This window comes from Procambarus clarkii, chromosome 70, assembly GCF_040958095.1.
Source record: "Procambarus clarkii isolate CNS0578487 chromosome 70, FALCON_Pclarkii_2.0, whole genome shotgun sequence".
In the NCBI taxonomy this organism is placed as follows: domain Eukaryota; kingdom Metazoa; phylum Arthropoda; class Malacostraca; order Decapoda; family Cambaridae; genus Procambarus; species Procambarus clarkii.
In genome coordinates, this window is record NC_091219.1 from 22,067,300 (window position 1) to 22,211,478 (window position 144,179).

The 144,179-nt window shown below is 35.8% G+C and overlaps 3 long non-coding RNA genes across 36 annotated transcripts; 2 read left to right on the forward strand and 1 right to left on the reverse strand.

Moving 5' to 3' along the window:
- Positions 1 to 13,461: 13,461 nt before the first annotated feature.
- On the forward strand, positions 13,462 to 57,347 carry LOC123749476 (uncharacterized). Of its 26 annotated transcripts, none has more exons than XR_011224149.1 (12): positions 13,463 to 13,986; positions 14,276 to 14,432; positions 16,494 to 16,770; positions 17,799 to 17,844; positions 26,663 to 26,840; positions 30,838 to 30,985; positions 31,413 to 31,501; positions 41,385 to 41,594; positions 50,842 to 50,929; positions 52,467 to 52,600; positions 53,148 to 53,265; positions 56,514 to 57,347. It is a non-coding gene; the product is annotated as an uncharacterized lncRNA (long non-coding RNA). The 26 variants fall into 26 exon arrangements; XR_011224148.1 differs by having other exon boundaries at positions 26,666 to 26,840; XR_011224132.1 differs by lacking the exon at positions 16,494 to 16,770 and having other exon boundaries at positions 30,838 to 31,074; positions 31,413 to 31,507.
- Positions 21,983 to 25,507, forward strand: LOC138356058 (uncharacterized). Of its 4 annotated transcripts, none has more exons than XR_011224153.1 (3): positions 21,983 to 22,463; positions 22,872 to 22,966; positions 25,322 to 25,507. It is a non-coding gene; the product is annotated as an uncharacterized lncRNA (long non-coding RNA). The 4 variants fall into 4 exon arrangements; XR_011224152.1 differs by having other exon boundaries at positions 22,872 to 22,960; XR_011224151.1 differs by having other exon boundaries at positions 21,984 to 22,445.
- A 33,987-nt stretch (positions 57,348 to 91,334) lies between the features above and the next one.
- On the reverse strand, positions 91,335 to 116,900 carry LOC138356060 (uncharacterized). Of its 6 annotated transcripts, XR_011224158.1 has the most exons (8): positions 116,377 to 116,900; positions 115,937 to 116,096; positions 114,182 to 114,317; positions 112,966 to 113,011; positions 104,116 to 104,293; positions 99,840 to 99,987; positions 99,325 to 99,413; positions 91,335 to 92,165 (listed from the first exon to the last, which is right to left on the reverse strand). It is a non-coding gene; the product is annotated as an uncharacterized lncRNA (long non-coding RNA). The 6 variants fall into 6 exon arrangements; XR_011224155.1 differs by lacking the exon at positions 114,182 to 114,317 and having other exon boundaries at positions 99,751 to 99,987; positions 116,377 to 116,899; XR_011224156.1 differs by lacking the exon at positions 114,182 to 114,317 and having other exon boundaries at positions 104,116 to 104,290; positions 116,377 to 116,898.
- Positions 116,901 to 144,179: the final 27,279 nt, after the last annotated feature.

Sequence of the window (144,179 nt, forward strand, 5' to 3'; positions counted from 1 at the left end):
TTGAGACCCATGTGTGTGTGCCAGGTGTGTTGCGGTTAGTGGCAACACTCGGGGATCATGCCAGAATACTTGACCACTTGTGACCCGAGTTCAACTCCCCCTTACACACAGCCTTAAGGTCATTAGATGTGCCCAGAAGCACTACGGTTATCATTAATCATCATCTTCATCACAGCTTCACTAAGGATCTAGGTAACCTGTACGTCTCTTCCAACACTGGAGACACTAAGTGACTGGTCACCAGCTCGGGAGGAGACGAGCGATGCCCTCGGAGCCGGGCAGAGGCGGGGGAGGGTAGGGAAGATCAGGCTTATGTTCTCCATATAGAAGAAAATCTAAAAGAATATTAGCATAAGGGTATATATTGAGTTCTTACGATTATTTTAAAATCATTAAATCATATGAGAAATTGAACGCCAAAAGTGGCATTCCACATAGCGTAAATTAAATATACTAAACTTGTTATCCTTCCTGATCACTTTGTACAGTTCTTCTTAAAGAAATGGAGATTAAAAAATAGCATATCTCTACCTCCCTCTCCCACCTATTCCTTGGCGCTGACCAAGGCAGTGCAATAACAGGCTAGATCGAGTCTATAGCTAAGCTAACCACTGTAACAAGCAGGAAGGTGGTTGCTTGTACTCATCGACTTTCACCCGCCAACAGTTGACGCCTCGCTCCGAAAACGCGCTACACAGTCCTACACCCCACTGTACTGCCATACACCCCGCTGTTATGCTGTACACCCCACTGAACCACCGTACACCCCACTGAACCACCGTACACCCCGCTGAACCGCCATACATCCAGCTGTACCGTCATACACCCCGCTGTTCCACCGTACACCCCCGCTGTACCGCCGTTAACTGTTTTATCAAAATTTTCTCTGAAATCAGACAATATAGAGCCTTTTCTTCTCAAAGTAAGGAAATACAGTGACTCATGCATCCAAATTACATCAAGCACGGGTGTACCGGTTCAGGCGGCAACAGTATGGTTGGTAGCAGTATGGGTGGTAGTGGTACAGGTGGTAACAGTACGGTTGGTAGCGGTACGGATGGTAGTGGTACGGTGGTAGCGGTACGGGTGGTAGCAGTACGGGTGACCACTGCAACCACTCATTACTAAACCACGTGTCTAGCCTTCCAACACCTGATGTTATGCATATCTGTAATGTTTATTGTCCCACATCCTCCACCCGACCTGTATATATTATATAATATATACTCATATGTATATATTTTATAATATATACATTATATAAACTGTACAGTGTGGCTTGTACATGTGATGAAGTGTCCACCAGAGAGATCCTTATATTATAACACTCCGGTTTTACATTTTATCTCTTGAGTCAAATAAAATGTAAAATGTGAAATAGTTGAGAATTTGCTTGTTCCTTGTTGACCTCCTAAACTGCATGATAATGACAGTGATATCATCATATAAGTGATATCATCATATAATGATAATAATGATATCATCGCATGATAATGACAGTGCAGCCTGTAATGTAGGCCTAAGTTAACTCTGGCATTATTTACATGATAAATTAAATAATTACTTGTTTTCAAATGATGAAATATTTTTGTGTTACCACTTTATAATAAATAAAAATCCATAAAAGTTGATGCAAATACCGATGTCAATGTAAATTACTATATTTAATTTTGGGTTTAAATGTAGGCCCTTGTTTTTTATAAATAAAATATCTGTATTGAATTAAGACTAAATGCGGAGAATGTCTAGATAGTGGAACTATAATTTACCACAAAAATCTACTACAATACGGGTTAAAATGTGTTAAATCTTCTTATCTGTAGTCTGAGGTAGAGACTGCTGCCTCTACTTCAATGGTCAGACTGTAGGTTCTGGTATTACAGTTTTCCTAAAAAGTACTATTTCTCTGATTCCTGGCTGCGCCACCAGAGGGTGCAGACGTCGAGCTCTGGCTGTCAGTGGTCGTTTGCCGTTGCTGAGTGGCGGTTGCTGTGGGGGGGTGTGGAGCTCCCGCTGGTCGGGGCCCCACCTGCCAGTATGGACGGGGCTGGTACTAGCCGTATCAGAAGACTAGACACAGTGCGGCTGGATTTTTCTGCTGATGTGGGTTGGCCCGTTGTAGAAGTTGCCTTCCTGGACGTCCTCCGTGTTGACGTCCCCGAGCTCCTGGGCCTAGAGAAGTTGTCGCCCGCCCGTGTTGCGGTGTCGTTCGCCAAGTCAACTGTATACCGGGAGTTTGTGGCCCGCTGGAATGGCCACACGCTTCCTCTTCCGGATTCGGCTGTGTCTGTAGAGATCTCGGATCCCTGGGGGCCCTTGACGTTTGTGAGTATTCACGGCGTGCCGGTGACCTTCCCCGAGGCGGCCCTCATGGCCTTGTTTACGCGGTTTGGGTCGGTGGTGAAGCACCGGTTCAACACTTTGAGTGCGGGCCGACTGAAGGGGGTCCGGCCGGGTTCACGCACGCTTGCAATGCGGCTCACAAGCTCTATACCGTCCAGGGTCTCATATCATGGGCTGTCTCTGAGGACCTTCTATCAGGGGCAGACCCGGACGTGTTTCCGGTGTGGTGCTGAGGGCCACGTCGCGGCCGGTTGTGACGCTCCTCATACAGATGCCCCTTCAGTTTTCCTAGAGGATGATTTTCCTCGCTTATCTGTGCGTGTGGACTCCCCGGCGGATTCTCGCTCTGTGCTCGTGCCTGGTGTGAATCCTGCGGGTGGTTCCAGATGTGTCTGCCCCGCCGGTGAGCTCGGGGGACCTAGGGGCGCCTGTTTCGGACCTTCATCGTTCGATGCCTGTGGACGTGCATCCGCATCCGGTGACCTTGGGGGAAGCTGTAGGAGTGGTGCCTGAGTCTCCTGCTGGAGGCCGTGTGCTTCCCGGGGCTGACGGTGCGGTGGTATGGTCGCCATCCCTGGATACCTCACGTGTGCTGACGTCTTCCCTTCCGCCTGTTGTCTCTTCCTTCTCAGACTCCGGTCTCCGTTCCTAGTGGTGGCTTTTTGCCCCGCGTTGTTGAGGCTGCTGTTCTGCGGGAACGTGCTGCCCCGATTTTGGGGCCGCCTGTCGATGGTTCTTCTGGGTCACTGCTTGTTGGGAGTGACAGCTCCGACGATCAGCAGCCTCTGTTTAAGCGCCGTCGCTCGGCTCGGGGTGCGTCACCTCGCCGGTCGTGGGCAGAGGAGCGGGATGAAATGGAGGATGATGATGATGTGGCCGACGCTGTGTTGCCTCCTGTGGTGCCTTCTGAGTTGGATGCTGTGCCTCCTGCTGGTGGCTCTCCTCAGTGGGCTGTTGCCCCTGGTAAGAGCGACCTTGTGGTGTTGACGAAGGATGTGAAGCGGGGGGCCTCTGCTCCTGTTCCGGTTGGTGGGGGCTCTAGGGCCCTTGCGGAGCCACCCTCCGCGGGTCTCGGTGCGGTTCCTGACACCGAACGGTGTGCACGCCCTAGTGGGCGGGCCGGTGTGCGGCCTGCAGTGCAGTCAGAGGTGCTTCAGAGTGTGCGCCCGTGTGCCCAGCATCCTCGGGGGAAACCTGTCCCTTTTGTCCTCTCGACCGGAGAGGCGCTCGACGGATCTACGGCAACTGTGACTTTTCAGTGTGATGACTTGGTGCGTCCTGTTCCCTGGTGCCCTTCTACCAACTGGGTTCCACGAGAGCAGTGTTTTGTCTCGGGAGTGCCGAAATCGATGCCTCGGCCTACTGCGACTCCTGGGTGTCCGATTTCTGACAGTCTCCAACTTGTTTGGGAGGCTTATTGTTTACGGTTTCCTGTTCGGGAGTACCCGAAGAAGTATGAGTGATTGGTTTATTGGTGTGTTTGGTTTCTGTCTGTATTGTGCGTGATGTTTCCCCGGTGCCTGCGTGCACAGGTGGGTGTCCTTGTCTGTGCGTGTGGGTGGTGTGGGTATTGTTCTTGCCCCTGCATGGCTTGTTTTCTTGTATGTTTTGTGCTATGCACTTGGTGTGTGTGTTTGTGTTGTGTTTTATGTTGTGATATTTATTTGTGACATTCTGTTTGTGTGTGTGTGTGTGTGTGTGGGTGTGTAACCTCCAGTGCCCGTTTCGGGGTTTTCTCATTGTGCCTTAATTTGTTTCTTGGTTCTTGTATGTTTCGTTTGCATCCGTGTTTTCGCACTTTGCTATGTTTGTCCTGTATGTATGTATGATTTGTTTTCTATTGTCTGGTTTATATAGTGTGTGTTTCTTTTATAAAAATCTAATTTTGTATATGTATGCGTGTCTGGTGTATTCTGTGTATGGTTGTTGTGTCTTTCCATGTCCGTATGCGTCCGTTTGTTGTATGTCCATTATTATGTTTAATTTTGTATTCGGTCTTATGTCCCTGGAGTTTCTAGGGTCTTGTACTGCAATGTTCTTTTATGCTTGTGTTTCTACTTATGTTTTGTTGTTCTGTTCTTGTTCTTCTGTTCATGTCTTGTATATTGTGCTATACTTTGTATATTATAAAAATAAAAAAAAAAAAAACTTCAATGGTCACACTGTAGGTTCTGGTATTTCAGTTTTCCTAAAAAGTACTATTTCTGTAACACAAGGTTATTGATTGAAGAAAACTGCAAGTTGAACACAGGATAGTTGAGATTCAACTCACATCAATTGTACGTTGTACAAAAATATTAAATGATGAAGGTTAAAAACAGTACTAACAATTACTGGTTCACTGTACATAATCAAGCCTAGCTCTGCAATTAGTTATTTTAAATAACTTTTGGTTTGTATTAAATAATTATAACATTATTAAGATATATTAGTAAACAAGATTTTACATCTGAATAATTGTTTACATATATGTAAATATGATTACTTGATAACTATGCTAGTGATTAGTGATTAATATTGTTAATTATTCTTGAAATTATTCAAGAGAAGTTTAAGATTTTTATTGATACATTATTTATTATAACAGATAATTAATGGATTAAGATAATTATTATTGTATATGGTTACTTTTTATTTAGGACTATCTCAACTTCTATATGACTAACATATAGAAGATACTATTGATACTATGGTTATAGTATCTTGGATACTATAACCTATACTAGATGCTATTGATACTATGGTTATAGTATTTTGGATACTATAACCTATACTAGATACTATTGATACTATGGTTATAGTATAGAACCTTGATACTGTGGTTATAGTATCAAGGTTACAGTATTATGTAAGTTGGCCAATTAGCATTCTACAAACACTTAATTTACTTAACCAGACTGAAAACCGGAGCCTGGGGCGAGATTCACGAAAGCACTTACGCAAGCACTTGCGAACGTGTACATCTTTTCTCAATCTTTGGCGGCTTTGTTTCCAATTATTAAACAGTTAATGAGCTCCGAAGCACCAGGAGGCTGTTTATAACAATAACAACAGTTGGATGGGAGGTTTTCATGCTTGTAAACTGTTTAATAAATGTAACCAAAGCCGTCAAAGATTGAGGAAAGATGTACTCGTTCGTAAGTGCTTGCGTAAGTGGTTTCGTGAATCTGGCCCCTGGTCTGACCGTTGCCAGACTAATGATCACTCTTGGCGTAATTTGGGCTCAGAATTTTGTTGATTCAGATAACAGCTTTGCTGGAACACTCAGTAGCGTTTTTTGGGAGTAAGATGTTGTTGTAGTGGTGGTCGCCAGGACACGTGCGTTAGTGAGCTGCTCACCATCCTTATAATGATAGTTATTTTATGATAATTTCTCTATTAAATGTTATTTAGCATCTCTCTGACTGTCTTAAGGATCTATCACTGATATTAAATAGTGCATTATTTGGTCTCTTATAGTTTTTTTTATTTGTAAAACCAAATACATACAATATAAAGGTACCAAAATAACACCGAGCATCAGCTCCACACCACACAACAACAACAAAACACTAACTTAGAAATACAGCATAAAACATACAGAATAAACTTCACAAAAAATACAGAACAACAATGAACACATAATAATAAAAAATACAGATAACAAGACTCATAGAACAAAGAACGTAAAAGTGAAAACATAAAAAAAAAGTAGGACCCTATCTGAACCCACGTTCAGATAGGGTCCCAAGTCGAAAGAAATCTACAGCACCCCTGGTGAGGCGCAGGAGGAGAACCTGAACGCCACCACATGGAGTGACCCCCACATAAGGTGTAAACACCGAGCGCCGGCGGCCCACTCCCGACACGGCTCTCTCTGGCACTTTACAGTGAAGTGCTCCTATACTCGGTGATGACAGTGCTCCCTAGACCTCACGGTGAAGTGCCCACAGGTTTCCCCCTTACACAGTGCCCCCAAGACTCTTCCCCCCCCCCCCCAAGTGGCTAATGACAGTCCAGGAACACATACTCCAGCGACGCCGGGTTAAACTACCCAAATAACCTATGTAGACATGCCACTCGCGGGGCTCCGAGATGCAGCACCCCTGGACCTGTCTGGCAAATGCAACTTCTCCAGGTAATAGCCCCGTCTCAGTAAAACCTTCGGACGGTGCCCCCGGCGCACCTAACCTACTCAGGTCCTCGGAACAGTTGAGATGTCAGGTAAGTGAGGGACGATCAGAGGGAGTGAGGCCCCACACTTGAAAACCTATCCACCGCTGCTCACTGGATGGGTGGGGGGGGGGGTGTAAACTATCCACCGCTGCTCACTGGATGGGTGGGGGGGGGCGGTGTAACCTATCCACCGCTGCTCACTGGATGGGGGGGGGGGTGTAACCTATCCACCGCTGCTCACTGCATGGGGGGGGGGGGGAATGTAACCTATCCACCGCTGCCCACTGGATGGGGGGGGTAACCTATCAACCGCTGCCCACTGGATGGGGGGGGGGTGTAACCTATCCACCGCTGCCCACTGGATGGGGGAGGGGTGTAACCTATCCACCGCTGCCCACTGGATGGGGGGGTGTAACCTATCCACCGCTGCCCACTGGATGGGGGGGGGTGTAACCTATCCACCGCTGCCCACTGGATGGGGGGGGGGTGTAACCTATCCACCGCTGCCCACTGGATGGGGGGGTGTAACCTATCCACCGCTGCCCACTGGATGGGGGGGGGGTGTAACCTATCCACCGCTGCCCACTGGTGTCGTGACGCTGAACCCCGGTTCATTCGGAACACAGCGATTACACAGCACATAACACCTTGCCTCAGCAACCGTTACTAGGACCTATACTCCTACACACACCAGACCCTCGAGGCGTACCACTAGGTTTGTACTGGAACACAATGAATGAACATATTGAAGGTATTTAAAGGCCGTCTGGTTTTGTCATTTAATTACAAAGAATAGACTCTGACAAATAATTACATATTAACATACTCTATTAGGTCAATACACTTCCAATACCCATAGACCACTTGACCTCCGCGATCACCACTCACACTCGTAACTTCCGCCTAAGTCCCTAATACGGAATGATTACTACAACGCTCCACACCCGGTTAGTCTTTCATTCAATACTCACATACTGCAGACTTAACTTGGTCACTAAGATCACATCAGGTTCTCGCATAGCTGTCTGCTACACTTCGCTGCTGCCGCAAACGGAGATCCAGAGGACTTCTCGGTTCAACTCCCACAATCAGACTGACTTTAGCCAACCATGGCCTCAAACATTTCACCCCGCCTCTCAAGGAAGGTATAATCCGATTAACCTTATCCCTAGAGCGGTAACCTTGATCCTAGAAGCCTGACGAAGAATAATTCCTCTTTCCAGGAATTATTAATTTGGCTAAACAGCTTCGGTCTTAATCCATTGACCTTTCTTAGATATGTGATCCATAGTCTGTCTACTTAACATGTACTTCCAATCATCATTCGTTAAGTGTTGTAGTAATGATCCTCTAGCTAATAATTCCTACTAACTTGTGGATTACAACACCACTCCCCTCCTTAAACACGCATATGTCACCATATGCATCATTACAATGGTTCCATTAGTGCAAGGACCTGGAGGATGCACCCACCATATATGTACAACTAAAAAATCATCCAATAAGTTCATCATACACCCGATGAAATAAATTAAAATTTTCCCCGACATGACTCACAACACTTCTCCAACATATACATTATATTCACATCATAGCACAGGTAAAATAGTCTGTAATAATTTTTCCCATCTCCAACAATGCACATATACCTAAACTGCTGAAAAAAATCACACTCAGGAGTCAAATTTCCGACATTTCAGACATTTTGAAAATTGCAGGGGGGTTTGGGCAAAATATGACCCATCGCCGTTTACAGTAATTGGCATATTTTCGGTATGAAACGTCGTAATTTGAAACTGAAAATAGGTGCAGAGAGTCAGAATTTGGCTCAAAAATCACGCTCAGGAGTCTAATTTCCGACATTTCAGACATTTTGAAAACTGCAGGGTGGTTTGGGCAAAAAATGACCCATCGGTGTTTTCAGTAATTGGCATATTTTCGGTATAAAAAGTCGTAATTTGAAACTGAAAATAGGTGCAGAGAGTCAGAATTCGGATAAAAAATCACGCTCAGGAGTCAAATTTCCGACATTTCAGACATTTTGAAAACTGCAGGGGGGTTTGGGCAAAATATGACCCATCGCCGTTTTCAGTAATTGGCATATTCTCGGTATGAAACTTCGTAATTTGAAACTGAAAATAGGTGCAGAGAGTCAGAATTCGGCTCAAAAATCACGCTCAGGAGTCAAATATCCGACATTTCAGACATTTTGAAAACTGCAGGTGGGTTTGGGCAAAATATGACCCATCGCCGTTTTCAGTAATTGGCATATTTTCGGTATAAAAAGTCGTAATTTGAAACTGAAAATAGGTGCAGAGAGTCAGAATTTGGCTCAAAAATCACGCTCAGGAGTCAAATTTCCGACATTTCAGACATTTTGAAAACTGTAGGGGGGTTTGGGCAAAATATGACCCATCGCCGTTTTCAGTAATTGGCATATTTTCGGTATAAAAAGTCGTAATTTGAAACTGAAAATAGGTGCAGAGAGTCAGAATTCGGATAAAAAATGACGCTCAGGAGTCAAATTTCCGACATTCCAGACATGTTAAAAACTGCAGGGGGGTTTGGGCAAAATATGACCCATCGGCGTTTACAGTAATTGGCATATTTTCGGTATGAAACGTCGTAATTTGAAACTGAAAATAGGTGCAGAGAGTCAGAATTCGGCTCAAAAATGACGCTCAGGAGTCAAATTTCCGACATTAAAGACATTTTAAAAACTGCAGGGGGGTTTGGGCAAAATATCCTAGTCCTCCCAGTCTCCAATATGCCTGTACGCTGGTCGTGCAAAGAGCAGCGCCAGCACTCTCATTTTCTGTGTCCACCGATCCGTCTGTGAAGATGTGGGTGGCTCCTGCTATGCATATGATAGATATCGTGAGGAGACATTCACATATGGGACTAATAGAACAAGAACCCGGCAATGTGATGTTATAGTGGCCAGAATACGCCTGGGATATAGACGTATCTGGCAGCTTTCTCAAAACCCAAATGTCGAGTACACAATGTGTCAACTTTGTGAAAGAGAAAACATGCACTCTCTTGAACATTATATTGTAGAATGTCCCATACTGACTGACTTTCGCCCTCCTGGGCTAAGGTATGCTGAACTCTGTAGTTACTATATGAGTACTGGAACACTTGATGATATATTGGACTTGTATCCAAAATTGACCATGTAATGTATCAATCATACAATGTATGTATGTGATGTAACTATATAACCTGAGCTTGTAAAAGCACCTTCATCACCTTCAGTGATTAAGTGCTTAATTGCACACTAGTTTCTTTATCAGCTACCTCACCCTGTCAGGGTAAATGAGACAAATGTATGTGAATGCATGTATGTGTGTATATATGTATGTGTATGTGTGTGTGTGTATGTATATGTATGGGTATAAAGCATATATGGAAGCTGATCAGAATTACATTTCACCTTTGTGAATGTACATTAATGACACTATGTAAAAGACACATCTAATACTTTATGTAGGGCGTACGTAAATCTGTGTATCTTTGTATTGACGTATGTAGGTTAGCTTAGCATTTTAAAAGCACCGAATCACCTTCTGTGGTTGAGTGTTCAATAAACCCCTGAACTGTATGTTTAACACTTCTCTAACCCTGTCCATGGAGGACAGAAGAAAATGTATATATGCTGGTTAGCATTGTAAATGTGTGGCCACGTCTGTGGTAGAAAAAAAAAAAAAAAAAAAAAAAAAAAAAAAAAAAAAAAACTGCTATGCTATACATTTGCTCTTCTATTATGCGCCTTAGGATTGTCGGATCATAGGCAACCTTTTTCATTGGGAGGCTTTCTATTTCTATTTTGAAAGTAGGCTCTTCCCACGGCACGGAAGGAGTGTAATTTGGGTGTGGATGATCACCCTCTCTATCAAGAATCATGTTTTTTAAATGTAGTCTGTTTAGGACTTTTCCTGCTCTTGCAACCCAAGAGTTTCCATTGTTTTGGCCTAGGCCAACCACCAAGGCCTGCCGTACTGGGATTGGATCAGAAGAAATAATTATCTTACTGATAATTGTAGCTGTCCTTTGTGATATTCTTTCTTGTAGAGAGGGCAAACCCGTCTCCAGTCTAAGAGTTTCAAGCCTGGTCCACATGGGGGCTCCCAGTGCAGCTCTCATAGCATTGTTTTGGGCAACTTCAAGCTTTTTCCACTGTTGGTGTGATAGATTTGTGAGTGCAGGTGCGGCATAATCGATCACTGATCTGACTGCCTGTACATAGTATGTGCGAAGGACTTGCAGATTGGCTCCTCCAGAAAGGGAGGTTAGCGACCTGAGAATTGCCGTCCGGGCCGCAGTTCGCTCTCTCAAGTAAGTGACCTCAGCATTGAAATTCATGTGTGTGTCCAGGATGATTCCTAGATACTGATAGGTGTCGACCCATTCTATTGGTTGACCCTGTACTGTGAGTTGGATGTTGGGCTTCGCTATTTTTATGGGCATGGCCTTTGACTTTGAGGGGTTGAGTTTGATCCCATTCTGTTTTGCCTCTTTACTGATGCAGTCTAAGCATTTGGGTGCAAGGCGCGCCGCATCCCTTCCTTTTATGATGATGACAAAGTCGTCCGCGTAGTTTAGCAGCCTGCAGTGATGTGGGAGTTTCAACCTCATTATTCTTTCCATTAAACAGTTGAAGAGAAGAGGGCTGAGAATACCTCCTTGCGGTGTACCATTTTCATGTCTTTTGTACTCAGAGATTGTGGCATGAAGTTTCACTCTTGCTTCTCTGTTTATGAGACAGTTTTTGGTCCAGGAGAGCAGGTTGCCTCTGATCTCTTTGTCAATGAGGCAGCAGAGAATAGCTGGGGCGCTAGCCAGTTCAAAGGCTTATTCGAGGTCCAGGAATATCAGCATTCCTGGTCTGTCATTCAAGTGGGCTAACAGAGTTGTAATACATTCCACTGTGCCAACCCCTCTTCTATAGGCATACATATCATGGTGCAGTTTAGGCATTTTCCACTCCAGTGTGTTGAGTGCCATTCTGTCAGCCGTCTTGGCTGCACAGCTTTGGAGAGAGATGGGCCTGGGATTAGCTGGATCTTTGGGTTTTGGGATCGGCACTATGTCTGCTCTATTCCAAGCAGGTCTAGATGAGGAGGTAGGGGACAAGCAATAAATAGGCAAGAGAGAGCTGAGGAGGAAAGTAAGGTGTAGGGGAAAGTAGTAATAATGAGAACTGCAGAAGGCCTATTGGCCTATACGAGGCAGCTCCTATTATAACCACCGAAGGAGATAGTAATAGGAATAAGAAGAGGATAGCAAGGGAGCGTATGAGAAGACAATGAACAGAAAAAGGGAGAAGAGAGAAAGAAAAGGAAAGAGAAAGAAAGATAAATGGAAGGGGTAAGCTTATGTTAAGTCACGTTTGTTAGAAAGATTAGAGCATTTGAGTATATACTGTGAAAGGGAAGAGTCCACAGCAACAAAGCCAGGACTCAAGTTCATGTTGGGTGAATTGTGTATAAGAGCCGATTCTACAAGACGGCGTCTGTGTAGAGTAGAGGCAGGAAAGATTATTTTGGAGGAAGACCAATCAATGGGATGATTAGAATCCCTCACATGGCAGAAGAGAGCATTGTTAGTGTCTGCAGACTTAACACTTCTCTTGTGTTCTTTAAGTCTGTCATTCAGTGTACGGCCAGTTTCGCCAAAGTATTGGAGAGGACAAGATGAACAGGAAATAGAGTAGACACCAGCAGCATTAGAAGCAGGAGGAGCAGTGTGAACTAGATTGCTACGAAGTGTGTTAGTTTGTCGAAAGGCGAGTTTAATGTCAAGAGGACGAAAGGTATTGGTAAAAGTTTTGAGTTCAGATATGAAGGGAAGGCATAGTACAGTGGTACTAGTGTTGGAAGCAGGTTTAGGATGAAAGAAATTTCGTTTAGCTTGAGAGTAGGCACAGTTGATGAATATAAATAATATACCTGAATAACATCGCCAGCTTAACTCATCACAGGAAGAACGTCGGCTGGACATGAACAGAAGAAACTGCAGAAACCTAATGGCAGATGAAATGTAATTAGAAGTAGGTAACAGTCAGGACACAAAGGGGAAATAAAGTGTATAGACAACACTTAACGGAGCCCGACCAAGACATAATGGGAAATCCTAGAATTAACAGGCGGGCCGAAAATACCTAGTGACTGGGGAAAACTGATATGACAAATGGGAGAAGTTTTTCCCAGGGCGTGAGGCCGGCCGCCAAGGAATAAGGAGAAGGGTTTCCTGACTCTTACTAGCACCTAGACTGGGCAAAGGATTAGCTGCGGACAGCGGGACACTTGGGGACCGGCGCTGCACCCCCACCGCAGGCCAGCTGGCCGGACACCCCCCCCCCCCCCACACGAAGGGCGAGGCCCGCTGGCCGCAAGGAGGCCTCAGAGTGGCCAATATGCCATTGTACTGTACTGCAGTGTACCGTACTGTATTATACTGTTTTATTTTGTACCATATTGTACTGTACGGTACTTTTGTGTAGTATACAGTACTGCACTGCACTGCACTGTACCTTGTAGTGTAGTGTACTATACGGTACTGTAGTGTATTGTAATGTATAGTAGTTAATGTATTGTACCGTACGGAACTGTACTGTACAGTACTGTAATGTATAGTACTGTAATGTATCGTACCGTAGGGGATTGTACTGTACGTTACTGTACTATACTATGGTGTACTGTGTTGTACTGTACTTACAGCTTGAATAAGTATAATTATTATAATAAGTAATCCAAAGTCATCATTTATGAGTGTAAAGTCAAACATTGTTTCTCATACATTGGGTATAGATTTTGGTGTATATATTTGAGTTTCAATAAATAATTGTCATGAATTACTAGAGTATCCAATTAGGTGGAGCCGACCAATGAGAGTAGAGGGTGCGAGAATGTGACGTCAATAGAAAATTAGGAACGTGATTGGCTGTTGAGTCGACTTGGTGGGTGAGGCTCGACGGAACGTTATTTTGACCCCAGTATTGGCAAAGTTGTGGTGTACAAGTTAGTGTTAGGGCGTGATGTTACTCTGAGCTGGTACCCCGTTACCCTTTGGGGTCGCTAGGGCTGACAGATCCCCTAGCTTACACTCATATTGTACACCCGCAAAACGCCAATACATAGGGTCAAAAATCTATATTTTAGAGCTGCCGTATATACCCTCTTGGGGGAGGATATATATAGGCAGATATTTTAGTGGTGACCTGTAATCAGTACTAAAAGATATTTATAAATGTGTAGTTAATTGTAAAGTTTTTCCAGCGTTATTGTTAAGTGAATTAGGTAATGGTTGGAAGACGAGGCATCGCGTGAAATGAGCCGGCTGGTGATTTAGGAAGGTGGAGGAGAGAATAAGGTTGTGATGGACCGATGAATCAAGTCAGTGGCGAGCAGAAGGTGGTGGCAGATGTCCCGGTTTGGCAAGATGTGCTGCGTGAGTTAGCATCTATGATGGCGGGATGAGTTTAAGGCAAGTAGTTATTGAATATCTAGTCTAAGTTTAGAGGACTGGTAATATTGTAATAGGATAGCATAGTAAAGTGAGACTGAAGTGGTTAATAGTATTATGGCCTCGACACCCTCTGAGCACCTAAGTAACAGCTGCAATACTCGTTGACTATCTATGTGTGATCTATGCTTTTAAGTGGCATTATAAATTGGGAGCATGAAATTACTTTAGTGAAAGTAGGTACATGTTGCAATTAAAGGTATGGTATAGGCATGATTGATATTGATAACATGACGTTGCCTTGTTGCAGGTAATAGCGGACAGATTGGCAGGACCCCTGGGCTGCGTGGAAGAACGGAGACGCTTCAACTGCCCTATTCGTGAAGACTTGGCAGTAAGAGTGTGACTAGTCTTGTAGAAGAATCGTGGGGATAGGTTGGAGGTTGGGCCACGTTACTAGTCTAAAGGTGATTGTGTTAATGTTGTGGGTTTGAATGTGACGTTGATGCGGCCGAGAGTAGTTATTATCACTTAAATGTTGAAGTTGAATGTGAGAAAGGTAGTTTTGCAGGAATTAGTATTCACGTTGTGGAATAGTTATTAAAGTGGGAATAAAAGTGAGTTGAAGTATTGAAGATATCATCATTTAGTAAGTTTGTCAACGTTGATGTAAATAAATATTCATGTTAACTAATTAGTGTCCCATTGAGAAGTTGGTGCAATAACACAAAGTAGAAGTAATAACATGTTAGTTTGTTGTTAATGGGAAACTGTATAGACCGGATGAGTAAGCATATTAAGAAAGGTGTTACATTGCCTGTAAAAGTGTTGCTGTAAGGTAGGGTTCAAGTAGTTAATAAGAACGTGGCCACTAAGGGAAGTGTTCCGGGCCTAACGTAGTCGTGTATATTGAAGTGTCACCCACTCGAGGTGTAGCTGTACGTGATGACGATAGGGGGTGGTTGACGTTATTTACTGGCAATTAGGTTGTGAAAAATGTAAATGTAAAACAAGGTATAAAGGCAGTAGATTGGGGTTGATGCAATAGATCAGTATTTTGGTTGTTGAATAAGGAAGTTTGAGGGGGATGGTATGAGGTGGAAATTTAGGTGTTAAGTTTGAGTTTGACGAATACTAGAGGCATATTGGGGCGCTCATAGTGTGGGCTTTCATTAAAAACTGAAGCGCCTTAACCTGTAAGTCAGTGGTGTAAGCGTTTATAAAGAAGAAAAATTTAGTTTTGCTGCAGGATGGTGTTTCTTCCGGAAACGTGTTATGACTACTGAATAACTGTCGATAGGGTTTTTGCTCACGGTTCGCGCGTCGTGTCTTTAAAAGTTGTTGATAGTGGTGTAGTAACCCCCCCCCCCCCCTCACCAAGCATTTAATGGGGAGTTTATGTACTCTGGTAACCAGAGCACTTTAATTTGACATGAGAGGGGGAACGTTTGAAAATCCGTTGTCTTGCTGTCTTCTTAGTGACGTAGACATATTTAGCTGTAGGTTGTTTGACGTACAGGTGCTAGTAACAATAACCATTATAATATTTAATTGGAGTAAGGCATATAGTTTATAATGTTAATGGTACTGCATGAAATAAGCGTGACCACCTTCATAGGAGGAAGAACTCATAAAATGAAGGGTTAATAATGTGTTGATACACTGAGGGAATGTAAATGTTGCGGTGGATTAATTTGCACTGGAGACGAGGCTGTTAAATGTTGAATGTGTAGGTGGGTGGCGACATTACAGTTGGGGGGGGGGGGTGAGGTGTGTAGGCGGTGTGCATTAATATTAGTGTAAATTGAAAATTGTAATGAGGGGTAGCGCGTGTTGTAAGAGCAATATAGGCAGAATTGAAAGGAACATGTCCTGATTGTTCGTCCTTGAAATGTAAGTGCGTTAACTTCAGGTTGAGCTTCAGGTATTGGTCCATGGGGGGGGGGGGGTGTTGGTTGTCGTGTGTAGCAGTAAGTATATTGGTGTTGAGTTGATTTTGTAGTGTTAATTGAGAATTGTGTACTAAGAAGAGATGTCCCTGGAGAAGTAAGCGGGAATGTGTGGTGATATAGGTATTAGTAGGTAGTTGTTTAGCAGTTAATGTTGGCTAGGCAGAAGTGTAACAGGAAATGAGAGGCTGAGGGGATTAAATTTGCGGGATGACTAAACCCCGAGGAGGTAAAAAATTGCGTTTAACACTGCAATTGTATGTGTAAGAAACGGGTAGTTTTGAGGTGGGTGGGGTGTGGTTTGTGATGGTTGCGGTCTGAATGAATTGTATATAAAAGTAGGACTCGTCAGAGGTTGAAAATGTGTTATGTATTGTAGTTGTCATATAAAGGGTGTTAAAAGTTTGTCAACCTATATGAAATTAATATCGAAATTGTTAGATGTTGAAATATACTGAAATGTTCTTCATTGCGGAAATGTTTAATATAAGGAATTGTTAATGGAGTGTTCGTAGATGGTTGTAGAACAGAATAGGAAATGTTGTCGATGATAAGTTGATGCATATTATGGAATTCCAGGGTGGTAGCGTGTGGAGAGGTTGTGGCTGGGTGGAACAGAACGATGAAGTATCTTGTTTGAGAAATGCGCATGTGGTGGAGAGGAGGAGGAACGCCACGGTGGCGAGTAATGGAAGAGGCCGTGACCTTGTGTCGAGTCTGTGTTTATGATGACCTTATAATACCCCTGACTGTTGCGTATGTCGTGCTTTGACTTTTACCCCTCCTGTACCTCATGTTCCTCTTGACCCATCTCCGTCTTTGTGGTCAGTTTTGTCGGCTGCAAAATCCTGTTTCGGTTAGTATTAAGAATATTTCTGCTAGTATTCCATCTTTGCCCTCCTGTGGAGGGTCTCCCTTGCTAAATTTAGTAAATGCCTGAGCCACATTACTAAAGGTTTTACCCCTCCTACAGTTCAGAAATGCGTTTTCCTTGAACACTTCTTCACACTCCCATTTCATTTCCATCTTCACTGTCTGCAATCTTAGACCCATCAGTGTAGGCCATAGTTATTTCCTGACCAGATATGTGTGTCGCCTGCCTCTGGAGACTTTGCATCTTCACGGCAGAACTTTATTTCATTCTCTACGCTCTGCTTTCCGACTATCCCTTGCAGTCACTTGTCCCTGGATCGAATTCTTTGTGAAATTGATAAATTTGGTATCGTTCGCTTTGTGCGTTTCTGTTCTCATATTGGCATCCTTAGTGATATTTAGCGCCCTCTGATTATTCCGCCCATTTGATGGTGGTACATAGCCTTCCTGGTTTGGTGCATTGTTTTGATAATTACTTAATCTATATAGATGCACATCCAAATGTAGGTTGTAACTTACCTGATGTCATAGGTTACTGTGATATCACTGGGAAGGATGTTACTTGAGGTCATTGTGACCTGACCACACAGTGCCAGGATATTTCCAGCTATTTGGTTAGTACCAACAAAGTAAATGCGTATCGCCCAGACTATACAATACAGTAATATGCTTTTGTCATCTCCTCACATAACTAGACATTTGATACTTTGCCTCATAGTTGTGAATTGCCAATATGGATACATACGGAGTGAAATATTTTGGATAATAAACAGAACAGATAAATTGAATGTTTAAATAATGACCAAGTGTTTGGACGAGTATCCCTAGCATTAAAAGTAGATTTAAAAACCAATAGGATTGATAGTGTTTAGTTGTCGATTTAGTGTAGTTCATCGGCTGTAAATACAACTAGGACAGTAGAGCATACATGATATTTAGTATTGTATTTGGAGTGTCAATAAAAGTCATGGTAATATAGAATCACATTCATATTTTATTTTTTACTTTCAGGCCTTGGGAAAGAAGAAAGGTAAAGAGGAAGGCAGTAAGAAGGAAGGTTTCTGATAAAAGCAAGGATCAAGATAAGGATGATGATGATTGCTTGTCTGTTGACTAAGTGGTGTCCATGGATATGTTTGCCTTAAAATTTATATTTTGTTTTACCATTGGATACTTATGCATAGATTTGTAAAGGGACCTATGACCTCACTGTGGAATTGCATGTCAAAGGTAATCCTTTAATATTTATCAGTTAGGAGATAGTGATATGTGCCATTATTACAGGAGTGTACTGTCAGCATCACATTTTCATTATTGTATTAGTCGATTTGTAATGTACAAGTTGGGAATTTTGAATGTAGTTTTGATAAGTCTGAAGCAGCAGACTAATAGAACTTATTAAATAATATACGCAAACTTAGTATTGTTAATAACCTTTAGTAATGTTCAACAGTTGTGTGGTTTGTTACTTGGAGTTACGACCAAGATTGTAATACGTAGTTTTATGTATGTACATGGACTGTAGGGCTTGATTTGTAGTGAAATCTCGTGACATGGTTCAGTACATATTTTGTACAATACATATTTTATTTATTTTAAATAATATGAAAAATAAATAGATATATATAATCTAGATGCATATCTAGAAAATGATATGTATTTTGGATGCATCTAGGTTATCAGATATACATATCCAGATTACATTATATATAATCTAGAATAAATATCCTTTATTAGCATATGCTACATATCCTAAGATATTTAACTTACATAACTTATAGGTATATAGTTAGGATAATGATTGTAGATATAGGTAATGATCCTGTGTGTATGTGTGTATATATATGTGTGTATATATATGTGTGTATATATATGTGTGTATATATATGTGTGTATATATATGTGTGTATATATATGTGTGTATATATATGTGTGTATATATATGTGTGTATATATATGTGTGTATATATATGTGTGTATATATATATGTGTATATATATATGTGTATATATATGTGTGTATATATATGTGTGTATATATATGTGTGTATATATATGTGTGTATATATATATGTGTATATATATGTGTATATATATATATAATATTTATTCTCTCTCTATATCTGAATATCTGAAAACTCGCACCCGAGAAGTGACTCAAAGCCCATACTGCCAGGAGCAACGCAACTGGTATGTACAGGATGCCTTAATGCACTTGACCATCACGACCGTACATAAGGCAGTGATAGCCGAAGCTATTTGAACCACTTCCGTGCCGGCACTCTGATGGTAATGTTGGGCATATGAATTTATCAAATAGTGTCAGTCTTTGGGGCACAGGTGAGGAACACAAATGCTAACAGTCCTGAATGGTCCCCAGGACTATATGCAAGTGAAAAATCGATTGCATATAGTCCTGACCTGACATTGGGAAGATGGTCCTGGCTGGACTGTAGCTCGTGACTGTTCCTGGACCTAGTGGGGCATGTGTAGCTTTGGGTCGCCGGCTGGAGGAGGTTGTGTGGACTTGGAGTTGAGATGTGAGCACCAAGCGTGTTGCACGTTGTGGAATTCTGCGTATTTTGCTATGTGAAGAGAACAGAAAACCCAAGCAAAGTGGCAGAAGTTAGGTTCAGGTAACGTACAAATCCCGTAGCAAAATTATTCATTATTGTACATAATTAAATGATATTGAATAAAATATAGACCAAATTTAAGGCAAAAATGTAGAATATTGAATACTAATCAATATTAATAAATATTTATTAATCAATAATATTGATCCATATTTAATATTATTGGGCAATATTGAATAATAAATGTTATTGAATATTTAATTTTATTGACTTAATGAATAATAATCGATATTAAATAAAAATATATTGAATAATCGATATTATTGAATAATAATAATGTATATTATTCAATACTATTGAATAATAAGATTTAAGAATATCAATATTGAACAATATTATTGAATACTAACAGTACCTGGCAATGCGTTGGTGAGCCAGCAACGTTCCTTGTCTCCCCCCCCCCCCCCATTCCCCCTCACCGTCTCCTGGGCCTCCCAACCATTCCCCACGCCCTCGTCCTATGCGTTCCCAAATGGTGTCATGTTCCCATGAGAAAATTGGGAACATGAAGTGATGTGATGTTTCCATCAGTGAAATATAAGAATTTCAGTGAAAAAGTCATGAAAATATGGGGAAACAAATATATTCATGAAATGATCGGGATGTTAAACAACACAGCTCAATTCCAAGGGAAATGACACCAAATAATGAAATCCAAATGGATATAAATCAGAATGTATGAAAAATCAAATTATCATTGCAATCAGAAACATTGAAATGTAATTTTAACATATTTAGTATAACATGAGTGTTGCTTTGACATGGAACAGATGGTGGTGTTTTGAAGGAAAGCATAGTTTTACCTGTCACAGGTGTGCCATCTGTATAGTAGGTATATAAAAAAGACGCGTCTATTGGAAGGCAACGTTGTGTCAAAAATCAAGGCAATCGGTAAACAAGTTAGGTTGAATAGCGGTTATGCACAAATGAACATTTGCATTTATATTGAGTGAAGAATAATATTGAAGAAAATAGGAATTGTCGGTAATGTCTAGTAGAATGTTTAGGGGAATCGTAGTTGGATTGTTAGTGAGATTCGTAATAGTTTGTCTAGTATGAATTGTAGTAGGATTGCTAGTATGATTTATAGACATTTTTAGTAGGATTTATAGGAGCAATCCAAGTATAATTAGTTGATGATTTTTAGTTGAATTTGTAGGGGTTTCGTAGTAGGATTGCTTGTAGGATTTATAGTAGGAATTGTAGTAACATTTATAGGTGATTTTTTAGTAGACTTGTTAGGGGAATCCAAGTAGGAATTTTGTATGGTGATTTCTCGGGTAATTTCTAATATTATTTTTAGGGGAATTTGTAGTCGGATTTGTTTGGGGGAATTTGCAGTAGAAAAATGTTCCACGGTACTTGTATGTACAATGCATTGTACTTCACTTTAATGTATTGTACTGTACTGGTCTGCACTATGCTGTACTATACTGTTGTGTAATGTACTGCACCCTGTACTGTAGCCTCTACTGCACTGTCCTATACTGTATTGTACTAGACTCTAGTGAACGGTACTGTAGGGTAGTGTACTATAATGTTCTGTACTGCATTGTACCGTGCACTGTACCCTATATTTGACGGTACTCTATCTAACCTTACCTATCTTACCGTGTGCTAGTGGAGTCTAGCGTTGCTTGCTTAGCTTAGCTGAAGAAAGCATAATATAGCGCCATTCTCTAAAAACGAATGAGAAGAGTTCAAATGATCAAAAGTCTAACGCACAAGATCTTTATAAATCCAAATGAGTGATGACTTTGCATAAATGTGTAAAAACACTAATTGATTGCATGTTAAATAATCGTTATGACTAGTTGCAGTGTGCATGTATGGCTTAAATGACGTATATAAATATGCATTGGTGTGGTTTATAGAGGAAAATGAAGGGTTGGAAAGGTAATAATCCAATACTAATGGTGGTTAGTGATACTAGCGTCAGTTGCCATAGACCGGCATTGCACCAATGTGTTCTCTCCCCATTGTTACATTGAAGAAACAGTTATTTAAGTAGAACAAAATTGTAATGGTGATGCCGTTGGTACATTTGAAAGGCAAGTAAGGAACTGTGAGTGTACGGTAGTGTACTTTTGTGTCCTATAGTGTACTGTACTGCGCTGTAGTGGACTGTACCGTAATATATTATACTGTATTGCGCTGCATTATACTGTTTTATTGTGTACGATATTGTACAGTACCATACTGTAGTGTAGTTTTGTGTAGGCAACAGTAGTGTAGTGGAATGGCCTGTACGGTACTGTACTATAGTGTACTGTACTTACAGCTTGAATAAGTAATCCTATTATTTATTCATTATATTAATACTTAATATTAAGTAATCAAAAGTAATAATTTGTGAGTGTAAAGTCATTGTTTCTCATACATATGGTATATGTATGTTTCTCATACATTGGGTATATATACTTTAGTTTTCATACATAATTGTCATGAATTACTAGATTATCCAATTAGGTGGAGCCGACCAATGAGAGTAGAGGTTGCGAGAAGTGACGTCAATTGGAAAATCGAAACGTGATTGGCTGTTGAGTCGACTTGGTGGGTGAGGCTCGACGGAACGTTATTTTGACCCCAGTATTGGCATAGTTGTGGTGTACAAGTTAGTGTTAGGGCGTGATGTTACTCTGAGCTGGTACCCCGTTACCCTTTGGGGTCGCTAGGGCTGACAGATCCCCTAGCTTACACTCATATTGTACACCCGCAAAAAGCCAATACATAGGGTTAAAAATCTATATTTTAGAGCTGCCGTATATACCCTCTTGGGGGATATATATATAGGCAGTTAATTTTAGTCCTGATCCCTAATCAGTACTAAAAAAATGTATAAATATGTATTTATTTGTACTGTTATTATTTTCAGGGCTATTAAGTGAATGAGGTAATGGTTGGAAGAAGAGGCATCGCTTGAAAGGAGCCTACTGGTGATGTAGGAATGTGGAGGAGACTACCGTTGTGATGGGACCAGTGGTGGACCGATGAAACAAGTCTTAGACGATGCCGAGCAGAAGGTGGTTGCAGATGTCGAGGTTTGGCTAGATGTGGTACTTGAGTTAGCAGATATGAGTTTAAAGCTGTTATTGAATACCTAGTTAAAGAGGCATGTTAATATTTTATTAGGATACCGCACCAAGCCGTTAAATCGTGTTCAGGGTTTTTTTTAGTGTCTTAAATTTAAAACTGGACGACCACATAGCTTCACTCTCACTACATATTTATTAATAGTATTAGGCTGGTGAGAGGGTGTAAACGCACAAGTAACAGCTGCAAAAGCTGTTTACTATCCAGGTTGTATGCGAGGCTTTAAAATATGCATTTGAAATGAGCAGCTACATCAAATTAACTTTCAGTAGGTGCAGGTTGCAATTAAAGGTCTGGTATAGGCATGATTGAATAATTTATATTGTAGCCTCAGGTTAACTGTTGGGTTGTTGCAGGTAATACCGGACTGGTTGCCAGGACCCCTGGGCTGTCTGGAAGTTGAACAGTGAGACGCTTCAACTTCATTAATCGTGAACACTTGGCAGTAAGTGTGAGTAGTCTTGTAGAATTTTCGTGGGGATAGGTTGTAGGTTTTGCCATTTGACTACAGTGTAAAGGTGAGTGTTTGTTTTGTGGCTGTTTCAATGTCACGGTGAGGCGCCAGAGTAGTTAATTGTGGAATTTGAATGTGACAGGAAGCTAGTTTGGCAAGAATTACTGTTCACGTTGTGAAAGATTTATTAATGAAGTTGAAATAAAATCGTTAGTGTTGGTGGTAGTTTTGGATATAATCATTTCCAAATTATCAACGATGAGGTTAATTTCGTTTAAATTACATGTTGTCAGTGTGGCATGTTGCAGGGAGAAGTGGATGCAATAACAAAAAGTAATAACATTGTTGCTATTGGGAAACGATAAATAGAAGAGCGGATGAGTATACATATAAAATACCGCGAAAACCTCATAACGTAGTTCGATGAACTGTTTGACCGTACCTTAGATAAGTGTTAAAGCAAGTAGTTAATAACCTTGGCAGTAAGGCAAGTGTACCGGGATTAACGCAGTGGTGAATATTGAAGCGGCACCCACTGGAGGTCCAGGTAAGTAAATTGACGTGATAATAGGGCGTGGTGGACGTGATTTTGTTGCACTTGTTACATTTTTCAAACTAAATCAATGGATGAAGGGAGTAGATTGGCGGCATGCAATAGTTAAGTGTGTGGGTGTTGTGGAATAACGGAGTTGGAGGGTGATGGTACGAGGTTGACATTGAGGTGGTGAAATAAGTGGCAGTTTGACAACTACTACAGGCATATCGGCATTGAGAGATATCCTCGTTAGATATCCTTGATTTACTGGCAATTAGGTTGTGAAAAATGTTTTACATTTACAAGGTATGAAGGCAGTAGATTGGGGTTGATGCAATAGATCAGTATTTTGGTTGTTGAATAAGGAAGTTTGAGGGGGATGGTATGAGGTGGAAATTGAGGTGTTTAGTATTCGTCAAACTCAAACTTGAGGCATATTGGGGCCCTCAGTGAGGGCTTTCATTAAAAACTGAAGCGCCTTAACCTGTAAGTCAGTGGTGTAAGTGTTAGTTTAGTTTATAAAGAAGAAAAATTGAGTTTTGCTGCAGGATGGTGTTTCTTCCGGAAACGTGTTATGACTACTGAATAACTGTCGATATGGTTTTTTCTCACGGTTCGCGCGTTGTCTTTAAAAGTTGATAGTGGTGTAGTAAACCCCCCCCCCCCCCTCACCAAGCGTTTAATGGGGAGTTTATGTACTCTGGTTACCAGAGCACTTTAATTTGACATGAGAGGGGGAACGTTTGAAAATCCGTTGTCTTGCTGTCTTCTTAGTGACGTAGACATATTTAGCTGTAGGTTGTTTGACGTACAGCTGGTAGTAACAATAACCATTATAAACTATATGCCTTACTCCAATTAAATATTCTAATGTTAATGGTACTGCATGAAATAAGCGTGACCACCTTCATAGGAGGAAGAACTCATAAAATGAAGGGTTAATAATGTGTTGATACACTGAGGGAATGTAAATGTTGCGGTGGATTAATTTGCACTGGAGACGAGGCTGTTAAATGTGTAGGTGGGTGGCGACATTACAGTTGGGGGGGGGGGAGGTGTGTAGGCGGTGTGCATTAATATTAGTGTAAATTGAAAATTGTAATGAGGGGTAGCGCGTGTTGTAAGAGCAATATAGGCAGAATTGAAAGGAAAATGTCCTGATTGTTCGTCCTTGAAATGTAAGTGCGTTGTTAACTTGAGGTTGAGCTTCAGGTATTGGTCCATGGGGGGGGGGGTGGGGGTGTTGGTTGTCGTGTGTAGCAGTAAGTATATTGGTGTTGAGTTGATTTTGTAGTGTTAATTGAGAATTGTGTACTAGGAAGAGATGTCCCTGGAGAAGTAAGCGGGAATGTGTGATATAGGTATTAGTAGGTAGTTGTTTAGCAGTTAATGTTGGCTAGGCAGAAGTGTAACAGGAAATGAGAGGCTGAGGGGATTAAATTTGCGGGATGACTAAACCCCGAAGAGGTAAAAAATTGCGTTTAACACTGCAATTTTATGTGTAAGAAACGGGTAGTTTTGAGGTGGGTGGGGTGTGGTTTGTGATGGTTGCGGTCTGAATGAATTGTGTATAAAAGTATGACTCGTCAGAGGTTGAAAATGTGTTATGTATTGTAGTTGTCATATAAAGGGTGTTAAAAGTTTGTCAACCTATATGAAATTAATATCGAAATTGTTAGATGTTGAAATATACTGAAATGTTCTTCATTGCGGAAATGTTTAATATAAGGAATTGTTAATGGAGTGTTCGTAGATGGTTGTAGAACAGAATAGGAAATGTTGTCGATGATAAGTTGATGCATATTATGGAATTCCAGGATGGTAGCGTGTGGAGAGGTTGTGGCTGGGTGGAACAGAACGATGAAGTATCTTGTTTGAGAAATGCGCATGTGGTGGAGAGGAGGAGGAACGCCACGGTGGCGAGTAATGGAAGAGGCCGTGACCTTGAGTCGAGTCTGTGTTTATGACCTTATAATACCCCTGACTGTTGCGTATGTCGTGCTTTGACTTTTACCCCTCCTGTACCCCTTCACCCATCTCCGTCTTTCTGGTCAGTTTTGTCGGCTGCAAAATGCTGTTTCGGTTAGTATTAAGAATATTTCTGCTAGTATTCCATGTTTGCCCTCCTGTGGAGGGTCTGCCTTGCTAAATTAGTAAATCCCTGAGCCACATTACTAATGGTTTTACCCCTCCTACAGTTCAGAAATGGGTTTTCCTTGAACACTTCTTCACACTCCCATTTCATTTCCATCTTCACTGATGGGTCTAAGATTGCAGACAGTGTAGGCCATCACAAGTTATTTCCTGACCAGATATGTGTGTCGCCTGCCTCTGGAAACTTGGCATCTTCACGGCAGAACTTTATGGCATTCTCTATGCTCTGGTTTCCGACTATCCCTTGCAGTCACTTGTCCCTGGATCGAATTCTTTGTGAATTGGATAAATTTGGTATCGTTCGCTTTGTGCGTTTCTGTTCTCATATTGGCATCCTTAGTGATATTTAGCGCCCTCTGATTATTCCGGCCATTTGATGGTGCTACATAGCCTTCCTGGTTTGGTGCATTGTTTTGATAATTACTTAATCTATATAGATGCACATCCAAATGTAGGTTGTAACTTACCTGATGTCATAGGTTACTGTGATATCACTGGGAAGGATGTTACTTCAGGTCATTGTGAGCTGACCACACAGTGCCAGGATGTTTCCAGCTATTTGGTTAGTACCAACAAAGTAAATGGTTGCGTATCGCCCACACTATACAATACAGTAATATGCTTTTGTCATCTCACATAACTAGACATTTGATAGTTTGGCTCATAGTTGTGAATTGCCAATATGGATACATACTGAGTGAAATATTTTGGATAATAAACAGAAGAGATAAATTGAATGTTTAAATAATGACCAAGTGTTTGGACCAGTATCCCTAGCATTAAAATTAGATTTAAAAACTAATAGGATTGATAGTGTTTAGTTGTCGATTTAGTGTAGTTCATCGGCTGTAAATACAACTAGGACAGTAGAGCATACATGATATTTAGTATTGTATTTGGAGTGTCAATAAAAGTGATGGTAATATAGAATCAATCAATCATATATTTTATTTTTTACTTTCAGGCCTTGGGGAAAGAAGAAAGGTAAAGAGGAAGGCAGTAAGAAGAGGAGGAGGTTTCTGATAAAACCAAGGATCAAGATAAGGATGATTGCTTGTCTGTTGACTAAGGGGTGTCCATGGATATGTTTGCCTTAAAATGTATATCTTGTTTTACCATTGGATACTTATGCATAGATTTGTAAAGGGACCTATGACCTCACTGTGGAATTGCATGTCAAAGGTAGTCCTTTAATATTTATCAGTTAGGAGATAGTGATATGTGCCATTATTACAGGAGTGTACTGTCAGCATTTATTTATGCATATACAAGAATGTACATAAGGAATGTGAGGATACAAATATGGTAATTAGTCTTGTAAAGCCAGCATGACATTTTCATTATTGTATTAGTTGATTTGTAATGTACAAGTTGGGAATTTTGAATGTAGTTTTGATAAGTCTGAAGCAGGAGACTAATAGAACTCATTAAATAATATACGCAAACATAGTATTGTTAATAACCTTTAGTAATGTTCAACAGTTGTGTGCACAGTAATAAGTGTATGGTTTGTTACTTGGAGTTACGACCGAGATTGTAATACGTAGTTTTATGTTTTGTATATGTACATGGACTGTAGGGCTTGATTTGTAGTTAAATCTCGTGACATGGTTCAGTACATATTTTGTACAATACATATTTATTTAAAATAAAATAATAGATATATATAATCTAGATGTATATCTATTTTGGATGCATCTAGGTTATCAGATATACATATCCAGATTACATTATATATTGATAATCTAGAATAAATATCGTAGATATATATATATAAAATAATTATCCTTTATTAGCATATGCTACATATCCTAAGATATGTAAGGTATTTATTATAGGTACATAGTTAGGATAATTATTGTAGATATAGGTAATGATCCTAGCTGTATACGTGTGTGTGTATATATATCTGAAAACTCGCACCCGAGAAGTTGAGTCAAAGCCCATACTGCCAGGAGGAACGCAACTGGTATGTACAGGATGCCTTAATGCACTTGACCATCACGACCGTACATAAGGCAGTGATAGCCGAAGCTATTTGAACCACTTCCGTGCCGGCACTCTGATGGTAATGTTGGGCATATGAATTTATCAAATAGTGTCAGTCTTTGGGGCACAGGTGAGGAACACAAATGGTAACAGTCCTGAATGGTCGCCATGACTATATGCAAGTGAAAAATCGATTGCATATAGTCCTGACCTGACATTGGGAAGATGGTCCTGGCTGGACTGTACCTCGTGACTGTTCCTGGACCTAGTGGGGCATGTGTAGCTTTGGGTCGGCGGCTGGAGGAGGTTGTGTGGACTTTGAGTTGAGATGTGAGCACCAAGCGTGTTGCACGTTGTGGAATTCTGCGTATTTTGCTATGTGAAGAGAACAGAGAACCGAAGCAAAGTGGCAGAAGTTAGGTTCAGGTAACGTAGAAATCCCCTAGCAAAAATATTCATTATTGTACATCATTAAATGATATTGAATAAAATATAGACCAAATTTAAGGCAAAAATGTAGAATATTGAATAATAATCAATATTTATTAATAATATTGATCCATATTTAATATTATTGAATAGTATTGGGCAATTTTGAATAATAAATGTTATTGAATACTAACAGTACCTGGCAATGCGTTGGTGAGCCACAACAACGTTCCTTGTCCCCCAATCTTCCCCCCACCATTCCCCCTCACCGTCTCCTGGGCCTCCCAACCATTCCCCACGCCCTCGTCCTATGCGTTCCCAAATGGTGTCATGTTCCCATGAGAAAATTGGGAACATGAAGTGATGTGATGTTTCCATCAGTGAAATATAAGAATTTCAGTGAAAAAGTCATGAAAATATGGAAAAACAAATATATTCATGAAATGATCGGGATGGTAAACAACACAGCTCAATTCCAAGGGAAATGACACCAAATAATGAAATCCAAATGGATATAAATCAGAATGTATGAAAAATCAAATTAGCATTGCAATCAGAAACATTGAAATGTAATTTTAACATATTTAGTATAACATGTGTGTTGCTTTGACATGGAAGAGATGGTGGTGTTTTGAAGGAAAGCATAGTTTTACCTGTCACAGGTGTGCCATCTGTATAGTAGGTATATAAAAAAGACGCGTCTATTGGAAGGCAACGTTGTGTCAAAAATCAAGGCAATCGGTAAACAAGTTAGGTTGAATAGCGGTTATGCACAAATGAACATTTGCATTTATATTGAGTGAAGAATAATATGAAATATTGAAGAAAATAGTAGGAATTGTCAGTATTGTCGGTAATTTCTAGTAGAATGTTTAGGGGAATCGTAGTTGGATTTTTAGTGAGATTCGTAATAGTTTGTCTAGTATGAATTGTAGTAGGATTGCTAGTATGATTTATAGAGATTTGTAGTAGGATTTATAGGAGGATTCCCAGTATAATTTGTTGATGATTTTTAGTTGAATTTGTAGGGGTTTCGTAGTAGGATTGCTTGTAGGATTTATAGTAGGAATTGTAGTAACATTTATAGGTGATTTTTTAGTAGATTTTTTAGGGGAATCCTAGTAGGAATTTTGTATGGTGATTTCTCGGGTAATTTCTAATATTATTTTTAGGGGAATTTGTAGTCGGATTTGTTTGGGGGAATTTGCAGTAGAAAATTCTTCCACGGTACTTGTATGTACAATGCATTGTACTTCACTTTAATGTATTGTACTGTACTGGTCTGCACTATGCTGTACTATACTGTTGTGTAATGTACTGCACCCTGTACTGCACTGTCCTATACTGTATTGTACTAGACTGTAGTGAACGGTACTGTAGGGTAGTGTACTATAATGTTCTGTATTGTAGCGTGCACTGTACCCTGTATTGTACCCTATATTTGACGGTACTCTATCTAACCTTACCTATCTTACCGTGTGCTAGTGCAGTCTAGCGTTGCTTGCTTAGCTTAGCTGAACAAAGCATAATATAGCGCCATTCTCTAAAAACGAATGAGAAGAGTTCAAATGATGAAAAGTCTAACGCACAAGATCTTTATAAATCCAAATGAGTGATGACTTTGCATAAATGTGTAAAAACACTAATTGATTGCATGTTAAATAATCGTTATCACTAGTTGCAGTGTGCATGTATGGCTTAAATGACGTATATAAATATACATTGGTGTGGTTTATAGAGGAAAATGAAGGGTTGTAAAGGTACTAATGCAATACTAATGGTGGTTAGTGATACTAGCGTCAGTTGCCATAGACCGCCATTGCACCAATCTGTTCTCTCCCCATTGATACATTGAAGAAACAGTTATTTAAGTAGAAAACAATTGTAATGGTGATGCCGTTGGTACATTTGAAAGGCAAGTAAGGAACTGTGAGTGTACGGTAGTGTACTTTGGTGTCCTATAGTGTACTGTACTGCTGTGTAGTGCATTGTAGTGGACTGTACCGTAATGTATTATACTGTATTGCGCTGCATTATACTGTTTTATTGTGTACGATATTGTACATTACCATACTGTATTGTACGGTAGTGTAGTTTTGTGTAGGCAACAGTAGTGTAGTGGAATGCCCTGTACGGTACTGTACTATAGTGTACTGTACTTACAGCTTGAATAAGTAATCCTATTATTTATTCATTTTAATAATACTTATTATTAAGTAATCAAAAGTAATAATTTGTGAGTGTAAAGTCATTGTTTCTCATACATATGGTATATGTATGTTTCTCAGACATTGGGTATATATACTTTAGTTTTCATACATAATTGTCATGAATTACTAGATTATCCAATTAGGTGGAGCCGACCAATGAGAGTAGAGGTTGCGAGAAGTGACGTCAATTGGAAAATCGAAACGTGATTGGCTGTTGAGTCGACTTGGTGGGTGAGGCTCGACGGAACGTTATTTTGACCCCAGTATTGGCATAGTTGTGGTGTACAAGTTAGTGTTAGGGCGTGATGTTACTCTGAGCTGGTACCCCGTTACCCTTTGGGGTCGCTAGGGCTGACAGATCCCCTAGCTTACACTCATATTGTACACCCGCAAAAAGCCAATACATAGGGTCAAAAATCTATATTTTACAGCTGCCGTATATACCCTCTTGGGGGATATATATATATAGGCAGTTAATTTTAGTCCTGATCCCTAATCAGTACTAAAGAAATGTATAAATATGTATTTAATTGTACTGTTATTATTTTCAGGGCTATTAAGTGAATGAGGTAATGGTTGGAAGAAGAGGCATCGCTTGAAAGGAGCCTACTGGTGATGTAGGAATGTGGAGGAGACTACCGTTGTGATGGGACCAGTGGTGGACCGATGAAACAAGTCTTGGACGATGCCGAGCAGAAGGTGGTTGCAGATGTCGAGGTTTGGCTAGATCTGCTACTTGAGTTAGCAGATATGAGTTAAAAGATGTTATTGAATACCACGTTAAAGAGGTATGTTAATATTTTATTAGGATACCGCACCAAGCCGTTAAATCGTGTTCAGGTTTTTTTTTTAGTGTCTTAAATTTAAAACTGGACGACCACATAGCTTCAGTCTCACTACATATTTATTAATAGTATTAGGCTGGTCAGAGGGTGTAAACGCACAAGTAACAGCTGCAAAAGCTGTTTACTATCCAGGTTGTATGTGAGGCTTTAAAATATGCATTTGAAATGAGCAGCTACATCAAATTAACTTTCAGTAGGTGCAGGTTGCAATTAAAGGTCTGGTATAGGCATGATTGAATAATTTATATTGTAGCCTCAGGTTAACTGTTGGGTTCTTACAGGTAATACCGGACTGCTTGCCAGGACCCCTGGGCTGTCTTGAAGTTGAACAGTGAGACGCTTCAACTTCACGAATAATGAACACTTGCCAGTAAGTGTGAGTATTGTTGTAGAATTTTCGTGGGGATAGGTTGTAGGTTTTGCCACTTGACTACAGTGTAAAGGTGAGTGTTTGTTTTGTGGCTCTTTCAATGTCACGGTGAGGCGCCAGAGTAGTTAAGTTAATTGTGGAATTTGACAGGAAGCTAGTTTGGCAAGAATTACTGTTCACGTTGTGAAAGATTTATTAATGAAGTTGAAATAAAATCGTTAGTGTTGGTGGTAGTTTTGGATATAATAAATTCCAATTTATCAACGATGAGGTTAATTTAGTTTAAATTACATGTCAGTGTCGCATGTTGCAGGGAGAAGTGGATGCAATAACACAAAGTAATAACATTATTCAATTTATCGTTTCCCAATAGCAACAGAGCGGATGAGTATGCATATAAAATAGCGCGAAAGCCTCATAACGTAGTTCGATGAACTGTTTGACCATACCTTAGATAAGTGTTAAAGCAAGTAGTTAATAACGTTGCCAGTAAGGCAAGTGTACCGGGATTAACGCAGTGGTGAATATTGAAGCGGCACCCACTGGAGGTCCAGGTAAGTAAATTGACGTGACAATAGGGCGTGGTGGACGTGATTTGGTTGCATTTGTTACATTTTTCAAACAAACAATGGATGAAGGGAGTAGATTGGCGGCATGCAATAGTTAAGTGTGTGGGTGTTGTGGAATAACGGAGTTGGAGGGTGATGGTACGAGGTTGACATTGAGGTCCTGAAATAAGTTGCAGTTTGACAACTACTACAGGCATATCGGGGCACTCATAGCGAGGACTTTCATTTAAGTGAAGAGCCTTAACCTGTGAATCATAAAGTTGTGTAAAAGTGTTGACTTTAAAATAGTTTTTCTCACTATATAGAAAAATCTATAAGCAATGTTGCGCTCTTCCTGTCCTCGTCCTTCCCACCTTCATCAGACTCAACCGTTTCCAGGCCTTGGACCCTGATACGCCCACTGCCCCCTCTGTTCCTTTGGGTTCTGTCCCAAAGGGTGCCCCCTCCTGGTTGTCTTGTGGGGTTCCTTCTTTCTACTCGGTGTGACATGTCTCCTGTGTCTTCTTCCTCGTCTCCCTCCGATCCTCCTTCTCATCCTTCTCCATGTATTGAGTCTCCCCGCCGCCTGTTTGTGGAGGCTGATGTCCATCGCTCTCGTAACGGCCGTCATGTGTGCTCTCGTTCAGCTTCTGTTGAGACGCTGGAATCCGTTTCCCAGTACGTAGTTGGTGGGACACCTGTGTCTTTAAGTAAGAAGCGTAAGCCTGGCTCCTCTCCTCCCTCCTCCCCGGCGGTTAAGAAGGCTTCGCTTTCTTCGTTGGCCCCTACTTTTTGCTGTATTGCTCCTTCACCTCCCATTTCAGTGGTTGCGCTCCCTGTTCCTGCTATTGAGGTTTCTTTGGGCCCCGCTTCCCTCTCGGTTGCTGTTCTTGCTGAGGTGCGCTCCCCTCTATCTACCCCCCCCCCCCCCCCCTCTTCCTCGTGTTCCTCCTCCGGACCCCGGCCGGCCACCTCGAGTCTGTTCTCCCGCTTCCTTCCCTCCGTCTTTCCTCAGTTTACCCATAGCCCCTGATCCCGACCCTGATATTCTTTAACGTGCTGTGTTGCTCTTTCGCCTTTGTTTGTTCCTTGTTCTGTTGTCTTTTCTCGTTTCGTCCAAGTATATTCTTGAATTGAACGTTCTTCTATGTTTTTAGGGCAATTTCCTCGAAGTCGGTTATAATTTCGGGGTTTTGGCCCCTTTGTGTCTGTCTCCAGGAGCTGATGCTTGGTGCTCGTCCTGGTCTGGTCGTTTTCGTTGCTATTCGTTCCTCCTCCCGTGGTACTGTTGTGGGGACCGGTTGCAGGCTGGTAATTCATGTGCTGTCTTGATTCGCGCTGATGTTCCCTTTGTCCGGTTATTTGTTCTTTCGCGTCTCCATTGTTGTGCAGCTTGTACCATTTTTTGGGAAATGGTACAGTTTGTTCCATTTCTCTCCCCCCAGTGTCGCTTTCTGTTCCTGATTTGAAACGCCACCTGGACTCCTTGCCGGAGCGTGTGCTCCTGCTTGGTGATTTAAATTTTCGTCAATGTGTTTTGGGGGGTGATATGACGAATACCCGAGGTCGCCTTGTTGAGCCCTTTATCCTCTGTTGTTCCCTGTCTCCTGAATTTTGGTGAGGCCTTGGACTGTGGGACTCTTACCCTTTCCTGTCTTGATGTTTGTGGTCTTCTTGTCTTTACTTAGATTTCACGTGGCAGATTCTTGATGACCTCCATGGCAGTGATCATTTCCCCATCCTTGGTTCGTTTTTCTCTTTTCTCCCTTCTTTTTCCTTCCCTAGGTGGCATTTTGCTAAGGTGGACTTGAACCCATTTACCCTCAGTGCTGCACTCTGACCTGTCCCTTCTGCCTCTCCCTCGTGCTCTCCTCGTTTTTCATGTGTTCAACGCTGCCCTCCGCTCTATTCCTCGCTCTTCCTGCGCGAGTCCGCGGAAGTGCGTTCCCTGGTGGAATGCAGATTGTGCTCGGGCTGTCCGCTGTAAGCGTGCTGCCTGGAAGAGGCACCGCTGTCGGCAGACGGGCGAATCTTTAGTTTCTGAAAGAGTGCGCGGTGGCCCGTAGGGCCATCCGTACAGCTAAACGTGAATGTTGGGCATCTTGTGTCTGAACAAATACATCGGAAACTCCTGTGCCCCAGATCTGGAAGCGTATCCGGAAGCTAGCGGGCAAGTTCGTTCCTGATGTTTCACCGGTCCTTCACCTCGGTGGTACTGTTGTGGCGGACCCGTTGCAGGTCGCTTCTGAATTTGGTTCAGCCTTTTCTTGTGTTAGCTGTGGTGTTCATCTTCCCCCAATCTTTCGTTCTTCGTAAACCTGTCCTTGAGTCTCGTCCTTTAGATTTCTGCACTCGTCTTCAGCTTCCCTATAATGATCCGTTCTCTGAACTTCGTTGTGGCGTGGCCCTCTGCGGTTCTACGGCGGCGGGCTGCAATGGTATTCATTGAGATGCTTCGGCATCTCCCTCCGTGCACGTCTCGGTATTTAGTAAGTATGTGTAATGGGATCTGGGAGTCGTCGTCAGTCCCTGAGGACTGGCTCGATGGCGTTGTCCTCCCTGTTTGGAAACCAGGGTGTGTGGGTACTTCCCCTAAGGACTTTGGCCCTATTGCTGTCACAAGTTGTCTGCAAATTGTTTGAACGTATGGTTCATGTTCGTCTGATGTGGTTCGTGGAACACCATCAGCTGCTCTTCCCTTCTGAAATTTGTTTCCGCAAGTGCCGCAGCACGAGAGATGTCCTGGTGAACTTTGAGGTCTATATTCGTACTGCTTTTGCTGCGAAGACCTCAGTTGTTGGGGTCCTTTTTGACGTGGAAAAGGCCTACGACACCACTTTGCGATATCATAATCTGTCCCAGCTTCTTTCTTTTGGCCTTCGTGGTAATCTCCCTCTTTCTTCCTAGCTTCCTGTCTCGTCATTCCTTTCGGATGCGCCTTGGTACCGCGCTCTATGCCTCTTTTCAGCAATACGAAGGTGTGCCCCAGGGCATGGTTCTGAGCACTACTCTTGTTGTGGTTGCCCTCAATGGTCTTCTTTGGTGTGTTCGTTCGGGTGTCTTCTCCGCTCTCTGTCGATGATCTTAGCCTTTGCTGTGAGGGTGATGAATCGGCTCTCGTTCAGCGCCGGCTTCAAGTTGCAATTGATGCCGTGTGGTGTTGGGCCACCGATCATGGCTTGAAGTTGTCTACTTGTAAGAGTTGTGCCATGACTTTTACGCTGAAACGGGTCGTTGTTCGTCCCTCTGTCACTTTTTGGTCATCCCCTTGAGTACAAAGAATCTGGGAATCTTTTGGGGTTATTGCTTGACACTCGTTTGTGTTGGTCTCCCCTTATCTCTTACCTCCGTGTTGAGTGCTCTAAGGGCCTTACCCTTCTTTGGGGTGTTGTCCCATAGTTTTTTTTGGGCAGATAGGCGTGCACTCCTTGCTCCTTTCTGTTGTCCTGTGTAAGCTCGATTATGGTTGGGCTACTTATTCTTCGCCGTCTTGGTTTGCACCATACTGGGTTGCGCCTCAGTTGTGGTGGCTTTCGTTCGACACCCGTCGTTAGGTTGTATGTTGAGACTGGCTTCGTGTCTCCAGGACCGGCGTGATGGCTACTGTGTTCGCTATGTTGTTTGATCGTTACAACATCGTTCCTCTCGCCTCTGTGGTGCTTTAAGTTTGAGCCCTCGTGCGGTTGGTGTTGCTCTTCACCACCTGCCTTTTTATGTCCGGTTATATCGCGTACAGGATTCTTTCCGTTCGTATTTGTAATGTTTCTCCTGGTATTCCTTCTTTGCCCCCGTGGAGAGTGCCTCTTCCAGGGTTTTGTGCATCCTTGACCACCATCACTAAAGGTTTTACCCTTCCTACGGTTCTAAAACGTGTTTTCCTTGAGCACTTTTCTTCTCACTCCCCCTCAGTGTCTGTCTTCACCGATGGGTGTAAGTCTTTGGATGGTGTTTGGTAATGTTGTTTTTCCTGATCGCACTTATGTGTCGTTTACCTCCGGAGACTATCATCTTTACAGCAGAGCTGTATGGTATTGTGTGTGCTTTTCGTCTCGTGGTTTCTCGTTGTCAGTCTTCCTTTGTAGTTGTTGTTGACTCTCGTAGTGCCGTGATGGCTCTCGTGTCCTTTAATCCGGCTCATCCAGTTGTTGTCGAGATCCAGCATTTGGTGTTTCTCGTTCACAGTAAATTGAAGTCGGTTGAGTTTTGTTTGGTTCCCAGCTATATTGGTGTCTTGAAATGAGCGTGCGGATGGTTCCGCCAAGGAAGCTGTCCGCTCTTGTCTCATCTGTCGTCAAGGTATTCGATATTCCGACTTTTACTGGGTTATCCATTCCTCCGTCCTTACCCGTTGGCCGGGTTGCTAATCGTCTGTTAGTGTTAATAAAGTACGTAGTGTTAAATGTTGTTTGGTCGTGGCGGTCCTCCTACCACCGTAAGTTGCGATGGGAAAGAGCTGTTGCGAGGTTTTGTATTGGCCATACTAGCTTAACCTATGGTCACTTGATGGAGCGCCGCCGTGCTCGTTATTGTCGTAGTTGCATTGTCCCTCTTACGGTCGGGCATGTCCTTCTTGAATGTCCTGACTTCCAGGACGAGCGTGCGTCTTGCTTTCCGACCGTCCCTCGCGGTCACCTGTCCCTCGATAGAATTCTTGGTGACTGTGATAGTTTTGATATCGTTCGCCTTATGCGTGTTTGTTCTCGTATTGGGATCGTTGGTGATATTTAGCGCCCTCTGATTATTTTGCGCATTTGATGGTGCTACATAGCCTTCCCGGTTTGGTGGCTTTTGATAATTATTACTTGCTTCTCTCTGCATGTTATTAATACAATTTATGCCTTGCCCCGTGCATGTTTTATTAACTGACAAAAACTCTGGGTTATTGTATTGAGTTATTTATTAAGTAACCAAGGTTGTGGTATTTCCTGAGTTGCAAGCCTCATGCCTTTGACTTTAAGATTGTTTGTATTGCGTACCATTAATTTACCTCAATGTATTACTGCAATTTATGCGGGTCAAGGTGCACGTTATTTACTCTTACTTGTTTTGCAATTGTGATTGTTTAAGTATTGTTTGCCATTAAGTTATCAAGTAACTCGGCTAGGGTGTGATAGGCGCGGAGTAGGCCCCCCCCCCTTGTCTCTTGCTTTAAGTTTACTGGCCCTGCATTTACGTTTAGTTACATGAGGTAACTATTCCCGCAAATTATGCAGCGTCTTGCTGCCTGTGTGTTTATTAGTTGTTTATAAACAAAAATGTCATTTTGCTTATCGGTTTTAAGTTATTAGGTAAAGTCTGGTAGATTAGGCTAGCTGCTGTGTCACAGGCCTCCGGCCTCTAGGTTTAAGTTTTCATGGAGTTGTATTTTCCATAATTTTGCTTAATTTATTAATGAATTTGATGGAGTGTCAAGCTGCATGTTTGTTTGCTGGTTTTACATTTGTTTGTTTAACTTCTGGTTTGCTTACATAATAACTTAAAAAGTCAGGTAGGATGGATAGTTGGAGGGATCGGGCCCTTGCCTCAAGTTTATTCTGGCCCCTGCATTTACGTTTAGTTTCGTCTGGAAATTTCCAGCATTTTACATGTCTCTTGCTGCATGTTTTTACTTTACTGGTTTCTCAATGTTTGTTTAACTTCTGCTTCACCTAAAGTCGGCTAGGATGTAGTAGACGCTGTCTTCGGGCTTCACGCCTCTCCCTTTAAGTTTATCTTGGACTCGTATTATGATTAGTTCCTTCAGCAATTTATTGCTAGTTATGCATTGCTTAAGTGCATGTCATTTTAGTTACCGTTTTAGCTTTATACTTGTTTTCTTGAATTTGTCATTAAGTACTGACAGGTAGACAGTGCCAGTTTCGTTTACCAGTACCAGTAAACGTTTCCAGTTGTTTTGTATGCCCGGTGTAGGCTGTGGGAACCGACCTGTGAGATTTATATTTATTGAATTTATATGAATTTATATTGACGTTAATTTATATACTTCGATAGCAATTTGTATAATGATTAGTGGACTGTGTTTCTGCAATAATCTCATAATGTCACAAATCGATCCTCTACACATTAGGGGTGTTTATATTAAATTAATTTATATATGCAGCCAATCAAACTACAGTATTAACTACATACATTGAAAAGGTTCCTTATCTTATAGTACAGCAGGTTAGTCCACCAGGTATAACTAGGGTGTAGACACCAAATTATCCTCTTTGAGGTAGATTCCATCACCCAGTAACTGGTGCAGAAAGTCTTACTGTTCCTCGTCTTGACCTGTCAAAAGGGCGCTAGCTGTAAAGCCAGAATCCTATATATGACAAGTATTTCAAAGAAAACTGTACATGGAACAATGAAGACCTAGCTTAATTACCTTTAGTTTGAGGCTATCTCGTGCTCTAACCAGCTAACCCTACCCAATGACATTAATGGCCACTAATGAGTTTCGGAAAGAACAGTTAACTTGATGACAGCGTGTTGGAGATGGTACACCTTTGGTTTCTATAACACTACGTCAAAGTAAAATTAACAGGAGGCGAATTTGCTGCCGTGTGAGCCTCTGGTCTAGTCTCAACAATGGGTGCCCTCCTTCCTCCCTGACGCCTGGCTTACATTGTCCAGATTTCAGAAAGTGACAGAAGGGTCACATTTACTCTACTTTAATATTGATAATTAAGTTAATTTATATAAGATGGTTTTATAATGGTAAAGTCCAAAGAGTAAGGTATTTAAGAATAATTCCCACCATAATAGGTGGAGAATATAATAGTATGTGGTGATATCCCGTTTTCTATAGACGGTAATTCCACTACAAGTTACGTTTTCTATGGGTAACTTGTTGGTAATACAGCAGCAATTATTATCTGTCTGTATGATATTAAATGGTGTCGGATTTTCCGACATAGCCCGAAAGAATCTGCAGGCTCGCTTGTTTATCCAGACATTTTTTCTGCCCGGTGTATGTGGGAAGGTTTTCACACCCACCGACGTCTTAGGTGCCTTCGTTCAGGGGTTGATGTCCGGGCGATGTTGTTCCTGCGACGTGTCACTGTCTTCTAGCGGCCGATGCTCGGTTTTGTCTGTTGCAGGTGGTCCAGATGTCTGCCCTAGCGTCGGAGCCGGCACTCTTCCTACGTTGTTGCTCAATTTTGGTGTCCAGCTGCTGCAGCTGTTGGTGTTCCGGCTGCTGACATTCCCGGCAGTCGGTGTTGTAGCTGCTGTGGATACAGCTGTTGCTGTCCCAGCTTGCTGCTGTTCAGGTGGAACATGGTCCAGCTGGTGGCGTATCATCGGTTGTTGGACCAGCTCCCATGCTACGGCTGAAGTTGTTCCTGATGAAGCGGTCCCAACTGATAATGGCCATCGTACTGCGTTCCAGCTCCCAAGGGTCCAGCTGCCGACTCGCCAGCCCCCGAAGTTCCAGCAGAAGCGTTCCAGCCGACGTTGTGCCTATTAGCACTCCTTTCAGTTTATTGTATTTGATTGTAATTTATTTCAGGCTCATGCATTAATCCTGTTTTCTCTAAAGAGTTAGAATATGGGCCAAATATTGCTTGAATATGTTTTTGAGTCGCAGTTCCCTTACTGCTGCAGTTTCCCCCTTGGCCCGTTGCCGCTAATTTTGTATCTTCGGCAGCGGGCGAAGATAGTGTCCATTCCCTTGTTGGCTCCCATGTTGTATATGGTCCGTAATTGTCTTGCAGTTGGACTTGTACTTATAACCGAAGTTTTCCGTGGTGGGCAGTTGCCAGTATTTATGTATGTTTTGCAGATGTTGATGCACCAGTTGGCAATGTCCAGCTGGAGGTGTTCCAGGTGATGTTCAGATGCAGGATTTTACAGTTTACATTTTGCAAGTGTAGTTTAAGCCCTTATTTTGCCCTTGTTGACCACTAGTGTTCGTGTTGTGCATGCTACGTTATTGTTTGTTAAGGTTAGGGTTTGCCTGCTTACTTCGTCCTCCCCAGTGTGGGACATTTAGTTATTTATGTATTTATACAGTTCCTACTGTATCATAGTACTAATTAAAAAATTTTATTATTAGGTCCGTGTTTTAGTCGCGTTACTTGTACCCTCCCTGTGTTTGACTTGTTATCGTTTTCTCTGGCATTTTTCGCCATGCCCTCGGTCTGCCCCGTACTAGGCCCATTAGCTTGGGCAGTCCGTTACGCCCTTAGCCGGGACCCCTGTGGAGCCCTTAGCTGGGCGGGCCCGCCCTGTTAGCGGGCTAATGGTCCTGCGAGGTAGTAGTTTGGCATGAGTATTTTGTGCTTTTCCCTATCCTTCTAGTGCTTATCTGTCTTTTACAGTTTCTTAGTGAAAAGTTCGTGATATTTGTAAGGTAGTATTTATTGCTTGTGGATGTGTGTGCGTGTATGTATATATTCATTGGTTGGTATACTAATTTATAGTACTGTCATGATATTGTTTTTTCCATCTGGTCCGTATTAATTTATTATGAGTTTTAGAGTTGGTTTACTAATTTCGTCCTTATTTATGTTATTGTAGTATAATAATGAAAATAAATATATAACATTTACGGATCCCTAGCCTTCGTGGTGTCCATTTCTGTTATCCTCAGATCCCCAGATCTTGAGGTTCTTGGGGTACTGCTGCTCCCAGAATGCTCATTGACACTCAGACTAAACTCATTTACGCCTCTTAAGGCAGTTTCTTAGGCTAACTATTCAGCTGTTACCATGCTTTCGGATGCCAACATACAATGGAGATGACTGTAACGGACTGGGTTACCATCCTTATAATTCTTTTAACTCTGGACGCAAGCATGTTGCAGTTATGCCTTAAGACCTGTGTCTTATAATTGATTTATGGTTTTATATATATATTGAATTGATATTATAAACATAGTGGTCATATAAATATTGAATATGTTGGCCTGTTCTATTTATATATTATTGTATTTGATTATTATGAAATGAATTATTAGTTGCTAGATCCCTCTCCCTGGATTAACTTGTGCCCTTGACCCAGAAACGGTAACTGGTTTCCCCAACCTTTTCTTACTTGTCTGGGTTTTCCCGCAAAAGTTCTGCTCGGTTGGGTAGTTACCTTACTTCGTACAGACTAGTTTCCTAGAATATCTTTTTCTGTTCCTTTCCCCTGTAGTCAGTCGTATTCCCTGTGGCAGTGTTAGTTTTCCAAGTTTCTGCAGGGTATCACCGTGGGTTTATCCATTAATGAGACTTGGCCAGTTCGCTTCGGGAAATGTCTCCCTCCTCTTAAAGTAATTCCAGGAGTTCCCTTAAGGAGTAGGTTCCTTGCCTGTGACGTTCATACTGCGTGGCCGTTTCTGCCCAGCCTTACTGCCTTGATACTTCCAGGACCGACTAGGGAAGGCGCACAAGGTACACCATTGATGAACAAGGAAAAGGGATGGAGCCCGAGGGCAGACTACTGCAGCCATGAGGTCGAGACACACACACTTAGTTACAGCGGGCAGCCGCCGCGTTGGGGCTTCGGGATTGGGGATGCTCCGGCGGAACCCCCAAAGTGATAACCCTGGAGATAGCTAAGAGATATTCCCATGAATTGTAATTAAGGTGGCGTTATAATTGTTTGGCCGAAAAAATTCGGCCAAACACGAAAAATTTATAAAAATACTACAACGTTCTGGCAACACCGTGGTGCAAACCGTTTAATGTTATGATAATAAATAACGTAATTAGAGCAAATTTTCCAGCCGCAATTGCCCGAAATCTGGTCCTCGCGGCTCGGGTGCGCCGTAGGGTGATGCGTCATACGTTGTAAGCGTCTAGTATTTCGCAATAGAGTGGAGAATATCTTGTTATGCATATACAAATTATAAACACACTCGCTGGCAACTGTCTTCTGTGAGAGGGAGGGGCTATAATCCGATTACTCTGGCTTAGTCACCCTCTCAGTGTCTGTGCCGGCGGTCGCATGCCTGACGCGCTCGCACAGATCGTATTTTCTTGCATATACTGCACAATGGATATAGTATCGGACAAGAAGAAAGCTCTAAAGGCAAGAGCTCTACGCGTTAGCCAAGTAAAGAAGGAGCGTAAAGCCACACTGAGGCAAAACAAGAGTTCCCTTGAGTGAAGAGAGAGGGCAGCCTCCCGCCCCCACAACACACTACCTCGCCTCACACCCAGGCACCCACACCTCCTGTGGCACCTGCCACACCTCTGTGGCACCTGCCACACCTCCTGCTGCACATGCCACACCACCTGCGGCACCTGCCACACCACCTGCGGCACCTGCCACTCAAGATCTTAGACCTGCAACTCAAGACGTTCTCCCTCTTGATGTTGCAAGATGTTGCATATTTCAGACCAATTATATTAGGTTAGTATGTATTATGTTTTATATCTTGATACTATATCATAAATAATTGTAAATATAAAGCTGCTGTCTTTTTTTTTATTTTTTTTTATTTTTTTTTTTTTATTTTTTTTTTTTAATAATTTTTTTTTTTTTTTTTATCAGGCAATCTTCATGGAACTTACACACCTTACTGAAGGAATGCCAATTTACAAGGGTGGTAATTTTGATTGAAATTGGTAGTTCATCAACCTCAGCCAAAGGTGGCTGAACTTTGACCTTCATTTTTTACAGGTAACTAATTTGCAACTATATGGTTGAATAACTTTTTTATTTATTATTCAATTTACATGGAACTTGCACATTATATGTAGAGTCTGTGCCTCTAAAAACTCAAGTTATATATTTCCCCTAAGATCATTTATTGATTTTATATATATTTATAAACATCATTTTGTTGCATAATTTTTTGGGTGAACTTTGAAAATTTGTATTATTGCACTAAATAGGTTTGGGATAATAATGCCACTAGACAACCTTTATTATATAGTATTGTGATAGCTGAGTATCATAGAAATAATATCAGTTGATATTTGTATTTGTTATATCAACTTTAAAACATGTAAAAAAATGGTTAAAAAAAGTTTATTTTTTTTTTCTCCCTCTCTATTTAGGCTGCGATGCTGAAACTTGGACCACTTGCAGCCCTCTTCACGTGTAACACGTCAATAAATTTTCATTGCACTAGAACAACTTTTATGAACCCTAACTATCGCCCCCTTAAATGAAATCAACTTTCATTTACTACCTATAGATGTAGTTAATAATTGTAATTGAATTAAACATTATAAATAAGGAATATTCCTTCAAATTATTTAATACTTTGTTATGGACTATGGACTAATCCAAAAATTTATCATTCATCCTAATTAGCTATTTGATTAAATCCCAATAATTGCTTATTATACTATTTTATGAATATATAATAAAAATAAATAATTTATATACTAAATTATTATATAACATTATAAAATAAACAAGTCCCCAATCTGAGCAGGTTTTGTTGCAACCTCAGAAATACCGTCAATTACTGTATCCGTTCCCCCTCCCCGCTCAGCTCGTTGTCGCCGTCTGGGGGCTTAGTGGGCGGCTGCCGGAGTGTGATGCTCCTTGGGACAGTCCTCTGTCCTTTTCTAGCCTTGTGCTCCTGCTGCCGTCCTCTCCAATTCTGCTGGGCATCTTTTCCTTTTCCTTCTGTTTCGTTTTTCTCCCCCCTCTTCTCCTATCTGCTTGCCGTTTCCTGCCGACCTTTTGCTCGTTCTGGTTCTTCCCTTGGACTTCTTCTACTTTGACGCCCGGGTGCTTGAGGAGGCATACTCTTGCACCCGTAGAACTGCAGTACCCGACGTCGAGAGCGAGGGGAACCTTTTATTGTCAATCCCCACTTCGTCACTGAACCCGATCTCGACGGACTGTCGGTTTCTTAAGGTGGCGTTTGTGGGGCGTATACTCACGACGCACCCCTAGGAGGCCCCGACAAGATCGGCGATAGCTTCTTGTTGGGTGTCCTGCCTCTAATTGTGGCTCCATGGTGGGTGTGGGGGCACATTCGTGAGTGAATTCGTAATTTCGTCAAGATGATAACCCCTGTTTCGGCTGCTTCTGGCTTACCTTTTCAGGCTCGTGGGGTGGGCGACCAAGCCCCCGAGTCGGTCCGTATTGGAAGACCGGGCTCTGTAGCCTCCGCTGCATTGGGCCCCGACCTTGCTCCTCCTTTGGCCTCTCTGACTCCTTCCCCTGGCTCCCCTCCCTCCTCTGTGGTTGGGTCGAGCCCCAAGCCCCCAGTGGTGACTACCTCGTCCCCTGGCGCGGCTCCTTCTCTAGTTGTAACTACTGCGCCTTTTAACCCCTCTCTCTCTGGGGGTTCTCACCGCCGTTCTCGTCACGGCCGCCCTCGCTCGATTCCTTCCAGTTCTGCTACCTATCAAGCCTTGTTTGGTCCCGCTTCGTGGGCCAAATATTTTGATCTCCTCCCTCTTGATTCTGCGCCTCCTGACGATTTCTCCCTTCATTGACATCTCATTGATTCCGTGGATGCCTCCATTACTTTTAACCCCACTCGTCTCGGTACGCGTGTCGTTGCTGCTCCTTCTCAGGATGCTGCTTCCCGCTTGGCTGCCTTATCCTGCCTTGGCGAGACCCCCGTTCGGGTCTCGAAGAACGTTCAGTTGAATGCCAGTGTTGGCACTATTTTGCTCCCGCCCCATGTTGCGACCGGTGTTCGGGACCTACGCGACTGCCACGACGATATTCGACATATCCTCGCTGCCCAGGGCCATTCTATTCTCCAGGTGGACACGTTTACTCGTCCCCCTCGTGGTAGTCGCCGTCAACCCCTCCGGGTTGTGAAGATTACCTTTGATGGTAGGACCCTTCCACCCTCTGTCATTCTTGCTGGTGCCAGGTGCTCTGTCCAGGAGTACATTCCTTCTCCTCGGCTCTGCAACAAGTGCTGGAGGTTTGGGCATGGTGCCCTCCGCTGCTCCGGGACTGTCTCTCTCTGTCCTTTGTGTGGTGGCGAAGGTCACTCTAAGTCGGAGTGCGCTTCTCCCCAGGCTCGTTGCCTCAACTGCGGTGAGGCCCATCCTACCTTCTCCCGTGCGTGTGTCCATTACAAGCTTGAGGCAGCCGTCCTCAACTTGAAGCACCGGGAGCGTTTATCTTTTCCTGAGGCGAGGCGCCAGGTTCGCCGGCTCCCGCCTTATGCTAATATCTCTTATGCTCGCGTGTTGCGCTCTTCCTCTCCTCGTCCTTCCCGCCTTCCTCAGACTCACAACCGTTTCCAGGCCTTGGACCCTGATGCGCCCACTGCCCCCTCCTCTGTCCCTTTGGGTTCTCTCCCGAAGGATCCTCCTCCTGGTCCTCTGTCTGGGGTTCCCCTTCCTTCTACCCGGTCTGTCGTGTCTTCTGTGTCTCCTTCCTCGTCCCCCTCCGATCCTCCTTCCCATTCTCTTCCTCCATCTATCGGCTCTCCCCGCCGCCTGTCGGTGCGGGCGGATGTCCATCGCTCTCCTAACGGCCGTCGTGTGTGCTCTCGTTCGGCTTCTCCTGTTGAGACACTGGAATCCGTTGCCCGGTACGTAGTTGCTGGGACACCGGTCTCTTTAAGTCAGAAGCGTAAGCCTGGCTCCTCTCCTTCCTCTTCCCCGGCGGGTAAGAAGGCTTCGCTTTCTTCCTCAGCTCCTCCTTGTGGCTCTGTTGCTCCTTCCACTCCCGTTTCAGTGCTTGCGCCCCCTGTTCCCGCTATGGAGGTTTCTTTGGCCCCTGCTTCCCTTTCGGTTGCTGCTCTTGCTGGGGTGCGCTCCTCTCTTTCTACTCCCCCTCTTCCTGCTGCTGTCCTTGACTGCTCCTCTCCGTTGTCTCCTCCTCCTCCTCCTCCGGACCCTGCCCGCCCACCTCTGATCTGTTCTCCCGTTTCCTTCCCTCCGTCTTTGCTCAGTTTACCCATGCCCCCTAACCCTGACTTTGCTGACCCTGATCCCGACCCTGATATTCTTTAACGTGCTCTGTTGGTCTTTCGCCTTTGTTTCTTCCTTGTTCTCTGTTTTTGTCCTTTCTCTTCTCGTCGTTGTCCATTCTTCAATGGAACGTTCGAGGTTATTACGCCAATTTCCTCGAACTCCAACTTCTGGTTTCGCGGTTTTCGCCCCTTTGTGTCTGTCTCCAGGAGCCGATGCTTGGTGCTCGTCCTGGTCGTTTTCGTGGCTATTCCTTTCTCTCCCCCCCCCCCCCAGCCATTGCTGGGGCTTCTAATTCTTCTGCTCTCTTGATTCGGGCTGATGTTCCCTTTGTTCCTTTACTTTTTCCTTCGCCTCTCCATTGTTCTGCTGCTCGTATCTTTGTGGGGAAATGGTACACAGTTTGTTCCATTTATCTCCCCCCGAGTGTCCCGCTCTCTCTTCCTGATTTGAAACACCTCCTAGACTCCTTGCCGGAGCCTGTGCTCCTGCTGGGTGACTTCAATTGTCGTCATTCTCTTTGGGGTGACGTTCTGACGAATACCCGGGGTCGCCTCCTTGAGCCGTTTCTCCTCTCTTCTTCCCTGTCTCTTCTGAATTCTGGTGAGCCCACTCATTTGGACTCTCGAACTCGTACCCTTTCTTGTCTTGATCTTTCTCTCTGCTCTTCTTCTCTTTACTTAGATTTCACATGGCAGGTTCTTGATGACCTCCATGGAAGTGATCATTTCCCCATCCTTGTTTCCTTTTTCTCTTTTCGCCCTTCCCTCTCTTTCCCTAGGTGGCAGTTTGCTAAGGCGGACTGGACCCTATTTTCCCTCGGTGCTACTCTCTCTGACCTCTCCCTTCTGCCCCTCTCTCGCGCTCTCCTCCTTTTTCATGACACTGTCTTCGACGCTGCCCTCCGCTCTATTCCTCGCTCTTCCTCTCGGGGTCCACGGAAGTGCGTTCCCTGGTGGAATGCGGACTGTGCTCGGGCTGTCCGCTGTAAGCGTGCAGCCTGGAAGAAGCACCGCCGTAGGCAGACGACCGATTCTTTTCTTTTCTTTCGGAAAGCGAGTGCGGTGGCCCGTAGGGCCATCCGTACGGCTAAACGTGAATGTTGGGCATCTTATGTCTCGACAATTACGTCCGAAACCCCTCTGGCCCAGATCTGGAAGCGTATCCGCAAGATAGCGGGTAAGTTCGTTCCCGATGTTTCACCGGTCCTTCACCTCCATGATACTCTTGTGGCGGACCCGTTGCAGGTCGCTTCCGAACTGGGTTCCCACTTTTCTTCTGTTAGCTCTGGTCTTCATCTTCCCCAATCTTTCCTTCTTCGTAAACCTGTCCTTGAGTCTCGTCCTTTAGATTTCTGCACTCATCTTCAGCTTCCCTATAATGATCCCTTCTCTCTCTCTGAACTTCGTTCTGCCCTGGCCCTCTGCGGTTCTACGGCGGCGGGCTCCGATGGTATTCATTATGAGATGCTTCGCCATCTCCCTCCGAGCACGTCTCAGTATTTACTGAGTCTGTATAATCGGATCTGGGAGTCGTCGTCAGTCCCTGAAGACTGGCTCGATGCCGTTGTCCTCCCTGTTCGCAAACCGGGGTCTCTGGGTACTTCCCCTAAGGACTTTCGCCCTATTGCTCTCACAAGTTGTGTCTGCAAACTCTTTGAACGTATGGTTAACGTTCGTCTGATGTGGTTCCTGGAACACCATCACCACCTCTCCCCTTCTCAATTTGGTTTCCGCAAGTGCCGCAGCACGACAGATGTCCTGGTGAACTTGGAGGTCTATATACGTACTGCTTTTGCTGCGAAGACCTCCGTTGTTGCCGTCCTTTTTGACCTAGAAAAGGCTTACGACACCACTTGGCGTTATCATATCCTATCTCAACTTCATTCTTTTGGCCTTCGTGGTCATCTCCCTCTCTTTCTCCGCAGCTTCCTCTCTCGTCGTTCCTTTCGGGTGCGCCTTGGTACCGCTCTCTCTCCCTCTTTTCAGCAATACGAAGGTGTGCCCCAGGGTAGTGTTCTGAGCACTACTATTTTTCTGGTTGCCCTCAATGGTCTTCTTTCCTCTCTTCCTTCTGGTGTCTTCTCCGCTCTCTATGTCGATGATCTTACCCTTTGTTGTCAGGGTGATGATTCGCCTCTCCTTCAACGCCGGCTTCAACTTGCGATTGATGCCGTGTCGTCTTGGGCCACAGGTCATGGCTTCAAGTTCTCTACTTCTAAGACTTGTGCCATGACTTTTACGCGGAAACGGGTTGTTCTTCGTCCCTCTTTGTCACTTTATGGTCATCCCCTTGAATACAAAGATTCCGCGAAGCTTTTGGGGTTATTCCTTGACACTCGTTTGTCTTGGTCTCCCCATATCTCTTACCTCCGTGTTGAGTGCTCTAAGTCCCTTACCCTCCTTCGGGTCTTGTCCCATACTTCTTGGGGGGCAGATAGGCGCACTCTCCTTGCTTTACATTCCTCTCTCGTCCTGTCTAAGCTCGATTATGGTTGCCCTGCTTACTCGTCTGCTTCTCCTTCTACTCTTCGCCGTCTTGATGCTTTGCACCATACTGGGTTGCGCCTCAGTTCTGGTGCGTTTCGTTCGACTCCCGTCCTTAGCTTGTATGTTGACACTGGCTTCCTGTCTCTCCAGGACCGCCGTGATCGCTACTGTCTTCGCTATCTTGCGCGGTCCTTGCAACATCCTTCCTCTCGTCTGTCGTGCTTTAACTTTTACCCCTCCTGCGGTTCCTGTTCCTCTTCACCACCTCCCTCTTTCTGTCCGGTTATCTCGCCTGCAGGATTCTCTTTCCGTTCGTATTTCTGATGTTTCTCCTCGTGTTGTTCCTTCTTTGCCCCCGTGGAGGGTCCCTCTTCCGCGGTTTTGTACATCCTTGACTCGTATCACTAAAGCTTTTACCCCTCCTACAGTTCTAAAACGCCTTTTCCTCGAGCACTTTTCTTCTCACTCCCGCTCCGTTTCTGTCTTCACCGATGGGTCTAAGTCAGCGGACGGTGTTGGCTACTCTGTTGTTTTTCCTGATCGCACTTATATGTGTCGCTTGCCTCCGGAGACTAGCATCTTTACAGCGGAACTTTATGCTATTCTCTATGCTCTTCGTCTCCTGCTTTCTCGTTGTCAGTCTTCCTTTGTGGTTGACTCTCGTAGTGCCCTCATGGCTCTCGGGTGCTTTAATCCAGTTCATCCGGTAGTTGTCGAGATCCAGCATTGGCTGTTTCTCGTTCACAGTAAATTTAAGTCGGTTGAGTTTTGTTGGGTTCCCAGCCATATTGGCGTGTCTTTAAATGAGCGTGCGGATGCTGCCGCTAAGGAAGCTGTCCGCTCTTGTCCCATCTCTCGTAAAGGCATTGCGTATTCCGACTTTTACCCGGTTATCCATTCCTCAGTCCTTACCCGTTGGCAGGCCTCTTGGTTGTCTGTTACTGGTAACAAGCTACGTACTCTTAAATGTTGTGTTTCCTCGTGGCCGTCCTCCTTCCACCGTAACCGGCGGTGGGAAACAGCTCTAGCGAGGTTGCGTATTGGCCATACTCGCTTAACCCATGGTCACTTGATGGAGCGCCGCCCTGCTCCTTATTGTCCTAGTTGCATTGTCCCTGTTACGGTCGTGCATGTCCTTCTTGAATGTCCTGACTTCCAGGACGAGCGTGTGTCTTGCTTTCCGACCGCCCCTCGCGGTCACCTGTCCCTCGATAGAATTCTTGGTGACTCGGATACTTTTGATATCGTTCGCGTTATGCGTTTTTGTTCTCGTATTGGCATCCTTGGTGATATTTAGCGCCCTCTGATTATTTTGCGTATTTGATGGTGCTACATAGCCTTCCCGGTTTGGTGCCTTCTTTTGATAATTACTTACTTACTTCAATATTGAATAATAATCTGAAATATTGAAGAATATTATTCAATATTGAAGAATATTGTTGAATATTGAAGAATAATATAAAATATTGAAGTTTATGATAAAATATTGAAGAATATTATAGAATATTGAAGATTAGTATAGAATATTATGAAATATTGAAGAATAGTATTAAATATTCTTCAATATTGAAGAATAATTAATCTGTATAGTGTACTGTATCGTACGGTACTGTAATGTATACAGTACAGTATACTGTAGTGCATCGTAGCGTACGGAACTGTACTCTACGTTACTGTACTATGCTGTACTGTACATACAGTTTGAATAATTAATGTTATGATTTAATAAATATACTTATTTAATAATTAATCGGAAATCATCATTTGTGAGTGTAATGTAAAACAGTAAATGTATTTATTTATATACAAGAAGGTACATTGGGTTTGTGAGAATACATAGCATAGTACAGTAATTACACTCTTTTTAAAGCCACTAGTACGCGCAGCGTTTCGGGCATGTCCTTAATGTAACCGATAATTTTAAGTAGGTAAATTCGATCAAAATCCAGAAATTCTCATCCATTTGGTACATGTATGTTTCTCATAGTTTGGGTATACATTTGAGTTATATATTTAAGTTTCCAAAAATAAATCTCATTAACTACTAAGGTATCCAATTAGGTTGAGGTGACCAATGACAGTACAGGTTGCGAGAATGTGACGTAAACTGAAACTGAGAAACGTGATTGGCTATTGAGTCCACCTGCTCATTGAGGCGCAATGGAACGTTATTTTGCCCCTAGAATTAGCCGAGTAGAGGTGTGCAGGTTAGTGTTAGGGCGTTTTGTTACTCTGAGCTGGTACCCCGTTACCCTTTGGGGTCGCTTTGGTGACAGAGCCCTAGGTTACACTGTCACTCTGTACACCGTCAAAACGCACATAGGGGCAAAAATATCTATTATTTATAGCTGGCGTATATACCCCCTGTTGGGGGGTATATATACTGCGACATTTGTAGTACTGACCCATTATGAGTACTAAAATATATTTAACAATGTTTACGTAGTGTATTGATTTGTAACATTGTATTGTATTTTTGTTGACAGCAGTCTTGAAGGACCGATGATTGGAGTCATACCCTGCCGAGCAGAAGGTGCTGGCAGATGTTCCAGTTGTGCTACTTGAGTTACCAAGGTATGATGGGCCTATCCGGCACAATGGAAATAGTTAGAGGCATAGTAATATTGTATTAGGATTAGCGTACTTTAGACAATGGAAGTTTGACCAGTCATTACTACAGCCATATCATGACCCCCATCAGTTTTGTTTATCATATTTAAATCGATGAGTTACGGTAATTAACATTAAGTGGTGTAAATAGTTGATCAAATATTGTAAAAATGTAGTCTGGAAGGAGGATGGTGGTGTTGCTTCCGGTAAGTTTGCTGATTAAGAGTAGGGAATAAGTAGGTCGAAAGGGTTTGGCCGCTCTCGCTCTGGGTCGAGTGTAGTCTTATGCAATTGTAAAGTGCTGTTGTTTCTCCCCCCACCCCCACCTTAAAGTGTTCTGGTTACATAATTTTTGACGTATGAGGGGGGAGAACCTTTGAGAATACGTAGCGTTCCTGTCCTGGTCGAAGGCAGTAGACAGGTAAATTTAGCAGAGTGGTTTGACGTACATAGGTGATAAGTAACATTAAACAGTTAATAATGTCAGTAACATTTCATTAGTAAGTGAATTGGTTTATAATAACTATACAGCATGAAATAAGCGCTACCTTCGTAGGACAAAGATCTCATAAAAAAATAAAGCTCTACAATATGATTTATACGTGTATGTGATGTGAAGGTTCAGGTTGACTTGCGACCAATGGCTGATTAATTTAAACTCGAGATGTGAGCCTCGTGACAGTATTTGTGTTGTTTACTGTAGGTGGGTGGCGACGGTACACGTGGGAGTGTGTAGGTTGTGCTTATGTTGTTGATATTTGTGTAATTGTGTAGTGAGCGGGATAGCGTGCGCTCCACGAGTAGTGTATGGCAAAGTGAAAGAAAGAAACATGTCAGTAAGTCACAAAAGTGACTTAAGGTTGAGCTTCAGCTATTGTTGCACGATCTGTTGGTTATCATTGTGTAGGAGGAAGTATGTGGTGTGGATTTTTTTATATTGTTAATTGAGAAATGTGTACTAGGAACATACTGCCTCATAATGTTCGAGGGAAACGACACTATGTGGTGATACAGGTACCGGAATTACTACTGGTAGGTAATTATTGGGCAGTTAATGTTGTCTAGCCAGAAGTGTAACATACACGGTTATTGGGGGGAGGGAGGATGATTATGCGCGGTTAAGGAAACCGAAGAGTTGTAAATGTCGTGTTTAGCTTCGGAGTATAGGTATAGCCGACATGGTGTTTTGAGTGTGGGGAAGGGTATTGCCATGGGTGCGCTTTGATGGTATTGAAAAGAATTAGCACTCGTCAGAGGTGCAAGACATGTTTGGGTATTTATTCTACTTTTCCCTCATTTAAAGTGATTTAGACAAATCAGAAAGTAATATACAAATTGTTAGAGGTAGAATTATACAATGATATTTGAGCAAATGAATTCGTAGGGAAGAAAAAATTGTGTAAGTAGTTTTGACTAGAGTAATCATAAATAGATGGTTTTAGCCCTTAAGAAATGTTGTCAAGGTTAAATGGATGGATATTATGCATTATATTTCCTGCAGATCAGCGTGTGGAGAGGAGGTGGGAGGTGGGCGAAACAGAGCAATGGTGAAGTGTGTATTTGTGAAGAAAGCCGCATTGGTGGAGGGCAACCAACGCCACACTGCAGAGTAATGGAAGAGGCTGTGACCTGCAGGCGAGTGTGATATGTTGATTTCAACACATCTTCCTCCAAGAATTTAGTTAGTCCATAACAGGGAAATCGCCACTAGTAGTAAATATATTATCAATCCTGAATGAATCATGTGGTGTACTTTGAGCATTAGACGTCCTGAGACCCAGCCTTAGTAGAGGGAACACTTGATTATATAATCAACTAAATGGGTTGAAGTGAACATAACTTGTGGAAGGTTTGGTGTGTGTATATATGAATGCTACGCGGTATTCATGTATATATGGTGAAATACACATGAACAGCTCACACACTCGCAGCTCCCAGAGAAGAGATTAAGCTTAGTTGATAAAAGCTCTCCCCCCCCCCCCCACCACAGTGTCTGGAAGGTTGAGTGGGGCTTTGTTCATAACTGGGTGAATGTCCCATTTCAAACGTGTCCCATGAGGCACCCCCCTCCCTCCCAAGCCGTGTTGTTTTTGGAGCAGTGCATGGCCGTGTGTTTGAGATAGTAATTGTGATAAGGAATGTTTATCGTATATGAATGTTCAGAATCCTGAATACATTATAGTTTCGCAGGTGACACGCTTGAGTACCCTCGACGTGGATGACGTTGGTACCATCCTGTGTAGTTACTCTAGGGACACAACCTCCAGCTGTTGAAGGATCAAGTTTGTGTTCCATACAAGGTACGAAAGAATTAAATATGGTTGTAAATGTTTATAGTGCATAATCGTCTAGCATCTAATTTGATTGTGAGTAGATATGCAGTTTGATTTTAATTTGTATTACTGTTGATTGCTAATAAATTGCAGTATATATACAATAGAGAAATAGGATGGACTCGCCTAGAAGGCGTGTGCTAACAGAGGTCAGTAAATATGTGGTGTGGTCAAGGAAGGGGAAATATATAGTTGATGTAGTAATGCAATATTGTAATATGATGATGTAATATGAAATATTGTGGGGGAATTGTTGAATCATAAAGGAATAGATAGTTGTAGGGAATCATAATTAAAGTAGAAGTACCTAATTTCTTAATATATTTCTTACTGTAATCTCCTAATATCGTAAACGTAATTTTCGTAATGAAGTACCTAATAATTGAAGTAAAAATTACCTAAATGCATCTTGATAGTTTTCCACATTGTTGATTTAAAAGTGCACTGTATCTAGTGGTACCCAATCATGTACCCAATGGCAAAAACTTGACCATTGTGATCATTGGTGTCGTATGTGGTTTAAATTTGCTGTGGTGCCTATTAATCTTAGTATCAATTACCAATCAAGGTGTCAATGGAATTTTGAGGTTTAATAAAGCAATATTGTTTAATATAGCTGTACCTACTAATGTCTGTAATCTCATGTCGAGTATTTTGTTTGATACATTGGCAAAATCATTATAATTGCGCTTGAATTGATTTACTTAAAATTAATGTTACTTAAGGAGCTGGCCGAAAGGCTGCGCGTACTAATGGCGTTACAAGTGTAAATAGCATGCTATGTATTGTAACCAACCCAATGTACCTTTTTGTGTATATAAATGATATTTTATTGCCTAGAATGGCAAAATAATAAGTTTGTAATATATGGGAAAGGTTAGCGAAATGAAGATAAATTTGTTATAGAAATAAATGTAAAGCAGACGTGAATCTATTGTTAGATCATTGACTGTAATTGACTGACCGTACTCTAAACGGTGGCTATATAAAATGTTATATTATTGTCTTTCACTTACAATGTGTTACGGCTGACAAATTAATTAACCGCAATTTATGTATCTTGGACCCGCATCACGGGTCCAAGGCTCTTGGTGTTACCTTGCTTGGGCTTGCAACTACGAATTGTTTCTGTTAAATTTATTACAAATGATGCATTGGCCCCGTGCATGTGTTACTAAAATATGAAAACTGTTGGATCTTGTATTGAGTTATGTATTAAGTAACCTAGGTTGTGCTAGTTCGTGAGTTACAAGCCTGATGGGTTTGACTTTTAAGAATATATTTGTATTGTGTAGCATTAATGTACGTTAATTTATTACTGAAATTGATTTGGGTCAAGCTGCACGTGATTTACGATACTTGTTTTTTTGATTGTTTAACTATAAGTTATCCATTAACTCAGGTAGGCTGTGATAGGCTTGGAGTAGGCCCCCCCCCCTCCACCCCCCCCCCCCTGCCCCTCGCTTTAAGATTACTGGCCCTGCATTGACGTTTAGTTACATCACCTAACTATTCCCGCAAATTATGCAGCGTGTTGCTGCATGTGTATTTATTTATTAATTGTTTCCACTTATGTTTGTTTATCATGATGGTTATCGCTTTGAAGTTAATAGGTAAAGTGAGCTAGGTTAGGCTACGTGCTGTGTCAGAGGCCTCCGGCCCGTAGCTTTAAGTTTTCATTGATTTATAATTTCCATAAATATCCTTAATTTATTAATGAATGTTATGCATTGTCAAGGTGGATGTTTGTGCTTGTTTTACATTTGTTTGTTTAGTTAACTTAAAGGTGAAGCATAAGTTAGTCAGCTAGGATGTCCTAGACGCTGTCTTCGGGCCTCATGGCTGTCCCTGTTAAGTTGATCTTGGATTCATATTATGATTAGTTCCTTCAGCAATATATTGCTAGTTATGCATTGCTTCAGTGCATGTCATTTTACTTAGCGTTTTAGCTTTATACTTGTTTTCTTGAGTTTGTCATGAAGTTATTAAGTAGTGACAGGTAGGCAGCATGATTTTCGTTTACCCGTAGCAGTAAAAGTTTACATTAGTTTTGTGTGGTCGGTGTAGGGCGAAAGAATGTGGAGGCTCCCGGTTGGTGGTTTATGGAGACATGTGTGGCCTCCCAGGGCGGTGGTTATCCGACGTGTTGTGTGGTCGGTGTAGGCCGGAAGATAGTGCTGGTTCCCAGGGTGCTTGTTTATGCACACGTTTTTGTCTGGCCAATGTAGCCAGGAAGGTTGTGATAGCCACTGCCGTCTTAGGTGACTGCGTTCATGGGGTGGTCTGGAGGCAACGTTCTTCCTGTGATGAGTTAAGGCGGCGATGTTATTCAGGTATTATATTTATATTGTTATTAATATGCGGCGTTCCAGGCCGCTGGTTTATGGAGACGTTTTACAATTAGGGATCCGTAGCGTTGCTGGTGTCCATTTCACTTTGCCTCAGATTGCGAGATATTTAAGTTGTTGGGGTACTGGTGCTCGCAGATGCTCATTGACACTGAGACTAAAGTAATTTACGGGTCTTAAGGCAGTTTGTTAGGGTAACTATTGAGGTGTAACATGCTTTCGGAGGGCAACATACAATGGAGGTGAATGTATCGGACGCTGTTAGCATCGTTATAATTTGTCACTCTGGACGCAAGCATGTTGCAGTTGCGCCTTAGGACCTGTTTCTTATATTTGAAATATGGTTTTATTTATATATTGATTTGATATTATATACATAGTGGTGATATAAATAGTTAATGTTTTGTTTGTTTATATTAATGTATAGGAATAGTTTGAAATGAATTATTGGTTGCTAGATTCCTCCCCCTGGAATAACTTGTGCCCTTGACCCAGATACGGTAACTGTTCCCCCCCCCCCCCCCAACAGACACACCTGTTTGTACTTGTGTTTGTTTTTCCGGCTAAAGTTGTGCTCGGGTTGGTAGTTACCTTACTTCGCTAGCGACTACATTGCTGGAAGACGTTTTTCTCTTGCTTTCCCCTCTAGTCACTGCTTTCCCCTGTGCCAGTGTCCATTTTCAGAGTTTTCCACAGGGTATCACCGTGGCTTTATCCAATAATGACACTTGGACAGTTCGCTTCCGGAAAAGTCCCCCTCGTGTTAGAAAGTAATTCCAGCAGTACCCTTAAGGGTTATGTTGTTTGGCTGTCAGGTTGATACTTCATGTCCGTTTGTGCCCACCCTTACTGCTTTAATACTTCCAGAACCGACTACGGAAGGAGCACAAGGTACAGCATTGGTGAAGAAGTAAAATGGATGGAGCCCGCGGGGACAGTACTGCGCCCATGAGGTCGACAGAGATTCCTAGTTACATCGGGCAGCCGCCGCGTTCGCCCTTCGGTGTGTTCAGCGGGAACCCCCAAAGTGATAAGCCTGTAGATAGGCAAGAAATAATCGCATGAATTGTATATAGTGTAATGAAATGAATGCAAGTTTAATATAGTACGTATAGATGTAGTTATTAATTGTAAATCATTATAAATAATGCATTTATTATTATTATTGAGTAAATCGTTATCAAATAAATAGTTAATAATATGTAATAAAATAAATGTTACCATTAAAAAAAAATATATATGAATAATACCTTTGACGTTTGTAAAATGTTTGACTTGCACAATAGTTACTGTGTGAGGAAATCCCGTATGTCACTGAATGTGAGGGACATGGCCAAGATAGTTTTAATATTAATCATGGAAGAAAGTATAGTGAGAATATTATGTTTGAGCGTTAATGTGTTAAAATTTGTTGGGGTGGATGTACAATAATATACCTAGATAGTACTATATTAACGTGAAATTTGAATGTTGTATTTTTAGTATGTGAAGTTTTGGAGCTTGAATGGGTAGAAATACCCTAAGGTAGTCGTGAGTTTATAATATGATTTAGTTCAGTTGTCTCCAATAACATAGTTGAAGTTTAATACATAAGGTTGTTTGTAGTGTCAACTTATGAATAAGTATAGAAACTTCAATAATAAGTGTAGCACTTAAAATTGTGTTTGTGTGATATCATTATGATAGACAGTATAGCTCGGAGCTACAAGAAATTTTCCCAAAGAGTCTAACATTTATATGGTGTGCTTACTATATTAAACATGATTCTTGTATTGTGTATTTGTAGGGCCGTTTGAGGTTCTGCAAGTAGAGTATAAATACCCTAAAGTACTGTATCCCTTTGAGATGTATTTATTATTGTGTCAATAAACATACTTGAATTGAAGGTTCTTTTTTGTTTATTTGTTTATAAGAACCTCATGTGTTTTGTCTCTAAAAAAGTCACAGGTGACATGTACGCATGTACATATTTTATATAAACGTGCTTTTCAATCAAAGTAAGGTTGTGTGAAAATTGAATATCAATCATTGAAGAGCTTTGGTAGGTTATGAATTCCGAACAAGAAGATATCATTTGTAAAATATAAAAAGTAATCACTAGTAAATAACAGTTGTGAAAAACATTAATAATAAATAAATAATATTATTATAAGTTAATATTGCAATCAATATTATTAAATAGTATCTAAATATAGTTGTGAGGAATAGTAATAAGTTATGAATAATAATCAAAAATAATCTTCGATATTGAAGAATATTGCTCAATATTGAAGAATATTCTTCAATATTGAAGAATATTCTTCAATATTGAAGAATATTCTTCAATATTGAAGAATAATCTTCAATATTGAAGAATATTCTTCAATATTGAAGAATATTCTTCAATATTGAAGAATAATCTTCAATATTGAAGAATATTCTTCAATATTGAAGAATATTCTTCAATATTGAAGAATATTCTTCAATATTGAAGATTATTCTTCAATATTGAAGAATATTCTTCAATATTGAAGAATATTCTTCAATATTGAAGAATATTCTTCAATATTGAAGAATAATCTTCAATATTGAAGAATATTCTTCAATATTGAAGAATATTCTTCAATATTGAAGAATAATCTTCAATATTGAAGATTATTCTTCAATATTGAAGAATAATCTTCAATATTGAAGAATATTCTTCAATATTGAATAATAATCTTCAATATTGAAGAATATTCTTCAATATTGAATAATAATCTTCAATATTGAAGAATAATCTTCAATATTGAAGATTATTCTTCAATATTGAAGAATATTCTTCAATATTGAGGAATAATCTTCAATAATATTGAAGAATATTCTTCAATATTGAAGAATATTCTTCAATATTGAAGATTATTATTCAATATTGAAGAATATTCTTCAATATTGAAGATTATTATTCAATATTGAAGAATATTCTTCAATATTGAAGATTATTCTTCAATATTGAAGAATAATCTTCAATATTGAAGATTATTCTTCAATATTGAAGAATATTCTTCAATATTGAAGAATAATCTTCAATATTATTGAAGAATATTCTTCAATATTGAGGAATATTCTTCAATATTATTGAAGATTATTCTTCAATATTGAAGAATATTCTTCAATATTGAAGAATATTCTTCAATATTATTGAAGATTATTCCTCAATATTGAAGAATATTCTTCAATATTGAAGAATAATCTTCAATATTGAAGATTATTCTTCAATATTGAAGAATAATCTTCAATATTGAAGAATATTCTTCAATAATATTGAAGAATATTCCTCAATATTGAAGAATATTCTTCAATATTATTGAAGAATAATCCTCAATATTGAAGAATATTCTTCAATAATATTGAAGAATATTATTCAATATTGAAGAATATTCTTCAATATTGAAGAATATTCTTCAATATTGAAGAATATTCTTCAATATTGAGGAATAATCTTCAATAATATTGAAGAATATTCTTCAATATTGAAGAATATTCTTCAATATTGAAGATTATTATTCAATATTGAAGAATATTCTTCAATATTGAAGATTAATCTTCAATATTGAAGAATAATCTTCAATATTGAAGATTATTCCTCAATATTGAAGAATATTCTTCAATATTGAAGAATAATCTTCAATATTGAAGATTATTCTTCAATATTGAAGAATAATCTTCAATATTGAAGAATATTCTTCAATAATATTGAAGAATATTATTCAATATTGAAGAATATTCTTCAATATTGAAGAATATTCTTCAATATTGAAGAATATTCTTCAATATTGAGGAATAATCTTCAATAATATTGAAGAATATTCTTCAATATTGAAGAATATTCTTCAATATTGAAGATTATTATTCAATATTGAAGAATATTCTTCAATATTGAAGATTAATCTTCAATATTGAAGATTAATCTTCAATATTGAATAATAATCTTCAATATTGAAGAATATTCTTCAATAATATTGAAGATTAATCTTCAATATTGAATAATAATCTTCAATATTGAAGATTATTCTTCAATATTGAAGAATATTCTTCAATATTGAAGAATATTGAATAATTATTCAATATTGAAGATTATTCTTCAATATTGAAGAATAATCTTCAATATTATTGAAGAATATTCCTCAATATTGAAGATTATTCTTCAATATTGAAGAATAATCTTCAATATTGAAGAATAATCTTCAATATTGAAGAATATTCTTCAATATTGAAGAATATTCTTCAATATTATTGAAGATTATTCTTCAATATTGAAGAATATTCTTCAATATTGAAGAATATTATTCAATATTGAAGAATATTCTTCAATATTGAAGAATAATCTTCAATAATATTGAAGAATATTCTTCAATAATATTGAAGAATATTCTTCAATATTGAAGAATATTCTTCAATATTGAAGAATAATCTTCAATATTGAAGATTATTCTTCAATATTGAAGATTATTCTTCAATATTGAAGAATATTATTCAATATTGAAGAATAATCTTCAATATTGAAGATTATTCTTCAATATTGAAGAATATTCTTCAATATTGAAGATTATTCTTCAATATTGAAGAATATTCTTCAATATTGAAGAATAATCTTCAATATTGAAGATTATTCTTCAATATTGAAGAATATTCTTCAATATTGAAGATTATTCTTCAATATTGAAGAATATTCTTCAATATTGAAGAATAATCTTCAATATTGAAGATTATTCTTCAATATTGAAGAATATTCTTCAATATTGAAGATTATTCTTCAATATTGAAGAATATTATTCAATATTGAAGAATAATCTTCAATATTGAAGATTATTCTTCAATATTATTGAAGAATAATCTTCAATAATATTGAAGAATATTCTTCAATATTGAAGATTATTCTTCAATATTGAAGATTATTCTTCAATATTGAAGATTGAAGAATATTCTTCAATATTGAAGATTATTCGTCAATATTGAAGAATAATCTTCAATATTGAAGAATAATCTTCAATATTGAACAATATTCTTCAATATTATTGAAGATTATTCTTCAATATTGAAGAATATTCTTCAATATTGAAGAATAATCTTCAATAATATTGAAGAATAATCTTCAATATTGAAGAATATTCTTCAATATTGAAGAATAATCTTCAATAATATTGAAGAATAATCTTCAATATTGAAGATTATTCTTCAATATTGAATAATATTCTTCAATATTATTGAAGATTATTCTTCAATATTGAAGAATATTCTTCAATATTGAAGAATATTCTTCAATATTGAATAATATTCTTCAATATTGAAGAATATTCTTCAATAATATTGAAGAATATTCTTCAATATTGAAGAATATTCTTCAATATTGAAGATTAATCTTCAATATTGAAGAATAATCTTCAATATTGAGGAATATTCTTCAATATTGAGGAATATTCTTCAATATTGAAGAATAATCTTCAATAATATTGAAGAATATTCTTCAATATTGAAGAATATTCTTCAATAATATTGAAGAATATTCTTCAATATTGAAGATTATTCTTCAATATTATTGAAGATTATTCTTCAATATTGAAGAATATTCTTCAATATTGAAGAATATTCTTCAATATTGAAGATTATTCTTCAATATTATTGAAGAATATTCTTCAATATTATTGAAGATTATTCTTCAATATTGAAGAATATTCTTCAATATTGAAGATTATTCTTCAATATTATGAAGAATATTCTTCAATTATGAAGAATATTATTCAATATTGAAGAATATTCTTCAATATTGAAGAATATTCTTCAATATTGAATAATATTCTTCAATATTGAATAATATTCTTCAATATTGAAGAATATTCTTCAATATTGAAGAATAATCTTCAATATTGAAGATTATTCTTCAATATTATTGAAGATTATTCTTCAATATTATTGAAGAATATTCTTCAATATTATTGAAGAATATTCTTCAATATTGAAGAATATTATTCAATATTATTCTTCAATATTGAAGAATAATCTTCAATATTGAAGATTATTCTTCAATATTATTGAAGATTATTCTTCAATATTATTGAAGAATATTCTTCAATATTATTGAAGAATATTCTTCAATATTATTGAAGAATATTCTTCAATATTGAAGAATATTCTCCAATATTGAAGAATATTATTCAATATTATTCTTCAATATTGAAGAATATTCTTCAATATTGAAGATTATTCTTCAATATTATTGAAGAATAATCTTCAATATTGAACAATATTATTCAATATTGAAGAATATTCTTCAATATTGAAGAATATTATTCAATATTGAAGAATATTCTCCAATATTGAAGAATATTCTTCAATATTCTTCAATATTGAAGAATATTCTTCAATATTGAAGAATAATCTTCAATAATATTGAAGAATATTATTCAATATTGAAGAATAATCTTCAATATTGAATAATAATCTTCAATATTGAAGAATATTCTTCAATATTGAAGAATATTCTTCAATATTGAAGAATATTCTTCAATATTGAAGAATAATCTTCAATATTGAGGAATATTCTTCAATATTGAAGAATAATCTTCAATAATATTGAAGAATATTCTTCAATATTGAAGAATATTCTTCAATATTGAAGAATAATCTTCAATATTGAGGAATATTCTTCAATATTGAAGAATAATCTTCAATAATATTGAAGAATATTATTCAATATTGAAGAATAATCTTCAATATTGAAGATTATTCTTCAATATTATTGAAGATTATTCTTCAATATTGAATAATAATCTTCAATAATATTGAAGATTAATCTTCAATATTGAATAATAATCTTCAATATTGAAGATTATTCTTCAATATTGAAGAATATTCTTCAATATTGAAGAATAATCTTCAATAATATTGAAGAATATTCTTCAATATTGAAGAATATTATTCAATATTGAAGAATATTCTTCAATATTGAAGAATATTATTCAATATTATTCTTCAATATTGAAGAATAATCTTCAATAATGAAGATTATTCTTCAATATTATTGAAGATTATTCTTCAATATTATTGAAGAATATTCTTCAATATTGAAGAATAATCTTCAATATTGAAGATTATTCTTCAATATTGAAGAATATTCTTCAATATTGAAGAATAATCTTCAATAATATTGAAGAATATTCTTCAATATTGAAGAATATTATTCAATATTGAAGAATATTCTTCAATATTGAAGAATATTATTCAATATTATTCTTCAATATTGAAGAATAATCTTCAATAATGAAGATTATTCTTCAATATTATTGAAGATTATTCTTCAATATTATTGAAGAATATTCTTCAATATTGAACAATATTCTTCAATATTGAAGAATATTCTTCAATATTGAAGAATATTATTCAATATTGAAGAATATTCTCCAATATTGAAGAATATTCTTCAATATTGAAGAATATTCAATATTGAAGATAATTCTTCAATATTGAAGAATAATCTTCAATATTGAGGAATATTCTTCAATATTGAAGAATAATCTTCAATAATATTGAAGAATATTCTTCAATATTGAAGAATATTCTTCAATATTGAAGAATAATCTTCAATAATATTGAAGAATATTCTTCAATATTGAAGAATATTCTTCAATATTGAAGAATAATCTTCAATATTGAGGAATATTCTTCAATATTGAAGAATAATCTTCAATATTTAAGAATATTCTTCAATATTGAAGAATATTCTTCAATATTGAAGATTATTCTTCAATATTGAAGAATATTCTTCAATATTGAATAATATTCTTCAATATTGAATAATATTCTTCAATATTGAAGAATATTCTTCAATATTGAAGATTATTCTTCAATATTGAAGAATATTATTCAATATTGAAGAATATTCTTCAATATTGAATAATAATCTTCAATATTGAAGAATAATCTTCAATATTGAAGAATATTCTTCAATATTGAAGAATATTCTTAAATATTGAAGATTATTCTTCAATATTATTGAAGAATATTCTTCAATATTGAAGAATATTCTTCAATATTGAAGAATATTCTTCAATATTGAAGATTATTCTTCAATATTATTGAAGAATATTCTTCAATATTGAAGAATATTCTTCAATATTGAAGAATATTCTTCAATATTGAAGAATATTCTTCAATATTGAAGAATATTCTTCAATATTGAAGAATATTCTTAAATATTGAAGATTATTCTTCAATATTATTGAAGAATATTCTTCAATATTGAATAATAATCTTCAATATTGAAGAATATTCTTCAATATTATTGAAGATTATTCTTCAATATTGAATAATATTCTTCAATATTATTGAAGATTATTCTTCAATATTGAAGAATAATCTTCAATATTGAAGATTATTCTTCAATATTGAAGAATAATCTTCAATATTGAAGAATATTCTTCAATAATATTGAAGAATATTCCTCAATATTGAAGAATATTCTTCAATATTATTGAAGAATAATCCTCAATATTGAAGAATATTCTTCAATATTATTGAAGATTATTCTTCAATATTGAATAATATTCTTCAATATTATTGAAGATTATTCTTCAATATTGAAGAATAATCTTCAATATTGAAGATTATTCTTCAATATTGAAGAATAATCTTCAATATTGAAGAATATTCTTCAATAATATTGAAGAATATTCCTCAATATTGAAGAATATTCTTCAATATTATTGAAGAATAATCCTCAATATTGAAGAATATTCTTCAATAATATTGAAGAATATTATTCAATATTGAAGAATATTCTTCAATATTGAAGAATATTCTTCAATATTGAAGAATATTCTTCAATATTGAGGAATAATCTTCAATAATATTGAAGAATATTCTTCAATATTGAAGAATATTGTTCAATATTGAAGATTATTATTCAATATTGAAGAATATTCTTCAATATTGAAGATTAATCTTCAATATTGAAGAATAATCTTCAATATTGAAGATTATTCCTCAATATTGAAGAATATTCTTCAATATTGAAGAATAATCTTCAATATTGAAGATTATTCTTCAATATTGAAGAATAATCTTCAATATTGAAGAATATTCTTCAATAATATTGAAGAATATTATTCAATATTGAAGAATATTCTTCAATATTGAAGAATATTCTTCAATATTGAAGAATATTCTTCAATATTGAGGAATAATCTTCAATAATATTGAAGAATATTCTTCAATATTGAAGAATATTCTTCAATATTGAAGATTATTATTCAATATTGAAGAATATTCTTCAATATTGAAGATTAATCTTCAATATTGAAGATTAATCTTCAATATTGAATAATAATCTTCAATATTGAAGAATATTCTTCAATAATATTGAAGATTAATCTTCAATATTGAATAATAATCTTCAATATTGAAGATTATTCTTCAATATTGAAGAATATTCTTCAATATTGAAGAATATTGAATAATTATTCAATATTGAAGATTATTCTTCAATATTGAAGAATAATCTTCAATATTATTGAAGAATATTCCTCAATATTGAAGATTATTCTTCAATATTGAAGAATAATCTTCAATATTGAAGAATATTCTTCAATATTGAAGAATATTCTTCAATATTATTGAAGATTATTCTTCAATATTGAAGAATATTCTTCAATATTGAAGAATATTATTCAATATTGAAGAATATTCTTCAATATTGAAGAATAATCTTCAATAATATTGAAGAATATTCTTCAATAATATTGAAGAATATTCTTCAATATTGAAGAATATTCTTCAATATTGAAGAATAATCTTCAATATTGAAGATTATTCTTCAATATTGAAGATTATTCTTCAATATTGAAGAATATTATTCAATATTGAAGAATAATCTTCAATATTGAAGATTATTCTTCAATATTGAAGATTATTCTTCAATATTGAAGAATATTCTTCAATATTGAAGAATAATCTTCAATATTGAAGATTATTCTTCAATATTGAAGAATATTCTTCAATATTGAAGATTATTCTTCAATATTGAAGAATATTCTTCAATATTGAAGAATAATCTTCAATATTGAAGATTATTCTTCAATATTGAAGAATATTCTTCAATATTGAAGATTATTCTTCAATATTGAAGAATATTATTCAATATTGAAGAATAATCTTCAATATTGAAGAATATTCTTCAATATTGAAGATTATTCTTCAATATTGAAGATTATTCTTCAATATTGAAGATTATTCTTCAATATTGAAGATTATTCTTCAATATTGAAGATTGAAGAATATTCTTCAATATTGAAGATTATTCTTCAATATTGAAGAATAATCTTCAATATTGAACAATATTCTTCAATATTATTGAAGATTATTCTTCAATATTGAAGAATATTCTTCAATATTGAAGAATAATCTTCAATATTGAAGAATATTCTTCAATATTGAAGAATAATCTTCAATAATATTGAAGAATAATCTTCAATATTGAAGATTATTCTTCAATATTGAAGAATATTCTTCAATATTGAATAATATTCTTCAATATTGAAGAATATTCTTCAATAATATTGAAGAATATTCTTCAATATTGAAGAATATTCTTCAATATTGAAGATTAATCTTCAATATTGAAGAATAATCTTCAATATTGAGGAATATTCTTCAATATTGAGGAATATTCTTCAATATTGAAGAATAATCTTCAATAATATTGAAGAATATTCTTCAATATTGAAGATTATTCTTCAATATTATTGAAGATTATTCTTCAATATTATTGAAGAATATTCTTCAATATTATTGAAGATTATTCTTCAATATTGAAGAATATTCTTCAATATTGAAGATTATTCTTCAATATTATTGAAGATTATTCTTCAATATTGAAGAATATTCTTCAATATTGAAGATTATTCTTCAATATTATGAAGAATATTCTTCAATTCTGAATAATATTCTTCAATATTGAAGAATAATCTTCAATATTGAAGATTATTCTTCAATATTATTGAAGATTATTCTTCAATATTATTGAAGAATATTCTTCAATATTATTGAAGAATATTATTCAATATTGAAGAATATTATTCAATATTATTCTTCAATATTGAAGAATAATCTTCAATATTGAAGATTATTCTTCAATATTATTGAAGATTATTCTTCAATATTATTGAAGAATATTCTTCAATATTATTGAAGAATATTCTTCAATATTATTGAAGAATATTCTTCAATATTGAAGAATATTCTCCAATATTGAAGAATATTATTCAATATTATTCTTCAATATTGAAGAATATTCTTCAATATTGAAGATTATTCTTCAATATTATTGAAGAATATTCTTCAATATTGAACAATATTATTCAATATTGAAGAATATTCTTCAATATTGAAGAATATTATTCAATATTGAAGAATATTCTCCAATATTGAAGAATATTCTTCAATATTGAAGAATATTCTTCAATATTGAAGAATAATCTTCAATATTGAAGATTATTCTTCAATATTGAATAATATTCTTCAATATTATTGAAGATTATTCTTCAATATTGAAGAATATTCTTCAATATTGAAGAATATTCTTCAATATTGAATAATATTCTTCAATATTGAAGAATATTCTTCAATAATATTGAAGAATATTCTTCAATATTGAAGAATATTCTTCAATATTGAAGATTAATCTTCAATATTGAAGAATAATCTTCAATATTGAGGAATATTCTTCAATATTGAGGAATATTCTTCAATATTGAAGAATAATCTTCAATAATATTGAAGAATATTCTTCAATATTGAAGAATATTCTTCAATAATATTGAAGAATATTCTTCAATATTGAAGATTATTCTTCAATATTATTGAAGATTATTCTTCAATATTGAAGAATATTCTTCAATATTGAAGATTATTCTTCAATATTATTGAAGAATATTCTTCAATATTATTGAAGATTATTCTTCAATATTGAAGAATATTCTTCAATATTGAAGATTATTCTTCAATATTATGAAGAATATTCTTCAATTATGAAGAATATTCTTCAATTATGAAGAATATTATTCAATATTGAAGAATATTCTTCAATATTGAAGAATATTCTTCAATATTGAATAATATTCTTCAATATTGAAGAATAATCTTCAATATTGAAGATTATTCTTCAATATTATTGAAGATTATTCTTCAATATTATTGAAGAATATTCTTCAATATTATTGAAGAATATTCTTCAATATTGAAGAATATTATTCAATATTATTCTTCAATATTGAAGAATAATCTTCAATATTGAAGATTATTCTTCAATATTATTGAAGATTATTCTTCAATATTATTGAAGAATATTCTTCAATATTATTGAAGAATATTCTTCAATATTATTGAAGAATATTCTTCAATATTGAAGAATATTCTCCAATATTGAAGAATATTATTCAATATTATTCTTCAATATTGAAGAATATTCTTCAATATTGAAGATTATTCTTCAATATTATTGAAGAATATTCTTCAATATTGAACAATATTATTCAATATTGAAGAATATTCTTCAATATTGAAGAATATTATTCAATATTGAAGAATATTCTCCAATATTGAAGAATATTCTTCAATATTCTTCAATATTGAAGAATATTCTTCAATATTGAAGAATAATCTTCAATAATATTGAAGAATATTATTCAATATTGAAGAATAATCTTCAATATTGAATAATAATCTTCAATATTGAAGAATAATCTTCAATATTGAATAATAATCTTCAATATTGAAGAATATTCTTCAATATTGAAGAATATTCTTCAATATTGAAGAATATTCTTCAATATTGAAGAATAATCTTCAATATTGAGGAATATTCTTCAATATTGAAGAATAATCTTCAATAATATTGAAGAATATTCTTCAATATTGAAGAATAATCTTCAATAATATTGAAGAATATTCTTCAATATTGAAGAATATTCTTCAATATTGAAGAATAATCTTCAATATTGAGGAATATTCTTCAATATTGAAGAATAATCTTCAATAATATTGAAGAATATTATTCAATATTGAAGAATAATCTTCAATATTGAAGATTATTCTTCAATATTGAAGAATATTATTCAATATTATTCTTCAATATTGAAGAATAATCTTCAATATTGAAGATTATTCTTCAATATTATTGAAGATTATTCTTCAATATTATTGAAGAATATTCTTCAATATTGAAGAATAATCTTCAATATTGAAGATTATTCTTCAATATTATTGAAGATTATTCTTCAATATTATTGAAGATTATTCTTCAATATTGAACAATATTCTTCAATATTGAAGAATATTCTTCAATATTGAAGAATATTATTCAATATTGAAGAATATTCTCCAATATTGAAGAATATTCTTCAATATTGAAGAATAATCTTCAATATTGAGGAATATTCTTCAATATTGAAGAATAATCTTCAATATTTAAGAATATTCTTCAATATTGAAGAATATTCTTCAATATTGAAGATTATTCTTCAATATTGAAGAATATTCTTCAATATTGAATAATATTCTTCAATATTGAATAATATTCTTCAATATTGAAGAATATTCTTCAATATTGAAGATTATTCTTCAATATTGAAGAATATTATTCAATATTGAAGAATATTCTTCAATATTGAATAATAATCTTCAATATTGAAGAATAATCTTCAATATTGAAGAATATTCTTAAATATTGAAGATTATTCTTCAATATTATTGAAGAATATTCTTCAATATTGAAGAATATTCTTCAATATTGAAGAATATTCTTCAATATTGAAGATTATTCTTCAATATTATTGAAGAATATTCTTCAATATTGAAGAATATTCTTCAATATTGAAGAATATTCTTCAATATTGAAGAATATTCTTCAATATTGAAGAATATTCTTCAATATTGAAGAATATTCTTCAATATTGAAGATTATTCTTCAATATTATTGAAGAATATTCTTCAATATTGAAGAATATTCTTCAATATTGAAGAATATTCTTCAATATTGAAGAATATTCTTCAATATTGAAGAATATTATTCAATATTGAAGATTATTCTTCAATATTGAAGAATAATCTTCAATAATATTGAAGAATATTCTTCAATATTGAAGATTATTCTTCAATATTGAAGATTAATCTTCAATATTGAATAATAATCTTCAATATTGAAGATTAATCTTCAATATTGAATAATAATCTTCAATATTGAAGAATATTCTTCAATATTATTGAAGAATATTCTTCAATATTATTGAAGAATATTCTTCAATATTGAAGATTAATCTTCAATATTGAATAATAATCTTCAATATTGAATAATATTCTTCAATATTGAATAATATTCTTCAATATTGAAGAATATTCTTTAATATTGAATAATATTCTTCAATATTGAAGAATATTCTTCAATAATATTGAAGAATATTCTTCAATATTGAAGAATATTCTTCAATATTGAAGATTAATCTTCAATATTGAAGATTATTCTTCAATATTGAAGAATATTCTTCAATATTGAAGAATAATCTTCAATATTGAGGAATATTCTTCAATATTGAATAATATTCTTCAATATTATTGAAGATTATTCTTCAATATTGAAGATTATTCTTCAATATTGAAGAATATTATTCAATATTGAAGAATAATCTTCAATATTGAAGATTATTCTTCAATATTATTGAAGAATATTCTTCAATATTGAAGAATATTCTTCAATATTGAAGATTATTCTTCAATATTGAAGAATATTATTAAATATTGAAGAATAATCTTCAATATTGAAGATTATTCTTCAATATTGAAGAATATTCTTCAATATTGAAGATTATTCTTCAATATTGAAGAATATTCTTCAATATTGAAGAATAATCTTCAATATTGAAGATTATTCTTCAATATTGAAGAATATTCTTCAATATTGAAGATTATTCTTCAATATTGAAGAATATTCTTCAATATTGAAGAATAATCTTCAATATTGAAGATTATTCTTCAATATTGAAGAATATTCTTCAATATTGAAGATTATTCTTCAATATTATTGAAGAATAATCTTCAATAATATTGAAGAATATTCTTCAATATTGAAGATTATTCTTCAATATTGAAGATTATTCTTCAATATTGAAGATTATTATTCAATATTGAAGATTAATCTTCAATATTATTGAAGAATATTCTTCAATATTGAAGAATATTCTTCAATATTGAAGAATATTCTTCAATATTGAAGATTAATCTTCAATATTGAAGAATAATCTTCAATATTGAAGATTATTCCTCAATATTGAAGAATATTCTTCAATATTGAAGAATAATCTTCAATATTGAAGATTATTCTTCAATATTGAAGAATAATCTTCAATATTGAAGAATATTCTTCAATAATATTGAAGAATATTATTCAATATTGAAGAATATTCTTCAATATTGAAGAATATTCTTCAATATTGAAGAATATTCTTCAATATTGAGGAATAATCTTCAATAATATTGAAGAATATTCTTCAATATTGAAGAATATTCTTCAATATTGAAGATTATTATTCAATATTGAAGAATATTCTTCAATATTGAAGATTAATCTTCAATATTGAAGATTAATCTTCAATATTGAATATTAATCTTCAATATTGAAGAATATTCTTCAATAATATTGAAGATTAATCTTCAATATTGAATAATAATCTTCAATATTGAAGATTATTCTTCAATATTGAAGAATAATCTTCAATATTGAAGAATATTCTTCAATAATATTGAAGAATATTATTCAATATTGAAGAATATTCTTCAATATTGAAGAATATTCTTCAATATTGAAGAATATTCTTCAATATTGAGGAATAATCTTCAATAATATTGAAGAATATTCTTCAATATTGAAGAATATTCTTCAATATTGAAGATTATTATTCAATATTGAAGAATATTCTTCAATATTGAAGATTAATCTTCAATATTGAAGATTATTCTTCAATATTGAAGATTATTCTTCAATATTGAAGAATAATCTTCAATATTATTGAAGAATATTCCTCAATATTGAAGATTATTCTTCAATATTGAAGAATAATCTTCAATATTGAAGAATAATCTTCAATATTGAAGAATATTCTTCAATATTGAAGAATATTCTTCAATATTATTGAAGATTATTCTTCAATATTGAAGAATATTCTTCAATATTGAAGAATATTATTCAATATTGAAGAATATTCTTCAATATTGAAGAATAATCTTCAATAATATTGAAGAATATTCTTCAATAATATTGAAGAATATTCTTCAATATTGAAGAATATTCTTCAATATTGAAGAATAATCTTCAATAATATTGAAGAATAATCTTCAATATTGAAGAATATTCTTCAATATTGAAGAATAATCTTCAATAATATTGAAGAATAATCTTCAATAATATTGAAGAATAATCTTCAATAATATTGAAGAATATTCTTCAATATTGAATAATATTCTTCAATATTGAAGAATATTCTTCAATATTGAAGAATATTCTTCAATATTGAAGAATATTCTTCAATATTGAAGATTAATCTTCAATATTGAATAATAATCTTCAATATTGAAGAATATTCTTCAATATTATTGAAGATTATTCTTCAATATTATTGAAGATTATTCTTCAATATTGAAGAATATTCTTCAATATTGAAGATTAATCTTCAATATTGAAGAATAATCTTCAATATTGAAGAATATTCTTCAATATTATTGAAGATTATTCTTCAATATTGAAGAATAATCTTCAATAATATTGAAGAATATTCTTCAATATTGAAGAATAATCTTCAATAATATTGAAGAATATTCTTCAATATTGAAGAATATTCGTCAATATTGAAGATTATTCTTCAATATTGAAGAATAATCTTCAATATTGAGGAATATTCTTCAATAATATTGAAGATTATTCTTCAATATTGAAGAATAATCTTCAATATTGAATAATTAATCAATATTCTTCAATATTGAAGAATATTCTTCAATATTGAAGAATAATCTTCAATATTGAAGATTATTATTCAATATTGAAGATTATTCTTCAATATTGAAGATTATTCTTCAATATTGAAGAATATTATTCAATATTGAAGATTAATCTTCAATATTGAAGATTATTCTTCAATATTATTGAAGAATATTCTTCAATATTGGAGAATATTCTTCAATATTGAATAATATTCTTCAATATTGAAGAATATTCTTCAATATTGAAGAATATTGTTCAATATTGAAGAATATTCTTCAATAATATTGAAGAATAATCTTCAATAATATTGAAGAATAATCTTCAATATTGAAGATTATTCTTCAATATTGAAGAATATTCTTCAATAATATTGAAGAATAATCTTCAATAATATTGAAGAATAATCTTCAATATTGAAGATTATTCTTCAATATTGAAGAATAATATTGAATAATATTCTTCAATATTGAAGAATAATCTTCAATATTGAAGATTATTCTTCAATATTATTGAAGATTATTCTTCAATATTATTGAAGAATATTCTTCAATATTGAAGAATATTATTCAATATTGAAGAATATTCTCCAATATTGAAGAATATTCTTCAATATTGAAGAATATTCAATATTGAAGAATATTCTTCAATATTGAAGAATAATCTTCAATATTGAGGAATATTCTTCAATATTGAAGAATAATCTTCAATAATATTGAAGAATATTCTTCAATATTGAAGAATATTCTTCAATATTGAAGAATAATCTTCAATATTGAAGAATATTCTTCAATATTGAAGAATATTCTTCAATATTGAAGATTATTCTTCAATATTGAAGAATATTCTTCAATATTGAATAATATTCTTCAATATTGAATAATATTCTTCAATATTGAAGAATATTCTTCAATATTGAAGATTATTCTTCAATATTATTGAAGAATATTCTTCAATATTGAAGAATATTCTTCAATATTGAAGAATATTCTTCAATATTGAAGATTATTCTTCAATATTATTGAAGAATATTCTTCAATATTGAATAATATTCTTCAATATTGAATAATATTCTTCAATATTGAAGAATATTCTTCAATATTGAAGATTATTCTTCAATATTGAAGAATATTATTCAATATTGAAGAATAATCTTCAATATTGAAGATTATTCTTCAATATTATTGAAGAATATTCTTCAATATTGAAGATTATTCTTCAATATTGAAGAATATTCTTCAATATTGAAGAATAATCTTCAATATTGAGGAATATTCTTCAATATTGAATAATATTCTTCAATATTATTGAAGATTATTCTTCAATATTGAAGATTATTCTTCAATATTGAAGAATATTATTCAATATTGAAGATTATTCTTCAATATTGAAGAATATTATTCAATATTGAAGAATAATCTTCAATATTGAAGATTATTCTTCAATATTATTGAAGAATATTCTTCAATATTGAAGATTATTCTTCAATATTGAAGAATATTATTAAATATTGAAGAATAATCTTCAATATTGAAGATTATTCTTCAATATTGAAGAATATTCTTCAATATTGAAGATTATTCTTCAATATTGAAGAATAATCTTCAATATTGAAGATTATTCTTCAATATTGAAGAATATTCTTCAATATTGAAGATTATTCTTCAATATTGAAGATTATTCTTCAATATTGAAGAATATTCTTCAATATTGAAGATTATTCTTCAATATTGAAGAATATTATTCAATATTGAAGAATAATCTTCAATATTGAAGATTATTCTTCAATATTGAAGAATATTATTCAATATTGAAGAATATTCTTCAATATTGAAGAATATTCTTCAATATTGAATAATATTCTTCAATATTGAATAATATTCTTCAATATTGAAGAATATTCTTCAATATTGAAGAATAATCTTCAATAATATTGAAGAATATTATTCAATATTGAAGAATAATCTTCAATATTGAATAATAATCTTCAATATTGAAGAATATTCTTCAATATTGAAGAATATTCTTCAATATTGAAGAATATTCTTCAATATTGAAGAATAATCTTCAATATTGAGGAATATTCTTCAATATTGAAGAATAATCTTCAATAATATTGAAGAATATTCTTCAATATTGAAGAATATTCTTCAATATTGAAGAATAATCTTCAATATTGAGGAATATTCTTCAATATTGAAGAATAATCTTCAATAATATTGAAGAATATTATTCAATATTGAAGAATAATCTTCAATATTGAAGATTATTCTTCAATATTATTGAAGATTATTCTTCAATATTGAATAATAATCTTCAATAATATTGAAGATTAATCTTCAATATTGAATAATAATCTTCAATATTGAAGATTATTCTTCAATATTGAAGAATATTCTTCAATATTGAAGAATAATCTTCAATAATATTGAAGAATATTCTTCAATATTGAAGAATATTATTCAATATTGAAGAATATTCTTCAATATTGAAGAATATTATTCAATATTATTCTTCAATATTGAAGAATAATCTTCAATATTGAAGATTATTCTTCAATATTATTGAAGATTATTCTTCAATATTATTGAAGAATATTCTTCAATATTGAAGAATAATCTTCAATATTGAAGATTATTCTTCAATATTATTGAAGATTATTCTTCAATATTATTGAAGAATATTCTTCAATATTGAACAATATTCTTCAATATTGAAGAATATTCTTCAATATTGAAGAATATTATTCAATATTGAAGAATATTCTCCAATATTGAAGAATATTCTTCAATATTGAAGAATATTCAATATTGAAGATAATTCTTCAATATTGAAGAATAATCTTCAATATTGAGGAATATTCTTCAATATTGAAGAATAATCTTCAATAATATTGAAGAATATTCTTCAATATTGAAGAATATTCTTCAATATTGAAGAATAATCTTCAATAATATTGAAGAATATTCTTCAATATTGAAGAATATTCTTCAATATTGAAGAATAATCTTCAATATTGAGGAATATTCTTCAATATTGAAGAATAATCTTCAATATTTAAGAATATTCTTCAATATTGAAGAATATTCTTCAATATTGAAGATTATTCTTCAATATTGAAGAATATTCTTCAATATTGAATAATATTCTTCAATATTGAATAATATTCTTCAATATTGAAGAATATTCTTCAATATTGAAGATTATTCTTCAATATTGAAGAATATTATTCAATATTGAAGAATATTCTTCAATATTGAATAATAATCTTCAATATTGAAGAATAATCTTCAATATTGAAGAATAATCTTCAATATTGAAGAATATTCTTCAATATTGAAGAATATTCTTAAATATTGAAGATTATTCTTCAATATTATTGAAGAATATTCTTCAATATTGAAGAATATTCTTCAATATTGAAGAATATTCTTCAATATTGAAGATTATTCTTCAATATTATTGAAGAATATTCTTCAATATTGAAGAATATTCTTCAATATTGAAGAATATTCTTCAATATTGAAGAATATTCTTCAATATTGAAGAATATTCTTCAATATTGAAGAATATTCTTAAATATTGAAGATTATTCTTCAATATTATTGAAGAATATTCTTCAATATTGAATAATAATCTTCAATATTGAAGAATATTCTTCAATATTATTGAAGATTATTCTTCAATATTGAATAATATTCTTCAATATTATTGAAGATTATTCTTCAATATTGAAGAATAATCTTCAATATTGAAGATTATTCTTCAATATTGAAGAATAATCTTCAATATTGAAGAATATTCTTCAATAATATTGAAGAATATTCCTCAATATTGAAGAATATTCTTCAATATTATTGAAGAATAATCCTCAATATTGAAGAATATTCTTCAATAATATTGAAGAATATTATTCAATATTGAAGAATATTCTTCAATATTGAAGAATATTCTTCAATATTGAAGAATATTCTTCAATATTGAGGAATAATCTTCAATAATATTGAAGAATATTCTTCAATATTGAAGAATATTCTTCAATATTGAAGATTATTATTCAATATTGAAGAATATTCTTCAATATTGAAGATTAATCTTCAATATTGAAGAATAATCTTCAATATTGAAGATTATTCCTCAATATTGAAGAATATTCTTCAATATTGAAGAATAATCTTCAATATTGAAGATTATTCTTCAATATTGAAGAATAATCTTCAATATTGAAGAATATTCTTCAATAATATTGAAGAATATTATTCAATATTGAAGAATATTCTTCAATATTGAAGAATATTCTTCAATATTGAAGAATATTCTTCAATATTGAGGAATAATCTTCAATAATATTGAAGAATATTCTTCAATATTGAAGAATATTCTTCAATATTGAAGATTATTATTCAATATTGAAGAATATTCTTCAATATTGAAGATTAATCTTCAATATTGAAGATTAATCTTCAATATTGAATAATAATCTTCAATATTGAAGAATATTCTTCAATAATATTGAAGATTAATCTTCAATATTGAATAATAATCTTCAATATTGAAGATTATTCTTCAATATTGAAGAATATTCTTCAATATTGAAGAATATTGAATAATTATTCAATATTGAAGATTATTCTTCAATATTGAAGAATAATCTTCAATATTATTGAAGAATATTCCTCAATATTGAAGATTATTCTTCAATATTGAAGAATAATCTTCAATATTGAAGAATAATCTTCAATATTGAATAATTATTCAATATTCTTCAATATTGAAGAATATTCTTCAATATTGAAGAATAATCTTCAATATTGAAGATTATTCTTCAATATTGAAGAATATTCTTCAATATTGAAGATTATTCTTCAATATTGAAGAATATTCTTCAATATTGAAGAATAATCTTCAATATTGAAGATTATTCTTCAATATTGAAGAATATTCTTCAATATTGAAGATTATTCTTCAATATTGAAGAATATTCTTCAATATTGAAGAATAATCTTCAATATTGAAGATTATTCTTCAATATTGAAGAATATTCTTCAATATTGAAGATTATTCTTCAATATTGAAGAATATTCTTCAATATTGAAGATTATTCTTCAATATTGAAGATTATTCTTCAATATTGAAGATTATTCTTCAATATTGAAGATTATTCTTCAATATTGAAGATTGAAGAATATTCTTCAATATTGAAGATTATTCTTCAATATTGAAGAATAATCTTCAATATTGAACAATATTCTTCAATATTATTGAAGATTATTCTTCAATATTGAAGAATATTCTTCAATATTGAAGAATAATCTTCAATATTGAAGAATATTCTTCAATATTGAAGAATAGTCTTCAATAATATTGAAGAATAATCTTCAATATTGAAGATTATTCTTCAATATTGAATAATATTCTTCAATATTATTGAAGATTATTCTTCAATATTGAAGAATATTCTTCAATATTGAAGAATATTCTTCAATATTGAATAATATTCTTCAATATTGAAGAATATTCTTCAATAATATTGAAGAATATTCTTCAATATTGAAGAATATTCTTCAATATTGAAGATTAATCTTCAATATTGAAGAATAATCTTCAATATTGAGGAATATTCTTCAATATTGAGGAATATTCTTCAATATTGAAGAATAATCTTCAATAATATTGAAGAATATTCTTCAATATTGAAGATTATTCTTCAATATTATTGAAGATTATTCTTCAATATTATTGAAGAATATTCTTCAATATTATTGAAGATTATTCTTCAATATTGAAGAATATTCTTCAATATTGAAGATTATTCTTCAATATTATTGAAGATTATTCTTCAATATTGAAGAATATTCTTCAATATTGAAGATTATTCTTCAATATTATGAAGAATATTCTTCAATTATGAAGAATATTATTCAATATTGAAGAATATTCTTCAATATTGAAGAATATTCTTCAATATTGAATAATATTCTTCAATATTGAAGAATAATCTTCAATATTGAAGATTATTCTTCAATATTATTGAAGATTATTCTTCAATATTATTGAAGAATATTCTTCAATATTATTGAAGAATATTCTTCAATATTGAAGAATATTATTCAATATTATTCTTCAATATTGAAGAATAATCTTCAATATTGAAGATTATTCTTCAATATTATTGAAGATTATTCTTCAATATTATTGAAGAATATTCTTCAATATTATTGAAGAATATTCTTCAATATTATTGAAGAATATTCTTCAATATTGAAGAATATTCTCCAATATTGAAGAATATTATTCAATATTATTCTTCAATATTGAAGAATATTCTTCAATATTGAAGATTATTCTTCAATATTATTGAAGAATATTCTTCAATATTGAACAATATTATTCAATATTGAAGAATATTTTTCAATATTGAAGAATATTATTCAATATTGAAGAATATTCTCCAATATTGAAGAATATTCTTCAATATTCTTCAATATTGAAGAATATTCTTCAATATTGAAGAATAATCTTCAATATTGAAGATTATTCTTCAATATTGAATAATATTCTTCAATATTATTGAAGATTATTCTTCAATATTGAAGAATATTCTTCAATATTGAAGAATATTCTTCAATATTGAATAATATTCTTCAATATTGAAGAATATTCTTCAATAATATTGAAGAATATTCTTCAATATTGAAGAATATTCTTCAATATTGAAGATTAATCTTCAATATTGAAGAATAATCTTCAATATTGAGGAATATTCTTCAATATTGAGGAATATTCTTCAATATTGAAGAATATTCTTCAATATTGAAGAATATTCTTCAATATTGAATAATATTCTTCAATATTGAAGAATATTCTTCAATAATATTGAAGAATATTCTTCAATATTGAAGAATATTCTTCAATATTGAAGATTATTATTCAATATTGAAGAATATTCTTCAATATTGAAGATTAATCTTCAATATTGAAGATTAATCTTCAATATTGAATATTAATCTTCAATATTGAAGAATATTCTTCAATATTGAAGAATATTCTTCAATAATATTGAAGAATATTCTTCAATATTGAAGATTATTCTTCAATATTATTGAAGATTATTCTTCAATATTGAAGAATATTCTTCAATATTGAAGATTATTCTTCAATATTATTGAAGAATATTCTTCAATATTATTGAAGATTATTCTTCAATATTGAAGAATATTCTTCAATATTGAAGATTATTCTTCAATATTATTGAAGATTATTCTTCAATATTGAAGAATATTCTTCAATATTGAAGATTATTCTTCAATATTATGAAGAATATTCTTCAATTATGAAGAATATTCTTCAATTATGAAGAATATTATTCAATATTGAAGAATATTCTTCAATATTGAAGAATATTCTTCAATATTGAATAATATTCTTCAATATTGAAGAATAATCTTCAATATTGAAGATTATTCTTCAATATTATTGAAGATTATTCTTCAATATTATTGAAGAATATTCTTCAATATTATTGAAGAATATTCTTCAATATTATTGAAGAATATTCTTCAATATTATTGAAGAATATTCTTCAATATTGAAGAATATTCTCCAATATTGAAGAATATTATTCAATATTATTCTTCAATATTGAAGAATATTCTTCAATATTGAAGATTATTCTTCAATATTATTGAAGAATATTCTTCAATATTGAACAATATTATTCAATATTGAAGAATATTCTTCAATATTGAAGAATATTATTCAATATTGAAGAATATTCTCCAATATTGAAGAATATTCTTCAATATTGAAGAATATTCTTCAATATTGAAGAATAATCTTCAATAATATTGAAGAATATTATTCAATATTGAAGAATAATCTTCAATATTGAATAATAATCTTCAATATTGAAGAATATTCTTCAATATTGAAGAATATTCTTCAATATTGAAGAATATTCTTCAATATTGAAGAATAATCTTCAATATTGAGGAATATTCTTCAATATTGAAGAATAATCTTCAATAATATTGAAGAATATTCTTCAATATTGAAGAATATTCTTCAATATTGAAGAATAATCTTCAATATTGAGGAATATTCTTCAATATTGAAGAATAATCTTCAATAATATTGAAGAATATTATTCAATATTGAAGAATAATCTTCAATATTGAAGATTATTCTTCAATATTGAAGAATATTATTCAATATTATTCTTCAATATTGAAGAATAATCTTCAATATTGAAGATTATTCTTCAATATTATTGAAGATTATTCTTCAATATTATTGAAGAATATTCTTCAATATTGAAGAATAATCTTCAATATTGAAGATTATTCTTCAATATTATTGAAGATTATTCTTCAATATTATTGAAGATTATTCTTCAATATTGAACAATATTCTTCAATATTGAAGAATATTCTTCAATATTGAAGAATATTATTCAATATTGAAGAATATTCTCCAATATTGAAGAATATTCTTCAATATTGAAGAATAATCTTCAATATTGAGGAATATTCTTCAATATTGAAGAATAATCTTCAATATTTAAGAATATTCTTCAATATTGAAGAATATTCTTCAATATTGAAGATTATTCTTCAATATTGAAGAATATTCTTCAATATTGAATAATATTCTTCAATATTGAATAATATTCTTCAATATTGAAGAATATTCTTCAATATTGAAGATTATTCTTCAATATTGAAGAATATTATTCAATATTGAAGAATATTCTTCAATATTGAATAATAATCTTCAATATTGAAGAATAATCTTCAATATTGAAGAATATTCTTAAATATTGAAGATTATTCTTCAATATTATTGAAGAATATTCTTCAATATTGAAGAATATTCTTCAATATTGAAGATTATTCTTCAATATTATTGAAGAATATTCTTCAATATTGAAGAATATTCTTCAATATTGAAGAATATTCTTCAATATTGAAGAATATTCTTCAATATTGAAGAATATTCTTCAATATTGAAGAATATTCTTCAATATTGAAGATTATTCTTCAATATTATTGAAGAATATTCTTCAATATTGAAGAATATTCTTCAATATTGAAGAATATTCTTCAATATTGAAGAATATTCTTCAATATTGAAGAATATTCTTCAATATTGAAGAATATTATTCAATATTGAAGATTATTCTTCAATATTGAAGAATAATCTTCAATAATATTGAAGAATAATCTTCAATATTGAAGATTAATCTTCAATATTGAATAATAATCTTCAATATTGAAGAATATTCTTCAATATTATTGAAGAATATTCTTCAATATTATTGAAGAATATTCTTCAATATTGAAGATTAATCTTCAATATTGAATAATAATCTTCAATATTGAATAATATTCTTCAATATTGAATAATATTCTTCAATATTGAAGAATATTCTTCAATATTGAATAATATTCTTCAATATTGAAGAATATTCTTCAATAATATTGAAGAATATTCTTCAATATTGAAGAATATTCTTCAATATTGAAGATTAATCTTCAATATTGAAGAATAATCTTCAATATTGAAGATTATTCTTCAATATTATTGAAGAATATTCTTCAATATTGAAGAATATTCTTCAATATTGAAGATTATTCTTCAATATTGAAGAATATTCTTCAATATTGAAGAATAATCTTCAATATTGAGGAATATTCTTCAATATTGAATAATATTCTTCAATATTATTGAAGATTATTCTTCAATATTGAAGATTATTCTTCAATATTGAAGAATATTATTCAATATTGAAGAATAATCTTCAATATTGAAGATTATTCTTCAATATTATTGAAGAATATTCTTCAATATTGAAGAATATTCTTCAATATTGAAGATTATTCTTCAATATTGAAGAATATTATTAAATATTGAAGAATAATCTTCAATATTGAAGATTATTCTTCAATATTGAAGAATATTCTTCAATATTGAAGATTATTCTTCAATATTGAAGAATATTCTTCAATATTGAAGAATAATCTTCAATATTGAAGATTATTCTTCAATATTGAAGAATATTCTTCAATATTGAACATTATTCTTCAATATTGAAGAATATTCTTCAATATTGAAGAATAATCTTCAATATTGAAGATTATTCTTCAATATTGAAGAATATTCTTCAATATTGAAGATTATTCTTCAATATTGAAGAATATTATTCAATATTGAAGAATAATCTTCAATATTGAAGATTATTCTTCAATATTATTGAAGAATAATCTTCAATAATATTGAAGAATATTCTTCAATATTGAAGATTATTCTTCAATATTGAAGATTATTCTTCAATATTGAAGATTATTATTCAATATTGAAGATTAATCTTCAATATTATTGAAGAATATTCTTCAATATTGAAGAATATTCTTCAATATTGAAGAATATTCTTCAATATTGAAGATTAATCTTCAATATTGAAGAATAATCTTCAATATTGAAGATTATTCCTCAATATTGAAGAATATTCTTCAATATTGAAGAATAATCTTCAATATTGAAGATTATTCTTCAATATTGAAGAATAATCTTCAATATTGAAGAATATTCTTCAATAATATTGAAGAATATTATTCAATATTGAAGAATATTCTTCAATATTGAAGAATATTCTTCAATATTGAAGAATATTCTTCAATATTGAGGAATAATCTTCAATAATATTGAAGAATATTCTTCAATATTGAAGAATATTCTTCAATATTGAAGATTATTATTCAATATTGAAGAATATTCTTCAATATTGAAGATTAATCTTCAATATTGAAGATTAATCTTCAATATTGAATATTAATCTTCAATATTGAAGAATATTCTTCAATAATATTGAAGATTAATCTTCAATATTGAATAATAATCTTCAATATTGAAGATTATTCTTCAATATTGAAGAATAATCTTCAATATTGAAGAATATTCTTCAATAATATTGAAGAATATTATTCAATATTGAAGAATATTCTTCAATATTGAAGAATATTCTTCAATATTGAGGAATAATCTTCAATAATATTGAAGAATATTCTTCAATATTGAAGAATATTCTTCAATATTGAAGATTATTATTCAATATTGAAGAATATTCTTCAATATTGAAGATTAATCTTCAATATTGAAGATTATTCTTCAATATTGAAGATTATTCTTCAATATTGAAGAATAATCTTCAATATTATTGAAGAATATTCCTCAATATTGAAGATTATTCTTCAATATTGAAGAATAATCTTCAATATTGAAGAATAATCTTCAATATTGAAGAATAATCTTCAATATTGAAGAATATTCTTCAATATTGAAGAATATTCTTCAATATTATTGAAGATTATTCTTCAATATTGAAGAATATTCTTCAATATTGAAGAATATTATTCAATATTGAAGAATATTCTTCAATATTGAAGAATAATCTTCAATAATATTGAAGAATATTCTTCAATAATATTGAAGAATATTCTTCAATATTGAAGAATATTCTTCAATATTGAAGAATAATCTTCAATAATATTGAAGAATAATCTTCAATATTGAAGAATATTCTTCAATATTGAAGAATAATCTTCAATAATATTGAAGAATAATCTTCAATAATATTGAAGAATAATCTTCAATAATATTGAAGAATATTCTTCAATATTGAATAATATTCTTCAATATTGAAGAATATTCTTCAATATTGAAGAATATTCTTCAATATTGAAGAATATTCTTCAATATTGAAGATTAATCTTCAATATTGAATAATAATCTTCAATATTGAAGAATATTCTTCAATATTATTGAAGATTATTCTTCAATATTATTGAAGATTATTCTTCAATATTGAAGAATATTCTTCAATATTGAAGATTAATCTTCAATATTGAAGAATAATCTTCAATATTGAAGAATATTCTTCAATATTATTGAAGATTATTCTTCAATATTGAAGAATAATCTTCAATAATATTGAAGAATATTCTTCAATATTGAAGAATAATCTTCAATAATATTGAAGAATATTCTTCAATATTGAAGAATATTCTTCAATATTGAAGATTATTCTTCAATATTGAAGAATAATCTTCAATATTGAGGAATATTCTTCAATAATATTGAAGATTATTCTTCAATATTGAAGAATAATCTTCAATATTGAATAATTAATCAATATTCTTCAATATTGAAGAATATTCTTCAATATTGAAGAATAATCTTCAATATTGAAGATTATTATTCAATATTGAAGATTATTCTTCAATATTGAAGATTATTCTTCAATATTGAAGAATATTATTCAATATTGAAGATTAATCTTCAATATTGAAGATTATTCTTCAATATTATTGAAGAATATTCTTCAATATTGGAGAATATTCTTCAATATTGAATAATATTCTTCAATATTGAAGAATATTCTTCAATATTGAAGAATATTGTTCAATATTGAAGAATATTCTTCAATAATATTGAAGAATAATCTTCAATATTGAAGATTATTCTTCAATATTGAAGAATATTCTTCAATAATATTGAAGAATAATCTTCAATAATATTGAAGAATAATCTTCAATATTGAAGATTATTCTTCAATATTGAAGAATAATATTGAATAATATTCTTCAATATTGAAGAATAATCTTCAATATTGAAGATTATTCTTCAATATTATTGAAGATTATTCTTCAATATTATTGAAGAATATTCTTCAATATTGAAGAATATTATTCAATATTGAAGAATATTCTCCAATATTGAAGAATATTCTTCAATATTGAAGAATATTCAATATTGAAGAATATTCTTCAATATTGAAGAATAATCTTCAATATTGAGGAATATTCTTCAATATTGAAGAATAATCTTCAATAATATTGAAGAATATTCTTCAATATTGAAGAATATTCTTCAATATTGAAGAATAATCTTCAATAATATTGAAGAATATTCTTCAATATTGAAGAATATTCTTCAATATTGAAGAATAATCTTCAATATTGAGGAATATTCTTCAATATTGAAGAATAATCTTCAATATTTAAGAATATTCTTCAATATTGAAGAATATTCTTCAATATTGAAGATTATTCTTCAATATTGAAGAATATTCTTCAATATTGAATAATATTCTTCAATATTGAATAATATTCTTCAATATTGAAGAATATTCTTCAATATTGAAGATTATTCTTCAATATTATTGAAGAATATTCTTCAATATTGAAGAATATTCTTCAATATTGAAGAATATTCTTCAATATTGAAGATTATTCTTCAATATTATTGAAGAATATTCTTCAATATTGAATAATATTCTTCAATATTGAATAATATTCTTCAATATTGAAGAATATTCTTCAATATTGAAGATTATTCTTCAATATTGAAGAATATTATTCAATATTGAAGAATAATCTTCAATATTGAAGATTATTCTTCAATATTATTGAAGAATATTCTTCAATATTGAAGATTATTCTTCAATATTGAAGAATATTCTTCAATATTGAAGAATAATCTTCAATATTGAGGAATATTCTTCAATATTGAATAATATTCTTCAATATTATTGAAGATTATTCTTCAATATTGAAGATTATTCTTCAATATTGAAGAATATTATTCAATATTGAAGATTATTCTTCAATATTGAAGAATATTATTCAATATTGAAGAATAATCTTCAATATTGAAGATTATTCTTCAATATTATTGAAGAATATTCTTCAATATTGAAGATTATTCTTCAATATTGAAGAATATTATTAAATATTGAAGAATAATCTTCAATATTGAAGATTATTCTTCAATATTGAAGAATATTCTTCAATATTGAAGATTATTCTTCAATATTGAAGAATAATCTTCAATATTGAAGATTATTCTTCAATATTGAAGAATATTCTTCAATATTGAAGATTATTCTTCAATATTGAAGAATATTCTTCAATATTGAAGAATAATCTTCAATATTGAAGATTATTCTTCAATATTGAAGAATATTCTTCAATATTGAAGATTATTCTTCAATATTGAAGAATATTATTCAATATTGAAGAATAATCTTCAATATTGAAGATTATTCTTCAATATTATTGAAGAATAATCTTCAATAATATTGAAGAATATTCTTCAATATTGAAGATTATTCTTCAATATTGAAGATTATTCTTCAATATTGAAGATTGAAGAATATTCTTCAATATTGAAGATTATTCTTCAATATTGAAGAATAATCTTCAATATTGAAGATTATTCTTCAATATTGAATAATATTCTTCAATATTATTGAAGATTATTCTTCAATATTGAAGAATATTCTTCAATATTGAAGAATATTCTTCAATATTGAATAATATTCTTCAATATTGAAGAATATTCTTCAATAATATTGAAGAATATTCTTCAATATTGAAGAATATTCTTCAATATTGAAGATTAATCTTCAATATTGAAGAATAATCTTCAATATTGAGGAATATTCTTCAATATTGAGGAATATTCTTCAATATTGAAGAATAATCTTCAATAATATTGAAGAATATTCTTCAATATTGAAGAATATTCTTCAATAATATTGAAGAATATTCTTCAATATTGAAGATTATTCTTCAATATTATTGAAGATTATTCTTCAATATTGAAGAATATTCTTCAATATTGAAGATTATTCTTCAATATTATTGAAGAATATTCTTCAATATTATTGAAGATTATTCTTCAATATTGAAGAATATTCTTCAATATTGAAGATTATTCTTCAATATTATTGAAGATTATTCTTCAATATTGAAGAATATTCTTCAATATTGAAGATTATTCTTCAATATTATGAAGAATATTCTTCAATTATGAAGAATATTATTCAATATTGAAGAATATTCTTCAATATTGAAGAATATTCTTCAATATTGAATAATATTCTTCAATATTGAATAATATTCTTCAATATTGAAGAATATTCTTCAATATTGAAGAATAATCTTCAATATTGAAGATTATTCTTCAATATTATTGAAGATTATTCTTCAATATTATTGAAGAATATTTTCAATATTATTGAAGAATATTCTTCAATATTGAAGAATATTATTCAATATTATTCTTCAATATTGAAGAATAATCTTCAATATTGAAGATTATTCTTCAATATTATTGAAGATTATTCTTCAATATTATTGAAGAATATTCTTCAATATTGAAGAATATTCTCCAATATTGAAGAATATTATTCAATATTATTCTTCAATATTGAAGAATATTCTTCAATATTGAAGATTATTCTTCAATATTATTGAAGAATATTCTTCAATATTGAACAATATTATTCAATATTGAAGAATATTCTTCAATATTCTTCAATATTGAAGAATATTCTTCAATATTGAAGAATAATCTTCAATAATATTGAAGAATATTATTCAATATTGAAGAATAATCTTCAATATTGAATAATAATCTTCAATATTGAAGAATATTCTTCAATATTGAAGAATATTCTTCAATATTGAAGAATAATCTTCAATATTGAGGAATATTCTTCAATATTGAAGAATAATCTTCAATAATATTGAAGAATATTCTTCAATATTGAAGAATATTCTTCAATATTGAAGAATAATCTTCAATATTGAGGAATATTCTTCAATATTGAAGAATAATCTTCAATAATATTGAAGAATATTATTCAATATTGAAGAATAATCTTCAATATTGAAGATTATTCTTCAATATTATTGAAGATTATTCTTCAATATTGAATAATAATCTTCAATAATATTGAAGATTAATCTTCAATATTGAATAATAATCTTCAATATTGAAGATTATTCTTCAATATTGAAGAATATTATTCAATATTGAAGAATAATCTTCAATAATATTGAAGAATATTCTTCAATAATATTGAAGAATATTCTTCAATATTGAAGAATATTCTTCAATATTGAAGAATATTGAATAATTATTCAATATTGAAGATTATTCTTCAATATTGAAGAATATTCCTCAATATTGAAGATTATTCTTCAATATTGAAGAATATTCTTCAATATTGAAGAATATTCTTCAATATTGAAGATTATTCTTCAATATTGAAGATTATTCTTCAATATTATTGAAGAATATTCTTCAATATTGAATAATAATCTTCAATATTGAAGAATATTCTTCAATATTATTGAAGATTATTCTTCAATATTGAAGAATATTCTTCAATATTGAATAATATTCTTCAATATTGAATAATATTCTTCAATATTGAAGAATATTCTTCAATATTGAAGATTATTCTTCAATATTGAAGAATATTATTCAATATTGAAGAATAATCTTCAATATTGAAGATTATTCTTCAATATTGAAGAATATTCTTCAATATTGAAGATTATTCTTCAATATTGAAGAATATTCTTCAATATTGAAGATTATTCTTCAATATTGAAGAATATTCTTCAATATTGAAGATTATTCTTCAATATTGAAGAATATTCTTCAATATTGAAGATTATTCTTCAATATTGAAGAATATTATTCAATATTGAAGAATAATCTTCAATATTGAAGATTATTCTTCAATATTATTGAAGAATATTCTTCAATATTGAAGAATAATCTTCAATAATATGGAAGAATATTCTTCAATATTGAAGATTATTCTTCAATATTATTGAAGATTATTCTTCAATATTATTGAAGATTATTCTTCAATATTGAAGAATATTCTTCAATATTGAAGATTATTCTTCAATATTATTGAAGATTATTCTTCAATATTGAAGAATATTCTTCAATATTGAAGATTATTCTTCAATATTATTGAAGAATATTCTTCAATATTGAACAATATTCTTCAATATTGAAGAATATTCTTCAATATTGAAGAATATTATTCAATATTGAAGAATATTCTCCAATATTGAAGAATATTATTCAATATTGAAGAATATTCTTCAATATTGAAGAATATTCAATATTGAAGAATATTCTTCAATATTGAAGAATAATCTTCAATAATATTGAAGAATATTATTCAATATTGAAGAATAATCTTCAATATTGAAGATTATTCTTCAATATTATTGAAGATTATTCTTCAATATTATTGAAGAATATTATTCAATATTGAACAATATTATTCAATATTGAAGAATATTCTTCAATATTGAAGAATATTATTCAATATTGAAGAATATTCTCCAATATTGAAGAATATTATTCAATATTGAAGAATATTCTTCAATATTGAAGAATATTCAATATTGAAGAATATTCTTCAATATTGAAGAATAATCTTCAATAATATTGAAGAATATTCTTCAATATTGAAGAATATTCTTCAATAATATTGAAGAATATTCTTCAATATTGAAGAATATTCTTCAATATTGAAGAATATTATTCAATATTGAAGAATATTCTCCAATATTGAAGAATATTATTCAATATTGAAGAATATTCTTCAATATTGAAGAATATTCAATATTGAAGAATATTCTTCAATATTGAAGAATATTCTTCAATATTGAAGAATAATCTTCAATAATATTGAAGAATATTCTTCAATATTGAAGAATATTCTTCAATAATATTGAAGAATATTCTTCAATATTGAAGAATAATCTTCAATATTGAAGAATAATCTTCAATATTGAAGATTATTCTTCAATATTATTGAAGATTATTCTTCAATATTATTGAAGATTATTCTTCAATATTGAAGAATATTCTTCAATATTGAAGAATATTCTTCAATATTATTGAAGATTATTCTTCAATATTGAAGAATAATCTTCAATAATATTGAAGAATATTATTCAATATTGAAGAATAATCTTCAATATTGAAGATTATTCTTCAATATTATTGAAGATTATTCTTCAATATTGAAGAATAATCTTCAATATTGAATAATAATATTCAATATTGAAGAATATTCTTCAATATTGAAGAATATTCTTCAATATTGAAGAATAATCTTCAATAATATTGAAGAATATTATTCAATATTGAAGAATAATCTTCAATATTGAAGATTATTCTTCAATATTATTGAAGATTATTCTTCAATATTGAAGAATATTCTTCAATATCGAAGATTATTATTGATTATTATTCATAACTTATTACTATTCCTCAGAACTATATTTAGATACTATTTAATAATATTGATTGCAATATTAAGTTATAATAATATTTATTTATTATTAATGTTTTTCACTACTGTTATTTACTAGTCATTACTTTTTATATTTTACAAATGATATCTGTTTGTTCGGAATTCATAACCTACCAAAGCTCTTCAATGATTGATATTAAATTTTCACACAACCTTACTTTGATTGAAAATCACGTTTATATAAAATATGTACATGCGTACATGTCACCTGTGACTTTTTTAGAGACAAAACACATGAGGTTCTTATAAACAAATAAACAAAAAAGAACCTTCAATTCAAGTATGTTTATTGACACAATAATAAATACATCTCAAAGGGATACAGTACTTTAGGGTATTTATACTCTACTTGCAGAACCTCAAACGGCCCTACAAATACACAATACAAGAATCCTGTTTAATATAGTAAGCACACCATATAAATGTTAGACTCTTTGGGAAAATTTCTTGTAGCTCCGAGCTATACTGTCTATCATAATGATATCACACAAACACAATTTTAAGTGCTACACTTATTATTGAAGTTTCTATACTTATTCATAAGTTGACACTACAAACAACCTTATGTATTAAACTTCAACTATGTTATTGGAGACAACTGAACTAAATCATATTATAAACTCACGACTACCTTAGGGTATTTCTACCCATTCAAGCTCCAAAACTTCACATACTAAAAATACAACATTCAAATTTCACGTTAATATAGTACTATCTAGGTATATTATTGTACATCCACCCAAACAAATTTTAACACATTAACGCTCAAACATAATCTCACTATACTTTCTTCCATGATTAATATTAAAACTATCTTGGCCATGTCCCTCACATTCACTGACATACGTGATTTCCTCTCACAGTAACTATTGTGCAAGTCAAACATTTTACAAACGTCAAAGGTATTATTCATATATATTTTTTTTTAATGGTAACATTTATTTTATTACATATTATTAACTATTTATTTGATAACGATTTACTCCATAATAATAATAAATGCATTATTTATAATGATTTACAATTAATAACTACATCTATACGTACTATATTAAACTTGCATTCATTTCATTACACTATATACAATTCATGCGATTATTTCTTGCCTATCTACAGGCTTATCACTTTGGGGGTTCCCGCTGAACACACCGAAGGGCGAACGCGGCGGCTGCCCGCTGTAACTAGGAATCTCTGTCGACCTCATGGGCGGAGTACTCTCCCCGCGGGCTCCATCCATTTTACTTCTTCACCAATGCTGTACCTTGTGCTCCTTCCGTAGTCGGTTCTGGAAGTATTAAAGCAGTAAGGGTGGGCACAAACGGACATGAAGTATCAACCTGACAGCCAAACAACATAACCCTTAAGGGTACTGCTGGAATTACTTTCTAACACGAGGGGGACTTTTCCGGAAGCGAACTGTCCAAGTGTCATTATTGGATAAAGCCACGGTGATACCCTGTGGAAAACTCTGAAAATGGACACTGGCACAGGGGAAAGCAGTGACTAGAGGGGAAAGCAAGAGAAAAACGTCTTCCAGGAATGTAGTCGCTAGCGAAGTAAGGTAACTACCAACCCGAGCACAACTTTAGCCGGAAAAACAAACACAAGTACAAACAGGTGTGTCTGTTGGGGGGGGGGGGGGGAACAGTTACCGTATCTGGGTCAAGGGCACAAGTTATTCCAGGGGGAGGAATCTAGCAACCAATAATTCATTTCAAACTATTCCTATACATTAATATAAACAAACAAAACATTAACTATTTATATCACCACTATGTATATAATATCAAATCAATATATAAATAAAACCATATTTCAAATATAAGAAACAGGTCCTAAGGCGCAACTGCAACATGCTTGCGTCCAGAGTGACAAATTATAACGATGCTAACAGCGTCCGATACATTCACCTCCATTGTATGTTGCCCTCCGAAAGCATGTTACACCTCAATAGTTACCCTAACAAACTGCCTTAAGACCCGTAAATTACTTTAGTCTCAGTGTCAATGAGCATCTGCGAGCACCAGTACCCCAACAACTTAAATATCTCGCAATCTGAGGCAAAGTGAAATGGACACCAGCAACGCTACGGATCCCTAATTGTAACACGTCTCCATAAACCAGCGGCCTGGAACGCCGCATATTAATAACAATATAAATATAATACCTGAATAACATCGCCGCCTTAACTCATCACAGGAAGAACGTTGCCTCCAGACCACCCCATGAACGCAGTCACCTAAGACGGCAGTGGCTATGACAACCTTCCTGGCTACATTGGCCAGACAAAAACGTGTGCATAAACAAGCACCCTGGGAACCAGCACTATCTTCCGGCCTACACCGACCACACAACACGTCGGATAACCACCGCCCTGGGAGGCCACACATGTCCCCATAAACCACCAACCGGGAGCCTCCACATTCTTTCGCCCTACACCGCCCACACAAAACGAATGTAAACTTTTACTGCTACTGGTAAACGAAAATCATGCTGCCTACCTGTCACTACTTAATAACTTCATGACAAACTCAAGAAAACAAGTATAAAGCTAAAACGCTAAGTAAAATGACATGCACTGAAGCAATGCATAACTAGCAATAGATGGCTGAACGAACTAATCATAATACGAGTCCAAGATAAACTTAAAGGGAGAGCCGTGAACCCCAAAGACAGCGTCTACTACATCCTAGGTGACTAAGTTAAGTAAAGGTGAAGCATAAGTTAAACAAACATTGGTAAACCAGTAAAGTAAAAACATGCAGCAACACCGATGTAAAATGCTGGAAATTTCCAGAGGAAACTAAACGTAAATGCAGGGGCCACAATATACTTACAAAATATACAAGGGGGGGGGGGGGCCTACTCCGCACCTATCACACCCTAGCTGAGTTACTTGATAACTTAATGGCAAACAATAGTTAAACAATCACAATTGCAAAACAAGAGTAAATAACGTGCAGCTTGACCCGCATAATTTGCATTAATAAATTCAGGTAAATTAATGGTACGCAATACAAACAATCTTAACGTCAAAGGCATGAGCCTTGCAACTCAGGAACTACCACAACCTACGTTACTTTACTTCATAAATAACTCAATACAATAAGCCACAGTTTTCGTAAGTTAATAAAACATGCACGGGCCAATGCATAAATTGTAATAATAACATGCAGACAGAAGCAACTAATAATTATCAAAAGAAGCCACCAAACCGGGAAGGCTATGTACCACCATCAAATGCGAAAAATAATCAAAGGCCGCTAAATATCACCAACGATCCAAATACGAGAACAAAAACGCGTAAGGCGAACGATATCAAAACTATCACAGTCAACAAGAATTCTATTGAGGGACAGGTGACCGCGAGGGGCGGTCGGAAAGCAAGACGCACGCTCGTCCTGGAAGTCAGGACATTCAAGAAGGACATGACCGACCGTAAGAGGGACAATGCAACTACGACAATAACGAGCACGGCGGCGCTCAATCAAGTGACCATGGGTTAAGCTAATACGGCCAATACAAAACCTCGCAACAGCTCTTTCCCATCGCAACTTACGGTGGTAGGAGCACGCCCACGACCAAACAACATTTAACACTACGTACTTTATTAACACTAACAGACGATTAGCAAGCCGCAAAACGGGTAACGACGGAGGAATGGATAACCCAGTAAAAGTCGGAATATCGAATACCTTCACGACAGATGAGACAACAGCGGACAGCTTCCTTGGCGGAACCATCCGCACGCTCATTTCAAGACACCAATATAGCTGGGAACCAAACAAAACTCAACCGACTTCAATTTACTGTGAACGAGAAACACCAAATGCTGGATCTGGATGCCGGATTAAAGGACCGGAGAGCCATCACGGCACTACGAGTCAACTACAAAGGAAGACTGACAACGAGAAACCACGAGACGAAAAGCACACACAATACCATACAGCTCTGCTGTAAAGATGATAGTCTCCCGAGGTAAACGACACAAGTGCGATCAGCAAAAACAACATTAGCAAACACCATCCAAACACTTAGACCCATCGGTGAAGACAGACACCGAGGGGGAGTGAGAACAAAAGTGCTCAAGGAAAACACCTTTTAGAACCGTAGGAAGGGTAAAACCTTTAGTGATGCGGGTCAAGGATGCACAAAACCGTGGAAGAGGCACTCTCCACGGGGGAGCAACACCAACCGCACGAGGGCTCAAACTTAAACAACCACAGAGGCGAGAGCAACGATGTTGTAACGATCAAACAACATAGCGAACACAGTAGCCATCACGCCAGTCCTGGAGACACGAAGCCAGTCTCAACATACAACCTAACGACGGGAGTCGAACGAAAGCCACCACAACTGAGGCGCATCCCAGTATGGTGCAAACCATCAAGACGGCGAAGAGTAAGTAGGCAAACCATAATCGAGCTTACACAGGACGACAGAAAGGAGCAAGGAGTGCACGCCTATCTGCCCCAAAAAAACTATGGGACAAGACCCCAAAGGAGGGTAAGGGCCTTAGAGCACTCAACACGGAGAATAGAGATATGGGCACACCAACAGAAACGAGTGTCAAGCAATAACCCCAAAAGATTCCCGGATTCTTTGTACTCAAGGGGATGACCAAAAACTGACAGAGGGACGAACAACGACCCGTTTCAGCGTAAAGGTCATGGCACAACTCTTACAAGTAGACAACTTCAAGCCATGATCGGTGGCCCAACACCACACGGCATCAATTGCAACTTGAAGCCGGCGCTGAAGGAGAGGACATTCATCACCCTCACAGCAAAGGCTAAGATCATCGACAGAGAGCGGAGAAGACACCGGAACGAACACACCAAACAAGACCATTGAGGGAAACCACAACAAGAGTAGTGCTCAGAACCATGTCCTGGGGCACACCTTCGTATTGCTGAAAACAGGCATAGAGCGCGGTACCAAGGCGCATCCGAAAGGAATGACGAGACAGGAAGCTAGGAACAAAGAGAGGGACATTACCACGAAGCCCAAAAGAATGAAGCTGCGACAGATTATGATATCGCAAACTGGTGTCGTAGGCCTTTTCCACGTCAAAAAGGACCGCAACAACTGAGCTCTTCGCAGCAAAACCAGTACGAATATAGACCTCAAAGTTCACCACGACATCTCTCGTGATGCGGCACTTGCGGAAACAATTTTCAGAAGGGGAGAGCAGCTGATGGTGTTCCACGAACCACATCAGACGAACATGAACCATACGTTCAAACAATTTGCACACAACTTGTGACAGCAATAGGGCCAAAGACCTTAGGGGAAGTACCCACACACCCTGGTTTCCAAACAGGAAGGACAACGCCATCGAGCCACTCCTCAGGGACTGACGTCGACTCCCAGATCCCATTACACACACTAAATACAGAGACGTGCACGGAAGGAGATGCCGAAGCATCTCAATGAATACCATTGCAGCCCGCCGCCGTAGAACCGCAGAGGGCCACGCCACAACGAAGTTCAGAGAGAACGGATCATTATAGGACAGCTGAAGACTAGTGCAGAAATCTAAAGGACGAGACTCAAGGACAGGTTTACGAAGAACGAAACATTGGGGGAAGATGAACACCACAGCTAACACAAGAAAAGGGCGAACCAAATTCAGAAGCGACCTGCAACGGGTCCGCCACAACAGTACCACTGAGGTGAAGGACCGGTGAAACATCAGGAACGATCTTGCCCGCTAGCTTCCAGATACGCTTCCAGATCTGGGGCACAGGAGTTTCCGATGTATTTGTTCAGACAAGATGCCCAACATTAACGTTTAGCTGTACGGATGGCCGTACGGATGGCCCTACGGGCCACCGCGCACTCTTTCCGAAACTAAAGATTCGCCCGTCTGCCGACGGCGGTGCCTCTTCCAGGCAGCACGCTTACAGCGGACAGCCCGAGCACAATCAGCATTCCACGAGGAAACGCACTTCCTCGCTCTTCCTGTGTGGGTCCGCGGAAGAGCGGAGGCCAGCGTTGAACACTCATGAAAAACGAGGAGAGCACGAGGGAGAGGCAGAAAGGACAGGTCAGAGAGAGCAGCACTGAGGGTAAATGGGTTCAAGTCCACCTTAGCAAAATGCCACCTAGGGAAGGAAAAAGAAGGAAGAGAAAAAGGAACCAAGGATGGGGAAATGATCACTGCCATGGAGGTCATCAACATTCTGCCACGTGAAATCTAAGTAAAGACAAGAAAACCACAAACATCAAGACAGCAAAGGGTAAGAGTCCCAGAGTCCAAGGCCTCACCAAAATTCACTTGACAGGGAACAACAGAGGATAAAGGGCTCAACAAGGCGACCTCGGGTATTCGTCATATCACCCACCAAAACACAATGACGAACATTTAAATCACCAAGCAGGAGCACACGCTCCGGCAAGGAGTCCAGGTGGTGTTTCAAATCAGGAACAGAAAGCCACACTCGGGGGGAGAGAAATGGAACAAACTGTACCATTTCCAAAAAACAGATACGAGCTGCACAACAATGGAGACGCGAAAGAACAAATAACCGAACAAAGGGAACATCAGCGCGAATCAAGACAGCACATGAATTACCAGCCTGCAACGGGTCCCCACAACAGTACCACGTGAGCAGGAACGAATAGCAACGAAAACGACCAGACCAGGACGAGCACCAAGCATCAGCTCCTGGAGACAGACACAAAGGGGCCAAAACACAGAAATTATAACAGACTTCGAGGAAATTGCCATAAAAACATACAAGAACGTTCAAATCAAGAATATACTTGGACGAAACGAGAAAAGACAACAGAACAAGGAACAAACAAAGGCGAAAGAGCAACACAGCACGTTAAAGAATATCAGGGTCGGGATCAGGGGCTATGGGTAAACTGAGGAAAGACGGAGGGAAGGAAGCGGGAGAACAGACTCGAGGTGGCCGGCCGGGGTCCGGAGGAGGAACACGAGGAGCAAGAGGGGGAGAGGGGGGGGTGTAGATAGAGGGGAGCGCACCTCAGCAAGAACAGCAACCGAGAGGGAAGCGGGGGCCAAAGAAACCTCAATAGCAGGAACAGGGAGCGCAACCACTGAAATGGGAGGTGAAGGAGCAGTACAGCCAAAAGTAGGGGCCCACGAAGAAAGCGAAGCCTTCTTAGCCGCCGGGGAGGAGGGAGGAGAGGAGCCAGGCTTACGCTTCTGACTAAGACACAGGTGTCCCACCAACTACGTACTGGAAAACGGATTCCAGCGTCTCAACAGAAGCTGAACGAGAGCACACACGACGGCCGTTACGAGAGCGATGGACATCACCCTCCACAAACAGGCGGCGGGGAGACTCAATAGATGGAGGAGAAGGAGGATGGGAGGGAGACGAGGAAGAAAACACAGGAGACATGTCACACCGAGTAGAAAGAAGGAACCCCACACAAGACAACCAGGAGGGGGCACCCTTTGGGACAACCCAAAGGAACAGAGGAGGCGGCAGTGGGCGTATCAGGGTCCAAGGCCTGGAAACGGTTGAGTCTGATGAAGGTGGGAAGGACGAGGAGAGGAAGAGCGCAACATTTCTCACTAGAAAAATCTATAAGCAAAGAAAATTTATTTTATAAAGTCAACACTTTTACACAACTTTGATTCACAGGTTAAGGCTCTTCACTTAAATGAAAGTCCTCGCTATGAGTGCCCCGATATGCCTGTAGTAGTTGTCAAACTGCAACTTATTTCAGGACCTCAATGTCAACCTCGTACCATCACCCTCCAACTCCGTTATTCCACAACACCCACACACTTAACTATTGCATGCCGCCAATCTACTCCCTTCATCCATTGTTTGTTTGAAAAATGTAACAAATGCAACCAAATCACGTCCACCACGCCCTATTGTCACGTCAATTTACTTACCTGGACCTCCAGTGGGTGCCGCTTCAATATTCACCACTGCGTTAATCCCGGTACACTTGCCTTACTGGCAACGTTATTAACTACTTGCTTTAACACTTATCTAAGGTATGGTCAAACAGTTCATCGAACTACGTTATGAGGCTTTCGCGCTATTTTATATGCATACTCATCCGCTCTGTTGCTATTGGGAAACGATAAATTGAATAATGTTATTACTTTGTGTTATTGCATCCACTTCTCCCTGCAACATGCGACACTGACATGTAATTTAAACTAAATTAACCTCATCGTTGATAAATTGGAATTTATTATATCCAAAACTACCACCAACACTAACGATTTTATTTCAACTTCATTAATAAATCTTTCACAACGTGAACAGTAATTCTTGCCAAACTAGCTTCCTGTCACATTCAAATTCCACAATTAACTTAACTACTCTGGCGCCTCACCCTGACATTGAAACAGCCACAAAACAAACAAACACCTTTACACTGTAGTCAAGTGGCAAAACCTACAACCTATCCCCCCGAAAATTCTACAACAATACTCAGACACTTGCCAGAAAGTGTTCATTATTCGTGAAGTTGAAGCGTCTCGCTGTTCAACTTCCAGACAGCCCAAGGGTCCTGGCAACCAGTCCGGTATTACCTGTAAGAACCCAACAGTTAACCTCACGCTACAATATAAATTATTCAATCATGCCTATACCAGACCTTTAATTGCAACCTGCACCTACTGAAAGTTAATTTGATGTAGCTGCTCATTTCAAATGCATATTTTAAAGCCACACATACAACCTGGATAGTAAACAGCTTTTGCAGCTGTTACTTGTGCGTTTACACCCTCTGACCAGCCTAATACTATTAATAAATATGTAGTGAGACTGAAGCTATGTGGTCGTCCAGTTTTAAATTTAAGACACTAAAAAAAAACCTGAACACGATTTAACGGCTTGGTGCGGTATCCTAATAAAATATTAACATACCTCTTTAACGTGGTATTCAATAACATCTTTTAACTCATATCTGCTAACTCAAGTAGCAGATCTAGCCAAACCTCGACATCTGCAACCACCTTCTGCTCGGCATCGTCCAAGACTTGTTTCATCGGTCCACCACTGGTCCCATCACAACGGTAGTCTCCTCCACATTCCTACATCACCAGTAGGCTCCTTTCAAGCGATGCCTCTTCTTCCAACCATTACCTCATTCACTTAATAGCCCTGAAAATAATAACAGTACAATTAAATACATATTTATACATTTCTTTAGTACTGATTAGGGATCAGGACTAAAATTAACTGCCTATATATATATCCCCCAAGAGGGTATATACGGCAGCTGTAAAATATAGATTTTTGACCCTATGTATTGGCTTTTTGCGGGTGTACAATATGAGTGTAAGCTAGGGGATCTGTCAGCCCTAGCGACCCCAAAGGGTAACGGGGTACCAGCTCAGAGTAACATCACGCCCTAACACTAACTTGTACACCACAACTATGCCAATACTGGGGTCAAAATAACGTTCCGTCGAGCCTCACCCACCAAGTCGACTCAACAGCCAATCACGTTTCGATTTTCCAATTGACGTCACTTCTCGCAACCTCTACTCTCATTGGTCGGCTCCACCTAATTGGATAATCTAGTAATTCATGACAATTATGTATGAAAACTAAAGTATATATACCCAATGTATGAGAAACATACATATACCATATGTATGAGAAACAATGACTTTACACTCACAAATTATTACTTTTGATTACTTAATAATAAGTATTATTAAAATGAATAAATAATAGGATTACTTATTCAAGCTGTAAGTACAGTACACTATAGTACAGTACCGTACAGGGCATTCCACTACACTACTGTTGCCTACACAAAACTACACTACCGTACAATACAGTATGGTAATGTACAATATCGTACACAATAAAACAGTATAATGCAGCGCAATACAGTATAATACATTACCGTACAGTCCACTACAATGCACTACAGAGCAGTACAGTACACTATAGGACACCAAAGTACACTACCGTACACTCACAGTTCCTTACTTGCCTTTCAAATGTACCAACGGCATCACCATTACAATTTTGTTCTACTTAAATAACTGTTTCTTCAATGTATCAATGGGGAGAGAACACATTGGTGCAATGGCGGTCTATGGCAACTGACGCTAGTATCACTAACCACCATTAGTATTGGATTATTACCTTTCCAACCCTTCATTTTCCTCTATAAACCACACCAATGTATATTTATATACGTCATTTAAGCCATACATGCACACTGCAACTAGTGATAACGATTATTTAACATGCAATCAATTAGTGTTTTTACACATTTATGCAAAGTCATCGCTCATTTGGATTTATAAAGATCTTGTGCGTTAGACTTTTGATCATTTGAACTCTTCTCATTGGTTTTTAGAGAATGGCGCTATATTATGCTTTGTTCAGCTAAGCTAAGCAAGCAAGCAACGCTAGACTGCACTAGCACACGGTAAGATAGGTAAGGTTAGATAGAGTACCGTCAAATATAGGGTACAATACAGGGTACAGTGCACGCTACAATACAGTACAGAACATTATAGTACACTACCCTACAGTACCGTTCACTACAGTCTAGTACAATACAGTATAGGACAGTGCAGTACAGGGTGCAGTACATTACACAACAGTATAGTACAGCATAGTGCAGACCAGTACAGTACAATACATTAAAGTGAAGTACAATGCATTGTACATACAAGTACCGTGGAACATTTTTCTACTGCAAATTCCCCCAAACAAATCCGACTACAAATTCCCCTAAAAATAATATTAGAAATTACCCGAGAAATCACCATACAAAATTCCTACTAGGATTCCCCTAAAAAATCTACTAAAAAATCACCTATAAATGTTACTACAATTCCTACTATAAATCCTACAAGCAATCCTACTACGAAACCCCTACAAATTCAACTAAAAATCATCAACAAATTATACTTTGATTCCTCCTATAAATCCTACTACAAATCTCTATAAATCATACTAGCAATCCTACTACAATTCATACTAGACAAACTATTACGAATCTCACTAAAAATCCAACTACGATTCCCCTAAACATTCTACTAGAAATTACCGACAATACTGACAATTCCTACTATTTTCTTCAATATTTCATATTATTCTTCACTCAATATAAATGCAAATGTTCATTTGTGCATAACCGCTATTCAACCTAACTTGTTTACCGATTGCCTTCATTTTTGACACAACGTTGCCTTCCAATAGACGCGTCTTTTTTATATACCTACTATACAGATGGCACACCTGTGACAGGTAAAACTATGCTTTCCTTCAAAACACCACCATCTCTTCCATGTCAAAGCAACACACATGTTATACTAAATATGTTAAAATTACATTTCAATGTTTCTGATTGCAATGATAATTTGATTTTTCATACATTCTGATTTATATCCATTTGGATTTCATTATTTGGTGTCATTTCCCTTGGAATTGAGCTGTGTTGTTTACCATCCCGATCATTTCATGAATATATTTGTTTTCCCATATTTTCATGACTTTCACTGAAATTCTTATATTTCACTGCTGGAAACATCACATCACTTCATGTTCCCAATTTTCTCATGGGAACATGACACCATTTGGGAACGCATCGGACGAGGGCGTGGGGAATGGTTGGGAGGCCCAGGAGACGGTGAGGGGGGAATGGTGGGGGGAAGATTGGGGGACAAGGAACGTTGCTGTGGCTCACCAACGCATTGCCAGGTACTGTTAGTATTCAATAATATTGTTCAATATTGATATTCTTATTATTCAATAGTATTGAATAATATACAATATTATTGAATATTAATATTATTCATTAATATCGATTATTATTCATTAAGTCAATAAAATTAAATATTCAATAACATTTATTATTCAAAATTGCCCAATACTATTCAAGAATATTAAATATGGATCAATATTATTAATAAATATTTATTAATATTGATTATTATTCAATATTCTACATTTTTGCCTTCAATTTGGTCTATATTTTATTCAATATCATTTAATGATCTACAATAATGAATATTTTTGCTAGGGGATTTCTACGTTACCTGAACCTAACTTCTGCCACTTTCCTTCTGTTCTCTTCACATAGCAAAATACGCACAATTCCACAACACGCTTGGTGCTCACATCTCAACTCAAAGTCCACACAACGTCCTCCAGCCGCCGACCCAAAGCTACACATGCCCCACTAGGTCCAGGAACAGTCACGAGGTACAGTCCAGCCAGGACCATCTTCCCAATGTCAGGTCAGGACTATATGCAATCGATTTTTCACTTGCATATAGTCATGGGGACCATTCACGACTGTTACCATTTGTGTTCCTCACCTGTGCCCCAAAGACTGACACTATTTGATAAATTCATATGCCCAACATTACCATCAGAGTGCCGGCACGGAAGTGGTTCAAATAGCTTCGGCTATCACTGCCTTATGTACGGTCGTGATGGTCAAGTGCATTAAGGCATCCTGTACATACCAGTTGCGTTGCTCCTGCCAGTATGGGCTTTGACTCACTTCTCGGGTGCGAGTTTTCAGATATATATGCACACATACATACACGTATACAGCTAGGATCATTACCTATATCTACAATAATTATCCTAACTATGTACCTATAATAAATACCTTACATATCTTAGGATATGTAGCATATGCTAATAAAGGATAATTATTTTATATATATATACATTATATATTGATAATCTAGAATAAATATCGTAATCTGGATATGTATATCTGATAACCTAGATGCATCCAAAATATATATACATCTAGATTATATATATCTATTATTTTATTTTAAATAAATATGTATTGTACAAAATATGTACTGAACCATGTCACGAGATTTAACTACAAATCAAGCCCTACAGTCCATGTACATATACAAAACATAAAACTACGTATTACAATCTTGGTCGTAACTCCAAGTAACAAACCATACACTTATTACTGTGCACACAACTGTTGAACATTACTAAAGGTTATTAACAATACTATGTTTGCGTATATTATTTAATGAGTTCTATTAGTCTCCTGCTTCAGACTTATCAAAACTACATTCAAAATTCCCAACTTGTACATTACAAATCAACTAATACAATAATGAAAATGTCATGCTGGCTTTACAAGACTGTAATTACCATATTTGTATCCTCACATTCCTTATGTACATTCTTGTATATGCATAAATAAATGCTGACAGTACACTCCTGTAATAATGGCACATATCACTATCTCCTAACTGATAAATATTAAAGGATTACCTTTGACATGCAATTCCACAGTGAGGTCATAGGTCCCTTTACAAATCTATGCATAAGTATCCAATGGTAAAACAAGATATACATTTTAAGGCAAACATATCCATGGACACCCCTTAGTCAACAGACAAGCAATCATCCTTATCTTGATCCTTGGTTTTATCAGAAACCTCCTCCTCTTCTTCTTAATTCTTACTGCCTTCCTCTTTACCTTTCTTCTTTCCCAAGGCCTGAAAGTAAAAAATAAAATATATGAATGATTGATTCTATATTACCATGACTTTTATTGACACTCCAAATACAATACTAAATATCATGTATGCTCTACTGTCCTAGTTGTATTTACAGCCGATGAACTACACTAAATCGACAACTAAACACTATCAATCCTATTAGTTTTTAAATCTAATTTTAATGCTAGGGATACTCGTCCAAACACTTGGTCATTATTTAAACATTCAATTTATCTCTTCTGTTTATTATCCAAAATATTTCACTCAGTATGTATCCATATTGGCAATTCACAACTATGAGCCAAACTATCAAATGTCTAGTTATGTGAGATGACAAAAGCATATTACTGTATTGTATAGTGTGGGCGATACGCAACCATTTACTTTGTTGGTACTAACCAAATAGCTGGAAACATCCTGGCACTGTGTGGTCAGCTCACAATGACCTGAAGTAACATCCTTCCCAGTGATATCACAGTAACCTATGACATCAGGTAAGTTACAACCTACATTTGGATGTGCATCTATATAGATTAAGTAATTATCAACACAATGCACCAAACCAGGAAGGCTATGTACCACCATCAAATGGCCGGAATAATCAGAGGGCGCTAAATATCACTAAGGATGCCAATATGAGAACAGAAACGCACAAAGCGAACGATACCAAATTTATCAAATTCACAAAGAATTCGATCGAGGGACAAGTGACTGCAAGGGATAGTCGGAAACCAGAGCATAGAGAATGCCATAAAGTTCTGCCGTGAAGATGCCAAGTTTCCAGAGGCAGGGCGACACACATATCTGGTCAGGAAATAACTTGTGATGGCCTACACTGTCTGCAATCTTAGACCCATCAGTGAAGATGGAAATGAAATGGGACTGTGAAGAAGTGTTCAAAGAAAACGCATTTCTGAACTGTAGGAGGGGTAAAACCTTTAGTAATGTGGCTCAGGCATTTACTAATTTAGCAAGGCAGACCCTCCACAGGAGGGCAAACATGGAATACTAGCAGAAATATTCTTAATACTAACCGAAACAGGATTTTGCAGCCGACAAAACTGACCAGAAAGACGGAGATGGGTGAAGGGGTACAGGAGGGGTAAAAGTCAAAGCACGACATACGCAACAGTCAGGGGTATTATAAGGTCATCATAAACACAGACTCGACTCAAGGTCACGGCCTCTTCCATTACTCGCCACCGTGGCGTTCCTCCTCCTCTCCACCACATGCGCATTTCTCAAACAAGATACTTCATCGTTCTGTTCCACCCAGCCACAACCTCTCCACACGCTACCATCCTGGAATTCCATAATATGCGTCAACTTATTATCGACAACATTTCCTATTCTGTTCTACAACCATCTACGAACACTCCATTAACAATTCCTTATATTAAACATTTCCGCAATGAAGAACATTTCAGTATATTTCAACATCTAACAATTTCGATATTAATTTCATATAGGTTGACAAACTTTTAACACCCTTTATATGACAACTACAATACATAACACATTTTCAACCTCTGACGAGTCATACTTTTATATACAATTCATTCAGACCCCAACCATCACAAACCACACCCCACCCACCTCAAAACTACCCGTTTCTTACACATACAATTGCAGTGTTAAACGCAATTTTTTACCTCCTCGGGGTTTAGTCATCCCGCAAATTTAATCCCCTCAGCCTCATTTCCTGTTACACTTCTGCCTAGCCAACATTAACTGCTAAACAACTACCTACTAATACCTATATCACCACACATTCCCGCTTACTTCTCCAGGGACATCTCTTCCTAGTACACAATTCTCAATTAACACTACAAAATCAACTCAACACCAATATACTTACTGCTACACACGACAACCAACACCCCCACCCCCCCCCCCCCCCATGGACCAATACCTGAAGCTCAACCTCAAGTTAACAACGCACTTACATTTCAAGGACGAACAATCAGGACATTTTCCTTTCAATTCTGCCTATATTGCTCTTACAACACGCGCTACCCCTCATTACAATTTTCAATTTACACTAATATTAATGCACACCGCCTACACACCTCCCCCCCCAACTGTAATGTCGCCACCCACCTACACATTTAACAGCCTCGTCTCCAGTGCAAATTAATCCACCGCAACATTTACATTCCCTCAGTGTATCAACACATTATTAACCCTTCATTTTATGACTTCCTCCTATGAAGGTGGTCACGCTTATTTCATGCAGTACCATTAACATTATAAACTATATGCCTTACTCCAATTAAATATTCTAATGGTTATTGTTACTACCAGCTGTACGTCAAACAACCTACAGCTAAATATGTCTACGTCACTAAGACAGCAAGACAACGGATTTTCAAACGTTCCCCCTCTCATGTCAAATTAAAGTGCTCTGGTAACCAGAGTACATAAACTCCCCATTAAACGCTTGGTGAGGGGGGGGGGGGGGGGGTTTACTACACCACTATCAACTTTTAAAGACACGACGCGCGAACCGTGAGAAAAAACCCTATCGACAGTTATTCAGTAGTCATAACACGTTTCCGGAAGAAACACCATCCTGCAGCAAAACTCAATTTTTCTTCTTTATAAACTAACACTTACACCACTGACTTACAGGTTAAGGCGCTTCAGTTTTTAATGAAAGCCCTCACTGAGGGCCCCAATATGCCTCAAGTTTGAGTTTGACGAATACTAAACACCTCAATTTCCACCTCATACCATCCCCCTCAAACTTCCTTATTCAACAACCAAAATACTGATCTATTGCATCAACCCCAATCTACTGCCTTCATACCTTGTTTTACATTTACATTTTTCACAAGCTAATTGCCAGTAAATCAAGGATATCTAACGAGGATATCTCTCAATGCCGATATGCCTGTAGTAGTTGTCAAACTGCCACTTATTTCACCACCTCAATGTCAACCTCGTACCATCACCCTCCAACTCCGTTACTCCACAACACCCACACACTTAACTATTGCATGCCGCCAATCTACTCCCTTCATCCATTGTTTGTTTGAAAAATGTAACAAATGCAACCAAATCACGTCCACCACGCCCTATTGTCACGTCAATTTACTTACCTGGACCTCCAGTGGGTGCCGCTTCAATATTCACCACTGCGTTAATCCCGGTACACTTGCCTTACTGCCAACGTTATTAACTACTTGCTTTAACACTTATCTAAGGTACGGTCAAACAGTTCATCGAACTACGTTATGTGCTTTTCGCGGTATTTTATATGTATACTCATCCGCTCTATTCTATTTATCGTTTCCCAATAGCAACAATGTTATTACTTTTTGTTATTGCATCCACTTCTCCCTGCAACATGCCACACTGACAACATGTAATTGAAACGAAATTAACCTCATCGTTGATAATTTGGAAATGATTATATCCAAAACTACCACCAACACTAACGATTTTATTTCAACTTCATTAATAAATCTTTCACAACGTGAACAGTAATTCTTGCCAAACTAGCTTCCTGTCACATTCAAATTCCACAATTAACTACTCTGGCGCCTCACCCTGACATTGAAACAGCCACAAAACAAACACTCACCTTTACACTGTAGTCAAATGGCAAAACCTACAACCTATCCCCACGAAAATTCTACAAGACTACTCACACTTACTGCCAAGTGTTCACGATTAATGAAGTTGAAGCGTCTCACTGTTCAACTTCCAGACAGCCCAGGGGTCCTGGCAACCAGTCCGGTATTACCTGTAAGAACCCAACAGTTAACCTCACGCTACAATATAAATTATTCAATCATGCCTATACCAGACCTTTAATTGCAACCTGCACCTACTTAAATTTAATTTTATGTAGCTGCTCATTTCAAATGCATATTTTAAAGCCTCGCATACAACCTGGATAGTAAACAGCTTTTGCAGCTGTTACTTGTGCGTTTACACCCTCTGACCAGCCTAATATTTATTAATAGTATGTAGTGACACTGAAGCTATGTGGTCGTCCAGTTTTAAATTTAAAACACTAAAAAAAAAACCCTGAACACGATTTAACGGCTTGGTGCGGTATCCTAATAAAATATTAACATACCTCTTTAACTAGGTATTCAATAACAGCTTTAAACTCATATCTGCTAACTCAAGTACCACATCTAGCCAAACCTCGACATCTGCAACCACCTTCTGCTCGGCATCGTCCAAGACTTGTTTCATCGGTCCACCACTGGTCCCATCACAACGGTAGTCTCCTCCACATTCCTACATCACCAGTAGGCTCCTTTCAAGCGATGCCTCTTCTTCCAACCATTACCTCATTCACTTAATAGCCCTGAAAATAATAACAGTCCAAATAAATACATATTTATACATTTTTTTAGTACTGATTAGGGATCAGGACTAAAATTAACTGCCAATATATATATCCCCCAAGAGGGTATATACGGCAGCTCTAAAATATAAATGTTTAACCCTATGTATTGGCTTTTTGCGGGTGTACAATATGAGTGTAAGCTAGGGGATCTGTCAGCCCTAGCGACCCCAAAGGGTAACGGGGTACCAGCTCAGAGTAACATCACGCCCTAACACTAACTTGTACACCACAACTATGCCAATACTGGGGTCAAAATAACGTTCCGTCGAGCCTCACCCACCAAGTCGACTCAACAGCCAATCACGTTTCGATTTTCCAATTGACGTCACTTCTCGCAACCTCTACTCTCATTGGTCGGCTCCACCTAATTGGATAATCTAGTAATTCATGACAATTATGTATGAAAAGTAAAGTATATATACCCAATGTATGAGAAACATACATATACCATATGTATGAGAAACAATGTTTGACTTTACACTCAAAAATTATTACTTTTGATTACTTATTATTAAGTATTAATATAATGAATAAATAATAGGATTACTTATTCAAGCTGTAAGTACAGTACACTATAGTACAGTACCGTACAGGGCATTCCACTACACTACTGTTGCCTACACAAAACTACACTACAGTATGGTACTGTACAATATCGTACACAATAAAACAGTATAATGCAGCGCAATACAGTATAATATATTACGGTACAGTCCACTACAGCGCAGTACAGTACACTATAGGACACAAAAGTACACTACCGTACACTCACAGTTCCTTACTTGCCTTTCAAATGTACCAACGGCATCACCATTACAATTTTGTTCTACTTAAATAACTGTTTCTTCAATGTAACAATGGGGAGAGAACACATTGGTGCAATGGCGGTCTATGGCAACTGACGCTAGTATCACTAACCACCATTAGTATTGGATTATTACCTTTCCAACCCTTCATTTTCCTCTATAAACCACACCAATGCATATTTATATACGTCATTTAAGCCATACATGCACACTGCAACTAGTCATAACGATTATTTAACATGCAATCAATTAGTGTTTTTACACATTTATGCAAAGTCATCACTCATTTGGATTTATAAAGATCTTGTGCGTTAGACTTTTGATCATTTGAACTCTTCTCATTCGTTTTTAGAGAATGGCGCTATATTATGCTTTCTTCAGCTAAGCTAAGCAAGCAACGCTAGACTCCACTAGCACACGGTAAGATAGGTAAGGTTAGATAGAGTACCGTCAAATATAGGGTACAGTGCACGGTACAATGCAGTACAGAACATTATAGTACACTACCCTACAGTACCGTTCACTAGAGTCTAGTACAATACAGTATAGGACAGTGCAGTAGAGGCTACAGTACAGGGTGCAGTACATTACACAACAGTATAGTACAGCATAGTGCAGACCAGTACAGTACAATACATTAAAGTGAAGTACAATGCATTGTACATACAAGTACCGTGGAAGATTTTTCTACTGCAAATTCCCCCAAACAAATCCGACTACAAATTCCCCTAAAAATAATATTAGAAATTACCCGAGAAATCACCATACAAAATTCCTACTTGCATTCCCCTAACAAGTCTACTAAAAAATCACCTATAAATGTTACTATAAATCCTACAAGCAATCCTACTACGAAACCCCTACAAATTCAACTAAAAATCATCAACTAATTATACTTGGATTGCTCCTATAAATCATACTAGCAATCCTACTACAATTCATACTAGACAAACTATTACGAATCTCACTAACAATCCAACTACGATTCCCCTAAACATTCTACTAGACATTACCGACAATTCCTATTTTCTTAAATATTTAATATTATTCTTCACTCAATATAAATGCAAATGTTCATTTGTGCATAACCGCTATTCAACCTAACTTCTTTACCGATTGCCTTCATTTTTGACACAACGTTGCCTTCCAATAGACGCGTCTTTTTTATATACCTACTATACAGATGGCACACCTGTGACAGGTAAAACTATGCTTTCTTCAAAACACCACCATCTCTTCCATGTCAAAGCAACACTCATGTTATACTAAATATGTTAAAATTACATTTCAATGTTTCTGATTGCAATGATAATTTGATTTTTCATACATTCTGATTTATATCCATTTGGATTTCATTATTTGGTGTCATTTCCCTTGGAATTGAGCTGTGTTGTTTACCATCCCGATCATTTCATGAATATATTTGTTTTCCCATATTTTCATGACTTTTTCACTGAAATTCTTATATTTCAATGATGGAAACATCACATCACTTCATATACCCAATTTTCTCATGGGAACATCACACCATTTGGGAACGCATCGGACGAGGGCGTGGGGAATGGTTGGGAGGCCCAGGAGACGGTGAGGGGGAAGGAAGACAAGGAACGTTGCTGTGGCTCACCAACGCATTGCCAGGTACTGTTAGTATTCAATAATATTGTTCAATATTGATATTCTTAAATCTTATTATTCAATAGTATTGAATAATATACATTATTATTATTCAATAATATCGATTATTCAATATATTTTTATTTAATATCGATTATTGTTCATTAAGTCAATAAAATTAAATATTCAATAACATTTATTATTCAATATTGCCCAATAATATTAAATATGGATCAATATTATTGATTAATAAATATTTAATAATATTGATTAGTATTCAATATTCTACATTTTTGCCTTAAATTTGGTCTATATTTTATTCAATATCATTTAATGATGTACAATAATGAATAATTTTGCTACGGGATTTGTACGTTACCTGAACCTAACTTCTGCCACTTTGCTTGGGTTTTCTGTTCTCTTCACATAGCAAAATACGCAGAATTCCACAACGTGCAACACGCTTGGTGCTCACATCTCAACTCCAAGTCCACACAACGTCCTCCAGCCGGCGACCCAAAGCTACACATGCCCCACTAGGTCCAGGAACAGTCACGAGCTACAGTCCAGCCAGGACCATGTTCCCAATGTCAGGACTATATGCAATCGATTTTTCACTTGCATATAGTCCTGGGGACCATTCAGGACTGTTAGCATTTGTGTTCCTCACCTGTGCCCCAAAGACTGACACTATTTGATAAATTCATATGCCCAACATTACCATCCGAGTGCCGGCACGGAAGTGGTTCAAATAGCTTCGGCTATCACTGCCTTATGTACGGTCGTGATGGTCAAGTGCATTAAGGCATCCTGTACATACCAGTTGCGTTGCTCCTGGCAGTATGGGGTTTGAGTCACTTCTCGGGTGCGAGTTTTCAGATAGAGAGAATATATATATATATATATATATATATATATATATATATATATATATATATATATATATATATATATATATATATATATATATATATATATATATATATATATATATATATATATATATATATATATATATATATATATACACACACACACACAGGATCATTACCTATATCTACAATCATTATCCTAACTATATACCTATAAGTTATGTAAGTTAAATATCTTAGGATATGTAGCATATGCTAATAAAGGATATTTATTCTAGATTATCAATATATAATGTAATCTGGATATGTATATCTGATAACCTAGATGCATCCAAAATACATATCATTTTCTAGATATGCATCTAGATTATATATATCTATTTATTTTTCATATTATTTAAAATAAATAAAATATGTATTGTACAAAATATGTACTGAACCATGTCACGAGATTTCACTACAAATCAAGCCCTACAGTCCATGTACATATACAAAACATAAAACTACGTATTACAATCTTGGTCGTAACTCCAAGTAACAAACCACACACTTATTACTGTGCACAACTGTTGAACATTACTAAAGGTTATTAACAATACTAAGTTTGCGTATATTATTTAATAAGTTCTATTAGTCTGCTGCTTCACACTTATCAAAACTACATTCAAAATTCCCAACTTGTACATTACAAATCAACTAATACAATAATGAAAATGTGATGCTGACAGTACACTCCTGTAATAATGGCACATATCACTATCTCCTAACTGATAAATATTAAAGGATTACCTTTGACATGCAATTCCACAGTGAGGTCATAGGTCCCTTTACAAATCAATGCATAAGTATCCAATGGTAAAACAAAATATAAATTTTAAGGCAAACATATCCATGGACACCACTTAGTCAACAGACAAGCAATCATCATCATCCTTATCTTGATCCTTGCTTTTATCAGAAACCTTCCTTCTTACTGCCTTCCTCTTTACCTTTCTTCTTTCCCAAGGCCTGAAAGTAAAAAAAATATGAATGTGATTCTATATTACCATGACTTTTATTGACACTCCAAATACAATACTAAATATCATGTATGCTCTACTGTCCTAGTTGTATTTACAGCCGATGAACTACACTAAATCGACAACTAAACACTATCAATCCTATTGCTTTTTAAATCTACTTTTAATGCTAGGGATACTCGTCCAAACACTTGGTCATTATTTAAACATTCAATTTATCTCTTCTGTTTATTATCCAAAATATTTCACTCCGTATGTATCCATATTGGCAATTCACAACTATGAGGCAAAGTATCAAATGTCTAGTTATGTGAGGAGATGACAAAAGCATATTACTGTATTGTATAGTCTGGGCGATACGCAACCATTTAGTTTGTTGGTACTAACCAAATAGCTGGAAATATCCTGGCACTGTGTGGTCAGCTCACAATGACCTGAAGTAACATCCTTCCCAGTGATATCACAGTAACCTATGACATCAGGTAAGTTACAACCTACATTTGGATGTGCATCTATATAGATTAAGTAATTATCAAAACAATGCACCAAACCAGGAAGGCTATGTACCACCATCAAATGGGCGGAATAATCAGAGGGCGCTAAATATCACTAAGGATGCCAATATGAGAACAGAAACGCACAAAGCGAACGATACCAAATTTATCAATTTCACAAAGAATTCGATCGAGGGACAAGTGACTGCAAGGGATAGTCGGAAAGCAGAGCGTAGAGAATGAAATAAAGTTCTGCCGTGAAGATGCAAAGTCTCCAGAGGCAGGCGACACACACATCTGGTCAGGAAATAACTATGGCCTACACTGATGGGTCTAAGATTGCAGACAGTGAAGATGGAAATGAAATGGGAGTGTGAAGAAGTGTTCAAGGAAAACGCATTTCTGAACTGTAGGAGGGGTAAAACCTTTAGTAATGTGGCTCAGGCATTTAATAAATTTAGCAAGGGAGACCCTCCACAGGAGGGCAAAGATGGAATACTAGCAGAAATATTCTTAATACTAACCGAAACAGCATTTTGCAGCCGACAAAACTGACCACAAAGACGGAGATGGGTGAAGGGGAACATGAGGTACAGGAGGGGTAAAAGTCAAAGCACGACATAGGCAACAGTGAGGGGTATTATAAGGTCATCACAAACACAGACTCGACTCAAGGTCACGGCCTCTTCCATTACTCGCCACCGTGGCGTTCCTCCTCCTCTCCACCACATGCGCATTTCTCAAACAAGATACTTCATCGTTCTGTTCCACCCAGCCACAACCTCTCCACACGCTACCATCCTGTAAATCCATAATATGCATCAACTTATCATCGACAACATTTCCTATTCTGTTCTACAACCATCTACGAACACTCCATTAACAATTCCTTATATTAAACATTTCCGCAATGAAGAACATTTCAGTATATTTCAACATCTAACAATTTCGATATTAATTTCATATAGGTTGACAAACTTTTAACACCCTTTATATGATGACAACTACAATACATAACACATTTTCAACCTCTGACGAGTCCTACTTTTATATACAATTCATTCAGACCGCAACCATCACAAACCACACCCCACCCACCTCAAAACTAACCGTTTCTTATACATACAATTGCAGTGTTAAACGCAATTTTTTCCCTACTCGGGGTTTAGTCATCCCGCAAATTTAACACCCTCACCCTCATTTCCTGTTACACTTCTGCCTAGCCAACATTAACTGCTAAACAACTACCTACTAATACCTATATCACCACACATTCCCGCTTACTTCTCCAGGGACATCTCTTCCTAGTACACAATTCTCAATTAACACTACAAAATCAACTCAACACCAATATACTTACTGCTACACACGACAACCAACCCCCCCCCCCCCCATGGACCAATACCTGAAGCTCAACCTCAAGTTAACAACGCACTTACATTTCAAGGACGAACAATCAGGACATGTTCCTTTCAATTCTGCCTATATTGCTCTTACAACACGCGCTACCCCTCATTACAATTTTCAATTTACACTAATATTAATGCACACCGCCTATAGTGACTCCCCATTAAACGCTTGGTGAGGGGGGGGGTTTACTACATCACTATCAACAACTTTTAAAGACACGACGCGCGAACCGTGAGAAAAAACCCTATCGACAGTTATTCAGTAGTCATAACACGTTTCCGGAAGAAACACCATCCTGCAGCAAAACTCAATTTTTCTTCTTTATAAACTTAACACTTACACCACTGACTTACAGGTTAAGGCGCTTCAGTTTTTAATGAAAGCCCTCACTATGAGCGCCCTAATATGCCTCTAGTATTCGTCAAACTCAAACTTAACACCTCAATTTCCACCTCATACCATCCCCCCCAAACTTCCTTATTCAACAACCAAAATACTGATCTACTGCATCAACCCCAATCTACTGCCTTCACCTAATTGCCAGTAAATAACGTCAACCACCCCCTATCGTCATCACGTACAGCTACACCTCGAGTGGGTGACACTTCCCTTAGTGGCCACGTTCTTATTAACTACTTGAACCCTACCTTACATTGCCTGTAAAACTGTTCCTGTAACACCTTTCTTAATATGCTTACTCATCCGGTCTATACACTTTCCCATTAACAACAAACATGTCCCTACTTTGTGTTATTGCACCAACTTCTCAATGGGACACTAATTAGTTAACATGAATATTTATTTACATCAACGTTGAACTTACTAAATAATGATATCTTCAATACTTCAACTCACTTTTATTCCAACTTTAATAACTATTCCACAACGTGAATACTAATTCCTGCAAAACTACCTTTCTCACATTCAACTTAAATGTTGTTGAAGTGATAATAACTACTCTCGGCCGCCTCAACGTCACATTCAAACCCACACAATATTAACACAATCACCTTTAGACTAGTAACGTGGCCCAACCTCCAACCTATCCCCACGATTCTTCTACAAGACTAGTCACACTCTTACTGCCAAGTCTTCACGAATAGGGCACTTGAAGCGTCTCTGTTCTTCCACGCAGCCCAGGGGTCCTGCCAATCCGATGTCCGCTATTACCTGCAACAAGGCAACGTCATGTTATCAATATCAATCATGCCTATACCATACCTTTAATGCAACATGTACCTACTTTAGTGAAAGTAATTTCATGCTCCCAATTTCTAATGCCACTTAAAAGCATAAATCCCACATACATAGTCAACGAGTTTTGCAGCTGTTACTTGTGGCCTCGACACCCTCTGAGCACCTAATACGATTAACCACTTCAGTCTCACTTTACTACGCTATCCTATTACCAGGCCTCTAAACTTAGACTAGATATTCAATAACTACTTGCCTTAAACTCATCCCGCCATCATAGATGCTAACTCACGCAGCACATCTTGCAAAATCGGGACATCTGCCACCACCTTCTGCTCGCCACTGACTTGATTCATCGGTCCATCACAACCTTATTCTCTCATCCACCTTCCTAAATCACCAGTCGGCTCATTTCACGCGATGCCTCGTCTTCCAACCATTACCTAATTCACTTAACAATAACGCTGAAAAACAAACTTTACAATTCACTACACATTTATAAATATCTTTTAGTACTGATTACAGGTCACCACTAAAATATCTGCCTATATATATCCTCCCCCAAGAGGGTATATACGGCAGCTCTAAAATAGATTTTTGACCCTATGTATTGGCGTTTTGCGGGTGTACAATATGAGTGTAAGCTAGGGGATCTGTCAGCCCTAGCGACCCCAAAGGGTAACGGGGTACCAGCTCAGAGTAACATCACGCCCTAACACTAACTTATACACCACAACTATGCCAATACTGTGGTCAAAATAACGTTCCGTCGAGCCTCACCCACCAAGTCGACTCAACAGCCAATCACGTTCCTTATTTTCTATTGACGTCACATTCTCGCACCCTCTACTCTCATTGGTCGGCTCCACCTAATTGGATACTCTAGTAATTCATGACAATTATTTATTGAAACTCAAATATATACACCAAAATCTATACCCAATGTATGAGAAACAATGTTTGACTTTACACTCATAAATGATGACTGGATTACTTATTATAATAATTATACTTATTCAAGCTGTAAGTACAGTACAACACAGTACACTATAGTATAGTACAGTACAACACAGTACACTATAGTATAGTACAGTAACGTACAGTACAATCCCCTACGGTACGATACATTACAGTACTATACATTACAGTACTGTAGAGTACAGTTCCGTACGGTACAATACATTAACTACTATACATTACAATACACTCCAGTACCGTATAGTACACTACACTACAAGGTACAGTGCAGTGCAGTACTGTATACTACACAAAAGTACCGTACAGTACAACATGGTAAAAAATAAAACGGTATAATACAGTACGGTACACTGCAGTACAGTACAATGGCATATTGGCCACTCTGAGGCCTCCTTGCGGCCAGCGGGCCTCGCCCTTCGTGGGGGGGGGGGAAGGGGGGGGGTGTCCGGCCAGCTGGCCTGCGGTGGGGGTGCAGCGCTGGTCCCCAAGTGTCCAGCTGTCCGCAGCTAATCCTTTGCCCAGTCTAGGTGCTAGTAAGAGTCAGGAAACCCTTCTCCTTATTCCTTGGCGGCCGGCCTCACGCCCTGGGAAAAACTTCTCCCATTTGTCATATCAGTTTTCCCTAGTCACTAGTTATTTTCTGCCCGCCTGTTAATTCTAGGATTTCCCATTATGTCTTGGTCGGGCTCCGTTAAGTGTTGTCTATACACTTTATTTCCCCTTTGTGTCCTGACTGTTACCTAGTTCTAATTACATTTCATCTGCCATTAGGTTTCTGCAGTTTCTTCTGTTCATGTCCAGCCGACGTTCTTCCTGTGATGAGTTAAGCTGGCGATGTTATTCAGGTATCTTATTTATATTCATCAACTGTGCCTACTCTCAAGCTAAACGAAATTTCTTTCATCCTAAACCTGCTTCCAACACTAGTACCACTGTACTATGCCTTCCCTTCATATCTGAACTCAAAACTTTTACCAATACCTTTCGTCCTCTTGCCATTAAACTCGCCTTTCGACAAACTAACACACTTCGTACCAATCTAGTTCACACTGCTCCTCCTGCTTCTAATGCTGCTGGTGTCTACTCTATTTCCTGTTCATCTTGTCCTCTCCAATACTTTGGCGAAACTGGCCGTACACTGAATGACAGACTTAAAGAACACAAGAGAAGTGTTAAGTCTGCAGACACTAACAATGCTCTCTTCTGCCATGTGAGGGATTCTAATCATCCCATTGATTGGTCTTCCTCCAAAATAATCTTTCCTGCCTCTACTCTACACAGACGCCGTCTTGTAGAATCGGCTCTTATACACAATTCACCCAACATGAACTTGAGTCCTGGCTTTGTTCCTGTGGACTCTTCCCTTTCACAGTATATACTCAAATGCTCTAATCTTTCTAACAAACGTGACTTAACATAAGCTTACCCCTTCCATTTATCTTTCTTTCTCTTTCCTTTTCTTTCTCTCTTCTCCCTTTTTCTGTTCATTGTCTTCTCCTACGCTCCCTTGCTATCCTCTTCTTATTCCTATTACTATCTCCTTCGGTGGTTATAATAGGAGCTGCCTCGTATGGGCCAATAGGCCTTCTGCAGTTCTCATTATTACTACTATCCCCTACACCTTACTTTCCTCCTCAGCTCTCTCTTGCCTATTTATTGCTTGTCCCCTACCTCCTCATCACAATCGACTTGAGAATGGTCCAGGACGGACCGAAACGTCGTCGTCCCTTCAACTTCTAGTGTGTGGTCTGGTCTACTTACTCTGACTTGTAGGAGTAATGTTAACCTTGCCCTTTATGTGTATTCTGCATTTACTGGTTAATTTACGAATTTACATTATGTATTGGAATGGGGCATTATTATCTGTCACGTGTTAGGCCAATATATGCTACTCTAAATGCCCCGATTCTCAAGGAAAAATATGTTAGACATTTGCCTTACTTTTACTCATAGATAATAAGTATTCGGTGTTCTGCAGATCTTGATTTAGTTAGTTCCCGGCTATAAGCATATGTATTAATGTTATTAAGTTGCAGTTATAGTATTCAAAGTTATACATGTCCATGTTACGCAGTTGTAAAATATACAAGTTATAGCCGCTTCATTAACAGGGTCTGCAGAAAATATTTTATTGTTCTACTAATAAATAAATAGGCCCCCTGCATGCTGTTGGTGTCTTTTTTTCTCCCGGATCAGAAATACGGTTTCAGATGTTAAAAAGAAAAAGATAGAAAACTTGGATTTTGTCAGTAAGAGAAATAGCAGTGGTGAAAGCAGTGACAGAAAAAATTGTGGACTAGTAAATATAAATACGTACTGAACTTGATAATTATGTGTGATTTATGTGGCATTGTCTGCAGTTACAGTATGATATAAATTATTTCACTGTACATACTGTACAGTGTTATAATCATATTTTGCTACCACTAGGTTAAGAAGACCAACCTGTGCTCCAAAACGTTTAGTAAAAAATATTTGTACATATATACATTACAAATAATATTTATACTCAAACCAATATCATTGTTTATATATTATGTGTGTGTTTAAGTATCTATAAACATTAATTGTATAACATGCTATATAAAAAATCGAAAAAAGTTGGTGGTGAATAGCCAAAAAGAAAAAGGTCAAATATATAGAACACTGTAATTCATGAAAATCTGGATCAGGCATTGAATGATAAAATCTGGAATTTCTGGGAGCACCTGTATATGTACGAATGTATGTGTATATGTATACACCAGTATGCATGCATTGTGAGTATATATATATATTTTTTTTTTTGGAGATATATACAAGAGTTGTTACATTCTTGTACAGCCACTAGTACGCGTAGCGTTTCGGGCAGGTCCCTGGAATATGATCCCCGCCGCGAAGATTCGCTTTTACAACCAAGTACACATTTTACTGTTGAGTTAAACAGAGGCTACAGTTAAGGATTTGCGCCCAGTAAATCCTTCCCGGTCAGGATACGAACCCATGACAGAGCGCTCGCGGAACGCCAGGCGAGTATCTTACCACTACACCCCGGAGACCTATATATGTTACATATACAGTGACACAGCGACTTACGATTTTCCCTACTTACAACTTTTTTCAAGTTGCAATGTAAATTTCATCGGAAAATGTAACTTGACTTCCAACCGTGTCGTCGACTAGCGACCTAGCTTTATTGATACGCGTTGAGTCGATGAGCGCATGTCCCTAGTGGCACGGCTGACCCCCCCACAGTTTATCAGACCCGTGCACTTAGTGATGATCATGCATTCATAAAGAATTTCAGTATTTTTGTGCGTTTTTTTGTTTTTTGAACAGAAAAGTAATAATTATTTTTTTTTACGTTTCATTTTTATATATATTTAAAACACTTCTTATATTAAATATACTTCTACGTTAAAATATTTGTTAATATTTCTTTCCTCAATATTTCTTACGTTTTACTTCACTGTCGGGAGTAATTGAAATATTAACTCTCCAAATCTCATTTTCTCATCTTTTATTTATGGTCTGATATCTTGAGGTTATCTTGAGATGATTTCAGGGCTTTTTTAGTGTCCCCGCGGCCCGGTCCTCGACCAGGCCTCCACCCCCAGGAAGCAGCCCGTGACAGCTGACTAATACCCAGGTACCTATTTTACTGCTAGGTAACAGGGGCATAGGGTGAAAGAAACTCTGCCCGTTGTTTCTCGCCGGCGCCTGGGATCGACCCCAGGACCACAGGATCACAAGTCCAGCGTGCTGTCCGCTCGGCCGACTGGCTCCCTCTAAGGTTTTATATGCCTAAAGGTGTTTAGCAAGGGCTTCTTACATTTTCAAAGACAGGTTTACACTTATCTTATAGCATGCTTATATTCGTTTTGGGTGAGGTGATATGACAAATGTTTTTGGGTGAGATGACAGAACACAAATCAATGGGAATCAATTGGATGTGAAAACATAAGAATGAAAGTAACTACAGAAGGCCTATTGGCCCATATTTTCTCTTGCTGCTTCTATGATGGTTCGGGGTCTTGAAGTGGGTAGAATATAATTATGCGTTAATTGGCTGTTGATTGTTGTTGTTGACTCTTTGATGTGTAGGGCCTCCCTGATGTCGAGTTTCCTGCTATCGCTGTATCTATCGATGATTTCTGTGTTGCTTGTTAAGATTTCTCTGGTGATGGTCTGGTTGTGACAAGAGATTATATGTTCCTTGATGGAGCCCTGTTGTTTGTGCATTGTTAATCGCATAGAAAGAGATGTTGTTGTCTTGCTTATATACTGAAATCTTTGGGGCTTACAGTCCCCAAGTGGGCATGTGAAGGCATAGACGATGCTGGTTTTCTTCAAGGCGTTCTGTTTGGTGACTGGGGAGTTTTTCGTGAGTAGGTTGGCAAACGGTTGGTTCGTTATATAGTGACTTATATACTTATACACTATATATAATATACTTATATATTATATATATATTGTGACGGTGTTCGCCCCCCCCCCTTATCTTTCTCCCACGCCAGCTGCAAGAGTCATATCCACTTTACCCGCGCGTTCTCTACATTGCAGGCAACAATTTGACGTATGTGGGAGCGTGTAGTGTTCTCGCGTTGGCGAGAAATTCGTAAAAGAACAGTATTTTGGCCTGTGGTTTAGACCCTTTAGAACGCCAATATGGCGCCGCTCCCTCCTTTCTCCTGCCAAAACTGTATGACGTCAGTGGCACCAGATTGGTCACAAACAGTGACGTGGCACAGGGAGCCAATGAAAAACGCCCCTGGCAAGTATGACGTCACGAGAGCAAGGGGGTCCGGAGATCGCGCCTCTGTGGCGCCATCAGTTTGACATGACACGTCGACAAGGTCGGACGTGCGAACGTTGGTCCTGTTAGTTTGATAGTTGTACCCCGGCTGTGAGGTCTTCCTTCATTCATGTGTTGGACCGAAGAGGGAATCGACGGAATATTGAGCAACAAGTGCTCGAGGGACAGGTGCTTTGCAAGAAGAAGTGAAGTCTGTGTAGTGACGTATGTGACGTCTGAGGCAGTTCACCCATCTAGTGACGACGTAGCGGCTGGGCCAATCCACCGGGAAGCAGCGGAAGGAGAAAACTAATTGGGAATCAGGACGACTGCAGCCGAGAAGTAGGACTGCAGACGTAGTTGCGAGGAGAAGTCGACGGCCAGGAGACCGACTCCAACCCTGCAAGAAGCTGTGGAGGAGCACGGACCTGCGGAGGACAGAGCACGGTGACGACGCGTTTATTTTGGGATGTTGATTGGGTTCCTGGAGGAAGCATCAGTGTGTGTGTGTGTGGGGGCGTTCTCTACAACGAGTCAAGGGCAGAGACCAAGAGCTGCAATTCATCTCTCACCGGAGGGCGAGTCCACATCAGTGAGGTGGAAGTAGGTGATTCTAGTTTCCCTCCCAATTCCCCTTTAGTCAGTTATATTTAGCCAGAGTATCTTATATGTCATGAGCAGGGCTCACCAATGTCTATGTCACAGTAAGGCACAGTTGTGCAGTGAGGCTGTACAGAGCTCACACGATATTTATATATGTGGTGTGTGTAGGCACCTGTGTTTATTGAAGAGTTTGCTGTGTCAGGGATGATTTCTTTCATGTGACATTAATATTATAACTTATGTCAGAGAATATATATATATAAGTGTACCAGTTATTGGTGTTAGGCTGTATGCCCAGTATTATCTTATTATTATTGATATTGATGAATTGATCTATATATATATATATATATATATATATATATATTATATATATATATATATATATATATATATAATATATATATATATATATATATATATATATATATATGTGCTGGAGTGTTGGGTAACATTTTCATGTGTACAGTGATATTCTGTGTTATCACCTTCGAAAGGAATTACCGAGTCTGAAGCCAGTGTCGTGATTTAATCGCATTCATTATCATTAGTATGATCTACAGTGCATAACTCCTTTACAGTGTGATATCGTGTTTATTGCTGTAGAAACGATTGATTGAGCTTAAGACCAGTGCAGTGACTCATTGCGTTCTATTGTCATTATAGCAAATATTGTGTTAATTGCAAATATAGTGATTACTGTGAATTTAAAGACATAGGCGCTTAATGCCAGAAAACAAGTACAGAAGCATTCTCACAGTGAGGGGGGGCCGCCCAGCTGATTATGACAGGAGGGGGAGTATTGCCCTCTTGATGAGTTCCAGTTTTATGAAGAGAGTGACTTACTGCCGAGTACTTGTTGCTTTGTTATTGATATACTACCTTGTGTGTTTTAAGTAAAATACAAAACTACCTTCACGTGTGTATTATCCCTCCATACCTTGTTGCTATAGAACAGTTGGAAAGAGTGAGAGTGATAGAGATATATACCTGCCTGTGACCAGTTTTAACGAGTGAGCTCTCTGCCACTAGTACCACAATCCCACAAAACCACTGACGTGTTACTGGACACGGGAAACACCAGTTGGCGACCTTGCAGTTAGTAGTAGAGCCCTTGTCAGGGCGGGCACACGGTTGGGAGAGAGCAAACTGTGTTCTCACTCATCTTTGGGTATAAGGCCAGCTGGAGATCGACTGGGATACTCTCCTGGCGAACAGTGGCGCCGCGAGGATTGAATGACGACCCGCAGAGCTACGGTGAGTAACAGTTGTCACTAATACTACTGGGTGGTGTCTATGTAGAGAGAGAGAGACCCCGACGTTGGCGACCGTTGACAGGATATTAAGTACGATCATCTATACTTACACTTACAACTAAGGTAAACCCGACATTGGCGATCCTGCCAGGATTTCGGGATTAAGTTCTTGTACAACGTTACTCACGCTTTCCGGACGTACCCCGACAATATATTATACATTATATATATTTATATATATATATTATATATATATATATATATATATATATATATATATATATATATATATATATATATATATGTCGTACCTAGTAGCCAGAACGCACTTCTCAGCCTACTATGCAAGGCCCGATTTGCCTAATAAACCAAGTTTTCATGAATTAATATATTTTCTCAAATTTTTTTCTTATAAAATGATAAAGCTACCCATTTCATTATGTAAGGTCAATTTTTTTTCTTGGAGTGAAAATTAACATAGATATATGACCGAACCTAACCAACCCTACCTAACCTAACCTATCTTTATAGGTTAGGTTAGGTAGCCGAAAAAGTTAGGATAGGTTAGGTAGTCGAAAAACAATTAATTCATGAAAACTTGGCTTATTAGGCAAATCGGGCGTTGCATAGTAGGCTGAGAAGTGCATTCCGGCTACTAGGTACGACATATATATATATATATATATATATATATATATATATATATATATATATATATATATATATATATATATATATATATATATATATATATATATATATATATATATATATATATATATATATATATATATATATATACACACATACATACATATACATGAACCCCCCACTATCGAATTCCCGTATGATAAGAACAAATTTAATTCGGTACTATATGTTCAGTGAAACATACAGATGTTCAATTAAGTGAGGATTGTTTGTTCAAGCTGTTTCCGAGACCGCGCGTCAGAGGTGCCTGTCATCAACTATAATTCACCAAAGTGATTCCACAGTTATACAGTGTTTTATTTTACTTACCCATTGTTCCCAGGGAGAAATGGTTGAAGAATGATAAAAGGATGTCAGGGGGAGGCAGGTGGTGTCATTGGTCAGGGGGGGGGGGTGCAAGTGGTGTCAGTAGTTGGGGTTGAGTGCTAGGGACAGGTGATAATAATAATAATTGGAAGTTATTCTCATTAATCAACGAGTTTTGTAATTTCTTTTTACTTGAGAATGAACCATGGAGGTTTGAAACGTTGTGCAAATTGTATAAATAAATGTAATACATTCTATAGTAATTCACTTTTTTCTTCACCTTGTTAACGAAAATGAGTTTTAAAGAACTCCTCTTTCAGCTAAGCCCTGATGTTAGGAAAATAGATAGAGGGATAGAAGCCCTAAATCGGAAGATAGTAATACAGAATATGCGGTCTAACCTAACCTAAACTAACATAACTAAATCAATAATTTATGTTTTTAATATAATATAATATTTAAAATAAACCAATTGGAAACAATTTATTGAAAATAAAGAAAATCACTGTGCCTATTAGGCAAATCAGGCCTTGCATAGTAGGCCGAGAAGTGCGTTCTGGCTACTAGGTAAGACATATATATGTGTGTGTGTGTAAATCACGAAAATTAAACACGTGATTAAATATATGGCAATGTCAGACCACGGAGGAAAATTGAAACAGGAATTTCCTTAACTACTTTCGTATATTAATATTTACTCCTTCTGAAGATGTATTAATATACGAAAGTACTTAAACACTTACAGAACACCAGAGAGCAGGGAGAGATACCAGAGGGCCAGAAATGAGTACATCAGAGTGAGGAGGGAAGCAGAGAGTCAGTTTGAAAATGACATCGCAAGTAAAGCCAAGACCCAACCAAAGCTGCTCCACAGCCATATCAGGAGGAAAACAGCAGTGAAGGAACAAGTGATGAAGCTGCGGAAAGGGGAGAACAGATACACAGAGAATGACAAGGAGGTGTGTGAAGAACTCAACAAGAGATTCCAGGAGGTCTTCACAATAGAACAAGGAGAAGCCCCTGCACTAAATGAGGAGGCGGCAAACCAAGCAACCTTGGAGGAATTTGACCTCACCAGTGATGAGGTCAAAAGGTGTCTGCTGGAGCTGGATGTGACAAAGGCTGTTGGGCCTGACAGAATCTCACCATGGATACTAAAGGAAGGGGCAGAAGCACTAAGTGTGCCACTCTCTATGGTGTATAACAGGTCACTGGAAACAGGAGACTTACCAGAAAGTTGGAAGACAGCTAACGTGGTCCCAATATACAAAAAGGGGTGACAGGCAAGAGGCACTGAATTACAGGCCAGTTTCCTTAACTTGTATACCATGCAAGGTGCTGGAGAAGATCGTGAGGAAAAGGCTCGTAGAGCATCTGGCGGGAAATAACTTTGTAACACACCACCAACATGGGTTCACAGATGGTAAATCGTGCCTCACAGGTTTAATAAAATTTTATGACCAGGCAACGAAAATTAGGCAGGAAAGAGAAGGGTGGCCCGACTGCATTTTCCTGGATTGCCAAAAAGCCTTTGACACAGTACCCCATAAAAGGCTGTTAAAAAAGTTGGAGCAACAGGCAGGAGTAAAAGGGAAGGTGCTCCAGTGGATAAGGGAGTACTTAAGCAACAGGAAACAGCGAGTAACGGTGAGGGGGGAGACATCAGAGTGGCGAGATGTCACCAGCGGAGTCCCACAGGGCTCAGTACTTGGACCCATCCTGTTTCTAATATATGTGAACGATCTTCCAGACGGTATAGACTCATTCCTCTCGATGTTTGCTGATGATGCAAAAATTATGAGAAGAATCAACACGGATGAAGATAGACAGAGACTACACGATGACCTGGATAAACTGGAGGAATAGTCTAGAAAATGGCTGCTGAAGTTCAACTCGGGAAAGTGTAAGGTGATGAAATTAGGCGAAGGGAGCAGGAGGCTGAACACAAGGTATCATCTGGGAGGGGAAATCCTGCAAGAATCAAATAGAGAGAAGGATCTGGGGGTTGATATCACACCGAACCTGTCCCCAGAGGCCCACATCAAAAGGATATCATCAGCGGCATATACTAGACTGCCCAACATAAGAACTGCCTTCAGAAACTTGTGTAAGGAATCTTTCAGAACCCTGTATACCACTTATGTAAGACCAATCCTGGAGTATGCAGCTCCAGCCTGGAGTCCATACCTAGTTAAACACAAGACAAAGTTAGAGAAGATTCAGCGGTATGCCACCAGGCTCGTCCCGGAACCGAGAGGATTGAGCTACGAGGAAAGGCTAAAGGAGCTGAACCTCACATCCCTGGAAAACAGAAGAGTAAGGGGAGACATGATAACCACCTACAAAATTCTCAGGGGAATTGACAGGGTGGACAAAGACAAACTCTTCAGCACGGGTGGGACACGAACAAGGGGACACAGGTGGAAACTTAGTACCCAGATGAGCCACAGAGACGTTAGAAAGAATTTTTTCAGTGTCAGAGTAGTTAATAAATGGAATGCACTAGGAAGTGATGTGGTGGAGGCTGACTCCATACACAGTTTCAAATATAGATATGATAGAGCCCAGTAGGCTCAGGAATCTGTATACCAGTTGATTGACGGTTGAGAGGCGGGACCAAAGAGCCAGTGCTCAACCCCCGCAAGCACAATTAGGCGAGTACTTAACTGCTCCAACCGAGTTTTCTCGGTCGGCGGGAAACTGCGCCAACCGAGAAAACTTGTTTTGATTTTTCGTAACCAATTCTAAATGTGTAAAATCTTGGAAAAAAATCCCAGAATGCCCTAGGGCTGCTGGCTGGGTTAGTACTGAATGAGCAACCATGGGTGGCGTACGCGCCTTTGGCTCCTAAACACCTGTCCGACGCGGTGTTGAAAGATAATGATTTGTCGGTGAAATTCGAACCTTATTGTTTGAAGAACATAAGGGTCATAATATTGGGGAAGCTAGGTGCAATAAGGACCTAACACAAAGGTCTGATGCAAGTGATACAGCACCTATGAGGACGATATAGCGAACGTATCCAGTTGTAGCTCTGTCACCCTTGCAATCCTATGCTATTTATTTAGATGATATTAGATGAATCGTTTTCTGCGTTCAGTGATGATGCATCTGATACAAATAGCATAGATGTACAGTGTTAGCGGCTTCCTTGGTGGTGTTTTCCATAGATATTTTCAAGAATTCCTGAATCTCTTCCCAACTGACGGTCACTCTTGAGGTAAGCTGAATCTCTTCCTGTGTGGGACCATACAAAGCGATCTTTTCAAGACTATCTTGAGATGATTCCGGGGCTTTAGTGTCCCCGCGGCCCGGTCCTCGACCAGGCCTCCACCCCCAGGAAGCAGCCCGTGACAACTGACTAACACCCAGGTACCTATTTTACTGCTAGGTAACAGGGGCATAGGGTGAAAGAAACTCTGCCCATTGTTTCGCCGGCGCCCGGGATCACAAGATCACAAGTACAGCGTGCTGTCGGCTCGGCCGACCGGCTCCCTTACAAATTGATCTTTTCCTATAATCTTTTCAATATTACCTTATGCTTTACAAGCTTGGTTACATACAACCTACAAGTTCTAAAGCCAAGGGTGTACGTGAGTGCGTTATTTGCAAGCACACAGAATGAAGAAACGGGAAGCGAAAATTTATCTGTACCTGGTGCACTGAGAGCGAAGTCGCGCTGCGTACCATGGGCTACTTCGTTGATTATTACTCACTTCCGAAGTACTGAGTGTGTAATACAGTGTGTTACTGTGTAAATAGTGTGTGAAACTGTACATATTGTAATTTTAGTGATTTTTTAACAGGTACTATATTATGTTTATGACAATAAACATTTGTTGTGGACACATTACTGACACATGTATCACAGTTCCGTGGAACATTATGAACGTTTTACTGTATACATATTGTAAAGGACACAAATATGGATCATATACGGTAAAAAAAAACAAATAAAACCGCATTGGAAATACATAAAACAAATAATTGAAAATATATTTGTGCCAACACCCGGTGCTTGAATGACCCGCGCGACCGTGTCTGGGCGAGTCACGCACGGGCGACCAGGCCCTGATGACGTCACAGCACATCTTGTCCAGGTCCCTACAGCCAAAGTAAGTAGAATTTGGTACTTATTTTTACATAGACATGTTCAGGGAAGGGAATTTATCATTTTACGAAGAAAAAAGATTTTTTGGGGAACACTTCATTTCATGCGCACCGGGGGAATTTCTCAATAAACTCCGCACAGCACGGTGGTTAAGGAAATTCCTGTTTCAATTTTCTTCCGTGGTCTGACACTGTCATTCATATTATATTATATTATATATATATATATATATATATATATATATATATATATATATATATATATATATATATATATATAGACATATATTATTAAATATGACCGAAAAAGTAAGATTAATAATTCTAACACGAATTTTCTCAATCTTTCGTACATTACGCTTCACTGTTGGAGGTAAATCAAAAATCATTTCTCCAAAATTCATTTTTATTTCTAGTCTGACGCGACACGGGCGCGTTTCGTAAAACTTATTACATTTTCAAAGACTTTACAAATACACAACTGATTAGAACTTGCGTTTCCCTGATTTTATATCTACATTTGAGTGAGGTGGGAAGGGTGATGTGGCATTACATTTGAGTGAGGTGGGAAGGGTGATGTGGCATTAACACAAGACAGAACACTAGGGGATATTAATAGGGTATTAAAAGTATCAACACAAGACAGAACAGAAACAATGGGTATTGAATAGAAGTGTTTGTAGAAAGCCCAGAAAGCAAAGAAAGTTTGTAGTTTGTAAAATGGACCAATAGGCTTTCTACAAACACTTCTATTCAATACCCATTGTTTCTGTTCTGTCTTGTGTTGATACTTTTAATACCCTATTAATATCCCCTAGTGTTCTGTCTTGTGTTAATGCCACATCACCCTTCCCACCTCACTCAAATGTAATGCCACATCACCCTTCCCACCTCACTCAAATGTAGATATAAAATCAGGGAAACGCAAGTTCTAATCAGTTGTGTATTTGTAAAGTCTTTGAAAATGTAATAAGTTTTACGAAACGCGCCCGTGTCGCGTCAGACTAGAAATAAAAATGAATTTTGGAGAAGTGATTTTTGATTTACCTCCAACAGTGAAGCGTAATGTACGAAAGATTGAGAAAATTCGTGTTAGAATTATTAATCTTACTTTTTCGGTCATATTTAATAATATATGTCTACAGGAAAGACTGCTACCAAAATATACTAATATACTAATATATATATATATATATATATATATATATATATATATATATATATATATATATATATATATATATATATATTAATTATTATGTTCTGGTTTAGGGCTTCTATCCCTCTATTTTCTTAGCATCAGGGCTTAGTTGAAATAGGAGTTCTCCAAAACTCATTTTCGTACTTTTAAGGTGAAGAAAAGAAGTGATTTACTATAGTGTATTACACTTATTTATACAATTTGCACAACGTTTCCAACAACGTTTGTTGTTCCTTTCGAACAACCTTGAGGTTCGAAACTTATTACACTTATTTATACAATTTGCACAATGTTTCGAACAACGTTTGTTGTTCGTTTTGAACAACCTTGAGGTTCGAAACGTTGTGCAAATTGTATAAATAAGTGTAATACACTCTATAGTAAATCACTTCTTTTCTTCACCTTAAAAGTATGAAAATGAGTTTTGGAGAACTCCTATTTCAACTAAGCCCTGATGCTAAGAAAATAGAGGGATAGAAGCCCTAAACCAGAAAATAATAAACACACAATATGCGGTCATATATTCAATGAAACATGTTTGAAAGAAAACCTGCTGCCAGTATATATATATATATATATATATATATATATATATATATATATATATATATATATATATATACAAAGATAGGTTAGGTTAGGTAGGGTTGGTTAGGTTCGATCATATATCTACGTTAATTTTAACTCCAATAAAAAAAAAATTGACCTCATACATAATGATATAGGTAGCTCTATCATTTTATAAGAAAAAAAATAGAGGAAAAATATTAGTTCATGAAAACTTGGCTTATTAGGCAAATCGGGCCTTGCATAGTAGGCTGAGAAGTGCGTTCTGGCTACTAGGTACGACATATATATAAATATATATATGTCGTACCTAGTAGCCAGAACGCACTTCTCAGCCTACTATGCAAGGCCCGATTTGCTTAATAAGCCAAGTTTTCATGAATTAATGTTTTTTCGACTACCTAACCTAACCTAACTTTTTCGGCTACCTAACCTAAACTATAAAGATAGGTTAGGTTAGGTAGGGTTGGTAAGGTTCGGTCATATATCTTCGTTAATTTTAATTCCAATAAAAAAAAATTGACCTCATACATAATGAAATGGGTAGCTTTATCATTTCATAAGAAAAAAATTAGAGAAAATCTAAAAAATTGAGAAAATATATTAATTCATGAAAACTTGGCTTATTAGGCAAATCGGGCCTTGCATAGTAGCCTGAGAAGCACGTTCTGGCTAGTAGGTACGACATATATAAAAATATATATATATATATGTTATATAATATAGACATATATATATATAAAAATATATATATATATGTTGTACCTAGTAGCCAGAACATCGTACTTTGCCTACTATGCAAGGCCCGATTTGCCTAATAAGTCAAGTTTTCCTGAATTTATATAATTTTCTAATTTTTTTCTTATGAAATGATAAATCTGTCCATTTCATTACGTATAAGTTAATTTGTTTAAATTTGAGTTAAAAATTACGTAGATATATGACCGTACCTAAGCAACCCTACCTAACCTATCCTAACCCAACCTAAACTATCACAACTAAGTCAATAAATTATATTCTTAATATAATAATAATAATTCAAATAAAGTAAATGAAAACAATTCATTGAAAATAAAAAGAATCCCTCGGCCTATTAGGCAAATTCGGTCTTGCATAGTAGGCCGAGAAGTGCATTATATATATAATGCACTTCTCGGCCTACTATGCAAGACCGAATTTGCCTAATAGGCCGAGGGATTCTTTTTATTTTCAATGAATTGTTTTCATTTACTTTATTTGAATTATTATTATTATATTAAGAATATAATTTATTGACTTAGTTGTGATAGTTTAGGTTGGGTTAGGATAGGTTAGGTAGGGTTGCTTAGGTACGGTCATATATCTACGTAATTTTTAACTCAAATTTAAACAAATTAACTTATACGTAATGAAATGGACAGATTTATCATTTCATAAGAAAAAAATTAGAAAATTATATAAATTCAGGAAAACTTGACTTATTAGGCAAATCGGGCCTTGCATAGTAGGCAAAGTACGATGTTCTGGCTACTAGGTACAACATATATATATATATTTTTATATATATATATGTCTATATTATATAACATATATATATATATATTTTTATATATGTCGTACCTACTAGCCAGAACGTGCTTCTCAGGCTACTATGCAAGGCCCGATTTGCCTAATAAGCCAAGTTTTCATGAATTAAATGTTTTTCGACTACCTAACCTACCTAACCTAACCTAACTTTTTCGGCTACCTAACCTAACCTATAAAGATAGGTTAGGTTAGGTTAGGTAGGGTTGGTTAGGTTCGGTCATATATCTACGTTAATTTGAACTACAATAAAAAAAAATTTACCTCATACATAATGAAATGGGTAGCTTTATCATTTCATAAGAAAAAAATTTGAGAAAATATGTTAATTCTGGAAAACTTGGCTTATTAGGCAAATTGGGCCTTGCATAGTAGGCTGAGAAGTGCGTTCTGGCTACTAGGTACTATATATATATATATATATATATATATATATATATATATATATATATATATATATATATATATATATATATATGCGAACAAGCCTGAATAATCCCCAGGATTATATGCGACTGAAAACTCACACCCCAGAAGTGACTCAAACCCATACTGCCAGGAGCAATGCAACTGGTATCTACAGGACGCCTTAATCCACTTGACCATCATGACAGTCGTGATGGTCAAGCGGAATAAGGTGTCCTGTAGATACCAGTTGCATTGCTCCTAGCAGTATGGGTTTGAGTCACTTCTGGGGTGTGAGTTTTCAGAGTCATATATTATATATATTATATATATATATATTATATATATATATATATATATATATATATATATATATATGTATTTATTTATTTATTTATATACAAGAAGGTACATTGGGTTAGAAAGAATACATAGCAAAGTATTTACAATCGTGTAAAGCCACTAGCACGCGCAACGTTTCGGACAGGTCCTTAATCTAACAGATAATTTTAAGTAGGTAAATTCTAGCAGAATTAATAAAATGATAACAGATACATTGCAAGAAAAAAATGACATATGAGAGAATAGTAAGTATATTAAAGCACATTGTATATTAAAGCTCTGATTGATTACATTGACAACTTGATTGGTAATTTAAACAAGATTAACAGACACCATACAGCAGATTGATAGCACATATAAGACGACAGCAATGATCACAATGGTAAAGATGTTCGGATTGGGTACATAAAGATTGGGTAGCAATAGATACAGTGCAATTTTAAAGCAACAAGGTAAAAAACTATGCAGATGAAATTAGATACTTTTTAGTTTTGTTTTTGAATGACGCAAAAGTTGGACAGCTTTTCAATTCATTAGGGAGTGAGTTCCATAGACTGGGTCCCTTTATTTGCAAAGAGTGTTTACACAGATTAAGTTTGACTCTGGGGATATCAAAGAGATATTTTTTCTGGTGTAGAGATAATGGGTCCTATTACGTCTGTCCAGGGAAAGTTTCAGAGCAGGATTTGCATTTAAGAACAGGGTTTTGTAAATGTAATTGACACAAGAAAATTTGTGGAGTGAGATTATGTTTAGCATGTATTGGGAGTTAAACAAGAGGGCTGAGTGTTGTCTGAAAGCAGAATTTGTTATTATTCTGATAGCAGATTTTTGCTGGGTGATGATGGACTTGAGGTGCTTTTCAGTGGTTGAACCCCATGCACAGATACCATAATTAAGATAGGGATAGATTAGTTCATAATATAGAGAGATGAGAGCAGAGTTAGGTACATATCTGATTTTGGAGAGTATCCCAACTGTTTTAGAGATTTTCTTAGTTATGTATTGTATGTGGGTGCTGAAGTTGAGTCTCTTGTCTAGGAATAGGCCATGAAACTTTCCATCATTTTTATTGCTAATGTTTACATTATCTATCTGAAGCTGAATTGCATTTGAAGATTTGCTTCCAAATAAGATGTAGTAGGTCTTTTCTATGTTAAGTGTTAGTTTATTGGTCGACATCCATAAGTGGACTTTTTTTAGTTCATTAATAAAAACATCATTTAGTGTATGTGGGTTGGGGTTAGAGTAGATGAGGGTAGTATCATCAGACCTGTCCTCTTAAAAATAACGTCGAAATAACGTAAATTCGTCTTTTTTAAGAATGACGTATATATATTGAAAAAGACGAATATCTGGCGAAAATGAACCTCATACTCTCTGACCAAACTAAATTCCAAAGGGTAACGAAGGACACTACAGCCGAATTGAAAGCAAAGGTCAACAAATTGATCGAAACTGTGAACGTCAAGAAATCCGGACTCCACCTGCCAAAGATTATTGGGGAATATAAACCTGGATACGTGTATGGAAATGTCAAGACACACAAGCCTGGAAACCCACTTCGGCCAATCATCAGCCAGATACCCACTCCCACGTACAGACTGGTGAAACGACTCAACGGCTTGCTGACTCCTTATGTCCCTTGCGCCTTCAGCCTGAAGTCTCCAAAGGAATTTGTTGACTTACTGCGGGGAACACGGGCCACAGGGATAAGAGCCTCGTTGGACGTAGAATCACTGTTTACCAACGTACCTGTGGATGAAACAATCGGGATGATAGTGGACAGAGTGTATCGTGATCCGGCCTGTACTCCTCTTGACATACCAGAAAACATTCTAAGGAAACTACTCCAAGCTTGTACTAAAGAGGCACCCTTCTTGAGCCCGGATGGGCACATGTATAAGCAAATAGATGGGGTCGCCATGGGTTCTCCCCTAGGTTTCCTGTTTGCGAACTTCTACATGGGTACCATCGTGCAAAAAGTCTTAGTCGACATGAACTTGAAACCGGCCACATACTGCAGGCATGTTGACGACATTTTTACACAGGTACCTGATGTCAGACATCTGCAGGAGCTGAAGGAGGCATTTGAGCAGAATTCTGTGTTGCGTTTCACTTACGAGATGGAGAAAGATGGGAAGCTGCCCTTTCTAGATGTAACAGTCATGGAAAGGAGCGGAGGTTTCCACACTGCAGTCTACACTAAGGAAACAAACATAGGAATGTGCCTCAATGCCAACAGTGACTGCCCAGACAGGTACAAGAGGAGTGTTGTTAACGCTTATGTCGACCGTGCTCTCAGCCACAGCTCAGGTTGGAAGCAAGTCGACGAAGAACTCTGTAGGGTAAGGCAGGTCCTAGTCAACAACGGCTTCTCCAATGGTTTTGTTGAAGACATCATAAGAATGAAAGTGAAACGCCATGCAACGTCTGAAGAGACAACTAACAAAACACCTATACCCCCTATTAGACTATTTTACAGGAACTTCTTTTCCACAGCTCATAAAATGGAGGAAAGGGTCTTGAAAGATATTGTTAATAGAAACGTTATCCCTACAGACAAAAATCAGAAGATACAACTGACGATTTACCATAAAACCAAAAAAACGGCCAGCCTACTCATAAGAAACTCTCCAGACACAAAGCAGAACGCTTTAAAAGAGACCAACGTCGTCTATGCCCTCAAATGCCCTCTTGGGGACTGTAAGCCTCAAAAAACTCAGTATATAGGCAAGACAACAACATCCCTTTCCAGGCGATTAACGATGCATAAGCAACAGGGCTCCATTAAGAAACATATAATGTCTTCCCACAACCAAACCATCACCAGAGAAATCTTAGCAAACAACACAGAAATCATCGATAGATACAGCGATAGCAGGTGGCTTGACATCTGCGAGGCACTACACATCAAGAAGTCAACACCAGCAATCAACAGCCAATTAATGCACAACTATATTCTACCCACTTCAAGACTCCGCTCCAATATAGAAGCATCAAGAAATATGGGCCAATAGGCCTTCTGCAATTACTTCCATTCTTACCTTCAATACCCATTGTTTCGTGTTCTATCCTGTGTTGAAAGTTTTGTTCACCTCATCCAAAATGCGGGTATAAAATGAAAAATGAAAGCTGTTTAAATCATAGCATAAGTAAGAACTCTGTTTAGTGTTTGCAGGTAATAGTTGTGTGTGTGTAAACTAAAAGTCTTTGAAAATGTAATAAGTTATTACGAAACGCGTTCAAGTGTCGCGTCAGACTAGAAATAAAAATGAATTTTGGAGAATTGATTTTTCAATTACCATCAACAGTGAAAAGAAACATAAGAAAAATCGAGAAAATTCGTGTTAGAATTATTAATCTTACTTTGTCGGTCATATTTAATAATATAATATATATGTATATATATATATGTATATATATATATATTATATATATATATATATATATATATATATATATATATATATATATATAATATATATATATATATATTATATATATATATATATATATATTTATATATGTCATACCTAGTAGCCAGAACGCACTTCTCGGCCTACTATGCAAGGTCCGATTTGCCTAATAGGCCGAGTGATTTTCTTTATTTTCAATAAATTGTTTCCAATTAGTTTATTGGAATTATTATTATTATATTATATTAGGAACATAATTTATTGACTTAGTTGTGTTAGTTTAGGTTAGGTTAAGATAGGTTAGGTTAAGATAGGTTAGGTTAGGTAGGGTTGGTTAGGTTCGGTCATATATCTACATTAGTTTTAACTCAAATTTAAAAAATAACTAACTTATACATAATGAAATGGTCAGATTTACCATTTCATAAGAATTTTTTTTACAAAAATATATAAATTCAGGAAAACTTGGCCTATTAAGCAAATCGGGCCTTGCATAGTAGGCCGAGTAAGACTTCTGGTTACTAGGTACAATATTCATATATTTTATATATATATTATATATATATATATATATATATATATATATATATATATATATATATATATATATGTCGTACCTAGTAGCCAGAACGCACTTCTATGCCTACTATGCAAGGCCCGATTTGCCTAATAAGCCAAGTTTTCATGAATTAATTGTTTTTCGGCTACCTAACCTACCTAACCTAACCTAACCTAACTTTTTCGGCTACCTAACCTAACCTAACCTATAAAGATAGGTTAGGTTAGGTTAGGTAGGGTTGGTTACGTTCGGTCATATATCTACGTTAATTTTAACTCCAATAAAAAAAAAATTGACCTCATACGTAATGAAATGGGTAGCTTTATCATTTCATAAGAAAAAAATTAGAGAAAATATATTAATTCAGGTAAACTTGGCTTATTAGGCAAATCGGGCCTTGCATAGTAGGGCGAGAAGTGCGTTCTGGCTACTAGGTACGACATATATTATATATATATATATATATATATATATATATATATATATTTAATAATATAATATATATATATATATATATATATATATATATATATATATATATATATATATATATATATAACTTTAGAACACTTTCCCACCAGGAGACTCGAACCCTAGCCAGCACAGAAGCCTTCCAGCAACTGGCATAACAGGTACGCCTTAACCCGCTCCACCACCTGCTCAGACCCTTAAAAGAGATGGTAATTTCGGAGTATTTATATACCCCAAAGATCACCACCTCCCAAGAGCACTAGAGCAAGTGAGGGGTCATTTATACGTTTATTTCATCAAGTCCCTGTTAATATGGGAGAACACTGTGTCTATGCTTAAGGCACAATCTTTGGGGTATATAAATACTCCGAAATTACCATCTCTTTTAAGGGGTCTGAGCAGGTGGTGGAGCGGGTTAAGGCGTACCTGTTATGCCAGTTGCTGGAAGGCTTCTGTGCTGGCTAGGGTTCGAGTCTCCTGGTGGGAAAGTGTTCTAAAGTTGTATACTTCACTCTCGTGTTTAGGAGAGTTGTGCCTTATATTTATATATATATATATATATATATATATATATATATATATATATATATATAATATATATATATATATATAAAGACCTACTACATCTTATTTGGAAGCAAATCTACAAATTCAATTCAGCTTCAGATAGACAATGTAAACATTAGCAATAAAATTGATGGAAGGTTCCTTGGCCTATTCCTAGACAAGAGACTCAACTTCAGCACTCACATACAACACACAACTAAGAAACTCTCTAAAACAGTTGGTATACTCTCCAAAATCAGATATTATGTACCTAACTCCGCTCTCATCTCTCTATATTATGCACTAATCTATCCCTATCTTAATTATGGTATCTGTGCACAGGGTTCAACCACTGCAAACCACCTCAAGTCCATCATCACCCAGCAAAAATCTGCTATCAGAATAATAACAAATTCTGCTTTCAGACAACACTCAGCCCCCCTTGTTTAACTCCCTAAACATGCTAAACATAATCTCATTTCACAAATTCTCTTGTGTCAACTACATTTACAAAACCTTGTTCTTAAATGCAAATCCTGCTCTGAAACTCTCCCTGGACAGATGTAATAGGACCCATTATCACCACACCAGAAATAAATATCTCTTTGATATCCCCGGAGTCAAACTTAATCTGTGTAAACACTCTATGCAAATAAAGGGTCCCAGTCTATGGAACTCACTCCCTATTGAATTAAAAAGCTGTCCAACTTTTGCGTCATTCAAAAACAATACTAAAAAGTACCTAATTTCATCTTCATAGTTTTTAACCTTTTGTTTTAAAATTGCACTGTATCTATTGCTACCCAATCTTTATGTACCCAATCCAAACATCTTTACCATTGTGATCATTGCTGTCTTCTTATACGTGCTATCAATCTGCTGTATGGTGTCTATTAATCTTGTTTAAATTACCAATCAAGCTGTCAATGTAATCAATCAGAGCTTTAATATACCAATGTGCTTTAATATACTTACTAATCTCTCTCATCTCATTTTTTTCTTGCATTGTATTTGTTATTATTTTATTTATTCTGCTAGAACTTACCAGTCTCTGTGGTGTAGTGGTAAGACACTCACCTGGCGTTCCGCGAGTGCTTTGTCACGGGTTCTTATTCTGGCCGGGGAGGATTTACTGGGCACAAATCCTTAACTGTAGCCTCTGTTTAACTCAACAGTAAAATGGGTACTTTGTTGTAAAAACGATTCTTCGCGGTGGGGACCGTATTCCAGGGACCTGCCCGAAACGCTACGCGTACTAGTGGCTGTACAAGATTGTAACAACTCTTGTATACATCTCAAAAAAAAAAAACCTTACCTACTTAAAATTACTTGTTAGATTAAGGACCTGACCAAAACGCTGCGCGTACTAGTGGCTTTACAAGATTGTTAATATTATGCTATGTATTCTCACAAACGTAATGTACCTTCTTGTATATAAATAAATAAAATAAATAAATAAATATATATATTTATACAACTTTAGAAAACTTTCCCACCAGGAGACTCGAACCCTAGCCAGCACAGAAGCCTTACAGCAACTGGCATAACACGTATGCCTTCAACCTACTGCACCAAACTCAGACCCTTAAAAGAGATGGTAATTTTGGGGTATTTAAACCCCCCAAAGATCACCACCTCCCAAGGGCAATTAGAGCTAGTAATTACCTAAGTGTAGTTACAGGATGAGAGCTACGCTCATGGTGTCCTGTCTTCCCAGTACTCTTTGTCATATAACGCTTTAAAACTACTGACGGTCTTGGCCTCCACCACCTTCTCATCTAACTTGTTCCAACCGTCTACCACTCTGTTTGAGAAAGTGAATTTTCTTATATTTCTTCGGCATCTGTGTTTAGCTAGTTTATATCCATGACCTCTTGTTCTTAAAGTTCCAGGTCTCAGGAAATCTTCCCTATCAATTCCTGTTACTATTTTGTATGTAGTGATCATATCACTTCTTTTTCTTCTGTCTTCTAGTTTTGGCATATTTAATGCCTCTAACCTCTCCTCGTAGCTCTTGCCCTTCAGTTCTGGGAGCCACTTAGTAGCATTTCTTAGTGAGTAATAGTGAGGAGTTACTCACGTTCTTTTATCAAGTCCCTGTTAATATGGGAGAACTCTGTGTCTATGCTTAATGCACAACTTGCCTAAACACGCAAGTGAAGTTATACAACTTTAGAACACTTTTCCACCAGGAGACTCGAAACCTAGCCAGCACAGAAGCCTTAGAGCAACTGGCATAACAGGTACGCCTTTAACCCACTGCACCACTTCTTATCCCAATTTTTTTCCCAAGAGGCAGACAAGAGGAGCTCCAGCATATTTCAACAATCCTAAGTATTGTAGTACAGGATGATGATAGTGAGTGGTGTCCCAGAGAACATAAAGGTATAGTGCTTTTGAAAAATAGGTGAGATAACAGGAATGTGCCAAGGGAAGTGAAAAATTGGATGAGAAAGTTGCCCTAATGTTTCCAGTGCAGAGAACATTCAAGATGACCGCCGGCAAGAGGAAATACAAAACAGAGCTTGATTTTGCTGGATTCAGTGAAGAAAGCATTGATATAACCAGTCTATACAACAAGTTGGTAATATTAGATACTACAGTGACCTCTCATGTAGAAATAATTAGTAAATTGAAAGAAAGTAATGACCATTTAACAGCAAAGTTGTATGTCTTGTGGGTTTAGTGAAAGACTTGTGTAAGGATAAGAATCAATTGTAAACAAATTGCAAAGCCATGGAAGAAGAAAATAAACTCTTAAAAATAGCTTTGGAAGAAGTTAAAGTAAATTTAAACATAACTGATTACAATAGGTTAGGTAAGGAAATTCAACAGGAGAAACAGCTTTTGTCAGCACAGATGGAGGAAGTTACACAGGGAATAGAACAGTGCAAGAAAGATATGCAACTCACCTATGCACAAGTGGCCAAGGAGAAGGAAAAAATTGAAGCAGCAGTAAAGGAAGTCAAACACTGCAGCAACCAAGATAAACCAAACATTAGGCTAGAAGTGAGAAAATAATTGGCATCTAACCCGAAGTTGGTGCAAAACACAGTTGATCGGAGTAAGTCCCTGATAATTTTTGGCTGCAAAGAAAAGGAGATAACATCTAGGTCAGAAAGAGCTGTAGAAGAAGCAAAAGTAGTAGATAAAATTGTTGGCCTCGTGGAAGGTCTTACAACCATAGAGAATGTGTGCGACTACAGGAGAATAGGCAGATATGTAAAAGGGAAAGATCGACCTTTGAGGATCTTGAGGTTATCTTGAGATGATTTCGGGGCTTTAGTGTCCCCGCGGCCCGGTCCTCGACCAGGCCTCCACCCCCAGGAAGCAGCCCGTGACAGCTGACTAACACCCAGGTACCTATTTTACTGCTAGGTAACAGGGGCACAGGCTGAAAGAAACTCTGCCCATTGTTTCTCGCCGGCGCCCGGGATCGAACCCGGGACCACAGGATCACAGGTCCAGTGTGCTGTCCGCTCGGCCGATCGGCTCCCTCGCTCGGCCAATCGGCTCCCTCGGATTGGATCACCCTAAATGGTGCCAAACAGATGGAAGAAGTACTAAGGAATGCTAGAAAATTACAAAGTGATGAGGATGGGAAAGTGTGGTCGTTAAGAGGAGATCTTTCAAAAGAAGATAGAAGCTGAAACTGAACCTCGCCGAGGCAAAACGTTTAAATGAGAGCAGGAATGATGAAGAAATCAATTCTTTTTTTTCTACAAAGTGATAGGGGTAGGCAGACCAGTAAAGTGGTACATAAAGGCAAACCAACAAAATCATTAGAGAGAGGTGGAGTGAAAAATAAGAAGAGGGGGAACAAATTCCTGAAGATTGCATACACCAATATAGATGGAGTAAGATCGAAGATACTGGAGTTAAGTGCAGGCGATGAGTCACAATAACGTGGCTAAAGTATGATGACCAGACCACACACTAGAATGTGAAGGGACGACGACGTTTCGGTTCGTCCTGGACCATTCTCAAGTCGATTGTGATGAGGAAGTAGAGACAGGCAATAAATAGGCACGAGAGATGAGGAGCAAAGTAAGGTGTAGTAGAGGGGCTAGTAGCAGGAACTGCAGAGGGCCTATTGGCTCATACGAGGCAGTTCCTATTATAACCACCGAAAGAGAAGAAAATAATGAGAAGAGGAAAACGAGGGAACGTAGGAGTAGACAATGAACAGAAAAAAAGAGAAAAGAGAAAGAAAGGAAAGAGAAAGAAAGGTAAATGGAAAGGGTAAGCTTATGTAAGGTCACGTTTGTTAGAAAGATTAGAGCATTTGAGTACATACTGTGAAAGGGAAGAGTCCACAGCAACAAAGCCAGGACTCAAGCTCATGTTGGGTACATTGTGTATTAGAGCCAATTCAACAAGACGGCGTCTGTGTAGAGTTGAGGCAGGAAAGATTATTTTGGACGAAGACCAATCAATGGGATGATTAGAATCCCTCACATGGCAGAAAAGAGCATTGTTAGTGTCTGCAGACTTAACACTTCTCTTGTGTTCTTTAAGTCTGTCATTCAGTGTACGGCCAGTTTCGCCAAAGTATTGAAGGGGACAAGACGAACAGGAAATAGAGTAGACACCAGCAGCATTAGAAGCAGGAGGAGCAGTGTGAACTAGATTGCTACGAAGTGTGTTAGTTTGACGAAAGGCGAGCTTAATGTCAAGAGAACGAAAGATATTGGTAAAAGGTTTGAGTTCAGATATGAAGGGAAGGCATAGTACAGTGCTACTAGTGTTGGAAGCAGGTTTAGGATGAAAGAAATTTCGTTTAGCTTGAGAGTAGGCACAGTTGATGAAATGCAAAGGGTAACCAAGGCAAGAGAATGATTTGTAGATAAGGGCAATCAGAATCAAGAAACTGAGGGTCGCTGATGCGTAGACCGCGGAGGAAGAGAGAGACGAGGACACTTTTCTTAACAGAAGGAGGATGGTAGGAAAAGAAGTGAATGTACATGCCACTGTCCATGGGTTTGCGGTAGACAGAGAAAGCTAACCCGAACACAGAGCTGTGAACGTGAACGTCAAGAAAAAGAAGGAGAGAATTAGATTCCTACTCAACTTTGAAATGGATAGAAGGAGCCAGATTGTTAAGAGAGGAGAGGAAAGGATGGAAAAGACTAAGGTCATGAGGCCATAAAGCAAAAATGTCATCAACATAGCGAAGCCAGAGGGAGGGACGAGTATCAATAGAAGGAAGAAGAACAGTTTCGAAGTATTCCATGTAGAAATTAGCAAGAACAGGGGAGAGAGGGGAACCCATAGCGACACCGAAAGTTTGAGTGTAATATTTACCGTTGAAAGAGAAAGAGTTAGAGTCAACACAGAGTCTAATGAGTTCAAGGAAAACGTCAGTGGGAAGCGGGAGAGGAAGAATTCCCTCAGACGCCTTCTGTCTAAGGAAAGAGAGAACGTCATTGAGCGGAACATTAGTAAACAGAGAGTCGACATCAAGACTAAGCATCTTACAAGAGGGTTGCAGGCGCAGTCTTTCTATGAAGTCCTGAGAATGACGAAGGTGGGCAGGAGAAAAAGTGCCAAGGTAAGGCGTCAGGGTTTTAGCGAGCCAGGAGGCATGAGGATAGCTGACAGAGCCCTGTGAAGAAATGATAGGACGAAGAGGAACACCAGGTTTGTGAGTCTTGTCTTCTCCTACGTTCCCTCGTTTTCCTCTTCTCATTATTTTCTCCTTCTCTTTCGGTGGTTATAATAGGAACTGCCTCGTATGGGCCAATAGGCCCTCTGCAGTTCCTACTACTAGCCCCTCTACTACACCTTACTTTGCTCCTCATCTCTCATGCCTATTTATTGCCTGTCTCTACTTCCTCATCACAATCGACTTGAGAATGGTCCAGGACGGACCGAAACGTCGTCGTCCCCTCACATTCTAGTGTGTGGTCTGGTCATCACTGGAGTTAAGTGATGTAATACAGCTGCAGACACCAGACATTGTTGCACTCACGGAGACAAAACTTGAAGATGTTATTTTAAATGAGGTCATATTCCCAAGGGGCTACTCAATTTGGAGACGGGACAGAAAAATTAGGAAAGGCGGTGGTGTTGCTGTGCTGGTGAAAGAACACCTAAAGATGAAGGAAATAATGACTGCCAATCCACAAGTTGACATAATAACACTAGAGATCTGCCATGAGGATGATAAACTAATGATCATAAATGCATATAGTCCACCGCCAAGCAGCACATGGTCAAAAAAGGAGCTAGATAGTAAACGAGAAAGT